Source organism: Schistocerca nitens, chromosome 11 (assembly GCF_023898315.1).
Source record: "Schistocerca nitens isolate TAMUIC-IGC-003100 chromosome 11, iqSchNite1.1, whole genome shotgun sequence".
NCBI classification, from domain to species: domain Eukaryota; kingdom Metazoa; phylum Arthropoda; class Insecta; order Orthoptera; family Acrididae; genus Schistocerca; species Schistocerca nitens.
The window spans coordinates 166,553,275-166,697,453 of record NC_064624.1 but is presented as its reverse complement, the minus strand read 5'-3'; the positions used below and the strand labels follow the sequence as shown (position 1 = coordinate 166,697,453).

At 42.8% G+C, this 144,179-nt stretch overlaps 1 protein-coding gene across 4 annotated transcripts; it reads right to left on the bottom strand.

Moving 5' to 3' along the window:
- Positions 1–27,735: 27,735 nt before the first annotated feature.
- LOC126213461 (inversin-B-like) lies at positions 27,736–134,797 on the bottom strand. 4 transcript variants are annotated; one of them, XM_049941230.1, is made up of 6 exons: positions 134,706–134,797; positions 103,175–103,343; positions 62,870–63,446; positions 45,164–45,313; positions 43,020–43,169; positions 27,736–28,304 (listed from the first exon to the last, which is right to left on the bottom strand). In XM_049941230.1, the coding sequence occupies exons 2-6, from the start codon at positions 103,263–103,265 to the stop codon at positions 27,797–27,799; spliced, it is 1,476 nt and encodes a 491-aa protein (XP_049797187.1). In that variant the 5' UTR covers positions 103,266–103,343; positions 134,706–134,797; the 3' UTR covers positions 27,736–27,796. The 4 variants fall into 4 exon arrangements, with proteins under 4 accessions (XP_049797187.1, XP_049797188.1, XP_049797190.1 ...); XM_049941231.1 differs by lacking the exon at positions 134,706–134,797 and having other exon boundaries at positions 43,020–43,094; positions 45,239–45,313; XM_049941233.1 differs by lacking the exons at positions 43,020–43,169; positions 134,706–134,797.
- Positions 134,798–144,179: the final 9,382 nt, after the last annotated feature.

Below are 144,179 nucleotides of genomic sequence, written 5' to 3'. Positions count from 1 at the left end.
AATTAAACACTTTCCATTACTCTCCATACATCCTACTGTGGAAACTAGTATTTTTTTACGTCGCCAAACGGTCCTATATCAAAGCAAACTACGCTTACTGGGCCAGGCGGCGCGGCGCGTCTGCGCTCTTCGTGTTTCCAAACACGCTGCATAAACGTCCGTAACTCCTCGATGCCGTCACTTAAAATCTTCAAACTTTGACACCGCCAAGCGACCACCGTCCTCAGTACGTCATAAAAATTTCACCTCGATACGACCTTACTGTCCCAGGCAAAAACGCACTCAAAGACGCAAATGCAAACCGAAAAGAAAAACGGATTACACAAACTCGCGCAAAAGCTACTTTTTCGTCACATGTAGTTACAAATTAAACACTTTCCATTACTCTCCATACATCCTACTGTGGAAACTAGTATTTTTTTACGTCGCCAAACGGTCCTATATCAAAGCAAACTACGCTTACTGGGCCAGGCGGCGCGGCGCGTCTGCGCTCTTCGTGTTTCCAAACACGCTGCATAAACGTCCGTAACTCCTCGATGCCGTCACTTAAAATCTTCAAACTTTGACACCGCCAAGCGACCACCGTCCTCAGTACGTCATAAAAATTTCACCTCGATACGACCTTACTGTCCCAGGCAAAAACGCACTCAAAGACGCAAATGCAAACCGAAAAGAAAAACGGATTACACAAACTCGCGCAAAAGCTACTTTTTCGTCACATGTAGTTACAAATTAAACACTTTCCATTACTCTCCATACATCCTACTGTGGAAACTAGTATTTTTTTACGTCGCCAAACGGTCCTATATCAAAGCAAACTACGCTTACTGGGCCAGGCGGCGCGGCGCGTCTGCGCTCTTCGTGTTTCCAAACACGCTGCATAAACGTCCGTAACTCCTCGATGCCGTCACTTAAAATCTTCAAACTTTGACACCGCCAAGCGACCACCGTCCTCAGTACGTCATAAAAATTTCACCTCGATACGACCTTACTGTCCCAGGCAAAAACGCACTCAAAGACGCAAATGCAAACCGAAAAGAAAAACGGATTACACAAACTCGCGCAAAAGCTACTTTTTCGTCACATGTAGTTACAAATTAAACACTTTCCATTACTCTCCATACATCCTACTGTGGAAACTAGTATTTTTTTACGTCGCCAAACGGTCCTATATCAAAGCAAACTACGCTTACTGGGCCAGGCGGCGCGGCGCGTCTGCGCTCTTCGTGTTTCCAAACACGCTGCATAAACGTCCGTAACTCCTCGATGCCGTCACTTAAAATCTTCAAACTTTGACACCGCCAAGCGACCACCGTCCTCAGTACGTCATAAAAATTTCACCTCGATACGACCTTACTGTCCCAGGCAAAAACGCACTCAAAGACGCAAATGCAAACCGAAAAGAAAAACGGATTACACAAACTCGCGCAAAAGCTACTTTTTCGTCACATGTAGTTACAAATTAAACACTTTCCATTACTCTCCATACATCCTACTGTGGAAACTAGTATTTTTTTACGTCGCCAAACGGTCCTATATCAAAGCAAACTACGCTTACTGGGCCAGGCGGCGCGGCGCGTCTGCGCTCTTCGTGTTTCCAAACACGCTGCATAAACGTCCGTAACTCCTCGATGCCGTCACTTAAAATCTTCAAACTTTGACACCGCCAAGCGACCACCGTCCTCAGTACGTCATAAAAATTTCACCTCGATACGACCTTACTGTCCCAGGCAAAAACGCACTCAAAGACGCAAATGCAAACCGAAAAGAAAAACGGATTACACAAACTCGCGCAAAAGCTACTTTTTCGTCACATGTAGTTACAAATTAAACACTTTCCATTACTCTCCATACATCCTACTGTGGAAACTAGTATTTTTTTACGTCGCCAAACGGTCCTATATCAAAGCAAACTACGCTTACTGGGCCAGGCGGCGCGGCGCGTCTGCGCTCTTCGTGTTTCCAAACACGCTGCATAAACGTCCGTAACTCCTCGATGCCGTCACTTAAAATCTTCAAACTTTGACACCGCCAAGCGACCACCGTCCTCAGTACGTCATAAAAATTTCACCTCGATACGACCTTACTGTCCCAGGCAAAAACGCACTCAAAGACGCAAATGCAAACCGAAAAGAAAAACGGATTACACAAACTCGCGCAAAAGCTACTTTTTCGTCACATGTAGTTACAAATTAAACACTTTCCATTACTCTCCATACATCCTACTGTGGAAACTAGTATTTTTTTACGTCGCCAAACGGTCCTATATCAAAGCAAACTACGCTTACTGGGCCAGGCGGCGCGGCGCGTCTGCGCTCTTCGTGTTTCCAAACACGCTGCATAAACGTCCGTAACTCCTCGATGCCGTCACTTAAAATCTTCAAACTTTGACACCGCCAAGCGACCACCGTCCTCAGTACGTCATAAAAATTTCACCTCGATACGACCTTACTGTCCCAGGCAAAAACGCACTCAAAGACGCAAATGCAAACCGAAAAGAAAAACGGATTACACAAACTCGCGCAAAAGCTACTTTTTCGTCACATGTAGTTACAAATTAAACACTTTCCATTACTCTCCATACATCCTACTGTGGAAACTAGTATTTTTTTACGTCGCCAAACGGTCCTATATCAAAGCAAACTACGCTTACTGGGCCAGGCGGCGCGGCGCGTCTGCGCTCTTCGTGTTTCCAAACACGCTGCATAAACGTCCGTAACTCCTCGATGCCGTCACTTAAAATCTTCAAACTTTGACACCGCCAAGCGACCACCGTCCTCAGTACGTCATAAAAATTTCACCTCGATACGACCTTACTGTCCCAGGCAAAAACGCACTCAAAGACGCAAATGCAAACCGAAAAGAAAAACGGATTACACAAACTCGCGCAAAAGCTACTTTTTCGTCACATGTAGTTACAAATTAAACACTTTCCATTACTCTCCATACATCCTACTGTGGAAACTAGTATTTTTTTACGTCGCCAAACGGTCCTATATCAAAGCAAACTACGCTTACTGGGCCAGGCGGCGCGGCGCGTCTGCGCTCTTCGTGTTTCCAAACACGCTGCATAAACGTCCGTAACTCCTCGATGCCGTCACTTAAAATCTTCAAACTTTGACACCGCCAAGCGACCACCGTCCTCAGTACGTCATAAAAATTTCACCTCGATACGACCTTACTGTCCCAGGCAAAAACGCACTCAAAGACGCAAATGCAAACCGAAAAGAAAAACGGATTACACAAACTCGCGCAAAAGCTACTTTTTCGTCACATGTAGTTACAAATTAAACACTTTCCATTACTCTCCATACATCCTACTGTGGAAACTAGTATTTTTTTACGTCGCCAAACGGTCCTATATCAAAGCAAACTACGCTTACTGGGCCAGGCGGCGCGGCGCGTCTGCGCTCTTCGTGTTTCCAAACACGCTGCATAAACGTCCGTAACTCCTCGATGCCGTCACTTAAAATCTTCAAACTTTGACACCGCCAAGCGACCACCGTCCTCAGTACGTCATAAAAATTTCACCTCGATACGACCTTACTGTCCCAGGCAAAAACGCACTCAAAGACGCAAATGCAAACCGAAAAGAAAAACGGATTACACAAACTCGCGCAAAAGCTACTTTTTCGTCACATGTAGTTACAAATTAAACACTTTCCATTACTCTCCATACATCCTACTGTGGAAACTAGTATTTTTTTACGTCGCCAAACGGTCCTATATCAAAGCAAACTACGCTTACTGGGCCAGGCGGCGCGGCGCGTCTGCGCTCTTCGTGTTTCCAAACACGCTGCATAAACGTCCGTAACTCCTCGATGCCGTCACTTAAAATCTTCAAACTTTGACACCGCCAAGCGACCACCGTCCTCAGTACGTCATAAAAATTTCACCTCGATACGACCTTACTGTCCCAGGCAAAAACGCACTCAAAGACGCAAATGCAAACCGAAAAGAAAAACGGATTACACAAACTCGCGCAAAAGCTACTTTTTCGTCACATGTAGTTACAAATTAAACACTTTCCATTACTCTCCATACATCCTACTGTGGAAACTAGTATTTTTTTACGTCGCCAAACGGTCCTATATCAAAGCAAACTACGCTTACTGGGCCAGGCGGCGCGGCGCGTCTGCGCTCTTCGTGTTTCCAAACACGCTGCATAAACGTCCGTAACTCCTCGATGCCGTCACTTAAAATCTTCAAACTTTGACACCGCCAAGCGACCACCGTCCTCAGTACGTCATAAAAATTTCACCTCGATACGACCTTACTGTCCCAGGCAAAAACGCACTCAAAGACGCAAATGCAAACCGAAAAGAAAAACGGATTACACAAACTCGCGCAAAAGCTACTTTTTCGTCACATGTAGTTACAAATTAAACACTTTCCATTACTCTCCATACATCCTACTGTGGAAACTAGTATTTTTTTACGTCGCCAAACGGTCCTATATCAAAGCAAACTACGCTTACTGGGCCAGGCGGCGCGGCGCGTCTGCGCTCTTCGTGTTTCCAAACACGCTGCATAAACGTCCGTAACTCCTCGATGCCGTCACTTAAAATCTTCAAACTTTGACACCGCCAAGCGACCACCGTCCTCAGTACGTCATAAAAATTTCACCTCGATACGACCTTACTGTCCCAGGCAAAAACGCACTCAAAGACGCAAATGCAAACCGAAAAGAAAAACGGATTACACAAACTCGCGCAAAAGCTACTTTTTCGTCACATGTAGTTACAAATTAAACACTTTCCATTACTCTCCATACATCCTACTGTGGAAACTAGTATTTTTTTACGTCGCCAAACGGTCCTATATCAAAGCAAACTACGCTTACTGGGCCAGGCGGCGCGGCGCGTCTGCGCTCTTCGTGTTTCCAAACACGCTGCATAAACGTCCGTAACTCCTCGATGCCGTCACTTAAAATCTTCAAACTTTGACACCGCCAAGCGACCACCGTCCTCAGTACGTCATAAAAATTTCACCTCGATACGACCTTACTGTCCCAGGCAAAAACGCACTCAAAGACGCAAATGCAAACCGAAAAGAAAAACGGATTACACAAACTCGCGCAAAAGCTACTTTTTCGTCACATGTAGTTACAAATTAAACACTTTCCATTACTCTCCATACATCCTACTGTGGAAACTAGTATTTTTTTACGTCGCCAAACGGTCCTATATCAAAGCAAACTACGCTTACTGGGCCAGGCGGCGCGGCGCGTCTGCGCTCTTCGTGTTTCCAAACACGCTGCATAAACGTCCGTAACTCCTCGATGCCGTCACTTAAAATCTTCAAACTTTGACACCGCCAAGCGACCACCGTCCTCAGTACGTCATAAAAATTTCACCTCGATACGACCTTACTGTCCCAGGCAAAAACGCACTCAAAGACGCAAATGCAAACCGAAAAGAAAAACGGATTACACAAACTCGCGCAAAAGCTACTTTTTCGTCACATGTAGTTACAAATTAAACACTTTCCATTACTCTCCATACATCCTACTGTGGAAACTAGTATTTTTTTACGTCGCCAAACGGTCCTATATCAAAGCAAACTACGCTTACTGGGCCAGGCGGCGCGGCGCGTCTGCGCTCTTCGTGTTTCCAAACACGCTGCATAAACGTCCGTAACTCCTCGATGCCGTCACTTAAAATCTTCAAACTTTGACACCGCCAAGCGACCACCGTCCTCAGTACGTCATAAAAATTTCACCTCGATACGACCTTACTGTCCCAGGCAAAAACGCACTCAAAGACGCAAATGCAAACCGAAAAGAAAAACGGATTACACAAACTCGCGCAAAAGCTACTTTTTCGTCACATGTAGTTACAAATTAAACACTTTCCATTACTCTCCATACATCCTACTGTGGAAACTAGTATTTTTTTACGTCGCCAAACGGTCCTATATCAAAGCAAACTACGCTTACTGGGCCAGGCGGCGCGGCGCGTCTGCGCTCTTCGTGTTTCCAAACACGCTGCATAAACGTCCGTAACTCCTCGATGCCGTCACTTAAAATCTTCAAACTTTGACACCGCCAAGCGACCACCGTCCTCAGTACGTCATAAAAATTTCACCTCGATACGACCTTACTGTCCCAGGCAAAAACGCACTCAAAGACGCAAATGCAAACCGAAAAGAAAAACGGATTACACAAACTCGCGCAAAAGCTACTTTTTCGTCACATGTAGTTACAAATTAAACACTTTCCATTACTCTCCATACATCCTACTGTGGAAACTAGTATTTTTTTACGTCGCCAAACGGTCCTATATCAAAGCAAACTACGCTTACTGGGCCAGGCGGCGCGGCGCGTCTGCGCTCTTCGTGTTTCCAAACACGCTGCATAAACGTCCGTAACTCCTCGATGCCGTCACTTAAAATCTTCAAACTTTGACACCGCCAAGCGACCACCGTCCTCAGTACGTCATAAAAATTTCACCTCGATACGACCTTACTGTCCCAGGCAAAAACGCACTCAAAGACGCAAATGCAAACCGAAAAGAAAAACGGATTACACAAACTCGCGCAAAAGCTACTTTTTCGTCACATGTAGTTACAAATTAAACACTTTCCATTACTCTCCATACATCCTACTGTGGAAACTAGTATTTTTTTACGTCGCCAAACGGTCCTATATCAAAGCAAACTACGCTTACTGGGCCAGGCGGCGCGGCGCGTCTGCGCTCTTCGTGTTTCCAAACACGCTGCATAAACGTCCGTAACTCCTCGATGCCGTCACTTAAAATCTTCAAACTTTGACACCGCCAAGCGACCACCGTCCTCAGTACGTCATAAAAATTTCACCTCGATACGACCTTACTGTCCCAGGCAAAAACGCACTCAAAGACGCAAATGCAAACCGAAAAGAAAAACGGATTACACAAACTCGCGCAAAAGCTACTTTTTCGTCACATGTAGTTACAAATTAAACACTTTCCATTACTCTCCATACATCCTACTGTGGAAACTAGTATTTTTTTACGTCGCCAAACGGTCCTATATCAAAGCAAACTACGCTTACTGGGCCAGGCGGCGCGGCGCGTCTGCGCTCTTCGTGTTTCCAAACACGCTGCATAAACGTCCGTAACTCCTCGATGCCGTCACTTAAAATCTTCAAACTTTGACACCGCCAAGCGACCACCGTCCTCAGTACGTCATAAAAATTTCACCTCGATACGACCTTACTGTCCCAGGCAAAAACGCACTCAAAGACGCAAATGCAAACCGAAAAGAAAAACGGATTACACAAACTCGCGCAAAAGCTACTTTTTCGTCACATGTAGTTACAAATTAAACACTTTCCATTACTCTCCATACATCCTACTGTGGAAACTAGTATTTTTTTACGTCGCCAAACGGTCCTATATCAAAGCAAACTACGCTTACTGGGCCAGGCGGCGCGGCGCGTCTGCGCTCTTCGTGTTTCCAAACACGCTGCATAAACGTCCGTAACTCCTCGATGCCGTCACTTAAAATCTTCAAACTTTGACACCGCCAAGCGACCACCGTCCTCAGTACGTCATAAAAATTTCACCTCGATACGACCTTACTGTCCCAGGCAAAAACGCACTCAAAGACGCAAATGCAAACCGAAAAGAAAAACGGATTACACAAACTCGCGCAAAAGCTACTTTTTCGTCACATGTAGTTACAAATTAAACACTTTCCATTACTCTCCATACATCCTACTGTGGAAACTAGTATTTTTTTACGTCGCCAAACGGTCCTATATCAAAGCAAACTACGCTTACTGGGCCAGGCGGCGCGGCGCGTCTGCGCTCTTCGTGTTTCCAAACACGCTGCATAAACGTCCGTAACTCCTCGATGCCGTCACTTAAAATCTTCAAACTTTGACACCGCCAAGCGACCACCGTCCTCAGTACGTCATAAAAATTTCACCTCGATACGACCTTACTGTCCCAGGCAAAAACGCACTCAAAGACGCAAATGCAAACCGAAAAGAAAAACGGATTACACAAACTCGCGCAAAAGCTACTTTTTCGTCACATGTAGTTACAAATTAAACACTTTCCATTACTCTCCATACATCCTACTGTGGAAACTAGTATTTTTTTACGTCGCCAAACGGTCCTATATCAAAGCAAACTACGCTTACTGGGCCAGGCGGCGCGGCGCGTCTGCGCTCTTCGTGTTTCCAAACACGCTGCATAAACGTCCGTAACTCCTCGATGCCGTCACTTAAAATCTTCAAACTTTGACACCGCCAAGCGACCACCGTCCTCAGTACGTCATAAAAATTTCACCTCGATACGACCTTACTGTCCCAGGCAAAAACGCACTCAAAGACGCAAATGCAAACCGAAAAGAAAAACGGATTACACAAACTCGCGCAAAAGCTACTTTTTCGTCACATGTAGTTACAAATTAAACACTTTCCATTACTCTCCATACATCCTACTGTGGAAACTAGTATTTTTTTACGTCGCCAAACGGTCCTATATCAAAGCAAACTACGCTTACTGGGCCAGGCGGCGCGGCGCGTCTGCGCTCTTCGTGTTTCCAAACACGCTGCATAAACGTCCGTAACTCCTCGATGCCGTCACTTAAAATCTTCAAACTTTGACACCGCCAAGCGACCACCGTCCTCAGTACGTCATAAAAATTTCACCTCGATACGACCTTACTGTCCCAGGCAAAAACGCACTCAAAGACGCAAATGCAAACCGAAAAGAAAAACGGATTACACAAACTCGCGCAAAAGCTACTTTTTCGTCACATGTAGTTACAAATTAAACACTTTCCATTACTCTCCATACATCCTACTGTGGAAACTAGTATTTTTTTACGTCGCCAAACGGTCCTATATCAAAGCAAACTACGCTTACTGGGCCAGGCGGCGCGGCGCGTCTGCGCTCTTCGTGTTTCCAAACACGCTGCATAAACGTCCGTAACTCCTCGATGCCGTCACTTAAAATCTTCAAACTTTGACACCGCCAAGCGACCACCGTCCTCAGTACGTCATAAAAATTTCACCTCGATACGACCTTACTGTCCCAGGCAAAAACGCACTCAAAGACGCAAATGCAAACCGAAAAGAAAAACGGATTACACAAACTCGCGCAAAAGCTACTTTTTCGTCACATGTAGTTACAAATTAAACACTTTCCATTACTCTCCATACATCCTACTGTGGAAACTAGTATTTTTTTACGTCGCCAAACGGTCCTATATCAAAGCAAACTACGCTTACTGGGCCAGGCGGCGCGGCGCGTCTGCGCTCTTCGTGTTTCCAAACACGCTGCATAAACGTCCGTAACTCCTCGATGCCGTCACTTAAAATCTTCAAACTTTGACACCGCCAAGCGACCACCGTCCTCAGTACGTCATAAAAATTTCACCTCGATACGACCTTACTGTCCCAGGCAAAAACGCACTCAAAGACGCAAATGCAAACCGAAAAGAAAAACGGATTACACAAACTCGCGCAAAAGCTACTTTTTCGTCACATGTAGTTACAAATTAAACACTTTCCATTACTCTCCATACATCCTACTGTGGAAACTAGTATTTTTTTACGTCGCCAAACGGTCCTATATCAAAGCAAACTACGCTTACTGGGCCAGGCGGCGCGGCGCGTCTGCGCTCTTCGTGTTTCCAAACACGCTGCATAAACGTCCGTAACTCCTCGATGCCGTCACTTAAAATCTTAAAACTTTGACACCGCCAAGCGACCACCGTCCTCAGTACGTCATAAAAATTTCACCTCGATACGACCTTACTGTCCCAGGCAAAAACGCACTCAAAGACGCAAATGCAAACCGAAAAGAAAAACGGATTACACAAACTCGCGCAAAAGCTACTTTTTCGTCACATGTAGTTACAAATTAAACACTTTCCATTACTCTCCATACATCCTACTGTGGAAACTAGTATTTTTTTACGTCGCCAAACGGTCCTATATCAAAGCAAACTACGCTTACTGGGCCAGGCGGCGCGGCGCGTCTGCGCTCTTCGTGTTTCCAAACACGCTGCATAAACGTCCGTAACTCCTCGATGCCGTCACTTAAAATCTTCAAACTTTGACACCGCCAAGCGACCACCGTCCTCAGTACGTCATAAAAATTTCACCTCGATACGACCTTACTGTCCCAGGCAAAAACGCACTCAAAGACGCAAATGCAAACCGAAAAGAAAAACGGATTACACAAACTCGCGCAAAAGCTACTTTTTCGTCACATGTAGTTACAAATTAAACACTTTCCATTACTCTCCATACATCCTACTGTGGAAACTAGTATTTTTTTACGTCGCCAAACGGTCCTATATCAAAGCAAACTACGCTTACTGGGCCAGGCGGCGCGGCGCGTCTGCGCTCTTCGTGTTTCCAAACACGCTGCATAAACGTCCGTAACTCCTCGATGCCGTCACTTAAAATCTTCAAACTTTGACACCGCCAAGCGACCACCGTCCTCAGTACGTCATAAAAATTTCACCTCGATACGACCTTACTGTCCCAGGCAAAAACGCACTCAAAGACGCAAATGCAAACCGAAAAGAAAAACGGATTACACAAACTCGCGCAAAAGCTACTTTTTCGTCACATGTAGTTACAAATTAAACACTTTCCATTACTCTCCATACATCCTACTGTGGAAACTAGTATTTTTTTACGTCGCCAAACGGTCCTATATCAAAGCAAACTACGCTTACTGGGCCAGGCGGCGCGGCGCGTCTGCGCTCTTCGTGTTTCCAAACACGCTGCATAAACGTCCGTAACTCCTCGATGCCGTCACTTAAAATCTTCAAACTTTGACACCGCCAAGCGACCACCGTCCTCAGTACGTCATAAAAATTTCACCTCGATACGACCTTACTGTCCCAGGCAAAAACGCACTCAAAGACGCAAATGCAAACCGAAAAGAAAAACGGATTACACAAACTCGCGCAAAAGCTACTTTTTCGTCACATGTAGTTACAAATTAAACACTTTCCATTACTCTCCATACATCCTACTGTGGAAACTAGTATTTTTTTACGTCGCCAAACGGTCCTATATCAAAGCAAACTACGCTTACTGGGCCAGGCGGCGCGGCGCGTCTGCGCTCTTCGTGTTTCCAAACACGCTGCATAAACGTCCGTAACTCCTCGATGCCGTCACTTAAAATCTTCAAACTTTGACACCGCCAAGCGACCACCGTCCTCAGTACGTCATAAAAATTTCACCTCGATACGACCTTACTGTCCCAGGCAAAAACGCACTCAAAGACGCAAATGCAAACCGAAAAGAAAAACGGATTACACAAACTCGCGCAAAAGCTACTTTTTCGTCACATGTAGTTACAAATTAAACACTTTCCATTACTCTCCATACATCCTACTGTGGAAACTAGTATTTTTTTACGTCGCCAAACGGTCCTATATCAAAGCAAACTACGCTTACTGGGCCAGGCGGCGCGGCGCGTCTGCGCTCTTCGTGTTTCCAAACACGCTGCATAAACGTCCGTAACTCCTCGATGCCGTCACTTAAAATCTTCAAACTTTGACACCGCCAAGCGACCACCGTCCTCAGTACGTCATAAAAATTTCACCTCGATACGACCTTACTGTCCCAGGCAAAAACGCACTCAAAGACGCAAATGCAAACCGAAAAGAAAAACGGATTACACAAACTCGCGCAAAAGCTACTTTTTCGTCACATGTAGTTACAAATTAAACACTTTCCATTACTCTCCATACATCCTACTGTGGAAACTAGTATTTTTTTACGTCGCCAAACGGTCCTATATCAAAGCAAACTACGCTTACTGGGCCAGGCGGCGCGGCGCGTCTGCGCTCTTCGTGTTTCCAAACACGCTGCATAAACGTCCGTAACTCCTCGATGCCGTCACTTAAAATCTTCAAACTTTGACACCGCCAAGCGACCACCGTCCTCAGTACGTCATAAAAATTTCACCTCGATACGACCTTACTGTCCCAGGCAAAAACGCACTCAAAGACGCAAATGCAAACCGAAAAGAAAAACGGATTACACAAACTCGCGCAAAAGCTACTTTTTCGTCACATGTAGTTACAAATTAAACACTTTCCATTACTCTCCATACATCCTACTGTGGAAACTAGTATTTTTTTACGTCGCCAAACGGTCCTATATCAAAGCAAACTACGCTTACTGGGCCAGGCGGCGCGGCGCGTCTGCGCTCTTCGTGTTTCCAAACACGCTGCATAAACGTCCGTAACTCCTCGATGCCGTCACTTAAAATCTTCAAACTTTGACACCGCCAAGCGACCACCGTCCTCAGTACGTCATAAAAATTTCACCTCGATACGACCTTACTGTCCCAGGCAAAAACGCACTCAAAGACGCAAATGCAAACCGAAAAGAAAAACGGATTACACAAACTCGCGCAAAAGCTACTTTTTCGTCACATGTAGTTACAAATTAAACACTTTCCATTACTCTCCATACATCCTACTGTGGAAACTAGTATTTTTTTACGTCGCCAAACGGTCCTATATCAAAGCAAACTACGCTTACTGGGCCAGGCGGCGCGGCGCGTCTGCGCTCTTCGTGTTTCCAAACACGCTGCATAAACGTCCGTAACTCCTCGATGCCGTCACTTAAAATCTTCAAACTTTGACACCGCCAAGCGACCACCGTCCTCAGTACGTCATAAAAATTTCACCTCGATACGACCTTACTGTCCCAGGCAAAAACGCACTCAAAGACGCAAATGCAAACCGAAAAGAAAAACGGATTACACAAACTCGCGCAAAAGCTACTTTTTCGTCACATGTAGTTACAAATTAAACACTTTCCATTACTCTCCATACATCCTACTGTGGAAACTAGTATTTTTTTACGTCGCCAAACGGTCCTATATCAAAGCAAACTACGCTTACTGGGCCAGGCGGCGCGGCGCGTCTGCGCTCTTCGTGTTTCCAAACACGCTGCATAAACGTCCGTAACTCCTCGATGCCGTCACTTAAAATCTTCAAACTTTGACACCGCCAAGCGACCACCGTCCTCAGTACGTCATAAAAATTTCACCTCGATACGACCTTACTGTCCCAGGCAAAAACGCACTCAAAGACGCAAATGCAAACCGAAAAGAAAAACGGATTACACAAACTCGCGCAAAAGCTACTTTTTCGTCACATGTAGTTACAAATTAAACACTTTCCATTACTCTCCATACATCCTACTGTGGAAACTAGTATTTTTTTACGTCGCCAAACGGTCCTATATCAAAGCAAACTACGCTTACTGGGCCAGGCGGCGCGGCGCGTCTGCGCTCTTCGTGTTTCCAAACACGCTGCATAAACGTCCGTAACTCCTCGATGCCGTCACTTAAAATCTTCAAACTTTGACACCGCCAAGCGACCACCGTCCTCAGTACGTCATAAAAATTTCACCTCGATACGACCTTACTGTCCCAGGCAAAAACGCACTCAAAGACGCAAATGCAAACCGAAAAGAAAAACGGATTACACAAACTCGCGCAAAAGCTACTTTTTCGTCACATGTAGTTACAAATTAAACACTTTCCATTACTCTCCATACATCCTACTGTGGAAACTAGTATTTTTTTACGTCGCCAAACGGTCCTATATCAAAGCAAACTACGCTTACTGGGCCAGGCGGCGCGGCGCGTCTGCGCTCTTCGTGTTTCCAAACACGCTGCATAAACGTCCGTAACTCCTCGATGCCGTCACTTAAAATCTTCAAACTTTGACACCGCCAAGCGACCACCGTCCTCAGTACGTCATAAAAATTTCACCTCGATACGACCTTACTGTCCCAGGCAAAAACGCACTCAAAGACGCAAATGCAAACCGAAAAGAAAAACGGATTACACAAACTCGCGCAAAAGCTACTTTTTCGTCACATGTAGTTACAAATTAAACACTTTCCATTACTCTCCATACATCCTACTGTGGAAACTAGTATTTTTTTACGTCGCCAAACGGTCCTATATCAAAGCAAACTACGCTTACTGGGCCAGGCGGCGCGGCGCGTCTGCGCTCTTCGTGTTTCCAAACACGCTGCATAAACGTCCGTAACTCCTCGATGCCGTCACTTAAAATCTTCAAACTTTGACACCGCCAAGCGACCACCGTCCTCAGTACGTCATAAAAATTTCACCTCGATACGACCTTACTGTCCCAGGCAAAAACGCACTCAAAGACGCAAATGCAAACCGAAAAGAAAAACGGATTACACAAACTCGCGCAAAAGCTACTTTTTCGTCACATGTAGTTACAAATTAAACACTTTCCATTACTCTCCATACATCCTACTGTGGAAACTAGTATTTTTTTACGTCGCCAAACGGTCCTATATCAAAGCAAACTACGCTTACTGGGCCAGGCGGCGCGGCGCGTCTGCGCTCTTCGTGTTTCCAAACACGCTGCATAAACGTCCGTAACTCCTCGATGCCGTCACTTAAAATCTTCAAACTTTGACACCGCCAAGCGACCACCGTCCTCAGTACGTCATAAAAATTTCACCTCGATACGACCTTACTGTCCCAGGCAAAAACGCACTCAAAGACGCAAATGCAAACCGAAAAGAAAAACGGATTACACAAACTCGCGCAAAAGCTACTTTTTCGTCACATGTAGTTACAAATTAAACACTTTCCATTACTCTCCATACATCCTACTGTGGAAACTAGTATTTTTTTACGTCGCCAAACGGTCCTATATCAAAGCAAACTACGCTTACTGGGCCAGGCGGCGCGGCGCGTCTGCGCTCTTCGTGTTTCCAAACACGCTGCATAAACGTCCGTAACTCCTCGATGCCGTCACTTAAAATCTTCAAACTTTGACACCGCCAAGCGACCACCGTCCTCAGTACGTCATAAAAATTTCACCTCGATACGACCTTACTGTCCCAGGCAAAAACGCACTCAAAGACGCAAATGCAAACCGAAAAGAAAAACGGATTACACAAACTCGCGCAAAAGCTACTTTTTCGTCACATGTAGTTACAAATTAAACACTTTCCATTACTCTCCATACATCCTACTGTGGAAACTAGTATTTTTTTACGTCGCCAAACGGTCCTATATCAAAGCAAACTACGCTTACTGGGCCAGGCGGCGCGGCGCGTCTGCGCTCTTCGTGTTTCCAAACACGCTGCATAAACGTCCGTAACTCCTCGATGCCGTCACTTAAAATCTTCAAACTTTGACACCGCCAAGCGACCACCGTCCTCAGTACGTCATAAAAATTTCACCTCGATACGACCTTACTGTCCCAGGCAAAAACGCACTCAAAGACGCAAATGCAAACCGAAAAGAAAAACGGATTACACAAACTCGCGCAAAAGCTACTTTTTCGTCACATGTAGTTACAAATTAAACACTTTCCATTACTCTCCATACATCCTACTGTGGAAACTAGTATTTTTTTACGTCGCCAAACGGTCCTATATCAAAGCAAACTACGCTTACTGGGCCAGGCGGCGCGGCGCGTCTGCGCTCTTCGTGTTTCCAAACACGCTGCATAAACGTCCGTAACTCCTCGATGCCGTCACTTAAAATCTTCAAACTTTGACACCGCCAAGCGACCACCGTCCTCAGTACGTCATAAAAATTTCACCTCGATACGACCTTACTGTCCCAGGCAAAAACGCACTCAAAGACGCAAATGCAAACCGAAAAGAAAAACGGATTACACAAACTCGCGCAAAAGCTACTTTTTCGTCACATGTAGTTACAAATTAAACACTTTCCATTACTCTCCATACATCCTACTGTGGAAACTAGTATTTTTTTACGTCGCCAAACGGTCCTATATCAAAGCAAACTACGCTTACTGGGCCAGGCGGCGCGGCGCGTCTGCGCTCTTCGTGTTTCCAAACACGCTGCATAAACGTCCGTAACTCCTCGATGCCGTCACTTAAAATCTTCAAACTTTGACACCGCCAAGCGACCACCGTCCTCAGTACGTCATAAAAATTTCACCTCGATACGACCTTACTGTCCCAGGCAAAAACGCACTCAAAGACGCAAATGCAAACCGAAAAGAAAAACGGATTACACAAACTCGCGCAAAAGCTACTTTTTCGTCACATGTAGTTACAAATTAAACACTTTCCATTACTCTCCATACATCCTACTGTGGAAACTAGTATTTTTTTACGTCGCCAAACGGTCCTATATCAAAGCAAACTACGCTTACTGGGCCAGGCGGCGCGGCGCGTCTGCGCTCTTCGTGTTTCCAAACACGCTGCATAAACGTCCGTAACTCCTCGATGCCGTCACTTAAAATCTTCAAACTTTGACACCGCCAAGCGACCACCGTCCTCAGTACGTCATAAAAATTTCACCTCGATACGACCTTACTGTCCCAGGCAAAAACGCACTCAAAGACGCAAATGCAAACCGAAAAGAAAAACGGATTACACAAACTCGCGCAAAAGCTACTTTTTCGTCACATGTAGTTACAAATTAAACACTTTCCATTACTCTCCATACATCCTACTGTGGAAACTAGTATTTTTTTACGTCGCCAAACGGTCCTATATCAAAGCAAACTACGCTTACTGGGCCAGGCGGCGCGGCGCGTCTGCGCTCTTCGTGTTTCCAAACACGCTGCATAAACGTCCGTAACTCCTCGATGCCGTCACTTAAAATCTTCAAACTTTGACACCGCCAAGCGACCACCGTCCTCAGTACGTCATAAAAATTTCACCTCGATACGACCTTACTGTCCCAGGCAAAAACGCACTCAAAGACGCAAATGCAAACCGAAAAGAAAAACGGATTACACAAACTCGCGCAAAAGCTACTTTTTCGTCACATGTAGTTACAAATTAAACACTTTCCATTACTCTCCATACATCCTACTGTGGAAACTAGTATTTTTTTACGTCGCCAAACGGTCCTATATCAAAGCAAACTACGCTTACTGGGCCAGGCGGCGCGGCGCGTCTGCGCTCTTCGTGTTTCCAAACACGCTGCATAAACGTCCGTAACTCCTCGATGCCGTCACTTAAAATCTTCAAACTTTGACACCGCCAAGCGACCACCGTCCTCAGTACGTCATAAAAATTTCACCTCGATACGACCTTACTGTCCCAGGCAAAAACGCACTCAAAGACGCAAATGCAAACCGAAAAGAAAAACGGATTACACAAACTCGCGCAAAAGCTACTTTTTCGTCACATGTAGTTACAAATTAAACACTTTCCATTACTCTCCATACATCCTACTGTGGAAACTAGTATTTTTTTACGTCGCCAAACGGTCCTATATCAAAGCAAACTACGCTTACTGGGCCAGGCGGCGCGGCGCGTCTGCGCTCTTCGTGTTTCCAAACACGCTGCATAAACGTCCGTAACTCCTCGATGCCGTCACTTAAAATCTTCAAACTTTGACACCGCCAAGCGACCACCGTCCTCAGTACGTCATAAAAATTTCACCTCGATACGACCTTACTGTCCCAGGCAAAAACGCACTCAAAGACGCAAATGCAAACCGAAAAGAAAAACGGATTACACAAACTCGCGCAAAAGCTACTTTTTCGTCACATGTAGTTACAAATTAAACACTTTCCATTACTCTCCATACATCCTACTGTGGAAACTAGTATTTTTTTACGTCGCCAAACGGTCCTATATCAAAGCAAACTACGATTACTGGGCCAGGCGGCGCGGCGCGTCTGCGCTCTTCGTGTTTCCAAACACGCTGCATAAACGTCCGTAACTCCTCGATGCCGTCACTTAAAATCTTAAAACTTTGACACCGCCAAGCGACCACCGTCCTCAGTACGTCATAAAAATTTCACCTCGATACGACCTTACTGTCCCAGGCAAAAACGCACTCAAAGACGCAAATGCAAACCGAAAAGAAAAACGGATTACACAAACTCGCGCAAAAGCTACTTTTTCGTCACATGTAGTTACAAATTAAACACTTTCCATTACTCTCCATACATCCTACTGTGGAAACTAGTATTTTTTTACGTCGCCAAACGGTCCTATATCAAAGCAAACTACGCTTACTGGGCCAGGCGGCGCGGCGCGTCTGCGCTCTTCGTGTTTCCAAACACGCTGCATAAACGTCCGTAACTCCTCGATGCCGTCACTTAAAATCTTCAAACTTTGACACCGCCAAGCGACCACCGTCCTCAGTACGTCATAAAAATTTCACCTCGATACGACCTTACTGTCCCAGGCAAAAACGCACTCAAAGACGCAAATGCAAACCGAAAAGAAAAACGGATTACACAAACTCGCGCAAAAGCTACTTTTTCGTCACATGTAGTTACAAATTAAACACTTTCCATTACTCTCCATACATCCTACTGTGGAAACTAGTATTTTTTTACGTCGCCAAACGGTCCTATATCAAAGCAAACTACGCTTACTGGGCCAGGCGGCGCGGCGCGTCTGCGCTCTTCGTGTTTCCAAACACGCTGCATAAACGTCCGTAACTCCTCGATGCCGTCACTTAAAATCTTCAAACTTTGACACCGCCAAGCGACCACCGTCCTCAGTACGTCATAAAAATTTCACCTCGATACGACCTTACTGTCCCAGGCAAAAACGCACTCAAAGACGCAAATGCAAACCGAAAAGAAAAACGGATTACACAAACTCGCGCAAAAGCTACTTTTTCGTCACATGTAGTTACAAATTAAACACTTTCCATTACTCTCCATACATCCTACTGTGGAAACTAGTATTTTTTTACGTCGCCAAACGGTCCTATATCAAAGCAAACTACGCTTACTGGGCCAGGCGGCGCGGCGCGTCTGCGCTCTTCGTGTTTCCAAACACGCTGCATAAACGTCCGTAACTCCTCGATGCCGTCACTTAAAATCTTCAAACTTTGACACCGCCAAGCGACCACCGTCCTCAGTACGTCATAAAAATTTCACCTCGATACGACCTTACTGTCCCAGGCAAAAACGCACTCAAAGACGCAAATGCAAACCGAAAAGAAAAACGGATTACACAAACTCGCGCAAAAGCTACTTTTTCGTCACATGTAGTTACAAATTAAACACTTTCCATTACTCTCCATACATCCTACTGTGGAAACTAGTATTTTTTTACGTCGCCAAACGGTCCTATATCAAAGCAAACTACGCTTACTGGGCCAGGCGGCGCGGCGCGTCTGCGCTCTTCGTGTTTCCAAACACGCTGCATAAACGTCCGTAACTCCTCGATGCCGTCACTTAAAATCTTAAAACTTTGACACCGCCAAGCGACCACCGTCCTCAGTACGTCATAAAAATTTCACCTCGATACGACCTTACTGTCCCAGGCAAAAACGCACTCAAAGACGCAAATGCAAACCGAAAAGAAAAACGGATTACACAAACTCGCGCAAAAGCTACTTTTTCGTCACATGTAGTTACAAATTAAACACTTTCCATTACTCTCCATACATCCTACTGTGGAAACTAGTATTTTTTTACGTCGCCAAACGGTCCTATATCAAAGCAAACTACGCTTACTGGGCCAGGCGGCGCGGCGCGTCTGCGCTCTTCGTGTTTCCAAACACGCTGCATAAACGTCCGTAACTCCTCGATGCCGTCACTTAAAATCTTCAAACTTTGACACCGCCAAGCGACCACCGTCCTCAGTACGTCATAAAAATTTCACCTCGATACGACCTTACTGTCCCAGGCAAAAACGCACTCAAAGACGCAAATGCAAACCGAAAAGAAAAACGGATTACACAAACTCGCGCAAAAGCTACTTTTTCGTCACATGTAGTTACAAATTAAACACTTTCCATTACTCTCCATACATCCTACTGTGGAAACTAGTATTTTTTTACGTCGCCAAACGGTCCTATATCAAAGCAAACTACGCTTACTGGGCCAGGCGGCGCGGCGCGTCTGCGCTCTTCGTGTTTCCAAACACGCTGCATAAACGTCCGTAACTCCTCGATGCCGTCACTTAAAATCTTCAAACTTTGACACCGCCAAGCGACCACCGTCCTCAGTACGTCATAAAAATTTCACCTCGATACGACCTTACTGTCCCAGGCAAAAACGCACTCAAAGACGCAAATGCAAACCGAAAAGAAAAACGGATTACACAAACTCGCGCAAAAGCTACTTTTTCGTCACATGTAGTTACAAATTAAACACTTTCCATTACTCTCCATACATCCTACTGTGGAAACTAGTATTTTTTTACGTCGCCAAACGGTCCTATATCAAAGCAAACTACGCTTACTGGGCCAGGCGGCGCGGCGCGTCTGCGCTCTTCGTGTTTCCAAACACGCTGCATAAACGTCCGTAACTCCTCGATGCCGTCACTTAAAATCTTCAAACTTTGACACCGCCAAGCGACCACCGTCCTCAGTACGTCATAAAAATTTCACCTCGATACGACCTTACTGTCCCAGGCAAAAACGCACTCAAAGACGCAAATGCAAACCGAAAAGAAAAACGGATTACACAAACTCGCGCAAAAGCTACTTTTTCGTCACATGTAGTTACAAATTAAACACTTTCCATTACTCTCCATACATCCTACTGTGGAAACTAGTATTTTTTTACGTCGCCAAACGGTCCTATATCAAAGCAAACTACGCTTACTGGGCCAGGCGGCGCGGCGCGTCTGCGCTCTTCGTGTTTCCAAACACGCTGCATAAACGTCCGTAACTCCTCGATGCCGTCACTTAAAATCTTCAAACTTTGACACCGCCAAGCGACCACCGTCCTCAGTACGTCATAAAAATTTCACCTCGATACGACCTTACTGTCCCAGGCAAAAACGCACTCAAAGACGCAAATGCAAACCGAAAAGAAAAACGGATTACACAAACTCGCGCAAAAGCTACTTTTTCGTCACATGTAGTTACAAATTAAACACTTTCCATTACTCTCCATACATCCTACTGTGGAAACTAGTATTTTTTTACGTCGCCAAACGGTCCTATATCAAAGCAAACTACGCTTACTGGGCCAGGCGGCGCGGCGCGTCTGCGCTCTTCGTGTTTCCAAACACGCTGCATAAACGTCCGTAACTCCTCGATGCCGTCACTTAAAATCTTCAAACTTTGACACCGCCAAGCGACCACCGTCCTCAGTACGTCATAAAAATTTCACCTCGATACGACCTTACTGTCCCAGGCAAAAACGCACTCAAAGACGCAAATGCAAACCGAAAAGAAAAACGGATTACACAAACTCGCGCAAAAGCTACTTTTTCGTCACATGTAGTTACAAATTAAACACTTTCCATTACTCTCCATACATCCTACTGTGGAAACTAGTATTTTTTTACGTCGCCAAACGGTCCTATATCAAAGCAAACTACGCTTACTGGGCCAGGCGGCGCGGCGCGTCTGCGCTCTTCGTGTTTCCAAACACGCTGCATAAACGTCCGTAACTCCTCGATGCCGTCACTTAAAATCTTCAAACTTTGACACCGCCAAGCGACCACCGTCCTCAGTACGTCATAAAAATTTCACCTCGATACGACCTTACTGTCCCAGGCAAAAACGCACTCAAAGACGCAAATGCAAACCGAAAAGAAAAACGGATTACACAAACTCGCGCAAAAGCTACTTTTTCGTCACATGTAGTTACAAATTAAACACTTTCCATTACTCTCCATACATCCTACTGTGGAAACTAGTATTTTTTTACGTCGCCAAACGGTCCTATATCAAAGCAAACTACGCTTACTGGGCCAGGCGGCGCGGCGCGTCTGCGCTCTTCGTGTTTCCAAACACGCTGCATAAACGTCCGTAACTCCTCGATGCCGTCACTTAAAATCTTCAAACTTTGACACCGCCAAGCGACCACCGTCCTCAGTACGTCATAAAAATTTCACCTCGATACGACCTTACTGTCCCAGGCAAAAACGCACTCAAAGACGCAAATGCAAACCGAAAAGAAAAACGGATTACACAAACTCGCGCAAAAGCTACTTTTTCGTCACATGTAGTTACAAATTAAACACTTTCCATTACTCTCCATACATCCTACTGTGGAAACTAGTATTTTTTTACGTCGCCAAACGGTCCTATATCAAAGCAAACTACGCTTACTGGGCCAGGCGGCGCGGCGCGTCTGCGCTCTTCGTGTTTCCAAACACGCTGCATAAACGTCCGTAACTCCTCGATGCCGTCACTTAAAATCTTCAAACTTTGACACCGCCAAGCGACCACCGTCCTCAGTACGTCATAAAAATTTCACCTCGATACGACCTTACTGTCCCAGGCAAAAACGCACTCAAAGACGCAAATGCAAACCGAAAAGAAAAACGGATTACACAAACTCGCGCAAAAGCTACTTTTTCGTCACATGTAGTTACAAATTAAACACTTTCCATTACTCTCCATACATCCTACTGTGGAAACTAGTATTTTTTTACGTCGCCAAACGGTCCTATATCAAAGCAAACTACGCTTACTGGACCAGATAATGATTTATTACAAGGAACACTGTCTTGCTAATATAAACAATTGGCGACGGGTATTAAAAGGAACCCAGTCCCTGATGACCACGTACTTTCTACTGTTACTGGCGCCTTAATTCCGCGTTGGCTTTTCTTTCTAGGGGTGTGTTTACTTGGTTTCACCCTGTGGCGCATAGCGTGAACTACAGTGGACAGCTGTTAATGGTCGCTTCTTCGGCATTTTCAATCAGTCCTGAGGCTCCTAATACACACAGTTCACAGCAGTCGTCAGTCCCTACTGGTGTTGTGTCCTTCATGCATTTGCAGCCGCATGACTGACTAAAAATGCCAGAACATTGACCATTATAAGTTGTCCACTGCAGTGAAATTCATGCACCACAGGGTTAATAGTTTCTCTCATATTGTTTTCGCTAATCAGTGTTTCTAGGTGGGCGTTGCGGAGATTTTCTTTGCTTCTGTACTTATTTTTATTGCTTGCTTTGTCTGTTTATTGCAATTCTCTCTTCCAAAACGAACAACCCACTTCTCCCACCCCTTGCTCCAGCGGTACTACAGCTGCTAGTGATATGCCGGCTGGAGTGGCCGTACGGTTCTAGGCGCTGCAGTCTGGAGCCGAGCGACCGCTACGGTCGCAGGTTCGAATCCTGCCTCGGGCATGGATATGTGTGATGTCCTTAGGTTAGTTAGGTTTACTTAGTTTTACGTTCTAGGCAACTGATGACCTCAGAAGTGCAACGCAGCTAACACAGATGTTTCAGGTTCAGAGTCAACAAATCGCAACTCTAGTGAGTCCAGTACAGCACCTACTCACCGCTCAAGCCACTAATGAAACGCAAAATACCACACCTCTTGCTCTGAGTGCCATACTGCCTATTTACCAGTTTAATTAACAACAAGACGAATGGCTAGATGGGTTGCAACAGTTTGAAGCCCACATAATGGGTCACAACATACTAGGTACTGTGGAACTTCATTATTTCTTATCAACAGTAGGAAGTGCTGTGTTTTGTCTCATTCAGAGATTATTCCCTACCGCAACTCTGAGTGAACTTTCCTATGATAAGGTTGTAGATTCACTAATTAACTATTAAGACCAACAAGTAAATGTGGTAGCAGCTAGATATCAATTCTTTTGTTGCAAGAAACGGTCAGAACAAACTTACTGTGAGTGGGTAACAGATTTTCATGGTGTGACGAGGAAATACTAATTCAAAAGTGCTTGTGGTGCTTTATATTCAGATGTTATGTCACGTGATGCGATCATGTACAATGTAACTGATGTCTCACTTAGAGAACAGACTTTGAAACTGTCTGATCCATCATTTCAGCAAGTAGTGCAAATACTAGATCAGCACAATTCGGGTGCCATGTCGGCTGATAAATGTAAGCAGCCGCCAATCTGTCAGGTTGAGACCCTTGCTCCCGACAGCCACATTAGGCAGCATCCACTTGTGAGCGCCACGCCATGTAAACAGTTCTCCATGCAGCCTAACCAGCTCTCTGCACAGGCAAACAGAGCTAAGTCATGCACTTGGTGCTACTCACAAACGCCAAGACTGCCTGTCTAGACAAGCACAGTGTCATGCTTGGGAAAGAAAGGTCATGTACAATCCGTATGTATGCAACAGAACAAACATAAACTAAATTGTAGTCACAAGGCCCATGTAATCAATGCAGTCTAGTCAAAGCCTGCTGGAGGCATCAGCATAACTAGCAAGCGAACAGTTTCTTCAGTGCAGTTTCTTCAGTGGGCACAAAAAGTTTGTGGGAAAACTTATTGTTTATTTGCACATTAGTGGAAAACCTGTGAAATTTCAGTTGTACACAAGTGTCTCAGTAACATCGCTGAATCGTAACTTTTAGGTTCCCTACTCCTGTATAAACCTAGCATGTACCTGATGGCTTATAACAGACAAGACATTCCTGTTCTCAGAAAATTTACTTTGCCTGCCATGTATCGCTCACATTCGTGAACTTTAACTTTCAGTGTGCTACAATCATGAGATTGTGAGAACTTATTTGGCCTTGATTCATTTGATTTGTTTGGCTTTCAAATTCAGTACAACGTGTTGGCAGTCAATGAATTCAATGCTAAAGACAGTGTAGCTAGTTTGCTAAAAGAATTTCCTTAACTGTTTTCTGAACGTTTAGGCAAGGCTAATAGTTTTGTTCCACATATTGGTCTACTATGAATTTCTATGGTCAACCGAAATATTACCAGGCTAGAACTGTTCCTATTACATTACTGGACGAAATAGCCGCTGGAAATAAAGAATTGCAAGCTAGCGCAGCTATTGTTCCCATTGGTTTTTCTTCCAAACTTTCAGGTCGCATTCGCCTCTGCTTCGACTTCAATTGCATGGTCAACCCACAAATTGTGATTCATACTTACTCCTTACCTCGCTCAGAGGATCTCTTTGATAGATTGGCACTGGTCGCTACTCTTCAAAAATTGATTTGTGTGATTCGCATCTTCAAATAATGCTCGATGATCAATCTCGAAAAGTGTGTATAGTGAAGACTCATTTGGGCTTGTTTAAATATCTGCGTTTGCCTAATGGCAGTCCTTCCACATATGATGTTTTCCAATGTTATTAGGAACTGCTGACTGCTCAAGTGCCAAACTGTTCAAACTATTTAGACGATATTGTTGTAGCAGGTCGTACACCTGAAGAACACACTGCAAATTTGCATGCTTGGTGTGTTACCTGATGCAGGACTAAAGTGTAGACTGGACAAGTGTGATTCTTTTTTAAACATGACTTACAGTATGTTGGTCATGTCATAAACAGTCAAGGTTTACATCCTCTTCAGTAGCATTTGTTAGTCATACGAGACCTGCCAGTTCCTCGCAATGTCACAGAATTGCAGTCAGTTTTAGGGAAAATGAACTATTATTCTCGGTTAATACCGAATGCTACAGATATTGGAGCTCTATTCGACCGCTTGCGTCGCAAGAATGTCCCCTTTGTTTGAACAGATAAGTGCCAAGTAGCTTTTCGAGAACTTTAAGATGCGTTGCTCAGTGATCGATGCTTAGTTGACTTTGATCCTGACAAATCAACTGCATTGCCAGTTGACGCTTCCTCTTATGGACTCGGTGCAGTTCTTTCACATAGATTTGGTGATAAAGACAGGCCTGTTGCATTCGCATCAAAAGTGTTTTCCATAGCTCAGTGTAATTACTTGTGAATAGAGAGAGGGGCACCGGCTATTGTGCATGGTGTCACCAAATTCCACCACTGTTTGTATGGCATGAATTCTACTTAGTAACGTATCACAAGCCTTTTCAGTCGTTGTACCTACTGGCCAAAAAGTGCAATGACGGGCTTTGTTGTTGTCTCAATATCAGTACGAGATTGTAAATCTTATGACAGATCAACATGGTAATGCGGAAGTATTTTCACGTCTTACGATTGACCCTGATACAGACTTTGACGCTTCTGCAGCATTTTGTTGTCACATCGATGGTCAGGATTCTGAATTGCTTCAACCTTTGCCTCTGAACAACAGGAAAATTGCACAGGCCACGGAAGCTGATTCAGATTTGGAGATTCTGCTAAACTACATTCGCACAATTTTTGCCTCGCTCATAGTATATCATTAAGAGCTCCGTAGCGCGCCAATACTTTGCAGGTCGGCATAGCCTCGCTATAAAGCGAGGGGTGATTCTTGTTCAAAATGATAGTGGACTGACACTGGGGGATAATTACCAAACAGCGCGTCGAGACTGTACTTGGGAGGGTATGGACAGCCAAATAGAACAGCGTCACGCATGTGGGGAAATTCGGTCAGCTCCAAAATAAAAATTCTCTTCTTGGCCTAAGTCGCAATCACCATGGCAACATGTGCACATAGAGTTTGTGGGATCTTTTTGGTTGCTTGTGGTATACGCTTATAGCAACGGTTTCTCACCTCCTATCGTTCGCATCCACAAGATGGACCATCGCTGGCGGACACTGCTCTACCTGCTCCACCATCCTCAATATCCGGCGTCGAAGTATTGACGCAGACGGTGGGCGCGAGGCGAGATCGTTCGTCGACTTGGTACATGCGTGTATCTCATTTCAAGCCCGGATGGATTGCAGCGCCGACATCAGGATCAAATTCGCCACTGTAATGTGCACAGTGATACTTGTGTATCTCTTCACCCAGATTCACAGATCCCGAGGACGGTGTGGCCACAACAGCTGTCAAAGGGTGTCGTCACGACACCACAGGACGACCCCGTGGAGACGGAGGCGTCGCCTCCTCCTCTCGTCCTACCCATGGAGCTGGACCCGCCAACGTCGCAGCAGCTTGCGGCTTCTCCATCTGGTTATGGGTCTCAGGAGTTGGATGCGTGCCCTTCTGTGCATTTTCCGGGGGACGTTTGCACCTGAGCGCAGGCCAAATGGCGGGCTACAACTGGAAGCCTGACGTCCGCTGCAACCACAGTTTCCAGTCCATCGCTGCATCCACGCTCATGCCTTCCCTCCCGTTGTCGCACTCCTTATACGACGACGGTCCGTCGTTTTGGGGGGAGGAATGTTATGGCGTAAAGTCGAGCGCCGGCACGCCGGTCGGGAACGGTAGAGCAGACAGGGCTGTGAAGACGACGTCACCCAATAGCACGCTGACCGACCTCTGTCTAGGACGACAACGCGACAGCTGCGGCCTTCAGGGGAAGAGAACATGAGCGCCACTCCCAACTTGTCGCGGCCACTTCTACAGCAGAGATTAGTCACATCAAGACCAGTGACTTAGGAATTGTGTATACTGAAGAGATTTCTTTCTTGCATGTCGCCCTTTGTTTGCAACACTTCTGTGTTATTGTCAGAGTTAAGTATTGTCATTGATTCATTTCGTAATAAAACTATCTAATACGATTTGCTTGAACTGTTGTCTAGCGATCCGAGAAGGAGATTTCCTAGGCACCCCATACTCAACAACTAGACAGGATACAACAAAATTCAGTCTGGAATCGGAACTAAAGTGTTGTAAGTACTGGTAATAATGCCACTTTTTAACTGCATACACAAGTTACTGGACTGTCAGCTCAATAGGTACAGAAGTAAATTCAGTGAAAGATGTATTTCAAGTACAGAGCTTATGTGTCAGCAGTCTGGATACAAGGAAATACATAAAAGTTTTATATAAGTTCTACATAGCACCAAACATGCACCTAAAAATAATTTTTCAGTAAAAAAATATTGTAGAAAACTGGTGTTCGTTAGTAATCGAGAATTATTCAGTTTGTTTTGAATTTTCAGTAAAAGGAGAGTCCCTCTTTTTAACTTATAGTAGTCTATAAGCACTCTTGGTGTAATGGCACTTGAGTCGTTGTATGTACTATGTAAATATGGGTGCAAACCAAGGCTGCGGGATAAACTTTTCTGTACTATTTATTTTATAAGTAACAAAGGTCACATAGAAGGCTTTTTTATTTTACTCCAGAGTCGTTTGCTCTATATTTGATCCTAGGATGTCTACGAGCTCCTGGTGGTTGTTCCACTTGGCTAGGTCCAGCGACGTCTTCCCATTGTCATTCCTGACTTCTCTGTCAGCCCCTGCCTCCAGTAGCGCAGTCGCCGCGGCTGGAAGGCCACGCTGTGCCGCTAAATGCAGTGGTGTGTTCCCATGTTTATTCTTGGCGTTACAGTTGGCAGAGGATGCTGCCAGCAGCCGCACCATGGGTGCTCGGCCATTCCATGCAGCCTGATGCAGAGGCGTGTTCTGCCAGCGGTCCCTGGCGTTGACATCAGCTCCATCCTCCAGCAGACGCCTCGCCACCTCCAAGTGTCCCCTGGCTGCTGCCCAGTGCAGTGAGTTATGCGTGTCCTCGTCCATCGCCTCCACGTCCGCCCCCACTGTCAGCAACGTTCGCACCTTGCTCACTGACCCCTCCTTAGCTGCCGCAATCAGCATCTTGCCCTTCTCTTCTCCAGAAAGATCCCTGCAACAAAAGGAGAATACTTACAAATAGCTCCAAACGCACACGCCCGAGGATGAAACACTATGGCCAAAGTAGAACTGTGATGAGTCCCTAAAAGTCAAGAAGGTTACTGCAATGCGCTGGTGTCGAAAATTAAAGCTTCTAAATGCGATTTCCCGTCCTGTGTCGAATTCACGATGTAATCATGCAAACTGTCAACAGATATCCGCACAACCGTGTTCTACACGGAAGTTAGCATTCCAGTCAAAGGACAACCACGCCCACGACGAAGTCAGTGCAGCTAGCAATGGGGTAGTGTTTGCTGGGTACTCCCACATCCGCAATCGCTGTAGACGCAGCGGAGGGCCATAGGAAGAATGGGAGGAGGACAGTCACAACTTGATGTGGCCCGATGGCTTGATGTGAATCGCACTGTTGTTTCTCAGATGTGGCGACTGTTCGTAGAGACGGAAACTGTATCTCGAAGACGAGGGCAGACCACATGTGATACGAGAAAGGGTGGACCGTTATTTGGTTAAAAGGGCATCACGGTACTACTACACAGCAACTGGCACCTCACCTTGCAGGATGCACTGGATGTGTTGTATCTAGGCAAACGTTATACAGAAGATCTCACCAGAGTGCCACTTATTGTGAGGGGCCCATTGTTTATGTACCTCTGACACTTCACAAAAAGAAATGTGTAGAGTGAAGTCGTCAACATCCCACGGAATGGCCGAACAGTGGGACAATGTTATCTTCACATGTGAGTCCCAAAATGGTCTGGAGAGTTATTCTCGACGGATTTTCATATGGAGGGAACGTGGAACAGGATTTCGTGACCCAAATATCGTGCAAAAGAGACTGATATCAGGGAGGTTCTTTAATGGTGTCCTCAGCGATTACGTGGACTACATGAACACCTCTTCATGACATTGTATGGGTGCATTGGCAAGGCTTAACTCATGTCAGGTATCGTGACGAGATCTTGGAACCTCATATGCCGTTGTTGGTGCGAGGTGCTGTGGCCTACCACTTCGTATTGATGGACGATAAAGGTATGCCCCATAGAGATCAGCTGATTGAAGTTTTCTTGGAAATGGGAGATATTGCACACCTGGGATGGTAAGCTCGATCTCCCAATCTGAATCCCATAGAGCATATCGCGGATACACACCTCTACCAGAAAACTTCAGTGAGTTTGTTAAAGCTTTAAAACACTATGCACGGCAGAGTACACGAGAGGATGTAGAAAATCGTACATTCAAGACTACAGCGAAGAGACAAAAGAGCAATACGAAACGTATTGTGGTCTTTATGACACCAACCCATTCTCCCCATAAACAATGGAGGCAGGCGAAGAAGTCATAACAACAATGATAGAAAATAGGAGATAGAATTGGTAACACACTGTAGAAAGCATTAACATGACTCACAGTAGTCGGAAAGCGTAGAGACTGCTCAAAAATTAGATGGTATACCTGCAGGTACACCAGGCTTTACTGGCAGTGCAGCAAACCAAATAGCCTCCCACCTGCTGAAAAACGGTAAAGCGAAACACAGACTGAAGAAAGGGCAAACGAGTAGACTAAATGCTGTCCAAGAAGAAAATAATGATACACTCGATCATACATTTACAATATCAGAACTGAAAGAAGCAATCATAAGTTTAAAGACTGGTAAGGCCGCAGGCCTAGATGATATTGAAAATGAACAGATGATACGTCTTGGTGTTCGCTCTAAATTGTGGCTGTTGGAGTTTATGAACTGCTGTTGGCCATCTGGACGAATTCCTGAAATCTAGAGACAGGCAAAAATAACTGCAAATCTTAAGCCTGATAAGGACCCAGAAGATCCTAAGAGTTATCGGCCAATCTCTCTGTTGTGCACAACACACAAACTGTTTGATACTAAGTAGATTCAAAGAGCTTACTGAGGGCACCCTAATAAAAGAGCAAGCAGGATTTCGGCCTGGCAAATCTTGTACCAGTCAAGCTCTCAGCCAAACCCACTGTATTGGAGATGGGTTTGAGAAAAGACTTACTACAGGGATGATGTTTATAGATTTTATGGAAGCATATGATACCATCAACCTCAGAAATCTCATTGCAAAAGTGCGAAAAACAACAAAAAGCCCTCAATTGACTGCTGTACTCAAATCACTTCTATTTAACAGAAGGTATTTTGTTAAGTTCCAAGGTAACAAGAGCAGATGGAGACTACAAAAAGATGGGCTTCCCCAGGGCAGAGTTCTTGCCCCCATGTTATTCAATATTTATACAAATGACCAGCCTATTAGTCCCTGGTCAAGATCTTTCATTTATGCTGATGATAGGACAATAGCAGCTCAGGCATAAAACTACAAGGACATTGAGAAAATACTAGCTGAGAACCTGGAAAATCTCACCAACTGTTACAATGAAAATCAGTTGAAACCCAATCCAAGTAGGACCCAGACTTGGCTATTCCATCTTAACAACAGAGATGCGAAACAAGAACTGAATGTTTGGTGGAATGGCACAACATTAACACTCTGCCCTCTCCCAGTGTACTTGGGAGGTACTCTTGATAGGACACTGTCATTCAAGTGGCACATTGAGAACAGCAGGGCAGAAATCCAATCGCAGAATAACTTACTTGGCCAACTAACAACATCCAAATGTCGACCTAATCCAAAAGTTTTACGCACCACCGTAATGGCACTCTGTTACTCTGCTGCTGAGTTTCCAAGCTAGACACTGTCCTGAACCAGATGTGTAGACATATTACTGGATGTCTTAAGCCAACAAGAGTAGAACACCTATACTGCTGGTCAGGAACTGCTCCGCCAAATGTCCGATGTTCAATACAGAGCAGAACTGAATGAACAAAACAGGTTCAAAATCAATGTCATCTGCTTCATGGGTACCAAATGGTACCAAAACGCCTTATGTCAAGAAGTAGTTTTCTCCACTCAACCGAACCGCTCACAGGTTCACCAAAAACTTCTAGAAAAAGACTGTGGCAGGAACAACAAGAATATGCACACGATTCTGAGGAAGTGCTGCCATCAGATGCGGAACTTGTGTGGGGGAGATGGAAAACCCTGAACAGGCTATATTCAGGAATGGACAGATGTAACAGAAATCTGCACAAGTGGGGAATTAATGAAAGTGCTTTGTGTCCATGTGGGAACATCCAGACGATGAACCACCTGCTTCAATGTCCGTTAGTAAACCGTCCAAGAGCGTGCACGGCCCAAGACCTGATGGCATGCAGCAAAGTAGCGAGGGCATATGTGGACTTCTGGAAGAATGACATGTGAAACAAAGACTAAAAAATTTTATTATACTGTATATAGTTTTCCATGAATTTTATTTTATAAATTAGCATTGTAATATTGTAAATTTCATATAGGATAAATTATTCTATAATGTGTGGATTTATTGTAAATTGTTTGTAGTGACATGGGTTGCATCACACAAGCATCCACCAACAATTCCATAAGACTTGAGAGTAGCTCTGCAGGAGGAATGGTGTTATTGCCTCCACATGAGATTGATGACATCATTCACAGCTTGCCCTGTCGATGTCAGGGTTGTATGAGCCAGAGGTGGTCACGGCCCATGCTGAGCACATTACCCAGTTGTTGGATTGTGTGTGCGAATCTGTTAAGTTGGAAAAAACGAGGAATATATTTTTCTACCTTTATGAATATTGTAGTTATTTATGTTATTTATTCTTAACATTGTTCCTACTTCACTGTCACCTGTTTGTACAATTTTATGGCAAAATAAACGCAACCTCACCAAATTTCAGTTTGTTGCTTTAATTTTGGACACCAGTGTACATCGAATTTCATGCACTTTTCATACCATTCAAATTACTAGGCAATCTGGATCTTGGCTACGTGAACACACTCAAGACCTGACAGTATTTACATACACTGTTAAGGTTCTTGCGGTCTTCAGTCCAGAGACAGCTTTGATGACGCTCTCCATGCTACTCTATCATGTGCAAGCTTCTTCATCTCCCAGTACCTACTGCAACCTACATCCTTCTGAATCTGTTTTGTGTATTCATTTCTTGGTCTCTCATTACGATTTTTCGCCTCCACATTGCCCTCCAGTACTAAAGTCGTTATCCATTGATGCCTCAGAACATGTCCTAGCTACCGATCCCTGCTTCAAGTTGTGTCACAAATTCCTCTTCTCCCCAATTCTGTTCAGTACCTTCTCATCAGTTATATTATATACCCACGTAATCCTCTGCATTCTTCTGTAGCACCACATTTCGAAAGCTTCTATTCCCTTCTGTTCACTTCCATTCATGGCTACACTGCATACAAATACTTTCAGAAACGACTTCCTGAGACTTAAATCTATACTCGTCGTTACCAGATTTCTCTTCTTCAGAAACTCTTTCCTTGCGATTGCCAGTCTACAGTTTATATCATATCTGTTTTGACCATCATTTGTTATTTTGCTCCCCATATAGCAAAACTCATTTACTACGTTAAGCATTTCATTTCGTAATCTAATTTCCTCAGCATCACCTAATTTAGCTGGACTATATTCCATTATCCTCGTTTTGTTTTTGTTGATGTTCATCTTATATCCTCTTTTCAAGACGCTGTCCATTCTGTTCAACTGCTCTTGTAGGTCCTTTTCCGTCCCTGACAGAATTACAATGTCATCAGCAAACGTCAACCTTTTTATTTCTTTTAATTCCTACTCCAAATATTTCTTTTGTTTCCTTTACTGCTTGCTCAATATACAGATTGAATAACACTGGGGACAAGCTACACAATAGGATCAAAACTATCTAAACAGCTCTATCTAATGTGTGACTGACCAACAAATGTAATGAAAGGACGATCCGCCAGTATAAAAGGAGGCAGAGACTCATGTCAGCAGAGAACCAGAAATAGCAGAATGGGCCCATCAGGGAGGTTAAGAAATTTCGAATGTGGACCTGAGTAATAAATGCATCAGTAATATTTCGACCCTTACTCAGTAGCCGTTGTGAAGTGGAAATGCAAAGGAACAACCATAGCAAAAGGTAGAGGAGGTGGATCCATGTACCGACCAATAGGGATCATGGAGCTTTATGGAGGGTCGTTGTAAAAAATCGCATGAAGCACTGCAGCCAGCACAACGACTGTGCACAGGGAGGTAAAAAGAATGGGGCAAAATGGTCAAGTAGCCCCCCCCCCCCCCCAATGAGCCACACATTTCTGCAGTCAGTGCTAAGCAACACTTACGTTGGTGTAAAGCGTGACTCCTCTGGACGATGGATGAGTGGAAATGAATGGTCCAGACAGATGAACCATCTGTGGCATTCCGATGGAAGGTTCTGTTTTTGGTTGATGACTAATACCTGCCATTTTGTGTAATGCCAAAAGTGAAGGAGTGAGAAGATGGCGTTACATTATGGGGTATATCCATGGTTATGTTATTATTCCCCTATTGGGCTTAAGAGAACACTAAATTCGACAGCATATGAATCACGTTCCAGCTTTATGTACTGCATACAATACAGTATCATTGTTTATATTAGCAAGACAGTGTTCCTTGTAATAAATCATTATCTGTCATGAGAGAGTTTCTGGACAACAACATTCCATGAATGTACTATTCTGCCATGAATTCCGAGCTGAATCCAATCTAACTGCTGTGGGATGAGTTAGAAGCTGACTTCGCTGCAGATTGAAGAGTCCAACGTTGAGGAAGGATAGGTTCTCATTTTTCCACTGAAGTTCAGACCCATTACTGAAAGTTTCCTCAGCAGAGTCAAAGCCTTCACAGAGATGAAACTTTGACACATCCCTGATTAATGTTCACTAATGAGTGTCCAGAAACTGCCGATGTAACTGAATGTCTACTGATAAACGGGCCATGTTATTTGCATGTGACAGCAACACCTACATTTTGATGTTACAAACTGTGTGTTTCAGCCTCAGGAATAACATGTAAAACTTTCTTTGTGAACTAAAGACAATTAAGTACAAATAAATTCTACTAATCTGTCAAATGAAATTGTTTTTGCCAGTAGTTATCTAATTGGTTTGATGTGTCCTGCCACGAATTACTCTCTTGCACCAACCTTCATCTCAAAATAGCAGTTACACACTACATGCTCAATTAACTCCTGGATGTAGGCCAATCTGTCTTTCTCTTCAGTTTCTACATCCCCTTCGTCTTGTCAGTCTTTCCCCATGTCACTAATTCTGCAAAGTACCCCCTCATTACATATCCAACAGTCCACCTAATTTTCAACACTTTTCTCTAGCACCACATCCCAGACACTCGTAGTCTCCTCAGTCACGGTGTTTTGCCACTGTCTACGATTTAGTATCATACAAAGTAGTTCTCCAAACATAGATTCTCATAAATTTCTTCCTCAAATTATGACCTAATTTTCAACACTTTTCTCTAGCACCACATCCCAGACACTCGTAGTCTCCTCAGTCACGGTGTTTTGCCACTGTCTACGATTTAGTATCATACAAAGTAGTTCTCCAAACATAGATTCTCATAAATTTCTTCCTCAAATTATGACCTTTGTTTCATAGTAGTAGAATTATGTTGGCTAGTTGTATCAATTTTGCCTTTGCTAGTATGTTTTTATGTCCTTCTTGTCTTGTATATCATGGGTTATTTTGCTTACAGAATTCCTTAATATCGTCTACTTCATGACCACCAATTTAAATGTAAAAAATTCCAATATCTGCTACTTCTCATTAGAAATTTATTTCCGTCGTTCATTCTCAATTAATATTCCTTACTCATCAGACTCTTCATTCAATTCAACAGATCCCGTAATTTTTCACTTTCTCTGAGAACAGCAGTGTCATCAACAAATTTTTTCTTTGACATCCATTCACTGTTAATCTGAATCCCACATTTGAACCTTTATTATATTTCCATCATAGCTTCTTCGATGAATGGATTGAATAGTAGGGGAACCGACTGCACCCTGTCTTACACACTTTTAATCTGAGCACTGTGTTCTTTATTTTCCAGTATTCTTCCCTCTTGGTTCTTGTACCTACCTGTCTTTCCCTGTAACTTACTTACATTTATGTAAGACTTTCGAAGATCCTGCAGAATTATATATTGTCGATCACTTTTTCTAGGTGAAAAAAACCTCTGACTGTATTTTGACTTTTCGTCAGACTTGCTACCATTATCAAGTACAAGTTTCGAACTGCCTCTCTGGCGCCTTTACCTATCCTAAAACCAAACTGACCGTTATCTGACAGTTTCTCAATTTTCTGTTCCATTCTTATTTATACACTCCTGGAAATTGAAATAAGAACACCGTGAATTCATTGTCCCAGGAAGGGGAAACTTTATTGACACATTCCTGGGGTCAGATACATCACATGATCACACTGACAGAACCACAGGCACATAGACACAGGCAACAGAGCATGCACAATGTCGGCACTAGTACAGTGTATATCCACCTTTCGCAGCAATGCAGGCTGCTTTCTCCCATGGAGACGATCGTAGAGATGCTGGATGTAGTCCTGTGGAACGGCTTGCCATGCCATTTCCACCTGGCGCCTCAGTTGGACCAGCGTTCGTGCCGGACGTGCAGACCGCGTGAGACGACGCTTCATCCAGTCCCAAACATGCTCAATGGGGGACAGATCCGGAGATCTTGCTGGCCAGGGTAGTTGACTTACACCTTCTAGAGCACGTTGGGTGGCACGGGATACATACGAACGTGCATTGTCCTGTTGGAACAGCAAGTTCCCTTGTCGGTCTAGGAATGGTAGAACGATGGGTTCGATGACGGTTTGGATGTACCGTCCACTATTCAGTGTCCCCTCGACGATCACCAGTGGTGTACGGCCAGTGTAGGAGATCGCTCCCCACACCATGATGCCGGGTGTTGGCCCTGTGTGCATCGGTCGTATGCAGTCCTGATTGTGGCGCTCACCTGCACGGCGCCAAACACGCATACGACCATCATTGGCACCAAGGCAGAAGCGACTCTCATCGCTGAAGACGACACGTCTCCATTCGTCCCTCCATTCACGCCTGTCGCGACACCACTGGAGGCGGGCTGCACGATGTTGGGGCGTGAGCGGAAGACGGCCTAACGGTATGCCGGACCGTAGCCCAGCTTCATGGAGATAGTTGCGAATGGTCCTCGCCGATACCCCAGGAGCAACAGTGTCCCTAATTTGCTGGGAAGTGGCGGTGCGGTCCCCTACGGCACTGCGTAGGATCCTACGGTCTTGGCGTGCATCCGTGCGTCGCTGCGGTCCGGTCCCAGGTCGACGGGCACGTGCACCTTCCGCCGACCACTGGCGACAACATCGATGTACTGTGGAGACCTCACGCCCCACGTGTTGAGCAATTCGGCGGTACGTCCACCCGGCCTCCCGCATGCCCACTATACGCCCTCGCTCAAAGTCCGTCAACTGCACATACGGTTCACGTCCACGCTGTCGCGGCATGCTACCAGTGTTAAAGACTGCGATGGAGCTCCGTATGCCACGGCAAACTGGCTGACACTGACGGCGGCGGTGCACAAATGCTGCGCAGCTAGCGCCATTCGACGGCCAACACCGCGGTTCCTGGTGTGTCCGCTGTGCCGTGCGTGTGATCATTGCTTGTACAGCCCTCTCGCAGTGTCCGGAGCAAGTATGGTGGGTCTGACACACCGGTGTCAATGTGTTCCTTTTTTCATTTCCAGGAGTGTATCATTCTCATCAGCAGCCGGATGTATGAGTTCCAAAGACGATTGTGCTGTTGTTTTCACAATTATCTGCCCTTGTTACCTCTGGAAATATTTGGATAATTTTTTTCTGAAAGTGTGACGGTACATTGATTCTACACTCTAACTTGGATAGTCGTTGGGTGCCACTTTCCCCTATGAACTCAGTAGTCATGATAAAATTTTATGTATCCTCTTAGCTTTATTTGTTATCAAATCGACCAAAGTTCTTCTAAATATTGCCTCTAACAGTACATCCTCTATATTTTCCACGCCAACACAGATTGCTTCGTCTTACATGTCACCAGAAAAGTTCCTCCTTCATAGAGGCTCTCAATGTAATCTTTCCATTTATCTGCTCTCTCTTCTGACGTTGGGAATGGAATTCCCATGGTAATTATTGTTTTGACTGTTCTATACTCTGTGACAGTCCTTCCTACGACTGTTTGTTTAAAGTTTTGTCTTAAGTTTTCTGCAGTTATTTAGCCTTGGCTACCTAGAACATGGTACTTATGTCATTCCTAAATGACTTTCATCGAGGTGACAAGTTATGCAAAAGTGATGTGCACATACGAAGATAGCGGTAGTATCGTGTACACAAGATATGAAAGGGCAGTGCATTGGCGGAGCTATCGTATGTAATCAGGTGATTCATGTGAAAAGTTTCCGACGTGATTGTGGCCATATGCCCACACAGCGAGAATTAACAGATTTTTCACACCGAAAGGTAGTTGAAGCTAGACGCATGAGACATTACATTTCGGGAATCGTTAGGGAATTCAGTATTCCAAGATCCACAGTGTCAAGAGTGTGCCGAGAATACAAAATTTCAGGCATTACCTGTCACCACGGTCAATGCTGTGGCTGACAGCCTTCAGATAACGACCTAAAGCAGCGGCTTGTACATAGGTTGGTCAGTGCAAGAGACAAGCAACACAGCGTGAAATAACCGCAGAAATCAATGTAGAAGGTACTACCAGCGTATCTGTTCGGAAGTGCGGCTAAATTTGGCGTCAGTGGGCTGCGGCAAAAGATGACCAATGAAAGTGCATTTACTAACAGTATGTTGTCACATGCAGCTCCTGATCTCATGACCATATTGGTTGAATCCTACACGAGTGAAAAAGCGTGGCTTGGTGAGGTAAGTTTCGGATTGAGTTGGTGAGAGCTGATGGTAGTGTTAGTGTGTGGCGTTGAGCGCACGAAGCTACAGACCCAAGTTGCCAACAAGGCACTGTGGAAAATGGCGTTGGCTCCATAACGGCGTGGGCTTTGTTAACATGGAATGGGCAGGGTCCTCTGGTACAACTGAGCCTATCATTGAATGCAGACGGTTATGTTTAGCTACTTGGAGACCATTTGCAGCCATTTGTGGACTTCATGCTCTCAAATAACGATATCATGTAAGTGGGCCAAAACTGTTCACCACTCGCCTGGGGAAGATTGTGGACCACTCGAGTAAATGATTTGGCCACCTGGATCGTTCAACATGAATTCCATCGAACATTTATGGGACATAATCGACAGGTCAGTTCCTGTACAAAATCCTGGACCAGCAACACTTCGGCAGTTGTGGGTGGCTATAGGGGCAGCACGGCATATTATTTGTACAGGGGACTTCCAACAACTTCTTGGTTCGCCGCCACGTCGAGTTGTTGCAGTAGGTTGGGCACAAGGAGGTCTGACATGATATTAGGAGGTATCCCACGACTGTTGCCACCTTAGTGAATATAGCTGTCATCCTGTCTTCCTCTGAATATTTTTATACTTTCTTCTTTCATCGATCAGTTGTATTTTATTTTCTTACTGAATATTTCTTCGAAGTTAGCTTCCCTTTATCTGTGTTCGTCTGTCCACCGTCTGTGATTTTACTTTCTAGAGATGTCCTCTCCTCTTCAACTGAACAGCCCGCTGTGATATTCCTTACCGCAATATCTACATGGTTGGTAAACTTTAAGTTTCATCTCTCAGTACTGCAGTATGCTACATCCTTCTACACTGAATCTTCTGGTCGGTTCTCTTAAACCTCACTCTGATCTTCATAATTATTAAATCTATGTTTACATCTGGGAACGCCTTACATTCCAATAGCTGATTTCGGAATCTCTGTCTGACTATGATGTAATCCAGCTGGAATCTTCCAGTGTCTCTGGGTCTTTTCCAAGTTCCTTTTTTCCTCACATGATTGCTGAACAGAGTATTCGTTATTACCATCTCAATTTGATTGCAGAAATCAATTAGACTTTCACCCGGCTCATCCCTATGCCAAGCCTGTATACCCCATTACCCTTTCTTATTTTCTTTCCCCTAAAACTTCATTTCAATTCCATACTTCCTCTATTTTCTCCTTTTACTTGTGTCGTTGCCATGTGTATCTGAACTATCGTTGTTGGCGATCGTTTGATTTCGAATCTGGTGAGAAAAACTCTGTCATAGAGCTGTTCACATTAGCCCACTCTCTCTCTCCTACTTCTTATACATAACGATCCCTCTCCCATTACACCATTTTCGGTCGCTGTTGATATTACCCCAATGTGTCTTATGACAAATTCGTAGCCTTTTTCTGTTTCACGTCAATGACCCCCACCGTATCTAGACTGGGGCCTTTGCACATCCGTATTTAGACTCCCTAGCTTTCCAATTACGATCAAACTTCTGAATTCAAAGCTCCAAGTCGTAGAAGGTTATCCCTTTGTAAATTATTCCGTCTCGTTTTCATGGTCAATTCGACCTTGGTAGTCCACTCCCAGAGATCCAAAAGGGTAACTTGTCCGGAATCTTTTCTCAATGCAGATTCCTTCAACACAGTTTCCTGTTAACGACGTATGTCCTATGGATACAAGTTATGTGGTTTTAATTTATTTGATTCCATTGCCTTCTGCATCCTTGCGTCATTGACCATTACTGACTCTTCTCCCTTTTAAGGGCAGTTTCCCACCCCAAGGACAAGGGAATGCCCTGAAGCTCTGTCGTTCTTCCACCCTATTTGACAAAGCCTTTGTCAGGAAAATGACGACTTCTTACGCTGGATGTCTTCTGCTGACATTGCTGTTAATTTTTGTTCAGAGGTTAAGCAGTGCCTGTGTTGAAAACTGGGACACAAAAAATTTTGATCACTAGTCAATGACGCACTCCTAAGCCATTGGTATATAAAAGCAAACACTGTCCCAACGTTTATTAGATTGGTTGGTTTTTGGGGAAGGAGACCAGGCAGTGAGGTCATCGGTCTCATCGGATTAAGGAAGGAAGTCGGCCGTGCCCTTTGAAAGGAACCATCCCGGCATTTGCCTGGAGCGATTTAGGGAAATCACGGAAAACCTAAATCAGGATGGCCGGACGCGGGATTGAACCGTCGTCCTCCCGAATGCGAGTCCAGTGTCTAACCACTGCGCCACCTCGGTCGGTCAACGTTTATTAGAGTATCGTATAAAAATGTGAAGTAAGTCGTTCAAGAACTTTTTGAGATTTTGGTATCATTGTTAACAACGTCTTTTACTTTCGAAATAATACATACAATGAAGGATTGCAGCACCAAGAAGAAGAAGTGCGACATAAACGAAAGTTGGTAGGCGTGTTTCTACATCTGAATGATGATGACTTTTCGCGGCAGTCACGTCGCTTAAGAGTGGCGCTAGTAGCACCACTGTGAGGAAGCAAATGAAGCCTGCTTTAATTATACGCTGCAACGGGCTCGAGCGTTAGTTACATTTTGAGATTGGACGCAGTGAGTTGATGTAGGGCAAAAATGTTTTTGAGAGTTCAAAGACGCATTTATCAACATCTCATAGGGATTAAACGAAGTCTGTAATGGGGCTACGAGATGCTGGTTGTTCCTTCCGTGATGCAGAAATATTTCACAGTAATGTAGCCACTATACACGCCTGCTGGCAGAGTTGATTACAAGAACATTCGGTTGCAAGAAGACTGGGTTCCATACGGCCAAGTGGAACTACTGAGAGGGAATACTATCGTGTTCTGCGTATTACTCTGGCGCATTGTAATACATCTCCAGCAGCAGTTTGAGCAGCAGGTGTCACCAAGTAACACAATGAAGTATTACAAATCGGTTACTTTAAAGACAGCTCCGAACCAGATGCTCTGTAGCATGCGTTTCACTGATCCCAAACCACCAGCCTCCCTGCCGGTATTGGTCATGTTTTGATTAGGCCAGTTGGGGGCCTACAACCAGTCTTTCTGTGTGTTAACACACTTGACCTACACCTGGAGTTATGGTCTGTGGTGCGATTTCGTATGACAGCACGAACATTCTCATGGTTATCCCACACACCTTGTCTGTTTCAATCTGGTGATTCGACCAGTTCTGCTGCCATTAACGAACAGCATACCAGGGGGAGTTTTTCAACAGGATAACGTTCGCTCACTTACCGCTCTTGTAACCCAACATTCTCTATAGAGTGTTGACAAGTCTCTTGGCATTCTCAATCATCAGGTCTGTTTCCAGTCGAGCAGATATGGGACATCATCATACAGTAACTCCAGCATCATTCACCAACAGCATTAACCGTCCCTGTACTGACCAACCAGCTGCATCAGGCATCGAACTCCATTTCAAATACTGATATCTGATACTTGATCAACACAATCCATACATGTTTGCATGCCTGCATTCGACCTTTTGGCAGTGCACCACCATTTCACGTTTCCAGTGGCTTATCTCGCACTTATATTAACTTGCGATCCTGCAATGTTAATCAGTTAAATATGTTACCCTGGCAAATGTATTCCCGACGTTTCACTGTTCTATATTAACAAGTTTTTGGTTTTGTGATTCTTTTAATTCCGTGTATTTATGAGTGTAAACTATTTTTGTTTAAAGCTGTTCTCGCCTTTAGTCTTCCAAAGCCTATATTTATGTAGGACCTCTTACTAGTCACCACAGTCGTCTGATGCCGAAGAAAAAAGGAAGCCTTGGCTCTCTTCGCCCCGTACATTATTATTCACACTACTACCATGTTACACACGATCTCTCCAGGCTGGTTTTCTTAACTCACTCTCAACAAACTTTTCACTCCATTATCGAGTATTGTCTTAATATGTTTCATTTCCTGCTCTTAATAGATTATTTCCTCATGCTGATGTTTCTCTGTCGCTTTTTAGCCAGCTGTCTCCTCTTTTTATATTAGTCTTTTTATGTAGAAATATTTTTCAATTTCCATGTCTTGTCTCTTATTCAACAACAATAATTTACCTTGGGTTGTCGGGTGTAATTCAGCGGATTACTCGTATTTCCCTTTTTGTGTATTGGTGTGAAAAGAACAATTTTCCAGTCTTTAGGTGCGGATCTTTCTGTGACCGAGCTGATGTATGTAATTGCTAAACATGGAACTTTTGTGACAGCATATTCTAATAGGAACCTGACAGACATACAATCTGGATCGGAGGCCCTGCCTTTATTAAGTGATTTAAGCTACTTTGCTACACCGAGGATATCTGCTTCTATGTTTCTCACTTTGAAGTTATTCCTGATAGGAATTCAGGAATATTTATTTCTTCTTATTTGGTCAAGGTGTTTCGGAAAACTATGTATGATAACTCTGCTTTAGTGGCACTGTCGCCAGTGACTTCACCATCGTTATGACACAGTGAAGGTTATTGATTGCTTCTTTCCACTAGTGTGCTTAATGTATTACCAGAATATCTTAGGGATTTCTGCGAGATTACTAGACAGAGTTTTCGCGGAAAACTGAAATTGCTCCCAACACACCAGCACAGTCGTTATTTTTGGGGAAATATTTAGTGTTATCTTACACAAGTCAGCTGTGTTAGGAGCTGAAAACGAGTCATGCAACAAACCTGTAGAAGGGTGTATAGATCCCCTTATGTCCTTGCCTCGTCGAACGTCACAATTAATGAAAGAAAGAACTTTATACGAGACCTACAACTTCTGCTTCGTCAAAAACGTAAAATGGCGACATTCGATTTCTTGACTTTATCACTTTGCTAACTGCCCAACATGTCGCTCTGTGATTGTGGACAGGTTCCACGTAAAGTGACTGAACTCACCGCAGGAGAGAGATGGCGACGTCATCAGGCTGGGGAGTCGTCTGGGGAGTGGTGGGGGGCGCAGGTGTGGCTGACCTCCGGCTGTCGTCGCTGTGGCCACTGTGCAGCTGCAAGGAGGGGCCGGTCCTGCTCTCTCCAGCGCTTGGCGTGCTGCGCAGAAGGAACACCGCCTCAAAAAGAGTTTTCACATCGAGTCCAGTGGGCAGATTACCACAGACTGTACGGCTGAGGTACTGTCCACACACAGATAATAGAACACACACTGCCAACGACAGTAGTGGCCCACGTAAGACGAATGACAGCATTCTGGTAATCATACATCTTCCTTCTCCTCATTTTCTCATACCTGTAGCCTAGCATATTACACAATATTTGGTACAAAATAAAGTATAAATATAAGATTTGTACAAAGCTCAACAATTGTGCTTACAACAACCATTGGTCAACATAGTTTCAATAGACAACAGCATAATCACAGAGAAATTTGAAAGAGAGTACCCCATCAATGCACTTGTGGTACTGCCGTCATGAGATGGTGTTTGTAGCTCGTGTGTTAAGGGGGCTTGGACGCAAAACGAGCCGACTTGGAGCCAAAGAGGCACCACAAGACACTAATCTCTACTGCCTATATTTTTACAAATAAATTCATAGAATTTTGTCAGCATCACCAGGATTCACAATTCATAGCAATGGAAGTTCAAAAACATAACGAAATAAATTTTTTTACAAGTGAAATTTCATAATTATTTCTATTACTATTGGCTGCATTTTTTGCTATAGGTACACTTTTCTTCATACATAAGAGAGATTCCTCATTAAATTTTGCACAGCGTACAATCCATACTTATAGGTGTATGAAATATAATCGATTAAACCTGTACTGGCAATAGCAGCGTCACTTCACGAGGAATGACTGTTAGTTACACGCATGTACAGTCTATGTAGAATCAGTGAATGTGCTGTCCATTTACATACGGGGAAGGTATGCTGACTTTGAATTAGGGAAGTCTGTGATGACCTGGACGCTCATCACGAGCATTTCGGAATGCACGACTTGTTGAGTGTTCAAGAGCGCTGTGGTGAGTGCCTTCGACATGTGGCGAAACCAAGGTGAAACTATGTGCAGATGTCATGGGCTTGGGCGGCCAACCCTCATTACATATCTCTAACGCTGTAGGCTGGGCAGACTGGTAGAACGCGACAGACGGTGCTGGCTACAAGTGTGTCTGAACACACAGTGCGCTGAAGACACCTAACATTGTGCCCCTGCAGTTGACGACCCAGACATTTGCCAATGTTAACACCACGATATCAGCAGCTATGACCGATATGGGAATGTGACCATTAGCAGCTCCTGGACACCTATGCCGTGGGGCATAGACAAACTGGAGCTGGTTCCATTGTGCTCTAGGGAAATTCAAGTTGACATTCATAGGTCCAGTACAGATTGTGCAAGGCACCATGATGGCCAACAAGTATTATACACTGGTTCCAGACCACATACTCCCCTTCATGAGGATCGTGTTTCAAGATGGCAGTGACATTTTTCAACAAGGTAATGTGCCATATCACAAGGAATGGAAGTGATGGAGTATTTCGAGGAACAGAGTGGCGAGTTTCAATTAATGTGGTCACCTCACAACTCACCAGATGGGAATGCGATCAAACAATTCTGGGATGTGCCTCGACTTGTCGTAAGAGCTCATTCCCCGGCCAGGAATTATTGGGAATTAGGTGCCTTGTGTGGGCAGTGTGGTGCCAATTCCCTTCCAGACTATGACATGTCACTGCTGCTATCCATTCCAAAGGTGAACATATCAGCTATTACATAGGTGATTATAACGTTCTGGCTGATGAGTGTTTATGTTTTAGTCTTCAGTGTTATCTTACACAAGTGAGCTGTGTTAGAAACTTAAAACAAGTCATGCTAAAAACTTGTAGAATGGTGTAGAGACCCCTTATATCTTTGCCTCATCGAACGTAACAGTTAATGAAAGGAAAAACTTTATACGAGACATACAACTTCTGCTTCGTCAAAAAAATAAAATAGCGACATTCGATTTCTTGACTTTATCACTTGGCTAACTGCCCAACATGTCGCTCTGTGATTGTGGACAGTCTACACGTTAAGTGGCTGAACTCACTGCAGGAGAGAGATGGCGACGTCATCAGGCTGGGGAGTCGTCTGGGGAGTGGTGGGGGGCACAGCTGAGGCTGACCTCCGGCCGTCGTCGCTGTGGCCACTGTGCGGCTGCGAGGAGGGGCCGGTCCTGCTCTCTCCAGCGCTTGGCGTGCTGCACAGAAGGAACACTGCCTCAAAAACGGTTTTCACATCGAGTCCAGTGGGCAGATTACCACAGACTGTACGGCTGAGGTACTGTCCACACACAGATAATAGAACACACACTGCCAACGACAGTAGTGTCCCACGTAAGACGAATGACAGCATTCAGGTAATCATACATCTTCCTTCTCCTCATTTTCTCATACCTGTAACCTAGCATATTACACAATATCTGGTACAAAATAAAGCATAAATATAAGATGTGTACAAAGCTCAACAACTGTGCTTACAACACCAATTGGTCAACATAACTTCAATACACAACAGCGTAAATCACAAAAAAAATTTGAATGACCATAACCCTTAAATGCACTTAATGTGGTACTACCGTTATGAGATGGTGTTTGTAGCTCGTATGTTAAGCGGGTTGGACATCAAACGGGCCGACATGGAGCAGAAGAGGTACCACAAGATACTAAATTCTACTGTCTATATTTTTACAAATAAATTCATAGAATTTTTGTCAGTATGACCAGGGTTCACAATCATAGCAGTGAAAGATCAAAAACATAACGAAATAAATTTTTTTTACATCTGAAACTTTATAATTTTTTCGCTTGCTATTGGCTGCATTTTTTGCTATAGGTACACTTTTCTTCATAAGTAAGAGAGATTCTTCGATTAATTTTGCACAGCATACAATCCATACATAAAGGTGTATGAAATTCTAGATTTTATTTAATTTACAAGAAAATGAATGACCTGTTACATTTTAAACTTCATGTTTAGAAAAAAACTCAAATTTTATAGTTAATTATCTCAAACTTTACCACAGTTTTTAATAGAGATGGAAAATTCTAGAGTTTTGCATTAAGGAGTTAGTGTTTAATAAGGATACCACGTTGGAAAAGGAATGAGATATTTATTTTGGATGTTACATGTACCTGAGAACAGAAATTTGTGTTTTGCAGAAAATGGCCATTAAAGTTTCTGGCTGCATTTGGCATCTTTTAGAACTGTCCAGCACCATAAAGAGGTTCTTTTCCATTTTGTAAATCAGTTTTCGTCTTTTCCACATTCCTCCACTTCCAAAAATTATTTACGTGCTTTCACTACACGCTCTCTATTTATCGCATATAAAGCTTTGATGCAGTTCGCTCTGCCCTTGATTCCCATTTTCTCTAAAATACATATCCGGCTTTGCACACCATCATTAAAACATGTAACTGCATCATAAACACCAACAGCAAGTGCATCTCTTCCACACAAACATTGGTTTTTGGCAATCTTATCCATGCACATTCATTAAAGCTTTCATTGGTGTTTGGGTGCCGCCATCAAGACATTTCTTCTATGTCAATAGTCCTTTGTTACACGTATGTCCATCTCTGGCGCAAATATAAACATTCGAGTTCTACACAGTGAAATACACGTATGTATGACAGCAGACGTCTGTGGTAAGGGGTGTAGTGCTTCATCTTGGTACACGTAGGACCAAATAGCGTGCCTTATAATCACTGAAATATATTTATTTTATACATCAAACTATTCAGAAAGATGTACTATACAAAACAGACATATTTGCGAAAAGTCGATTTTTTTTTACATTTTTGACTTCCTACCCGCTTAGGAGACAGGAATCGAACTATAGGGGGAAGAAATTGGAGACAGGTATCTAAAAATCTCTTTGGGTTCTTTCGTCGCTGTTGTCTGTCAGAATGATGCGAAAATAATCCCAGAACACGAAGAAATGGGATATAAATCAAGAAGGAGATGAATTATGCCAGTGATATGATGTTGTGCAAGGTTGTTAGTCTGTGGGATGTCGCTTCCGAACATTATTGATGGCCAAAAACGACACAAGAACGGCAACGCTCGCGTGACGTGAGATGACACGGTGAATGGCGCCAGTTCTGCCCTGGGGCCAGGATGACGACAGCCCAAGTCGCCAGCCGCCCCAGGCGTCGCGTCGCCCCCTGGATGAACGGCAGACAGCCCGGTGGCTGCATCGGGGGTCACCACTGGGTGAGGCGAATGCTGCGCCGAAAACTGGAGTCGACCTCCATGTCTGTGTACAGCGAGAGAAACTCGAAAGCGCAGAACTGCTCCTTTGCCAAGCAGACTACTGTCACAAGGGACGTCATTTCCGTCTCTCCGCTCACTACTCGGCATCAAAGACAACTGAGGCGTAAGGTATTTATGGTATAATGAAAAAGTTGATCTATGAGTACTAGAAGTAGAAATGTAACATGTAGGGATTAATTCTTATCACTTTACTGTTCCATCAAGTCGTTAGACTTCCACGAGTCTTAGACAGAGTTCTCGTACGCCATTACCGAGTAATTGCTGCACTGCGAGTTTTTTTCTGTATTTTGGTATTTTAATGCCTCACAAGAATGTGACAAAATAGCCAAATACAGTATGTCTACAAGGCACAATGTCGTTGATAAATGTTGCATAATATGAAACGAATGAGGTACGATAGAAGACAGTTACCGAATTTTCAGATGTTTATGTGAATTTCGCCCACTCATGGTGAATAGAAAGAAACGCTTGTTGCTTACTTTCATGTTCCTTGCATCAAATTGCACGATAGATCGTCATGTGGTCGAATGAGTCATTTTAGATGCAAATTGCCAGTTCATTTATACGTCTATTTGTACTCTAAACATCACCATACAATTACTATTCTTTTTCCCCAAAAATGGTAACTAGAAATACAGATTGAGTTATCAGTTCCCACACATAACTTTTTACACATTACTAACATAGAAAGTCTTCTACAGAGTAGAAGGAGTTCTCAAGCAGAAACTTTTTCAATTTATTTCCAAATTTTACCATACTGTCTGTAACACATTTTATATCACAGGGTAAGTGGTCAAAATTTTTTGTTCAAACCTTAATGGCAACCTAAAGAAAACCTTAATATTCAGTAATGGATGTAATTTTTTCTTCTATTATTGTAATCATGTACCTCATGGTTCCTTTTGAACTGTAGTAGATTGTTTACAACAAGCTTCATGAGGGAATAAATATACTGTGAAGTGGTAGTCAGTAGGCCCAACTCCTTAATCAGATGGCTACAAGACGATCGCGCATTAGCGCCACATATTATTGTTACAACTCGTTTTTGGGAAATGAAGACCTTCTTTCTTAAAGATGAATTACCCCAGAACATTATTCCATATGACATTGCTGAATAAAAAGGAGCAAAATATGTCAACTTACTGATTTATCTCTTTTCAAAATTTGCTATGATTCTAAGTGCAAATGTAGCTAAACTATGTTTTTTTTAGGAGTTCCCAAATTTATGTTTTTCCAATTAAAATTCTCATCAATATGGACACCGAAGAATTTTAAAAGTTTCCACATTATGTATTACTTCACCAGCATGTGTTACACTTATCACTGATGCAGTACCCCCAGAGGTGCAGAACTGTATATAATGTGTCTTTGTGAAATTCAGGGTGAGACAATTTGCAGAAAACCAAACAATGATACTTTTCAGAACTTTGTTTACCACATCTTCCAGTTCAGTATTAATACTGAGAGTGATAACAATACTGTTGTCATCTGCAAAAAGAACTAATTCTGCTTGCTGTACATTAGATGGTAGATCATTAACATATATGAAAAACAGTAGTAGACCTAAGATTGAGCCTTGGGGAACCCCATATGTGATTTCCACCCAGTCAGAATTATGTCCCTGAATTCTGTTGGTTGAATTACTACTAAATACAGCTTTTTGAAACCTTTTTGTTAGATGTGATAAGATGCATTGGTTGACTACACCATCAACCCTACAAAATTTATGTAGCTGTATATTATTATTTACACCATCAAATGCCTTGGATAGGTCACAGAAAATACCCACCGGTGCTGTTTTGTTATTTAATGCTTGTACTATCTGGTGTGTGAACATTTAAATGGCATTCTTAGTAGAGCACCCCTTCTGAAAGGCAAACTGTGATTTGGTGACAATATTATTGTTGCCAAGGTGTGATAATCTTCTACAATACATCACCTTCTCAAAAATGTAGGTAAATGATAGAAACAGTGAAACAGGTCGGTAGTTGCTGATGTCTCTCTTATCTGTGAAATAAAAGGTGTCACATTCAAATTCAAAACTGAACGCTATTCAGTCTGTGAATCCAAAGAAGAGTGAAGATACCGATTGAAACAAGTGTACTGTTACAAGTCACTGGTGCAGAATTAATAATGCGATGCGTGACAGATAAAATTGAAGCATACCGAAAAAGCGGTGAGATGTCATTCTGGGTTCTTACACAAACACACCATCAGCTGCAGTGTAACTGATCAGGGTTTCAAATCTCCATGACAGGTAGACCGGACACCACAGCACGTTTATATAACGCCCGTGAACAGTGTCAGATGTTGTGTGATACTTGTGAAGGATACAGAGACACTTTCTACGCATGCGTTATCTGCAGCTGACAAAATTTGCAAGCTGCTCCACTCTTGATCTCCAGTTGCATGGCTGGTCTAATTGTGCAGCAATAAGATTTTGGGGCACTTAGATGTTACAATGTAGCAGTGTTGAGTTGCACATGACCACGAGGGCAGGCATTATCGTTGTCAAGGTTACAGTCTATCGTATCTGGTCAAGACAAGGGAAGAATGCCATATTGCATACTGGGCTCACAGCGACCCCTTTACAACTGTGCCTACCAATGCACTCCAAATAATGGTCTTTTATCAGCAATGTGTTATCCTGCGCTTTGGTTCAGAGATTCATTTATTGGTTTATTTATTTATTTATGTCATTTTCTCAATACCCTCTAGGGTGGAACAGCGATCATTGCAATTTATAAATAACAGACACATTAGCCAGAACATTATGAGCACCTGCCTATCATCGATTAAACGTGTACTGGCAATAGCAGCGTCACTTCACGAGGAATGACTGCTAGTCAGACGCATGCACAGTCGATGTAGGATCAGCAAATGTGCTGTCCATCTGTAGAAGGGGAAGGTAAGCTACATGTCTCAGTTTGAAGGAGGGAATTTTATGATGACCTGAACGCTCATCACGAGCATTTCGGAATGCACGACTTGTTGAGTGTTCGAGGAGCGCTATGGTGAGTGCCTTCGACATGTGGCGAAACCAAGGTGAAACTATGTCCAGACGTCATGGGGTTGGGTGGCCAACCCTCATTACATATTGCGAATGTTGTAGGCCAGGCAGACTGGTAGAACGCGACAGACGGTGCAGGCTACAAGTGTGTCTGAACACACGGTGCCCTCAAGACTCCTAACAGTGTGCCCCTGCAGCTGACAACCCATACATTTGCGAATATTAACACCATGACATCAGCAACTATGACTGAAATGAGCACTTGACCGTTAGCAGCTCCTGGGCACCTATGCTGTGGGACAGAGACAAACTGGCGCTGGTTCCATGGTGCTCTAGGGAAATTCACCTTGACGTTCATAGGTCCAGTAGAGATTGTTCAAGGCACCATGATGGCCAACAAGTAATATACACTTGTTTCAGACCACATACTCCTCTTCATAAGGATCATGTTTCACGATGGCAGTGGCGTTTTTCAACCAGGTAATGCACCATATCACAAGGAATGGAAGTGATGGAGTATTTCGAGGAACAGAGTGGCGAGTTTCAATTAATCTGCTGGTCCCACAACTCACCAGATGGGAATGCGATCGAACACATCTGGGATGTGCCTCGATATGGCATAAGAGCTCATTCTCCTGGTGAGGAATTATTGGGAATTAGGTGCCTTGTGTGGGCAGTGTGGTGCCAATTCCCTTCCAGACCATGATGTGTCACTGCTGCTATCCATTGCAAAGGTGGACATATCAGGTATTACATAGGTGATTATAATGTTCTGGCTGATGAGTGTTGATGTTTTAGTCCTTAGTAGCAGTTTTCATTTAGCCTACTGGTTACTGGTTTTGGTACACAATACCACCTCAGAACATCCTCTGCCATGCTCTCGGGAAACTACTATGTATCTCAAATATGTCAAGCTTGTTTTTCTCTTATTTCTTCCTTATTTTGAACATTATAATATGGTATGTCTAAAATATAAGATTTTCACTGTCCTTATTTCTGTCTACTAGTATGCCACAACATTTATATGGATATCGATGTGGTGCTCTACATAGTGGCATTCGTTATTTCAAATCATCTTGCCTAACTTTCCTATTTCATTTTACATATTGCTATTAACACTACAATGAGAACTGATACTGTAATTGCAGTAATAAACAATATAACTCTTACAGCTATTGAAAGCCTCTATTAATACTACATCACCATGAATTTTCTCTAGAAGCTACAACTACTACTGTTACTACTATGTTACTACTGACAGTTGTTACTAATATTAACACTAATACAAATACTTGTACTACAGTTGCAAAAGATTACATTATATTTTCTGACTCAGAGAGAAAGGTTACTATCTTACTGCCTTGTATAGCTTTGCTCTTTCCATATACAGTAGTCTAAGGTGGACGCACATACACACGCAATTTATTAGAAGGTGGGATCAAATAAAAGCAGCCAGAGATTAGAGTTCTATAGTACAAAGCAATACAACAGAGGAAAGTAAATGCAGCACTATGATGACTATAGCAGCTTTTGAAAATGAGCACCATTCATCTCTTGATGCTTTTGGGCCCTGGTCGGTAGGTTGCTGAAGGCGGATCGAAGGTTGGATGCTTGAATTGCTGCAGTCTCATCTGGAGTGTTCTGCTGCAGTTCTTGATGACTGTGAGGGTTGTTGTGATTGTCTCTGCTCTTGAGGGCTCTCGTGCAGTGTAATAACACACTGACAGATCAGGTGACAAAGATGGCCAGGTAGGGCCCCAACCAGGCTGACCTAGGCTAACAACTGTGAATCATGAAATTGTGTATCTGTGCTCAAAGGTTCGGCTTGCTGCATGACCAGTTGCTCCATCTTCTTGGAACAACTGAACACCTTTCCCTCCTCCATTAACGCTACCACAAATAGCTCCCAAATGTTGGCAATGTGATGGGCCAAAGTCAGCAGCTGATTGAAGAAGGTGAAACCAGTAATGCTGTGTGCAGGCATTGCACACCAAAATCCAACCTTATTATCGTGCAAAGGTGTTTCGTGGAAGTTCTGCTGACTCTCTGCTACCCAAGACCTGTGATTCTGTTACTTGACGTAACGACTCAGCTGAAATTAGTCTCCATCAGACATAAAGAAAAGATCCATGTCCAAGCCATTCATTGTTATCTCAGTGAATGGACATTCACCAATGGGGAGGTGCTTAGGAACATCTGGTGGTTTTAATGCATGACCAACAGACATGAGATAGGGATATACAGGGTGGTCCATTGATAGTGACCAGGCCAAATATCTCACGAAATAAGCATCAAACGAAAACACTACAAAGAGAGACACTCGTCTAGCTTGAACTGGGGAAACCAGATGGCGCTATGGTTGGCCCGTTAAACAGGAACCCACATTTTTTATGATATATTAGTGTAGTACGTAAAGAAATAGCAATGTTTTAGGTGGACCACTTTTTTCGTTTTGTGATAGATGGCGCTGTAATAGTCACAAATGTACAAGTACGTGGTATCACGTAACATTCCGCCAGTGCGGACGGTATTTGCTTCGTCATGCATTACCCGTGTTAAAATGGACCGTTTACGAATTGCGGAAATGGTCGATATCTTGTAGACATATGGCTATTGTGAGCAAAATGCCAAATGGGCGTGTGCTATGAATGCTGCTCGGTATCCTGGACGAAATTATCCAAGTGTCCGGACCAATCGCGGGATAGTTACGTTATTTAAGGAAACAGGAAGAGTTGAGCCACATGTCAAACGTCAACCACGACCTGCAACAAATGATGATGCCCAAGTAGGTGTTTTATCTGCTGTCGCGGCTGATCCGCAAATCAGTAGCAGGCCAATTGCGCGGGAATCGGGAATCTCAAAAACGTCGGTGTTGAGAATGCTACATCAACATCGATTGCACCCGTTCCATATTTCTGTCCACCAGGAATTGCATGGCGACGACTTTGAACGGCGTGTATATTTCTGCCATTGGGCACAAGAGAAATTACGGGATGATACTACAAGATGTTTCACTGCATGACAGAATGGCGATGTACTTCCAACATTATGAATGTCCGGCACATAGCTCGCGTACGGTTGAAGCGGTATTGAATAGCATATTTCATGACAGGTGGATTGATCGTCGAAGCACGTTCACTGGATCTGACGTAGTCGGATTTCTTTGTGGGGAAAGTTGATGGATATTTGCCATCTTGATCCACCGACAACGCCTGACAACATGCGTCAGCGCATTGTCAATGCATGTGCAAACATTATGGAAGGCGAACTACTCGCTGTTGAGAGGAATGTCGTTACACGTATTGTCAAATGCATTGAGGTTGACGGACATCATTTTGAGCATTTATTGCACTAATGTGGTATTTACAGGTAATAATGCTGTAACAGCATACGTTTTCAGAAATGATAAGTTCACAAACGTACATGTATCGCATTGGAGCAACCGCAATAAAATGTTTAAACGTACTTACGTTCTGTATTTTAATTTAAAATACTACCTGTTGCGAACTGTTCGTCTAAAATTGTGAGCCATATGTCTGTGACCATTACAGCGCCATCTATTACAAAGCGAGAAAAGTGGCCTAACTAAATCGTTCATATTGCTTTACGTACTACACGAATATGTAATAAAAAATGGGGGTTCCTATTTAAAAAAACGCAGTTGATATCCGTTTGACCTATGGCACAGCCATCTAGCGGACCAACCATAGCGCCATCTGGTTTTCCCCTTCAAGCTAGACAAGTTTTTTCATTTGACGCTTATTTTGTGAGATATTTGGCTCAGTCAGTCAATGGACCACCCTGAATATGCAGGTCTGCATAATCAGTGTGATATCATGGTCTCTTGTGACAGGTGTTGGATTGATTTGGTAGGTCTCTGCAACATTTTCTGGCGCACTGCAGCCATGTTTTGTGGTGTGCAGGGGAGTTTAGGCATCTTTTTTTACTGGTTCAAAACAGATCCTGTTTGACAGCAGTTTCGGATTAAGCGTTGCATGGGACTCGTTGCTCACACTTTAACACCACTAAATTTTGCAGAAAACAACTGAACACACCATTTCCATGACTTCGTTCTCACATAACTTTTCACAACGAACACCTGCTGCTCCAATGAGAGTACCATCGCCCCCTTTGCTCTGCTCCACTCACAATGGCACAGCCCGCACTACAATCTGAACTGATGTGAATCACGTGGTGGATCACATGGCGTGCATGTCACAGGGTGTGGCTATTTGCATATACTCACGTGCAAACGTATCCAATCTCCCAGGCCATTTTCATTTGCTCCACCCTGTACTAACAGAAGTATCTAGGGTCTCTCCAGGTTTGGAGCCAGATTGGCCACGCTATCATGTCTGGCAATATTTTACTGCCTCGAGACAGCATTGCAACCGATAAAAGTGTACCACTTATATTTCACTCATTTTTCTAATCTTCTTAGATACACCTCCCTTAACACTTTTGTTATTGCACCAGCCAATCGCAGTAATGTATTGTTTTGTTCACAGTCCCTAAGGCCATGAGCATGTCTTCCTCATACCTGCATTGGTGTCAGAGACTACTTGCAGATGGACTATGGAATTATTGAGCCATGTGTAGCTGTCATTACTACCAACACAGAAAAGGCTACTACTGTGGTGGTGCTGTGAATATAATGCATAGACTACTGGCATTACAGCAATGAATCACATTTTGTACTGGACCAGATGAGCACCGTCAGGCCCTATGGCGGCGACCTTGGTAGAGGTCGCATTCTTCCTGTTTTCTGGAGACGTGCAGCAGTGTTACTCCTGGTGTCATGGTGTGTGGAACCACTGGGTATGACCTGAGCTCAAGACTCATACTGACTGAGGACACTGTCAGCACAATGGTACGCCACTGACATCCCGTGTCCCTATTTGCTGCCTCTCTTGCAACAGTGTTGTGACATCAACAATCAACAGGAAAATGCTCACCCACACATGGGATGTATCTCCATGAATTGTCTGCATGACGCCGAAATACCCCCATGTCCCGAAAGACATCCAGATCTAACAAGTAGGATCATGTCGGGTGTCAATCCACTGCAGTCGTAGTAACCGTGATATCAAGGACGAATTGCAATGTTTATGGGCCACTTTGCCTCAAGAGAGGATATAATGACTTTAGGATGCTCTTCCCAACAGGACCAACGCATGTGTCCAGGTGAGTGTGGTTGCAATGCCAAATTATAAATCGGTTCATGCCACTAAGTTCTGTGTAAATTTTATTGGATTTTTCAATGACTGATATAATGTCACATACTGTCTCAACCTATGAAGTATCATTTAGTTTCGTTAGCCCTTCCAGATACTTCAGTTCTTGTTGATGTAATGTATATTTAAACATAAATTCCACATGAAGTGATGTTCATAGTCTTACGTGGATGTTATCTTTCCAGTCTTACATGCTTCACTTTCTGCAGACTCTACCTTCCACTTTTGCAGCTGGTAAAGTCCATAAATTTATGTTCATCTCATATAGCAATGCACCAGCAACCTACTTCCACATCCATTCCCTTCAATATTAATTTGGGAGATATATAACCAACAATGAAACTAGAAACTCCATCCACTACATTAATAAATACAGAAACTTTGGAAAAGAATTTTAGCTTAGGAAACAATCCCCATACTACCACACTGAATGAACATAATGCAAAGAAAGATGTTGACATCGATTAAAACAATAAGTTTACTGTTAACCATTGCCATCTCTGCTTTTTAGAAACTAAAATTCGATTTTTTCGCCAGAACACTTCGCTAACGCCACCCTCCTCTAATTTGTTTAAAGATATGCTTATGTAGTGACAGAACTCACGACATGCCACAGACGGGGGCTGAGTGGGGACCTGTGGTCTGCACAGCTGTGACGAGGGTCTGGCCTCAGTCTCTGTGCTCACTGTGTGGCTGTATATTGGGGGTTGGTCCTGCTGTGTCCAGTGGCTGCCCCACAGTACAGATGTAGACTGTTCCGATACATGTATTAACACAGAGACCACTGGGCAGCTGCCCATCCACAGATAATGGGACCAATACAGCCAAAGGCGACAGTGGGTCGACTAAGATAAATGACTTACCTAGTGAGACAATCAGTTTACACACTGCCTCTCATGAGTTCCTCATACTAGCAGTTTAACATACCAAGTTACAATCACTCAGAAATTAGATTGGCAAAACGTTTAAATTTACTTAATTTGCTACTATGTCCATCAGATGGTGTTTGTAGGTCATATGCTACAGACTGGGCGGTAGGGGGAACCTACAGTAAATATGGTAACAGATACTTCTGAAATGACTGGGGAAGAAAATTCAGAGAAAAATGGAGCACAGTATTTGTCATATTACGAAGCTACTGCAGTAAAAATTTAACTTCCATTAAAACCTTTATCACAGAATTGAAACTTCGGCCAATAGATTTATTTGATTCACACTGGCCAATGAGCACTCACACGAAACAGGTGAACGTTGAATAGTACCTGACTGGGAGGCTGAACAAGTCTATGAGTATGATCAGGATAATAAGCAGACACATTAATTTCATATATATATATATATATATATATATATATATATATATATATATATATATGCCTAAGGGCTGATTACAGGTTGTCTCTCACTGAAATCAAGAATTTGGTTTTGTTACTTGGTTCAGTGTAATGATATTTATCAGACTGTATTAGTATATGTCATGGATACAAGAATGATTCAATATGATTGAAAACCACGAGAAATAGGTTACATAAGGCAATGCACCAAATATATCTCAGTAAAGATTCATGAAATCATGCTTTCACATAGACAGTAGAGAAAGTCCATTGTGCCTTCTTCAAGTTAGAAGAAGATACAGGCAAATATCTGGAGGCTACAAGGTAGTCACTGAAGTGTTTGAGTGTGAGTGTGAGTGTGTGTGTGTGTGTGTGTGTGTCTGTGAGTTTGTGTGTATGTGTGTGAGAGTGTGTGTGTGTGTGTGTGTGTGTGTGTGTGTGTGTGTGTGTGTGTGTCTTGGTTAACGTTTGTGATTTCTCACGACGAAACTGGGCGATGAATTTACCATTGACATAAGAAGAGAGGCTTCATGTATATGCACGTAATGTGGATGGATACTTGTGTGTGAACTGGTTGTCATGGTAAGCAGATGAATAGCTACAATGCAATAGTGTACATAGCTTGAGGCAATGAAGTAGATACTGGTTGGGTCTTGTGAAATGCACGCTATTTAAGTTAAGAAGTGGATTTTCCAACTTTACTTCTAAATAATTCAGATAGAATTACATATTTAAAGTTAATGTGTAAATTATAGGCATCTTGAAAACATGGCTGTGGCGATAAGCATTTTCATTCAAACCTTGATTTTCGTTTAAAATGATGGAATACACTTCTGTAACAATAAAAATAAATGAGAAATGAATAATTGAGTGTAAGGATTATTATGTGAAGTATATGAATTCCAGCTTTTGAAGCAGCTCAGTAAGTGGTGCATAAATATTCAGATATATCTAAAAATAAAAGTAATTTATGATAATTACTAGTCACTAGCATTGTAGTGAGTATTTATAATATGATATGTTCATAAAAAAAAGAACAGAAGTATCTAAAGATCTCTTTCATTTTGACGTGGTTGGGGATGGACCAATAACTGGAACAGGTCAGAAAAGGAAAACACTAAGTTCTACCAGAAGAAAACACTGCATGACTAATATTTACAAAAACCACAGGGAAAATTAAGCAAAGACTGGTCAGTAGATATTTGACAGACCCTCCTCTAAGAGCCAAGTACGGAGTTTTCACACAAAAAAGCGCCTTCCTTTGTGTGTTGCACAAGGGAGTGCACTGAAGTATGGCAATATCATGGGAAAGAACAGACTAGAAGCGGGAAGGAAATGTGAAGAAAGACAGAGCATTATGTGGAACTGCCTGGAGCGGCAGAGCTGTTATGAAACCCAGTCGCCTTTCTTGTGAGGTGGTCATGTGGTGTTTAGGAATTATGTTTTCATATCATCTTCTTCAAGGGAGATGTTCCAAATATGCTCCGATTGAGAATGACAACATATTCCTTAGAGATTAGTAAACTTCAAAAAAGTTTTTTCTAATTCCCCTCGAATAGTTTTTTAGAGTTAATGAATTTTGTTACAGAAATTGTCAGCGAATCCCACATATATACCTAGAAAGTAAAAGGGAGATACACAACACACAAAACTGTTGTACTGATATAGGTGTAGCGACTAATGTGACTGACTACTCCACTACAACGAAGATTTCAGGTTTTACAGAATGGAAACATCACGAATGGGGAATTTAAAATACGTTGCTGCACGCCTTCAACTGTGTGCAGCATTCTAAGATACACTATGTGATCAAAAGTATCCAAACACCTGGCTGAAATTGAATTACAAGTTTGTGGCGCCCTCTATAGGTAATGCTAGAATACAATATGGTGTCGGCCGACCATTAGCCTTGATGACAGTTCCTACTCTCGCAGACATACGTTGAATCTTGGGGAATGCCAGCCCATACTTCATGGAGTGCTGCACTGAGGAGAGGTATCTTTGTCAGTCGGCAAGGCCTGGCACGGTGTTGGTGTTCCAAAACATCACGAGAAGTTCTGTAGGATTCAGGTCAGCACTCTGTGCAGGCCAGTGCATTACAGGGATGTTACTGAGGTGTAACCACTCCGCCCCAAGCCGTGCATTCAGAACAGGTGTTTGCTCGGGTTGAAAGATGCAATCACCATCCATGAATTGCTCTTCATCATAACCGCCTCTGAAGTTTACTGTTGGCACTACAGACACTGGCAGATGACGTTCACTAAGCATTCGCCACACCCACTCCCTGCCATCGGATGGCAACATTGTGTACCGTGATTCGTCACTCCACACAACGTTTTTCCACGGTTCACTCGTACAATGTTTACTCTCCTTAAACCAAGCGAGACATTGTTTGCATTTACTGGTATGATGTGTGGCCTATTAGCAGCCACACGACCATGAAATCCGAGTTCTGTCACCTCCCGCCTAACTGCCATAGTACTTGCAGTGGATCGTGATGCAGTTTGGAATTCCTATGTGATCATATGGATAGATAACTGCCTATCACACATTAAGACCCTCTTCAACTGTCTGCGGTCTCTGTCGGTCAACAGACGAGGTCGGCCTGTATGCTTCTGTGCTGTACGTGTCCCTTCACGTTCCCACTTCACTATCACATCGGAGACAGAGACCTAGGGATGTGTAGGAGTATGGAAATCTCGCGCACACATGTATGACACAAGTGACACCCAATCACCTGACCTCGTTCGAAGTCCATGAGTTCCGCAGACCGCCCCTTTCTGCTCTCTCACGATGTCTAGTGACTACTGAGGTCACTGGTATGGAATACCTGGCAGTAGGTGGCAGCGCAATGCACCTAATATGAAAAACGTATGTTTTATGGGGAGTCCGGATACTTTTGACCACATAGTGTAGATGTTTCCCTGGTCCTGGTAAGGAGCGACAGACCTGCTCCGCTTCTTCACCTTCACTTTACACAGTGTAACGCCATTTATAGGTATCTCATTCCCAGAAGCAGGGGAGATAACAAACGAGAACAGAGGGTACTTGAAAGGAAGAGGTTTAGGGTAGCATGTACAGCACAGAGAACAGAGCGGGCTTTCCCTAGCTGCCAACAGCACATGTCACTGTGGTGTCTGTCTGTGATCTGAGCAGTCCATCATTGTGTCCATCACTAGAACGGAACCTGCAGTGGCCACAGCTAATTTTCCTTTCTCTTCAAACATTTCAGGAGCTAACGTAAATAACAGCTTGTTGTACACATACAATTCAATAGAAATGTTGACTGCAAATAAGACCTAAATAATCCACGTAGCTATGGAAATCTTGGCTATTGCATGATTTTCTTCTTGCTAACTTATCTGCTAACAAAAGATTTGATGAAAATGTTATTAGAATTCAACGAAAGCATTGTGAGCCATCAGAAAGCGCTATTTCTGTTTCCAGTGTGTGTGTTTATGGGTCTACTGTGCAATGGCCTTCAGACATCCATGCATGTTTGAAGAAACAGGTACCGCTGTGAGCTACAGCTGCATGAAGTACGAGAAATGTATTCGCAATCGTGAATACGATGACACTCCAACTGTACCGTTTACTGGTGATGTAAAAAGCTTGATGTCAGACCTGGACTGGAATCTGAATTTCCCAATGTGCAAGTATGATCGCCGAACAACTTCGTCTATGCGAGCATGCTTCAATGACCGACCTAAAACTCCACATATCACCGTGAGTTTCCATGGCTTGCTGTAGAACAATCACTGTAACTCACACACAGGAAGAAACTTACTTATTGTTGTAACGACCTTTGTCTAGGCATATGAATACTATTTACAGTGCCTGTGTTTAAAAACCTCCTATGGCATGTCCTTCAGACAAGGATGCATGTCTGAAGGAACAGACCCTGCTGCAGTTCACAGCTGTATTTAGCATAAGAAATGTGTTTGCAGTTTAAAATACGATGAGATTCTCACTCTACAATTTACTGGTGGCATTAGAAGATTTGTGCCAGACTGGGACCCGAACCTGGATTTCCCACTTTATGCGAGCAGTGGCCTTAACAACTTCCAGGATCCAGGTTAGAGTGTCAGTATGGAAGAAATTTTACTATTTTGCCAACATATAGGGTAAATCACCTAATGCTTCCTCCAGAAATATTGCGGGTATTGAAAGTGCTATTCATCTGCTGTTTTCATACAGTGGATTGGTAGTCTGGAGCTCGTATTGTTAGCCAATCCATAGATTGTACTAATACTGAGGAAGTGTATTTGTTGTGACAAGATACACTTTTCTAATTAGACCTACTCCTATTGACGTTAACAAACGAAGAGTAGCGTAGTTCAGAATGTCAGTGGTGTTTGCTGCAGGATCCAAGTACGAGTCGTTTACGAGGTACCGTATTTGAAATGTTCGACATCGGCACTTGTTTGTGGCATTCAACCTGCTTAGTTGCGAAGTACAATGTCTTTATGTTTGCTTACTTCAAGCATGCGTGTTCCTTGAGAGCATTTAGACAAGCTATTCAGTTAGTGTGTGACAATCTAATGCAGACAACGCCGGTATTTGTGTGACATACATTATGTGACCAAAGGTATCTGGACACCCCCAGAAACATTCATTTTTCATATTAGGTGCATTGTGCTGATACCTACTGCGAGGTACTCCATATTGGCGCCTTCAGTGGACATTACACACCATGATACAGCAGAATGGGGTACTCCACGGAACTGACGGACTTCGAATGTGGTCAGGTGATTGATGTCTCACTTGTCATCCGTCTGTACGCAAGATTTCCACACTCCTAAACATGCGTAGGTCCGATGTGATAGCGAAGTGGAAACGTGAAGGGACACCACAGAAGCGCACAGGCCGACTTCGTCTGTCGAATGACAGAGACTGCCGACAGTTGAATAGGGTCGTAATCTGTAATAGGCACACATCTATCCAGGACATCACACGGGAAATCGAAACTGCATCGGTATCCACTACAAGTACAATGACATTTAGACGGGAGGTGACAAAACCAGGATTTCATGGTCGAGCGGCGGCACACATCGCAGTGGTAAGAAGCGTAAGCATTGGACGATTGAACAGTGGAAAAACCATGTGTGGTGTGACTAATCATGGTACACAATGTGCCAATCGGATGGAAAGGTGTGGGTATGGCGAATGCCCTGTGAATGCTCTCTGCCAGCATGTGTAGTGGCAACAGTAAAATTCGGAGGCGGTGGTTTTATGATACGGCCATATTTGTCATGGAAGGTGCTTGCACCTCTTGTTGTTTTGCGTGGCACTACCACAGCACAGCCCTACATTCATGTTTTAAGCGCCTTCTTGTTTCCAACTGTACAAGAGCAGTTCGGGGATGGCGATTACATCTTTCAACATGAAAGAGCATCTTTTCATAATGCATGGGCTGTGGCCGAGTGGTTGCATGACAGTAACGTCTTTGTGAAGGACTGGCCCGCACAGAGTCCTGACCTGAACGCTACAGAACACATCTGGGGTATACTGGAACGCCAGCTTCGTGCCAGGTCTCACTGACCAACATCGATACCTCTCTTCAGTGCGACACTCCTTGTAGAATGAGCTGCCATTCCCCAACAAATCATCCAGCACCTGATTGAACTTGTGGCTGCGAGAGTGGAAGCTGAGGTCAAGGCTAAGGGTGGACCAGCACCACACTGAATTCCAGCATTACCGATGGAGGGCTTCATTGAATTTCTTATTCAGCCAGGTGTCTGGATACATTTGATCACATAGTGTATACAAGAAAATTAGTATCAGTAGTAGTGTATTTTACTGCGCATGCACATCTAATTAAACTTTGTGGTGGACATTGAAGGCTTGTCAGTACGCACACTTAGAGATGTGTAATATAGTTGAGCAGCTTGTCTCATGCTTACCTGGTGTCTGTCGGTGTCTCTGCAATCAGGTGAGTCAACTCCACAACAGTTTGAGGGTCGTTGACTACAGCCTCAGCCCAGCCCTGCGTCGCCATCACACGGAGCATGTGGGCCTTTATGAAGGCGACGGCGGCCTGCTTCAGCCTGTTGGCAGAATGCCTAATCGCGATAACACCTGCAGCTGCCGCAGTGTCGACAGACAGCTGGGCGACCACCTGTTGCTCACAGTGCACTTTCAGTACCGATAGGTCGTATATGTCGGCGGCGACCAGCAGCTGTGGGGCCATGCTGGGCAGCTGGGGCACCTGCAGGGTGTAGAGGTATGCCAGCACCTGGCGCAGCACAGGACCCTCTGTGTCTGAGAGTACGAGCTCGCTGCTGCTGCCCTCTACAGTGACGCGACGGAACATGTCTGCAAACACGGGACTCCTGGCGGCCAAGACAGCCCTGTGAGCCACAAGCCGCGTGTCCCCGGCCAGCAGAGTCACCACAGCGCCGTCCCCGGCGTCCAGCAGGGCACCCAGATCCACGGCCGTGGCCTCCTCAGCCTCCTGAACTCGTCCCACTGTGAGGGATTCTGGAACACAGTTTCCCAAAGGAAATGTAGGAGTGGCTGCCAGTGCAGAGTTAATCATTTTATCAATTTAAAGGCATTTATAAAGCTGCCATCAGGATAAAATTCACACACAACATAGATTAAAGTGTGTAGATGAAGGAAATAATACTTTTGAAAATCTATTACATCTCCTCTTAAAACTTCCCTATTTGCGTGTAAAAAATGCCACGGAAGGAATACAGGCTGCCTATCATTTGTCTCTTTGTACAATTACTTGCTCAAAGTATCAAAATGGAGATCTAGCACAAAACTAAGAGCATATTTTATTCAACACACAGTCCCAATTTCTGCACTTATTTAAGAAAACAATGATATTTTATGTCTGAAATCTGTATCCCTCTGCCCTTAACCGCTAGCCCAGCATGTTTCTCTCCAGGAACTGATACAGGGGATCAACTAACTGCTGTCACAGTCTGGAATGACTTTCTAGAAAAATGATATAGAGGTGGCGGGCATAGCTTGATGGCAACTTCTCACATATTCCAACATGACAACACCCAATATTTTGTAGGGTAGTGGCATAACGGCCCCCTCCCCCCCTCCCCCAGTGGATAAAATTAAATTTTATGTGGGGTACAAACAACTGTGTCCAACTGTGTTTCGCTCACAATACTAAATTATTTCTAAAGGATCATGTTTATCATTAGTATTTCACAACAATGTAATAGTTATTACATAAGTTAACATTAACTAATTTTTATTTTTAAATTACAGAAGTAATGAATGACACAAGTGGTGCATGCTACAGCTTGTCAAACGAATATATGAACTTCATCTTACACACATAATCCTCCTGCTGCACACAATATTTTTCACTTTGTACCATGATGGAGAAATCGAGACATATAGATCACATATATTTCGATATCTCATAAAAATTTGTAGCAAATGACCAGAAATTTCGTCATCACTCACTTCATAATAATAAATGAAAAAATATTAATCTTCAACTCAACACTTACTATGTAGTGGCTACTATTGTAGTGTAAGATGTCTACAGTACTTTATTTTTATTATTGTTTGTGGCACCTAGTCAGACTCAAAGCGTTGGCAAGTTAAAATCGTTCGATTTCTGACACTGCAGAAGTAAGGAGTCCAGCAATCAAGTGATACAGAAACAGTAAGTAGAGTGCACGAATTTTCACTTGACTGATTTTAAGTAAAGGTGCAGGGTGAGGGTGACACAAGTGTCAATAGAGAGAGAAGTGGTGTAGAGGAAACAAGTTTTGTAACAACTGCATAACTTCACTGCAGACAGTTAGCTAACTTCCATTTTTGAGTAGTCTTAGACGCAATGAGAACGGCTACATCATTACAAATAAGAAGTACCAATTGTATAATTGACACATTAGTCTGAGGTTTAATAAAACGTCTACAAATGCTAAGTATCATTTACCTTTCATCACCTTCAAAATAAAAATTTTCAAAGGAAATATTCTTCTTAGTGGAGTTTAGTTAATTGTTAAAGATGATGACTTAGTGTGTGTGTTTGGGAGGGTAGGAGGGTGGGGTGGGGGAGGTGGAGCTCTAGCTAGTGTCTGTTTGCACTCTGGGATAAAGCCATTACTGTAGGGGGATATGTCAGAGCCAGTCATAGAGAATATGCCATATTTTCAACACACATTTTTTCCGTCATTTGATAATTGATGACACCCTACCAAATTGTTGCAGATGGCACTGATAACTGACCTTTGCTGGTGTGAGTTCTTCATTACAAGCTGTTATTAGCGTTGAAAATAGTCACAGTTCCAGTTACTACGTTAGATGATCAGGTTGGTCCTTTAATTGACATTTTAAATTACTATTATTAATTGCACTTATTTTCTATCAGCTAGCTCTGAAAATCCGAGAAACAAGAAATCCCTGGGAAAGACAACATTCTAGCTGAATTTGTCGAACGTGGAAGAATTGGAAGTAGAAATCTGTTAAATACTCCCTATCGTAACATATAGAAACAGGGGAATTTGCCCTCATATTGTAGAAAAACATTATACGATATTTGTCCTTAAAGGAAGAATGTCTTAAAATACGAAAATTACTGAAGTCTTACCTTAGTTGTGAATGCCTTATCAAATAAAAGCTTACACTGTCTTCGTACAGTTGACACACGATTATCAGAAAGTCAGTTTGGATTTGGAAAAAAACTAAGAATCCAAGAAGGAGTAATATCATTAAACTTAATTTGAAATTGTAAATACATAGCTTTGGTAGGTATACAGGAAATGTCTCATGATGTAAAATGGCCAAATAGAGTTTGAGATACAGGAGAGAGTATGAATATGCATAGAGAGTGATATGTTATGTGGAAGCTGTATAATAAAAGAGAAGACTTCCATTGGAGTGCACTCTACACAGGTTCTACGGATGTTCACAAATGAGTCTGGCAGGGTGGTGTACTATAAACAATTATCTTTAATCTATTCAACGAACAGGTACTTAGGAAGGGGGAGAAGTGTTACATGTAGTAATACAGGAGAATAGAGCAGGTATGCATGGCATAGCTGTTTTATCTGAAAGTGAATACAATCTAGGCCCATGCTAGTGGCCTCTGTGTGCATCAGAACCAGAATTGTCCCAAAAGTGCACCTCCATGGTGAATTTGGATAATCCATGAGAGGACATTGCACACCACACAGTCTCCCATTGAGGATGAAGTGACATCTCGATCGCCAAATACCGACTCTCAGCCCCCAACCGTGTCAATTTCACTTACTAACGAATACATACAAATAAAAGTGGCCGACAACAACATGGGATGTTCGATGGGCATTCTAATTCCCATCGTGTCCCGCAGCTGGGGCATTGGACTGGATGAAGAAGACCCATTGAGTTCCCTCCACGGTCGCCAGATCTAACACCTACGGACTTTAACTTGTGGGGAACTGTGAAAGATAACGTCTATCGACGTAAGCCACGCACGCTGGAGGAACTTCGCCAGGAGATTACAGCGACATGTGCAGCGATCTCCACTGTAACAGTGACTGACATAGTTGCGATGAGCCGGAAGCTGTGGCCGAGCGGTTCTAGGCGCTTCAGTCTGGAATCGCGCTCATGCTACAGTCTCAGGTTCGAATCCTGCCTCCGGCATAGATGTGTGGGATGTCCTTAGGTTAGTTAGGTTTAAGTAGTTCTAAGTCTAAGGGAGTAATGCCATCAGATGTTAAGTACCATAGTGCTTAGAGACTTTTAACGACCGCTCGTCATTCTGCTATGTGTATAGCCGCCGACTGTAAACATTTTAACACTTAAAGTAACCATATGCTAAGCTGAAAGTTGTACAACATATGTGATGAATTATTAATTGTAAAATAAACACATAAGTAATAGTTTTTGATCCTTATGTTGTGCATACATTTTTCTATCTGACTGTATATAAAGAAGAATAAAAAAATGTTAATTAGTTACAAAGTTCGGCGTGTTACAATTTATTCAAAATGTAAACGTCACTACATATATTCGGATTAAGGTTATGACATCTTCGATGTGCCTGCCGTCATTGGCGATGAGGTGGCGCAGATGAATAGCGAAACTCTGCGTGACCCGCTGAAGTGTCGGAGTGTCGATGCTGGCGGTGACCTCCTGAATGTCTGTTTTCAGCTCAGCAACAGTCTCTGGGCTATTGCTGTACACCTTGACCTTAATACAGCCCCACCGAAAGAAGTCGATGTATTCAGATCCAGAGAACATTGAGGCCAATCGAGGCCCATGCCTGTGCTTCCTGGGTACACCAGAGCCAGAATGCGGTCCCCAGAATGCTCCTCCAGGACATCAAACACTTCCCTGCTTCCAAGGGGTCGAGCACTATCTTGCATGAATCACATCTTATCGAAATGAGGGTAACTTTGGATATTCGTGATGATATCATCTTCCAAAACCTTTATGTACCGTTCGGTAGTCACCAAAAGAATATCGCACTGATTATTCCGTGTCTGGAGACTGCACACCACACAGTTACCCGTTGACGGTGAAGTGACTTCTCGATCACCGAATGCTCAGTACACCAAATGCGTCAATTTCGCTTATTGACGAACCTATCCAAATAGATGTGGGCTTAGGGGCGAAATGAAACCATATTCACATCAAAGTCCTGTTCGTCAATTCTGGAGACAAGAGTGTAGGCGAAACAAAACGGCTGTTCCATGGCCCTCGTGCTTAATGACTGAGGAGTTTGAATTTTGTATGGGAAAAGATGCGGGTCTTCAACAACTATACGTCGCAGTGCCTCCCAGTTGATTCCCAGCTGTTATGCAGCTCGTCTGATAGATTTCCTGGGGCTGGTTTGAAACACAGCGCTTGTAATCTTGATGTTTTCAGGCGTTTCCATCCGTTTTGGTCCACTGACATTGCGAACACTGTCAGCACGAAAGCTACCCGTTCTCTCAAACTTGCGAATCATATTCTTGATTTTTAGCAGACACGGACCGGTTCTCTTCATCTTGATCTCGGTCGCACCATTTCCTTTGAGCCGCATTTGGGCTGTTATTGCTCGTGTAGTAGGCCTTCACAAGTCGTATATGTTCAGGTACGCTGTACCGTGACGTTTTCTCGTGCACATAGCCGACAACAACAAGCCGCACGTGCATACGCAAACTCCCATCATCCCCCGCAGCCAACAGTCCAATTTGAACGTCATAAAGGAAACCGTTCAGAAGCTATGAAGATTTCATTTCATGTAGGTCAATAATTGTCACTCTCAAACTTCCTGGCAGATTAAAACTGTGTGCTGGATCGAGACTCGAACTCAGGACCTTTGCCTTTTGCGGGCAACTGCTCTGTCGACTGGGCTACCCAACCACGACTCACGTCCCGTCCTCTGGGCTTCAGTTCTGCCAGTACCTCGTCTCCTACCTTCCAAACTTCACTAGCACTCCTGCCAGGAAGTTTCATATCAGCGTACACTCCGCTGCAGAGTGAAAATTTCAGTCTGCAAACATACCCCAGGCTGTGCCTAAGCTATGTCACCGCAATATCCTTTCTTTTTTGGAGTGCTAGCCTTGCAAGATTCGCAGAAGAGCTTGTGTGAAGTTTGGAAGGTAGGAGACGAGGTACTGGTAGAACTGAAGGCCATAGGAGGGGACATGGGTCCTGCTTGGGTAGCTCAGATGGTAGAGCACTTGCCCGCAAAAGGCAAAGGTCTTTAGTTCTTGTCTCGGTCCGACACACCCTTTTAATATGCCAGGAAGTTTCATATCAGCGCACACTCTGCTGCAGTGTGAACATTTCAATCTCGAATTGTCACCCTGTTTGAATAACTTTCCTTCCTGATTTCTATCGTAAACATGTTGTTGTTGTTGTTGTTGTTGTGGTCTTCAGTTCAGAGACTGGTTTGATGCTGCTCTATCCTGAGTAAGCTCCTTCATCTCAAAGTACCTGCGGCTATCTACTTAATGTATTCATATCTTGGTCTCCCTCCACGCTGCTCTCCAATACTGAACTGGTGATAACCTTGATGCCTCAAAAAAAGGCAGACGAACAGATCCCTTCTTCTAATCAATTTGTGCCACAAATTTCTCTTCTCCCCAATTCTATTCAGTACCTCCAGATTAGTTACGTGGTATACCCATTTAATCTTCAGCATCCTTCTGTAGCACCACATTTCCAAAGATTCTATTCTCTTCTTGTATAAACTATTTATCGTCCATGTTTCACATCCATACACAGCTACACTCCATAAAAATTCTTTCAGAAATGACTTCCTGACATTTAAAACTATACTCGATGTTAACAAATTTCTCTTCTTTTGAAACGCTTTCCTTGTCATTGTCAGTCTACATTTTACATCCTCTCTACTTCCACCATCGTCAGTTAATTTGCTCCCCAAATAGCAAAAGTCATCTACTACTTTAAGTGCCTCGTTTGCTAATCTAATCCCCTAAGCCTCACCTGCTTTAACTCGACTACTTCCCATTATCATCGTTTCGCTTTTGTTTAAGTTCATCTTTTATCCGCCATTGAAGACACTGTCCGTTCCATTCGACTGCTCTTCCAGGTCCTATGCTCTCTCTGAGGGAATTCCAATGTCATTGGCAAACCTCAAAGCTTTTATTTCTTCTTCGGATTTAAATTCCTAATCTGAACTTTTCTTTTGTTTTCTTTACTGCTTTCTCAGTACATAGACTGAATGACGTTGGGCATGGGCTACAACCATGTCTCACTCCATTCTCAACCACTGTTTTCCTTTCATGCCCCTCGGCTGTTATAACTGCCATCTGGTTTCTGCACAAATTGTAAATAGCCATTCACTCGCTGTGTTTTACCCATGTCGCCTTCAGAATTTGAAAGAGAGTATTCCAGTCAACATTGTCAGAAGCTTTCTCTAAGTCTGCAAATGCTAGAAACGTAGGCTTGCCTTTCCTTAATAAACTAAATAATCGTAAACATACGCCAGTATATTGCTCTTACGTCTTTCACCTTAGACAAATACATTTTTTTCAGCTTTGGAAGACAAGAGTCAATTATGAATGAAAAACGAGCGCAGTACTGTTATGTCGTCCATCAGTCCCTCCCGATGGGGATCCCACACCGCACAGCAATACTCCAGAATAGGACGGACAAGCCTGGTGTAAGCAGTCACTTTAGTAAAGCTGTTGCAGCTTTTAAGCGTTCTGCCAATGAACTGCAGTCTTTGGTTTGCTCTAAGCAAAAAATTATCTATGTTATCGTTCCAATTTAGGTTATTTGTAATTGTAATCCCCAAGTATTTAGTTGGATTTACAGCCTTAATATTAAGTGTGACTTATTGCGTAATCAAAATTTCTTTGGATTTCTTTTAGCACTCATGTGAATAACTTCACTCTTTTCTTTATTCAGCTTCAATTGCCACTTTTCGCACCATACAGATATCTTATCTAAATCATTTTGCTGTTCGTTTTGGTCATCTGATGACTTAACAAGACGGTAAATAACAGCATCATTTGCAAACAATCTGAGAGGGCTACTCAGATTGTCTCCTATGTCGTTAATATTGTTCAGGAACAACGGAGGGAAAAATTTGGAAAATTGTGGTAAGGTCTTATGGGACCAAACTGCTGAGGTCATCCGTCCCTAAGCTTACACGCTATTTAATCTAACATAAAGTAACTTACGCTAAGGACGACACACAGACCCATGCCCGATGGAGGACTCGAACCTCCGACGGGGGGAGTCACACGGAGCGTGACAAGACGCCCCAGTCCGCGCGGCTACCCCACTCGGCAACAACAGATGGCCTATAACACTTCCTTGGGGAACGCAGGATATTGCTTCTGTTTTACCCGATGACCTTCCTTCTATTACTACGGACTGCGATCTTACTGAGAGGAAATCACGAAGCCAGTCGCACAACTGAGGCGATTTTCCATATTCATGCAGTTTGGTTAGAAGACGCATGTGAGGAGCGGTGTCGAAAGTCTTCTGGAAATCTAAAAATATGGAGTCGGTTTGACATGCCCTGTCGAGAGCACTCATCACTTGATGAGTATAAAGAGGTAGTTGTGTTTTACAACAACGATGTTTTCTGCATCCGTGATGTCTATGTGTCAATAAATCGTTTTCTTCGAGGTAATTCAGAATGTTCGAACACAGTGTATGTTCCCCTACTGCAAATCGACGTTATTGATGCGGGTCTGGAATTCAGTGGATTACTCCTACTTTCCTTCTTGGGTATTGGTGAGACTTGAGCAACTTTCCAGTATTTAGGTACGGAACTTTCTGTGAGGAGGCGGTTGTATATAATTCATATATATGGAGCTGTAGCATCAGCATAATCGGAAGTGAACTTGAGTGGGGTACAATCTGGACCGGATTAAGTGATTTAACCTGCTTTGCTACACCGTGGATGACTCTACTTCTATGTTTCTCATCTAGGCAGTTGTTCTCTGTCGGAATTCCGAAATATTTACTTCGTCTTCTTTGGTGAATTAGTTTCGGAAAACCTGTTTAATAACTGTGCTTTAGTGGCACTGTCATCAGTGACTTCGCCTTTGTTATCGCGCGGTGAAGGTACTGATTGCCTCTCGCCACTGGTGTGCTTTATGTATGACCTGTCGCTGTCCTCGATCGCTGTCAACTGTCCTCAGTGCCAGTGATTCGCCGCAGACACGCACTGCCGCAGCAGGAACACCTGTTTCTGGAGCTGAGCTGTGCGCCAAGTCTAAGACCATGGAAAGGGGTTGTTTGGACAAAAAAGTCTCCCTCCTCTGCCTCTCGCTAAAGGGTTAATAAAGGTGGCGTTCGGGTATTTAAGCTGCTGACTCACACCAGCTTACACCTCGGCACTTCCGAGGTGAACACGTACACAGAATCACTGTATACTTACACATATGGAACTTTTGTGCATTGTGGTTGGCTTTTTCTTTCACACATTTGCAACCACACGGACAACGTTTATATATTGGCTTTGGCAAGTATTTCGGTGGTTATGTCACTTTGTACGTATATCCACACACAACTTACAGAGCTTACTCATTAAATGCTGTCGTCGTATGTCTCCCTGTGGCCGCCACGCCTACAGGAGAGCTGACAGGCTGCTCCCTGCTGGGGACAGAGAGCTGTACCGCACCGTGGTCGTCGTATTCCACGCCAAGACAACTTGGTGGCCAAGGAATCAGGGTTGGAAAGATGTTTTGCTCTAAATGCAAGTCCGTCTGGAGACTACACACCATGTTCCTCGATGCTCAAAAACTCGGTGATGTTTTCACAATTCTTCTCTTACTTTCGTTTCTGCCCCTGTGTGGTCAACAGAGAACAGGCCATTGCTTCAGTATCTTTCTTTCGTCAGTGAACATTATACTGTTGTGTGTATTTTGTTAATTCACTAGGATTTATCTATAATGTCTGGTCTCACTTCAGACGTCTCTCCTGTATGCATTTTACATCTGTTTGTTACCAGATTTTTCTGACACAAAAATTAAAGATTTCTAAGACACAAATTAAAGATTAATATGATTAACTTAAATTGTATAGGCACTTAAGTATTTTGCAACCATACATAATTTTTCAGTTTATATATATATATATATATATATATATCTTGTGTACTTCGCCGTCGTAATTGTAAGTAAAAATGGATTACGCCTGTCACTATAGACTTTCATTTTGCCTCTACGCATCCACCCTTCAGTACCTGATCTGCTGACCATACAAAAGTACACTTTCAATGGCTTGCTTGTGCCATGTGTACTTGCAAATAATAATCCCTCTAAAACGTACGACCACTAACAGCCATAATTATTAGTCTGCAAATGGCGCAAGTACTGATATAATATTGTTTAATACAGTGTTCTCAGTCACCAGTAGAAATATCTGCAGTTATACCCATTATACACTCCTGGAAATGGAAAAAAGAACACATTGACACCGGTGTGTCAGACCCACCATACTTGCTCCGGACACTGCGAGAGGGCTGTACAAGCAATGATCACACGCACGGCACAGCGGACACACCAGCAACCGCGGTGTTGGCCGTCGAATGGCGCTAGCTGCGCAGCATTTGTGCACCGCCGCCGTCAGTGTCAGCCAGTTTGCCGTCCCATACGGAGCTCCATCGCAGTCTTTAACACTGGTAGCATGCCGCGACAGCGTGGACGTGAACCGTATGTGCAGTTGACGGACTTTGAGCGAGGGCACATAGTGGGCATGCGGGAGGCCGGGTGGACGTACCGCCGAATTGCTCAACACGTGGGGCGTGAGGTCTCCACAGTACATCGATGTTGTCGCCAGTGGTCGGCGGAAGGTGCACGTGCCCGTCGACCTGGGACCGGACCGCAGCGACGCACGGATGCACGCCAAGACCGTAGGATCCTACGCAGTGCCGTAGGGGACCGCACCGCCACTTCCCAGCAAATTAGGGACACTGTTGCTCCTGGGGTATCGGCGAGGACCATTCGCAACCGTCTCCATGAAGCTGGGCTACAGTCCCGCACACCGTTAGGCCGTCTTCCGCTCACGCCCCAACATCGTGCAGCCCGCCTCCAGTGGTGTCGCGACAGGCGTGAATGGAGGGACGAATGGAGACGTGTCGTCTTCAGCGATGAGAGTCGCTTCTGCCTTGGTGCCAATGATGGTCGTATGCGTGTTTGGCGCCGTGCAGGTGAGCGCCACAATCAGGACTGCATACGACCGAGGCACACAGGGCCAACACCCGGCATCGTGGTGTGGGGAGCGATCTCCTACACTGGCCGTACACCACTGGTGATCGTCGAGGGGACACTGAATAGTGCACGGTACATCCAAACCGTCATCGAACCCATCGTTCTACCATTCCTAGACCGGCAAGGGAACTTTCTGTTCCAACAGGACAATGCACGTCCGCATGTATCCCGTGCCACCCAACGTGCTCTAGAAGGTGTAAGTCAACTACCCTGGCCAGCAAGATCTCCGGATCTGTCCCCCATTGAGCATGTTTGGGACTGGATGAAGCGTCGTCTCACGCGGTCTGCACGTCCAGCACGAACGCTGGTCCAACTGAGGCGCCAGGTGGAAATGGCATGGCAAGCCGTTCCACAGGACTACATCCAGCATCTCTACGATCGTCTCCATGGGAGAATAGCAGCCTGCATTGCTGCGAAAGGTGGATATACACTGTACTAGTGCCGACATTGTGCATACTCTGTTGCCTGTGTCTATATGCCTGTGGTTCTGTCAGTGTGATCATGTGATGTATCTGACCCCAGGAATGTGTCAATAAAGTTTCCCCTTCCTGGGACAATGAATTCACGGTGTTCTTATTTCAATTTCCAGAAGTGTACAATGTATGTCTACATGTAGGAAGGTGAACGATCTGTACGTATAACTAACTACACACACTAAGCATTTGAATGTTATATACACTGAAGAACCAAAGAAATCTCGTGTAGGGCCCCGCGAGCCCGCAGAAGTGCCGCAACACGACGTGGCATGGACTCGACTAATGTCTGAAGTAGTGCCGGAGCGAACTGACACCATGAATCCTGCAGGGCTGTCCGGCTGTCCCTAAATCCGTAGGAGTACGAAGGGGTGGAGATTTCTTCTTAGCAGCACGTTGCAAGGAATCTCACTTATGCTCAATAATGTTGGTGTCTGAGGAGTATGGTAACCAGTGGAAGTGTATAAACTCAGAAGAGTGTTCCTGGAGCCATTCTGTAGCAATTCTGGACGTGTGGGGTGTCGTATTGCCCTTCTGGAATTGCCCAATTCTGTCTGAATGTACAATGGACACGAATGGATGCAGGTGATCAGACAGGGAGCTTATGTACGTGTCACCTGTCAGAGTCGTGTCCAGACGTATTAGGGGTCCCATATCGCTCCGACAGCACACGCCCCACACCATTACAGCGCATCGACCAAGTTGAACAATCTCCTGCTGACATACAGGGTCCATGGATTCCTGAGGTTGTCTCCATCCACTCGATACAACTTGAAACTAGACTCGCCCAACCAGGCAATACGTTTAGAGTCATCAACAGTCCATTGTCGTTGTTGACTGGTCCAGGTGAAGACTTGTGTCATGCTGTCATCTAGGGTGCGCTAGTGGGCCTTTGGCTCCGAAGTCCGTTATCGATGATGCTTCCTTGAATGGTTTGCAGCCTGACTCTTGTTGATGGCCCAGCATTAAAATCTACAGCAATTTGCGGAAGGATGGCACTTCAGTTACGTTGAGCGAAATGGTTATACGGGAAATTCCCCACTTCATCGCTACCTCGGAGATGCTCTTTCCCATCACTCCTGCGCCAACTATAACACCACGTTCAAACCCACTTACATCTTGATAATGTGCCATCAAAAGCAGCATAACTGATCTAACAACTACCCCTACCACTTGTTGTCAAAAATGTGTTCAAATGTGTGTGAAATCTTATGGGACTTAACTGCTAAGGTCATCAGTCCCTAAGCTTACACACCACTTAACCTAAATTATCCTAAGGACAAACACACACACCCATGCCCGAGGGAGGACTCGAACCTCCGCCGGGACCACACTTGTTGTCTTATACAAGCGTTACCGACCGCAGCGCCGTGATCTGCCTGTTTACATATCCCCGTATTTGAATACGCATGCCTATACCAGTTTCTTTGCCACTACAGTCTAGATAAATCATCATAAATCTCACTGTATACACAGACATACACGTTCTTTGCGTATTGCCTGTTAACTTTTCCTTCCATACATTTGTAACAACACGGAAAACGTTTCTGTGGTTATGTAGTTTTTACATATTATCTAGACATAACTTACTAGTCTTAATCATTAAATGTTCTTGTCATATGTCTTCCCCTTCAATGCACATGTTCTTCTTTAAAAGCACTGCTCGCAGTTAATTGTCTTCCTTTCATAATTATTGTTGGATATACGCAGACCAATGCACTACTTTTATTTGAGCCACGTTAATTACTTAAGGTTCGATTTTCGAGTTGTGTCCAGTACTGTGCATGCGTTCCATTGCCATTCAATCAAAGGAAGTTTTTGTATGTAAGATCTGTGTAGTGAAATATTTTTTTTTTATATACAGTATTTTTAGTTTCTCCATCTGGTGCGGACACGAATAAATCAGAAGGTTTTCCAACGTGTCATCGGGCTACATGCAGCATGTGAGAAGCATGTATTTGCCTAATTTAGTAATCACACTTGCAGCGAAAGTTCCTGTGCTTTGCTGCTGGTTTCTCAAAATGTGAGCCGCAACCGGAAACAGCAAACGTTTCAACTCGAGTGGCATATCTGCTGGAATCATTGAGTTGTGAAGCAACAGTATATCTTCTCCTGCAATGCTCCCATTTAAACGTGTGGTTTCAATGATATTATCATTGGAAAATCGTACTGGCTTTATGATTCGAAGAAGAATGTCAGCCAAGCAGATTTCCAGCGTTAAACCGTCCAACGGAAGGCCTGGCAAATGAAGTGAATTTAGGAATTTGGTTGAATTTTTAAGAGCTTCATTCTGATTCATTGCAGTATCAGTGTACAGATATATAGTCGCTTCGCCCGATACTTTGGTTTACATGCACATGAATAGGTATGTTTAAGGATGCGTAGTTCATGTTGTCCACATAAGGCAAAAGATTTTATGATGATTTGAGAGGAACGAAGATTACAGTTAACGTTCTAAATTACTTAGCTGGTCCTTTTTACTTGTCTCCAGTTCTTCTTGTCTAGGGATCGAATTCTTTGAAGATATAAATGTTACATCAGCTCCTCGCACTTGGTTTAAACCAAATACATTTGAAAATTGTGGTTGCAGCAGGTTTTTTACACAAATATATTTTCTCATATTGTAGTATACCATACAGAATTTTGATTTTTCGCATTAACGAAGCCGAAATTAAAGTGTTCGCACAAAAATACGTCCGATCACAGACATGCTTACGACTCTCTCACTCTGCAGAAGTAGCAATATTCCAAAGGGTTTACAATTTTGGTTAACAAATGAATTCTTACTACATTTATTTACGTAATTAATTTCGATTATTGTTTGATAAATGAATCCAGAAATCAACATAGAAAACAGTACAGGATTGCGTAATTAATTAGAAAAATTTTAAGTGTGACAATAACTCGTAATTTCAAATGTTTGTAAAAAAAATTATTTTAACTATTCATTCAGAACTAGTACTTATCGATTACGACACCGAAACTAAAATATTTTATGAAGTAATTGGTTCAAATGGCTCTGAGCACTATGGGACTCAACATCTGAGGTCATCAGTCCCCTAGAACTAAGAACTACTTAAACCTAACTAACCTAAGGACATCACACACATCCATGCCCGAGGCAGGATTCAAACCTGCGACCGTAGCGCTCGCGCGATTCCAGACTGAAGCGCCTAGAACCGCTCGGCCCCAACGGCCGGCTATAAGGTAATTCCGTTTCATAAATTTTAGCTAGAAATATTACATACTACGTATGAAATTATATGAAAGTTTTCAGAAAGGCAGCTGAGATAATATCGACCTGTCCAAGATTCGGAAAATAATACTGGTATCGACAAGTACTGTTATGGAAAAGTAATGCTGGAGGAGGATGTCCCGTTACATGTCCTCTTACTTAAGTTGAGGATCCAGTTCCGAACTGTGCGAACTGCGTTGGATAGAAGAGAGAAGCCATTCCTTTAGTAGGCTTAGTACACCTCGGTCTACAGTACCTGTACCTAAATATTTCCTTCTCCTGTTAAGACTTAATTTTTGTGTAATATTTAATAAGAGCGAGTTTTCCCTATTTCTAGACCTTGTCAGATAGAAAATTAGGTAGCAGATAATCGATCTTGGTGGCAAGGAGAATAATTTCATCCATAGTGCTTCCTACTTCCCGGATTCCCAACTTAATACCTAGGTTAAAACTGAAAACGCTCAGCCCACTGCGTCAAAAAGACTGCACGTGAAAAAATCATAGAAATATGCAGCCTGGCTTGTGTTTAAAGGTCATTCAGTTTCATAGTCCGCCTCCATGACTGAGTGATAGTTCGGCTCCCATAGCCATGACGCGCCGATATCTATTCGCATCCCGCCCGTCGTGGAGTGCATGAGCTCGATTTCTTTGTTTACTCCCCACCGCGGCTCCGTGCACTGCTCCCTGTTACGAGCGAGCCATGGCGCACACTGAACGCCGGGCAGCGACCAGGATCACTTTTCAAGTTGAATATGCACGGCTACGACCTTTTGAAAATGAGTTGTACGGAATGATCTTCGCTTGGACCCACGGGATGTAACTGACATTCACTTTTCCATTACTGTAAACATTGTAGATGTCAATATGTGCACCGAAGAATTGTGCACCGACATTGAGATCCACTACGTGCCAAACCTCAAGGACCCTGACGGACATGGAGGGGCCTCCATTCGATTAGGGTGTTTGAGCTCCCGATTGAGGTCCCCCCAGACATCGTCATGTCCTTCCAAGCCATATGGCAATGTATGCTGTCACCAGGCCGACAGATGGAAAACCTTTCATACCTAATCTGTTCTCAATAGTGTCCGTCAACTGAAACTTGAATTAGTGAAGCATGTACCTGGTTGTAGGACGATGCAGGGCCATCGTTCCATACGTCATGCATCCCCGGACCTGTGCTTACTGCAACTAGGAAGCACATTCCGCCAAATCTGCCCCTGGAGCTGGCCTTGAGAGACACCGCTCAACGAAGCTGCCCCCATTGCGACGTCCACTGTCATCCTGTCTCTGGTGCTGTGGTCACAGCACAAACTACTGATCTTCAGCACTACTCGCATGATCCATTACAAATGATGACTGCCATCGCAGAGACTGATCTGGCACTTATCACATCACTGGAACCAGAGCTGTTAACTGGAGGAGACACTCTCCTACCTAGCACCGATGACAACAACACAGAAATCGCTCCTAGTGATGTACCGACTTCTGCCTTTGCTTCTGTCAGCCATTGAGCCAATGGACAGTTGCTGCCATAACTCTGAAAAGCATGTTTGCAAACAAAAGCCTCAATGCAAAAGCCATAAATGGCACTGTGACCATTGGATGACTACCTTTAACAGATGGTGCCTGGTGAGGACCAAATGTCTGATGACGCCAAGTCCTCTGACACCTTTTCCCATGATTGCTTAATGTCATAATGACACAGTGGTGCCAATCCTTTTTGCGTGCATTCCAGGTGGCATAACTCTTTTGGTACCGACTCCACTTGTTTGCACAGCAGATGACAAAACATCTATAGTAATGAGCTTCTGGGAATATGAGGTAGACGATGACACCGCACTACCGCCTTGTGCTACCGAAGGGAGTGTCCAGACGGAGTTATAGGGCAGAGCAACAACACAGTGACTGACAATGCTACAGATGCCACAGCTTGTGTACCATGGACAGCCACTGTCAGAGTGCATGTAACGTCCCAGGTGGGCACAGGGACTAAATAATAATGAAAGTCCATGCTCAATGTCAACAGCACCAATGCGCGCCATAAACTGACGATGTTACAAGGCTCACAGAACACAGCAGGTGCACACATAGCCCTCCTCCAGGAGATCTATGTCATGTATTTCGTCAGGTCTTTCAGATACACCTCTCATGCCTAGGATTCTCCCTGACAGAAGCGGAATGGCACTCACTCTCCATGGCATCAGAAATGAAACACCTACACCATCTGCCAACTACACACAATATCAAGCCCTCTCCACGATTCATTAAAATATAAATGTCGTATGCCTAGGGCCTCCCATCAGGTAGACCGTTCGCCAGCTGCAAGTCTTTCGATTTGACGCCACTTCGGCGACTTGAGGGTCTATGGGGATGAAATGACGATGATGAGGACAACACAACACCCGGTCCCTGAGAGGAGAAAATCTTCGACCCAGCCAGTAATCGAACCCAGGCCCTTAGGATTGGCATTCTATTGCGCTGACCACTCAGCTACCGGGGGCGGACTTCCGACTCATTGACGCGTGGGAATAAGTACATGGCGATAGGGAGTATTTCACACACCATACCAGCAATTCCCATCCACATACACGGCATCTATCTCTCAAGCCCCATTGTTTGAGGAATATGAGCATCTGAAATATAGCCCATTGGTTTTTCCAACCATGCAGCCTATATAGGCACTTCAGCCTCTCGATGCCCTGGAAACTGAATGTATCTCTCCAACATGTGGCTGAATGCCGACAGCTCATGGAGGCAATGTGGAAATCCAGCACCCTCACGGCTTCCTTGAAGAGTGGAAGCATCAGTGTCTATTGATCCCTGTTGCTCCAGAACTCTGACATGAAGATCTTCACTTGACTTTTTACACCACACCTGAGAAGGGTTGCCTACTTTGTGGTCTCCCACAATCAGGCGTCTTTAGGAGGCAGTCACAACATCTGCACTGCCTTATGTCGGTACTGTAACATTACTGTGCTTATGCAGACATCGTGTCTGATGGGAGTCGTGGCCTACCTTGATTTCAGATATGCCTTCCATAGGGTTCATCACTCTTATCTGGCAGCATTGATGTAGAATATGGGATTCCCAGACAGCTCCGGTGCGCAACACCTTGGATCCTACATAATGATCGACTTATGCCATCCATCCTGGTACAAGGATTCATGTGGCAGATGCTCTTTCCAAAGTCCTGTACGTTCTCGCCATGGAACTATTACTTTGTAGCCTCCGCTAAGTCCTCAGTGAGTCTGTGGGTGACCTGGTCCTTGTCCTGCGCAACAGAAACGATGTTCAAGTAGCACTCAAGTGAGTGGAGTACAAGGGAATTGCTTCAGACACTGTCATTAACATTTGCAAATCTCACGCGTTGCCTATAGGACGTGGGCTGCCTGCTGAATGCATACTCTGCTGCACGTCCATGATGTGATAAGATGTCTAGGCATTGATTTTTACAGCCAACTTGGGGCGATTTGTCGCCCTCAACAATAGGCGCTTATTATGCTGGCTCCAGGCAGAGCTACTTTACCATTGACTCTGAACCCTGCACATCTAAAATGGACACAGTACGCAAACGTTTATGTTGCATCGCAAATCCTGCACATGGACCAGACTTTTCCCACCTCGTTCTCAATGGCTAGACACATGTTAGCGACATTGACATGTTGTTTAAGGTCAGCTATGAGTCCCCCACCCTCGTGAAGGGCAAAGGAGGCCTCAGTCTTTGTCATCTCCAACATTGAGCAACTGTCCTCTTTAAATTCTTTGATGTCAAGAGGTGGCAACGTATTTGGACTTCTGATGTCCCAACGCTCTTTTCCTGCTGGAGCTATTTCTTTCATGAATACATCTGGATCCTGCTTCTCCCTCCAAATCTACTGACGGCCAGGATAGTATATACCTCACTGCAATCACTGAAAGTGATTGAGGAGAAACAACCTCTTGTCTCGTGGAATACTGTATGGAGGGAAGTGCTGGCCCTTACTATTGCGTCAGATGTCAAGTCCATCTGATACATGATGGTTAATGGGTAGCAGGTTACAAAGTCGGTTCAACACTGGATACACCTCATAGTATCGCCATTGTATACCACATGTGGCCTACAATGACGGCTGTGAAGGCGAGGCGAGTGATGTTTGGCCTTTGGTCCAGGAGATGTCGACTTTCATTTCACACATGACTCCTGACATCATCACAGCCCAAAAGTTCTTCACAGACATGGACTGTTTCCTGTGGACTAAGACTCAATCAGGGGCTTGGATTAGCGGACACGCCGCCTACTACCTGTTTGGTGGTCGTCCCTCAATTTGTGGCAGTACCTTTGTCATTTTGCAGTTGTCAAGAACTCTAAGAACGAACAATATTTATCGAACATTCTCAAGGGTGCTTTCTGTAACCACCTTCGCAACTGGATCATACATGCCAGGAACAGTGACATACCTTCCTTTCTTCCATTTGACAGAATCTATCCCCTGAACAGTTATCACACACACTTGTGAAAAGATGTGCGTCAGTGATTTACTAACGCATCCATACCACCCAGATTATCTCCCGATGATGCTGGAGGCTATCGCCAGTCTTTGTGTGGATGTGCCGGTGCAACGGAGATAGCTTAAAAACACAAACTTCGTTGTATCCTCCTTTCCCCTTTGGTAGATGTTGAAGGTGTCTTATTAACTGGGGCTACACATGAAGTTGAGGAGATTTTTTTTTTTGGGGGGGGGGGGGTTCTTATTAAGTTTAGGATAAGAGTGGTGATGGCATTAACATCTTCTTTTCCTTTGTATGCCTAGGTATAGTCAAGAATGTGAGGAACATGGTAAAAAAAAGTGGTCAGTGAGGCATAGCTGACATTTCCTCCACTTAGGGACTGGGTGTCGTGTTGACTTCAACATCATTTCATCCCAATCGACACACAGGCGCCGAATTGACTTCACCTGAAAAGTCTTGCAACAAGTGGCTGGACTCCACACAGGTGAGGCTCCTGGCCTATCCACAAGCATCATCAATGTGTTCAGTTTTGTAGGCAATGAAATTATTAAATTTTACTGTCTAATTATTGCCACGCGGAGTGGCCACGCGGTTTAGGCGCCATGTCACGGACTGCGCAGCCTCTCCCGCTGGAGGTTCGAGTCCACACTCGGGCATGGGTGTGTGTGTTGTTCATAGCATAAGTCAGTTTAAGTAGTGTGTAAGTCTAGGGACCGATGACCTTAGTTTGGTCCCTTAGGAATTCACACACATTTTTCTAATTATTAGTTTGTGGGTTATTATTGCTGCTCTTGTTTTCTGCTCATTTGCACTACTTCATCCAACTAATTCAATAAAAAGAAATACCTCTAAAGGAGTAGTTGTGTACAAAGAACTGCATCGCCCATCTCTCACGATTTTTGTAATTCTGTGAGATAGTTTGAAAAATTTAAGCATCATTTCGTATATGATTGCTGTGGCTTTGCGGAAGTTCGTTGCCAATGTTATGCAATGTGTTGATTTGTCGGTTGTTATTCTTCCATTACAAATTTAGAACAACTGTGCTGCATAACGTTCAGGAAATGCATCATGTAGCTGTTTCTCATTGATATTCCTCTCCAAAGTCAGTTTTGCATATGTTTCTATAATACCGATAATTTGAGAAGTTCTTTCACTTCATCAGTGGCTTCTGAATGAGGTACAACTGATAGAGCTTTGTCAAGAAGCAGCAGACAAGAAGATGAGTGCGCCACCAAAGTGCTCTTCATTTTCTCTCAACTCTGAGAATACGATGAACTCTTTTTCGCTCTGTAGTGCATTCGTCCCTCATAATGAGCTGACGTGATTGGAGTTCTGTACCCATTACAGTAGTTTTGTGGGTACTGGATGGAGATTGAACAGTCGACAGTAATTTTGTTGCTGAAAGCGGTGTTTGGCCACTATCGAAAACAGTTGCTGCTGTTCCAGATGACGCAGCTGCAAGGGTACTACTTTGTTCCGACCATATGTTTTTCAAAATAAATGAAACGGACAGCGTTCTGATTTTGCCTCCTGGGGCATGTAGGATATACTATCAACGACATTGACTTGTAATTGCACGCATGGTTGTGTCATAGACTATATGTTGTTCTGGAAGCAATCCCAGAAGATTCGTTTGAACAGATGTGCCCAATTAGTTAACGTCACAGAGTGTTTCCCATTGCTTATTGCGAACGAAAACGTTGTTTGAGGCTCGATTCGAAGCAGCCATTTCCAATAGTTTGTTAGGGACTGAGAATCATATGTCGTCCATCGAAACCATTACCTCATTATAGAGATTTGGCGTGAATCGAATGTTCGGATTTTGATTATTAGAATGCATGGATGTTAACACTTAACTGGAAGCGATATTTTAACGAACATAACTATAATCGCGGGTCCAAATAGACCCTTGAATAAAAGTTCAACACAATCCCCATAAAAGATATAATTCATATGTAAATGCGTAATGATTGTATTAAAATAAATTTTATTTCCAATATAAATAAACTTTTATTGAGTAAAAATTTTACATTGGGTTATTTGTTTAACTTGAACTTCTATGTTTCATATTTTACAAAAATTTTTAGTATGTTACTTTGGAATGCTACATTATTGCAAAAAAAGGCTTACATAAAAAAACCTAGATATACTATAGGGTTTCTCATAACTTCCGCTTAACATAAATAACGACTCTACATGCCATCAGTCAGAAACAAAAATAATGAAAACGAAACATGGAAGTGTCCAAATGTTATCTATATCAGTACCTAAACGAAGAACGGAACTTGGTACATAACACATCTTTTCCTGCATGCCGTTTACAGATGAATTTAAAACAACTGTCGCATTTTTGTGATTGTTTGCTGTCACTTTTAGGACCACAGAAATAACGTTTTCCTCTTCTTCGTGATCCACGTTGATTACAAGGTGAATTTTCTGGTCATTGGTCATTTTGTGGTTCATCAGCTGCCCCTAGAAAATTATCTATCCTACTCTCAAATCTACTGAAGATGAAGAATCTTTCTTTCTGTGATAAAGGACCTTATCAAATTTAGTCTAATTTCTTTTATGTAACGATTACTTTTCATACGTTTTCACCATTTGATGCCTTCCATAATACGAATTCACTTGCACTCGCAATATTCAATGTTCTTCTAGAGACTGAATAATTGACGAATTTCTGATCTAATGTATCAACACCCGTTCATTCTCTTGTAAAATTCAATTATCTCAGGTTTTCCCCTATTTTCATTGACAGAATTCTCATGGTGCATTGATGAGGTCACCACTGCGCTTCGATCCTTTTTTGGGACATAAGATGCCAATGTTTTATCCTTAATGAAACCAAATAACGTAGATCCTACTACCCGTTGCTTATTGGTTAAAAATTCTGGTCTGTCAACGAGCTCCACAGGAGAAAACCCATTATCCGCAGTTATATTTCTATTTGTTCCAAATAAAGGTTCTGCAAGCTGCAGTACATTCTGTGTTGGAACTGAAAGTTGGCTTATTTTATTAGTAATTTCTTTGCCTGTTTAGATAAAAGCATTGTATAAACAGTGTGGTTTAGCGTCGCAAAGGCACTCAATCTTGATGCCATATTTAGCAGACTTCGAGTTCATATAAACCCTGAAAAAACATTTCCCTCTAAAAGGGCAAAGTAGTTCATCAACGCAAATATTGCGAGCAGCTATTTTTTTTTTTTTTACAGTTCAGAATTAAATTTCCAAATATTTCTGAGTGAGAATAGCGCGTTCATTAGATCTTGTTTCTTCCCTAGAATTCATATATTGAAATCTCAAAGCAGATAACAGCTTCACTGACATCGTTAATCTGAATATATCTCGGCTTGTTACATTAGTAGCCCATAAACTCTGTATGTCTTCATGGCCAGATTTCAATACACTTGATAATAGTAACAACCCAAAGAATGCTTTCATTTCCATAATACTCACATGGTTGGTGTAAGTAGCATTAGTTTAATATTTTTCTGAATATTCTGTTGTTTTCTGATTAGTTTGAATGAAAATATGTGCGATCATTTCATCTGATATCAGCAAATGCCATGACTGAATTGGTGACATGCTCCGTTTTTCAGGAACTGTATCGATGAGACCAGGCAGGTGAGTGATGATGATGTGGCTTCTGACTCTGGACCTAGCTGGTGGATGGGTAGACCACTTTAATCTATTTTTACCTAAAAAATATGAACTGCTTGACAGCCGGCTAACTCTCTCTACTGAATCACCAGACGATGAATTACTTGAAACAGAAGAAATTTCTTGTTATTCATTTTCATCGTCACTTATGTCATCGTCACTTATGTTCTCTTAATCACAAGGTTGAAAATCACTTACAGTTACAGTGAGGCCCCGCGGTATTCTGTGCCTCGTTTGAAAGGCGTTTATATTCCTTAAGGGCTCCCAAATAAGCGGAACGTAGTCTACCTGACCGTTTTCTCTTCTCAGTTGTTGGAAGGATATCGGTCTACGTACGCTGATTAACAGTAATCGTAAGCAAAAGCGTTATACATTTTTTGGGTGAGCGGTATACAAGCGGCCTAACCCGTCGGACGACTACAAACTAGGACGGCTTGCAACTGCTCTACTTTGTTGACGACGTTGCAACTTGTTCGCTGATGTTTTCTGTTACAGCGTAAAGTCAAGCGCCGGTCGTGAACAATAGAGAGGAGATGGCTGTGAGAAGACGTCGGCCAATCGCACGCTGGCCGACGCTTCTCCAGGACGACAACGCGAGAGCGGCGGCCCCTACGCGAAGACGACATTAGCGCCGCGCCCGACTGGTCGCGGCCCAGTTGAGTGGTAGCTTCAAGATCAGCGAGTTCTGTAGCAGCTTCGAGATTAGGCACTTGTACATCAGCGACCTAGGATTGTTTAAACTGAAAAAAAAATGGTTCAGATGGCTCTGAGAACTATGGGACTTAACATCTCAGGTCAGTCCCTTGACTTAAGACTACTTAAACCTAACTAACGTAAGGGCATCGCAGACATCCATGCACGAGGCAGGATTCTAACCTACGACCGTAGCAGCAGCGCGGTTCCGGACTGAGGCGCCTTTGCTTGCGACACTTCTGTGTAATTGACAAAGTTTTGTTATCTTTTCCTTTTGTAATAAAACTCACGAATACGATTTGTCTGAGTGTTACCTAGCGATCCGAGAAAGCAGGTTTTCTCGACACTCCATATTTGACGACTAGGCTGGATTTAACATTTTCCATGCGTAGTATGTTGACACGTGAGAGTAAAATTGCGGCTTATCAAAAGTAACGGCCATGCGTAGTGAGAAAAGTGCTGGTAACACAGTTCGAGGGGGTGACAATCCGCTTACACTGCATTTTCTGTATGTGAAAGACGCGCTCTGTCCATTTTGAATATGAACTGTCAAAGGAAAAACTACGTCAATCGTTGCTTGGAAGAGAAAAAAAATGTACCATACAGCTTCATTGCTACAGGGCACCAGTTAATATAGTTCGATTTTATTGATATTTACTTTCCATTGCCTCCGCTGGCCACCAAACTCCCCAGTCATGAACATTATTGAGCATATGTGAGATTCCTTGCAACGTGCTGTTCAGAAGAAATCCCCATCCTCTCGTGTGGACAGTCCTGCAGGTTTCATGGATGTCTGTTCCCTCCAACACTAGTTCAGACATCAGTCGAATGCCTACTCTGTCGTGTTGCGGCACTTCTGCGTGATCACGGGGGCCCTACACGAAAATGGGCCCGTGTACCAGTCTCTTTGGCTCTTCAGTGTGCGTCCAGAATGGGAAGGACATCCGTCGTGTTGGTACCACAGTGATTGCCTTGTTTTCGATGGAATGTGTTCCAGTATCTGCGGAAGCAGCTTATCTTCGGAACTCAACTTACTTGAGTGTACTTAGATGCAAATCAGTAAAACAGGGGGCAACGACGCAGGTCTTGAGAAACAGGCATCAAACGTTAATGTACCAAGAGGGCAGTTTTTATCCGGTTTTTCTTTTTTTTTTCTTAGTTAGCGTGGAACTTGAACTGACGATTAGTACACATTGCAAAGACTGGCTTGCCCATGGTTTAAAACGATGTTTATCTTTTAACACAATTTAGCGTAGGCACGCCACACCACTTTACACTTTCCGTAGATGATGTTCAGAGAACTGTAACCAATTTATTGCCATGAAGTTGTCGATGAAGAGAATGAAATGCGATTGAATGTAGAATTCGCAGAACACTTGTTCTTGTTAGTGACATGGTGAATGGGTGTAGATACAAATATCATCCACGTACTGAAGAACTTTGGCGTTGTGGATAAGTAGTCTTGAGGTCGGTGACATGAAGGGTGTATGGTAAGGGACTCAGTATCGCATCCTGTGGAATGCCACAAGACGTTACGCGAGGCCCATATGACACTTCTTTCTGTTCACTGATGTAAACGGTACGACAGGCTAGTAAATCATAGATAATTCGTAAAAGTGCGTGGTACAGCAGTAGTACAGTCATAAGCTCCTAAAAAATCAAGAAATTAAGCCATAAGGTACCCCCAAGTGAGCAAGATTTTTTCAGTGTCCATTACACCGGATGTGTTGTCAAAAATACACTCCTGGAAATTGAAATAAGAACACCGTGAATTCATTGTTCCAGGAAGGGCAAACTTTATTGACACATTCCTGGGGTCAGATACATCACATGATCACACTGACAGAACCACAGGCACATAGACACAGGCAACAGAGCATGCACAATGTCGGCACTAGTACAGTGTATATCCACCTTTCGCAGCAATGCAGGCTACTATTCTCCCATGGAGACGATCGTAGAGATGCTGGATGTAGTCCTGTGGAACGGCTTGCCATGCCATTTCCACCTGGCGCCTCAGTTGGACCAGCGTTCGTGCTGGACGTGCAGACCGAGTGAGACGACGCTTCATCCAGTCCCAAAACATGCTCAATGGGGGACAGATCCGGAGATCTTGCTGGCCAGGGTACTTGACTTACACCTTCTAGAGCACGTTGGGTGGCACGGGATACATGCGGACGTGCATTGTCCTGTTGGAACAGCAAGTTCCCTTGCTGGTCTAGGAATGGTAGAACGATGGGTTCGATGACGGTTTGGATGTACCGTGCACTATTCAGTGTCCCCTCGACGATCACCAGTGGTGTACGGCCAGTGTAGGAGATCGCTCCCCACACCACGATGCCGGGTGTTGGCCCTGTGTGCCTCGGTCGTATGCAGTCCTGATTGCGGCGCTCACCTGCACGGCGCCAAACACGCATACGACCATCATTGGCACCAAGGCAGAAGCGACTCTCATCGCTGAAGACGACACGTCTCCATTCGTCCCTCCATTCACGCCTGTCGCGACACCACTGGAGGCGGGCTGCACGATGTTGGGGCGTGAGCGGAAGACGGCCTAACGGTGTGCGGGACCGTAGCCCAGCTTCATGGAGACGGTTGCGAATGGTCCTCGCCGATACCCCAGGAGCAACAGTATCCCTAATTTGCTGGGAAGTGGCGGTGCGGTCCCCTACGGCACTGCGTAGGATCCTACGGTCTTGGCGTGCATCCGTGCGTCGCTGCGGTCCGGTCCCAGGTCGACGGGGACGTGCACCTTCCGCCGACCACTGGCGACAACATCGATGTACTGTGGAGACCTCACGCCCCACGTGTTGAGCAATTCGGCGGTACGTCCACCCGGCCTCCCGCATGCCCACTATACGCCCTCGCTCAAAGTCCGTCAACTGCACATACGGTTCACGTCCACGCTGTCGCGGCATGCTACCAGTGTTAAAGACTGCGATGGAGCTCCGTATGCCACGGCAAACTGGCTGACACTGACGGCGGCGGTGCACAAATGCTGCGCAGCTAGCGCCATTCGACGGCCAACACCGCGGTTCCTGGTGTGTCCGCTGTGCCGTGCGTGTGATCATTGCTTGTACAGCCCTCTCGCAGTGTCCGGAGCAAGTATGGTGGGTCTGACACACCGGTGTCAATGTGTTCTTTTTTCCATTTCCAGGAGTGTACTTCTACCCTTAGAAAATCCGTATTGCGTCTGGGGGAGCTTTTCCTGGTTCTTTAACCACCATTCTAATCTGATAATATACCTTACATGCGGTGACTTCTCGCTGGGGAACGAGGGAAATGGTGCATCCATTACTGCACAGTACCATGACCAATCCGCGTTCAGGACGAGCCATTTCAGACGTGACCTGTTGACCGTTACAGGGATCTGTGTGAACACTGATACAAGAACAGTGTCGTGACTCGATCCCACAGGATGCGAATAGCAGTCCATGCAAGGAACGAGGGAATAGAAAACAAGGTAGGCGGCTGAGGGTCGCTGACCCAGTAACAGGAGTAATGTAGTCGAATCGTCACTGAGAACGACGAGATTGAACTCCTCAAGAATCTTCATAATCTCGGCACCCAGTTTATCATGCAACACGCCTGCCCAAAATGTGTTGCGCTCGTTAAAATCGTTACAGAGTAGGAAAGGAGGTTCCAGCTGCTGTGCAATGCGTATGACTCGTCGGTGGAAATATACGACAGCAGACAGCCACAATGGTGATTCGACCAACTGGAGACGAGAACCTGACCGCTACCGCTTGAAAGCTGCGGTAGCGTCGTGGTACATCAGTACTGGTGTGTGGCACAGCACACCACTGGTGAAGAGCGCAGCTCCTCCTCGGTCTCCCTCTCTGTCTATTCAGTATACCTGATATCCCCAAAGGGGGCTGCAGTGTCAGGTTGAGACCTTGTATCAGAGATGGTTGCCAATGCTGTTTTCCACGTCCAAAGGCCTTGTGGGAGTACATTCTCGTTGGTGATCGCAGATAGCGCATTCCATTGTTGTACCAAAAATGCTGCCATAGCCGCTAGGAGTTGGGAAGGGCGTTAATCATTGTCATAGAGTCAATTATTCAAAATGACAGTCACAATCGCATTATTTATTTTGCCTCCAACCGATTTCAACCTGGTTGGCGGCAAGCGACCAAATGGAGTAAACTGCCCCGAAGATGACCCCAACGCGAGTTGAAACCGGTTGGCGTCAAAATAAATAATGCGATTGTGACTGTCATTTTGAATAATTGATTATATGTAAATTAATCGCTGTTTATCTCCATACACATATGTTGTCTAAGAATTGTCCTGTAGGCCGTATTTGTAAAGAGGCAGGTGACTGTCTCTTTCCAACTGGGATGCCAGTGGCGGTGCTGACGGTGTTTTGGAATAGTTTTGTTTAGCGATGGGCGGTTATGGAGCGAACCTTGAAGTTAGTGGTGGAATATCCGGGCATATTAGTGGAATGGTTTACCCGTGGTCTAGGGGTAGCGTCTTTGATTCATAATCAAAACGTCTTCGGTCCCAGGTTCGATCCCCGCCACTGCCTAAATTGTGATAAATAATCAGCATTGGCGGCCGAAGACTTCTGGCATAAGAAGTCAGCCTCATTCTGCCAACGGCCTTGTCAAAGAAGGCGGAGGAGCGGATAGAGGTTCAGGGCACACTCTTGTCCTAGGGGTGGTAAATTGCCCCTAAAGGCGGAAGAATCAGCAATGATCAGCGACATGAGGATGCAGAAGGCAATGGAAACCACTGCATTAAAGACACGTAGCGTGTATCCACAGGAAATGTGGCCTGTAATTGAAGAAGTGTCATGATGATCTCTCCATTGGCAAAAGATTCCGGAATAGTCCCGCATTCGGATCTCTGGGAGGGACTGCCAAGGGGGAGGTTACCATGAGAAAAAGATTGAATAATCAACGAAAGGATAACGTTCTACGAGTCGGGGCGTGGAATGTCAGAAGCTTGAACGTGGTAGGGAAACTAGAAAATCTGAAAAGGGAAATGCAAAGGCTCAATCTAGATATAGTAGGGGTCAGTGAAGTGAAGTGGAAGGAAGACATTTCTGGTCAGATGAGTATCGGGTAATATCAGCAGCAGCAGAAAATGGTATAACAGGTGCAGGATTCGTTATGAAGGGGAAGGTAGGGCAGAGGGTGTGTTACTGTGAACAGTTCAGTGACCGGGTTGTTCTAATCAGAATCGACAGCAGACCAACACCGACAACGATAGTTCAGGTATACATGCCGACGTCGCAAGCTGAAGCTGAACAGATAGAGAAAGTGTATGAGGATATTGAAACGGTAATGCAGTATGTAAAGGGGGACGAAAATCTAATAGCCATGGGCGACTGGAACGCAGTTGTAGGGGAAGGAGTACAGGAGAATATGGGCTTGGGACGAGGAATGAAAGAGGAGAAAGACTAATTGAGTTCTGTAACAAGTTTCAGCTAGTAATAGCGAATACCCTGTTCAAGAATCACAAGAGGAGGAGGTATACTTGGAAAAGGCCGGGAGATACGGGAAGATTTCAATTAGATTACATCATGGTCAGATAGAGATTCCGAAACCAGATAATGGATTGTAAGGCGTACCCAGGAGCAGATATAGACTCAGATCACAATATAGTAGTGATGAAGAGTAGGCTGAAGTTCAAGACATTAGTCAGGAAGAATCAATACGCAAAGAAGTGGGATACGGAAGTACTAAGGAATGACGAGATACGTTTGAAGTTCTCTAACGCTATAGATACAGCAATAAGGAATATCGCAGTAGGCAGTACAGTCGAAGAGGAATGGACATCTCTAAAAAGGGCCATCACAGAAGTTGGGAAGGAAAACATAGGTACAAAGAAGGTAGCTGCGAAGAAACCATGGGTAACAGAAGAAATACTTCAGTTGATTGATGAAAGGAGGAAGTACAAACATGTTCCGTGAAAATCAGAAATACAGAAATACAAGTCGCTGAGGAATGAAATAAATAGGAAGTGCAGGGAAGCTAAGACGAAATGGCTGCAGGAAAAATGTGAAGACATCGAAAAAGATATGATTGTCGGAAGGACAGACTCAGCATACAGGAAAGTCAAAACAACCTTTCGTGACATTAAAAGCAACGGTGGTAACATTAAGAGTGCAACGTGAATTCCACTGTTAAATGCAGAGGAGAGAGCAGATAGGTGGAAAGAATACATTGAAAGCCTCTATGAGGGTGAAGATTTGTCTGATGTGATAGAAGAGGAAACAGGAGTCGATTAAGGAGAGATAGGGGATCCAGTATTAGAATCGGAATTTAAAAGAGCTTTGGAGCACTTACGGTCAAATAAGGCAGTAGGGATTGATAACATTCCGTCATAATTTCTAAAATCATTGGGGGAAGTGGCAACAAAACGACTATTCACGTTGGTGTGTAGAACATATGAGTCTGGCGACATACCATCTGACTTTCGGAAAAGCATCATCCACACAATTCCGAAGACGGCAAGAGCTGACAAGTGCGAGAATTATCGCACAATCAGCTTAACAGCTCATGCATCGAAGCTGCTTACAAGAATAATATACAGAAGAATGGAAAAGAAAATTGAGAATGCGCTAGGTGACGATCAGTTTGGCTTTAGGAAAAGTAAAGGGACGAGAGAGGCAATTCTGACGTTACGGCTAATAATGGAAGCAAGGCTAAAGAAGACACTTTCATAGGATTTGTCGACCTGGAAAAAGCGTTCGACAATATAAAATGGTGCAAGCTGTTCGAGATTCTGAAAAAAGTAGAGGTAAGCTATAGGGAGAGACGGGTCATATACAATATGTACAACAACCTAGAGGGAGTAATAAGGGTGGACGATCAAGAACGAAGTGCTCGTATTAAGTAGGGTGTAAGACAAGGCTGTAGCCTTTCGCCCCTACTCTTCAATCTGTACATCGAGGAAGCAATGATGGAAATAAAAGATAGTTTCAGGAGTGGAATTAAAATACAAGGTGAAAGGATATCAATGATACGATTCGCTGATGACATTGCTATCCTGAGTGAAAGTGAAGAAGAATTAAATGATCTGCTGAACGGAATGAACAGTCTAATGAGTACACAGTATGGTTAGAGAGTAAATCGGAGAAAGACGAAGGTAATGAGAAGTAGTAGAAATGAGAACAGCGAGAAACTTAACATCAGGATTGATGGTCACGAAGTCAATGAAGTTAAGGAATTGTGCTACCTAGGCAGTAAAATAACCAATGACGGACGGAGCAAGGAGGGCATCAAAAGTAGACTCGCTATGGTAAAAAAGGCATTTCTGGCCAAGAGAAGTCTACTATCAAATACCGGCCTTAATTTGAGGAAGAAATTTCTGAGGATGTACGTCTGGAGTTCAGCATTGTATGGTAGTGAAACATGGACTGTGGGAAAACCGGAACAGAAGAGAATCGAAGCATTTGAGATGTGGTACTATAGACGAATGTTGAAAATTAGGTGGACTGATAAGGTAAGGAATGAGGAGGTTCTACGCAGAATCGGAGAGGAAAGGAATATGTGGAAAATGTGGTGTCACCGCTAGACACCACACTTGCTAGGTGGTAACTTAAATCGGCCGCGGTCCTGTAGTACATGTCGGACCCGCGTGTCGCCACTGTGTAATCGCAAACCTAGCGCCACCACATGGCAGGTCACAAGACACGGACTAGACCTCGCCCCAGTTGTACGGACGACATAGCTTGCGACCAGATGTACGAAGCCTTCCTCCCATTTGCCGAGAGACAGATAGAATAGCCTTCAGCTTAGTCCATAGCTACTACCTAGCAAGGCGCCATTTGTATCAGTGCTTATAGCTTACTAATATTCAAGAGAGATGTATTCCAACAAGAGAATAAAGATAAGTATTAAACGCATCTACGTACTTTTCCTCTTATTCATTAATAAGTCTCATGTTCCAGAACTTCAGGCCCGTCTGCGTTAGTTTAGCGTGCACCTAGCTACCTCATTGTGTCTAGACTGTATGAACTAGACACAACAGAAAACACTGATAAGGAGACGGGACAGGATGATAGGACATCTGCTAAGACATGAGGGAATGACTTCCATGGTACTAGAGGGAGCTGTAGAGGGAAAAGTGGGAAGGGAATGGGAGGCTGTCGTACACGATCTGAGTGTGTGTACTGTGAGCTACCAGTTACCCTTCCCGACGTGGCGTAGGCCCTTGTACGTTGTAGCTCTTGTTGATGGAGAAATACCACACATCGCCTATCTGAAACTGAGCGCTGACCAGAGCATTTTAAGCAAGGTGGAACCGTCGCCTTGCACGAGTCGCCACACCTGCTGATGCACTGGTTCGCCCAATGAGGAAAACGTCAGAAATTTCTACACGCGATCATAGAGGCAACCTAAGGTTCATAACACTACCGGTTCTTTCTGAATTAGTAATATACCCAAATGTTCCTCCTGAGAAAGGATTTTAATTTGACCGTGACTGTGTCTAATGGTCAAGGTATGGGACTATTTTCGTTTCTCTAAGCATTCCTATTGAAAGGAGGTAATAACAGAATAAACGAGACTAGAATCCCGGTTCCATTAATAATAAAGTAAACTGCGATTACGCACAAGGAAACGGTCGCCAGCCTAATTAGAAAAAGTGGTACCAAGAGCGAGCACCGTTTATAAAGGGAAAGTATTTGTGTGGAGTGTAGCGATGTATGGAATGAAACGTAGGCTATAAAGAGTTTAAACATGAAGGGCATAGAAGCTTGTGGTGTGAGATGTATTTCCACACCACCACATCTCATCACACAAAACACTGATTTGAGTACTGAAAGAGACCAAGAGTCATTTATTTGCCAATGTATAATATTTAACTATGCATTGTAATGATGTATTTTTGACGATTGACAAGGAGAAATGAAGCCAGCACCACTGACTCTCCTAAGAAACTATAGACTAACTCATCGAGCATGTAAAACATCGATATTAAAGACATACTCTGAAGACTTTTTAATATTAAAGAAAAAGAAGCGCGCAACCCATCGTCCACTGCTGGACGATATCAGTCTCTTCTTATCTCCTGTATAATACGGACGCACCATTACATAGGGGTCATTATTAGACTTGTCATTTGTTAAATCCTACAGATAAATACTGTCATTTTGTTTCATGTGGGACTAGCATACGTGAAAAACGCAGATTGGTTAATGAATGGACATTTCTACGTGATTTGTAAACTTTTCAAACCACTCAAGTTCTGTCATTGTTATTGACGTAAGTGTTAACATGTTATATGTACGTTAAGTCCAAGTTCGTAATTATAGTGTCAATTACCCTAAATTTGTGTTTGGTAAACCATTTACTTTCAATGTGCCAAGTTTTTTTTTTTACAGAGCCAACCGTGTCCGACGTGTCATTTCGCGGACAGAACAGTTGAGGCCGACGTTAACGTACTACTTATATTCCCCCCTTGTAATATTCCTCAAACTCAGTTTTAAAGTGGCCCTTAGGTACTTTTTCAGTGCGAGTGACGTCCGGAACTTTCTTAGCAAACTGTACTTCTTCTACCGCACATCGCTCGCACGAAGCCTCACTGTTCCACAACACATACCCAATGAGGAAGTACGAATAGAACTGGAGATATTAAAGACATACTCTGAAGACTTTTGAATATTAAAGTTCAATGCTGGGATTATTGCAGCACTTGGAATAGGACCTCGTTTAAGTAAATGATTGCGCATAAAATAAGAGTGCCAAACCCATTGTTTAGGGAACAAAAACTTATTATTTATTAATAGAACAGATAAGTGGTCTATGCAATTAGTCAGTACTCAAATGATTCTGTGAGATGCAGGTGGTGGCAGTGTCGATCTAATGTGGCTATTCAAAAAATGTGCCAAAAATATCCATGGCTCTTGCTGTATATTCTCTTCTTGGTACGGTATTTCAGTGCTAACCAGTGAATACCTTGAAAAATGAGCCTACGTTTTTCGACATCCGAGGCTACATAAAATAATTTTGTCGCTCTTCTTGCATCGTTCAGTTCACACTGTGTGAACACTTTGCGTGTTAGCCACCTATTTACTGTACGTGCAAAGGAGCCTTTCTTTCAAGTTTCAGACGATTACACACCTACTTCCCACTTCCATGAACCAGTGTTTCAAGTGAAATTTTAACGTTTCAATTCTTTCACAGACTATTAATTTTAGAGTTACATCAAATTCGAGTAGCAATACACTTACATTGTACACACTAATTTATCTGCATTGAAGCAACACGCTGAGTCCTCCCTACCAAATAAGTCACAAATTTCGCATCGTACCCCATATAACCTTACTTTTGGTAATAAGTGTGGTTATGGCAGTGAGTCAAATGATTTTATCGAAAATCCGAAATTACTGCATTTACCTTACTGCCTTGATTATGGCTTTAAGGATGTCATGAAGGAAATGTGAGAAGTGACAGTTTTAGAAATCCATACTGATTGGCAATGAGCTCCTTCTATTCAAGGAACCTCATTACGTTTGAGCTGAGAATATGTTGAAAAATCCTATAAGAAATGGATGGCAAGGATATTGCACGGTAGTTTTGTGAATGACTCCTGCTGCTCTTCTACTAGATGGGTGTCTTCTCGAACTTCTTCCAACTACAGGGCACTGTCATTTGTACTGGAGATTTACAATAGATTTTGGTTAAGAGAGGGGCTAAATCAGACTCAAATTCGGTGTAGGGTCTGATAGAGATTCCATCACCCTCTGGAGCCTTGTTAAATCTCAGCTGTTTCTCAACACTAATGACACTAATGGTACATCTATATCTGTCATCGTCACAAATTAGAGCAATACCCCACAATACCACCTCTAAAGAAACATTTCAGGATACTAATTCAGAGTTTCTGATTTTGCTTTGCTATTCTTAATTGCTGTCATTACCTGGTCTGCGAGTGTCTGAACACTAAATTTGGTACCAGCTTTACATAATACCGGCATTTTCTTGGTTTTGTGAGAGATCATTGCTATTCTGTTACAGTATTCTTAGCAGTAGTCTAATTATGAAAAATCCAGGATGGAATGTAACAATATTACAAGAACGAAAGTTTAACTCACCATAGAGCAGAAAGCTGAGTTGCAGATAGGCACAACAAAAAAGTCTCAGAGTTAAAGCTTTTGGCCAACGAGGCCTTCGTCAACAGTAGACATGCACACACACACACACACACACACACACACACACACACACATGACTGAAGTCTCAGGCAACTGAAACCACATTGTGAGCAGCAGCACGAGTGCATGGTGGGAGTGGCGACTGGGTGTGGGGAGAGGAGGAGGCTGTGGCAGGGAGGGGAGCGACAGTATGGTGGGGTGGTGGACAGTGAAGTGCTACAGGTTAGACAGAGGGCAGCGGAGAGGTGGGGAGGGAGGGGAAGTAGCAGAAACGCAGAGAAATAAAAAGACTGGGGGTGGTGGTGGAATGACGGCTGTGTAGTGCTGGGATGGGAACAGGGCACCTTACTGGATGGGTGAGGACAGTGACTAGCAAAGGAGGACGCCAGGCGGGTTGTGGGAACCTTTGTCAGTCACTGTCCTCACCCATCCAGCTCCTACCCTATTCTCATCCCATCACAACATAACAGTCATTCCACCACGAAAGACTGTCTCTCTATTTCCCCCCTTTTCTGCTACTTCCCTCCCCCTCCCCACCATTCCCATTCCCACCATCTAACATGCAGCACTTCACTGTCCGCCACCCACACATACTACCCCTACCCCTCCCCACCCCAACCGCCTCTTCACCCCCACTCTGTCGCCACTCCCATCATGCAGTGGTGCTGCTGCTCGCAGTGTGGTTTCAATTGCCTGAGAGTGCAGTCGTGTGTGTGAGTTTCGTTTGCGTGAGTACGTGTGTGTGTGTGTGCTTGTTGTCTATTGTTGACTGCAGCCTTAATGACCGAAAGCTTTAATTATGAGTCCTTTTGTTGTAATCTTAGTAGGTTAGACGAAATTCTCTTTCATCAGCCAAATACATCTCATTTAGCATCTTCCTACATGTAGCCCCACGTTTTGCCTAGCATTCATTGACCAGTTGTCTCTTTTTCTTTAGATGTTTCTTTAAAATGACTGCAGACTGTGGAGTGTCCCTCTTATCATGAACTGCTCTACATATGTACAAAGTGTACAGCTGAATGTTCTTATAAACCTGAATCACAATTTTTCTACATGTTTTTCTCCAGAGCTAAATATTTCGAGATTTGTATTCAAATAGGTCACAACTGCTTCTATATCTGGTTTGCTGAACATATATGTATTCTGCTACTTGTTTTAGTTGCCATTTGTACGTTGTAAATCATTGTTGCTTCATGGTCATTGATATTAGTTTCTGTGTGAGCTTCCTCAAAGAGATATGGTCATTTTGAGACTATCAGATGCAATATCACTAGTGGGCTCCCAAACAGTCTGTTTTAGTTAATTCTCAGACAACTCATTTAGAGGTGTTTCACCAGACATCTTGTCACCCCCATCTCTTACTAAACTGTCATTTTCTCAGTCGATTGTTGCACAATTAACATCTACTTGAACAATGAGAATGTGACTTGGAAACTTATGTAACAGTGCTTCGGTTTTCTCTATAATTTTTGGTTGCATCTGGAGTATATCTAGAAGTTGACAGAGGGACCTGATTCCAAATTAATGCCCACCGATGATACTGAGTCTTTCCCAGACAGCCTCACACGGAGTTTATGTTTCTGTTTTGGTTGGTACAATTTCTTTGTGACCTGGGACAAATGCCCTACTATCTCCATGTATATTTTCGATACACGCTGAAATTTTTATCAGTATCTCGCTGCTGTCAGTTCCGTGTTTCCACCAGCCTTCTGTATCGGGTATTATGTGAGCTCTACTGGGCCAGCTTCAAACCTGGCACGTTGTTATCAGTGCTTCAGAAGTTAATCACTTGAATTGTAATACTCTCGCCAGTATGTGATTCTTCTTTGGAACTATTACCGACACTTTCTGGTCCCTATCGTTACCTGGACTGGATGAAGAGTAGTCTAATCTGAAAACCGTTGTGTCCATTCCGCACCCTAACAGCTACCTGAGCAGCAGCCTCTGATGTGTACCAAACACCTGCCCCATTTAGGGTCCCCATAGAGTACTCAACCCCTTGACGCAAGTCCAAGAAATTTCAGGCTGCTTTGTCACAGAACCTTCGAACTCTGAGTCAGTAGTTACATTCGATTCAGAACGTGGGGGGGACGACCAGTTTTGCACTGCAGCAAATTGTCTCACTGAAATAAGATGAGTGAGACCACCATTCTCAACCTTCTCTGACGGTTGAATGATCCAAGTGTGGCCGCAGAGCGCGGTCAGCTGCCGGTAGCACCACGTTCCCTCAGCAGTTGACGGAATGACCTCTTCGGCAGGCTGAATAAGGCTTCCAGCCACGGACAGTGGGTACACTTAGTCTTCCCTCGCATCGTTTCTTGCATTTCCCTAACGGATACATTCACTTGCCGTACATTTGAACTCCCTAGTGTTAACAGATGCTATCCTTTCGTGTTTGCCTCTTCTTGACACTGCACATACCATATTACTCAACAACTGAAGTCAGTCTCACTGACTCAGTTTCGATTTCAGTGGAAGCCTGCACCTCCTATTTGTTGGTTAGGGTGATAGGTACCGCGTGCTGAGTCCTCCCTGGTCCCCGCTCTACTGTCCATGCAGCCTAGTCCTACCACTGACAGACCGCTTACAGCCAAGTGGATGGGCGGTGACAGATCATGTATTTCCTGCAGAAGCTGCTGACAGCCAAGTGGAAAATGTACTTCCTGTAGAAGCTGCTGACAGCCAAGTGGCTGAGCAGTGACAGATGATGTACTTCCTGAACAAGCTGCTGACAGCCAAGTGGATGAGTAGTGACACATCATGTACTTCCTGTAGAAGCTGATGACAGCCAAGTGGATCTGTGGGGACAGATCATGTACTCCGTGTAGAAGTGACAGCAGGAGATAGTAACAGGTATCTGTGGCATATCTGTTACATGACTGCTGGTAACTCTCCAGAAACACCCATATACAGCAGCTTCCAGGCGACTGATCTTAACTGACGAACGTCAGCTAACTCTTTCCACGTTCGAGGACGGTGTTCACAGTAGGGCTGCAGTGTGGCTGGTGTAATGTTTTACAGAACAGTAAACAAGTATCATTGGAGTAAACCTGCAGGTTCTTTTTTATGTTCTGGACCAGTTGATCTCCAAGTATAACTAGTTACCGTTAAGATCTGAAGCAGTCCGTACACAAATCGATGTTTCCTTTATATCGTCTATAAACGCTACTAATCTCGTGAAATTTTTAGAGATTGTAGTCGAAAACCAAATGAAAATTATCGTTAGTTTACAGTAAATGCAGACAATGGGATACATGTTACTTACAACAAGCGCTACACAAACACTGATTTTCTACGGCACATGTACTACACATCACTGGTAACTTGTGAAAATTTTATATAATTTACGGTTATTCACTTTGATAGACAATTAAACATGGGATAAATGTTTCTTTGAATGAGGCTGCTACTCCGATAATTTTTATGGAGGATAAATGTTGATCGCAATTGATGTTACAGCAGAAAATACGTTTCTGGTGGTACACAGCGCACGAAAACGGAATATGTTACAACTCAAGCAGGATTTAAATACAGTTAACACGAAATATGTTTAAAATTGATGTGAAGTTTTAGGACGTGACTCTTAGAGGAGAATTTATCTGTCATATCTGATTTTAATTGGACACGAAGGAAATAGAGGAAGTCGCTTTGTATACGAAATTATGAGTAAATAGCCATGGGAACTGCGGGATTCTCCAATTCAGCTGGCTTAGTGTCACATTTTGAACTTGCATGTCCCAGATGAAATCTGTAACATCAGTATGTCTCTAAAAAAAAAGTTACGGTGTGGAACATAACACAGCTAAGTAAACCATTGCGAAAATTTTACCGATACGTTTCACAGACAGATTAGTTTTATCACTTTAAGGGTCTATGGAATATTCAAGATGATTTTTTCAACTATGTACAAACTCTAGTGATTGATCAATGAGAGGATAAGGAACAAAAAATGTCTGATGATGCCCAGAAGTGCATGATCCGTATGCCAGAGACCATTTATTCAATCATACTTTGTTACAGAAGCTGCAGTGTAATACCATGCAGCTACAGTTACAGTATGCATGATATCCTCCTAGAGGGTGGTACTGTTTATCGCACGTCATGACCTAGGATGCAGGAAGTCGTGAAGGACGTACCCGAAATGATCAGACACTAGAGTTGGAAGAAAATGTAATCAGCACTGTGGAAGGCGACCGCCATCTCAGTAGCAGGCAGTGGACCAGCCTGTACAGGGTAAGCCACACGAGCGTGTGGGACATTCTCCATGACGACTGTTACTACCGTTATCACTTACAGTGTGTGCAGGGCGTACTAGCGACAGACTTTCCACATAGGGAACAGTTCTGTCACTGATTTGTTCACCAGGCAACCACGTTTCCGGGATCTGTGTTATCCATCCTGTTCACAGATGACGGCACCTTTACGTGGAGTGGTATCTTCAACTCTCATAACAGGCATCTGTGGGATGGTACGCAGAACGCCCATGGTATGGTGACAGCGAATCATCAGCATCGGTGCAGCCGGTATGTGTGGGCCGGGATAATTGGCGGCCGTATTTTGGGACCAGTCTTCCTTCCACATCGCCTAATAGGCCTGAACTATCGGCATTTCTTGCGCGCGTCTTTCTGGAAGAAGTGCTATTGATGATTAAAATGGTTATGTGGCTGCTGCACTTTGCCGTTAACGTCCAGACGCATCTCAATGGTGTCTTCCCTGGTTGAAGGATTGGAGAAAGTGGTCCAGTTGCATGGCCTGCTCGTTCACAGCATCTCAACCCGTGCGATTTCTGGTTATGGGGCCACCTCAGAAGTATCGTGCACGCGTAGCCAGTTCCAGATGTGGAGACACTGGAGCAGCGTATTCATCCTGCCTATGACGCTGTTCGTATGCAGCCTGGCTGATGTGAGACAGAGCACGCTACAGCGCGTATACACGCATGGATTGAGGCACATGGAAAGCATTTTCAGTACATACTGTAACTGTAGCTGCGTGGTACAGCGACTATTAGACTGCAGTCTTCGTAACAGTGTATGATTGAATAAGTGGTCTCTAGCGTGGAAATCATTCATTTCCGGACATAAGTTCGTTAGACCTTTGTTGTTCCACATGCTGTCAATGATCAATCCCTAGAGTTTGTACACGGTGGTAAAAAACACCCTGTATACGCAACATCATGACCAAATGGCATTCCAACTGGAGCTTTCTACAATACCAAAGGCAATGATACACTGATACCCAACGATGTTGCGCAGTTCCCTCGCAGTATTGTTATGACTGCCCTGTGACCCAAAGCAGTTACCCCAACAAGTTCACGCCTGTGTGTACTACGGATGGGTCACGCCCGACTCTGCCAGTTATGCTACTTGCATAGCAATAACGTCTGACGTGCGTATTGCCTATCATGCAGGAGCAACGAACTGTACTGAATACAAGTTTGTGCGACCCTTGGACGAGAGAGATTTCTGAACAAATGATGTATATTTATTTTATATCTTCTCTCGCTGTTCTAAAAATAGAACCTCTATATATTCAAGTAGGCCACTATTCTAGTGTGTATGAATAAGACAAGCAGGGAACAGGTGGCGCAGGCAGCTGGAGGGAAGCTCGCACACGTTCGCCTCCCCACGGCGCCGGCGAGGACATCTCAAACCAGAAATAAGGCTACCGTGATTAAACAAACTAGCACCAAAAGAACCACTTGGACCATGAGTAACGGATGAAACACTTACCTGAGTTGTCGGCTGTTAAACTATGTCCGGTGACTTCTGTATACGATTCCGGAAAATAAATTCGTAAAGATCTCAGTGCAAAACTTAAACATTTACTTCATTACTTCACAAAAAAATTGCTGTCCATTATCATACCCAGCCTCATAGGATTCGAAAAAAACATAATTTTTACCTGTAACGGAAACTGGGCGACTGTAGCCACAACATATGACCACCGCCACAAAAATGCGGATGAACCAACTAGCGTTTCTGCGGAACATCATGGAAGGTCGCAGGTGTCGGGCAAGTAAAAAACTTTTCCCTCAAAATAACTTCACCGAACACGCAGTCTGCTGAAGAACCTGAAATTTTACAAACAAGTGTAATCACAAAACACAATTTTTTACAACTACCTGTATAGTAAATAAAGAAGCGTAAATTAATCTGAACTACACCATTTTACAAGATGGATGTCATTCTGTTGTTCCGAATATACAGGGTGATTCACGAAGGTATGCAAATATTTCAATATGTTACTCTACAAGGAAAACTAAAGAAAAAAGTTCGTCTAAACACAGGTCCGCAAATGTTCAACTACGCAGTTACGGCTAATAAAATATTCTGCCTGAAATGTTCCAACTTCGGTAATATGAAGCCATCGCAAAACTGCACGAGGTTACAGTAAAGCACGATTTCCACTTATTTTGTTGTTCTTCATGTGGTGAAACTAATAAGAGATGCTCCAGGCGTGTATCTGCAGTAGTTTTTCAGAACATCCAGATAAGCAAAGAAGTAATTTCGTAAAATTTTTAATTTATTACTTGGCCCAATTTGTTTTTTAAATTGGAGGCGACTGCACAAAGTTTTCAGCACAAGTTGTAGAGAATTTAATTTTGAAATAATGATGGTAATAACTTTAACTGAAACTGTATGAATTTGTCAGATAATCTGCTTTTATTAATACTATATCACACGTGATTTCATGTTACAGCGGATAAAACAAAGCTCAGTGTTATGGAAGTTGTACAGTGGGCATACAGTTTCACAATACATTCACAATAAATATTCAAAAACGTGTCCACTGAGTTCAATGAATTCAGCTACACATGTATGAACTGATTTTGTTGCTCGTTTCAGTTTCACAGGGTTGTTCTTAATTTTGCCGATTGCATTCATAACGCGAGCAAGTAATGCCTCACGTGTTTTGACTATGTCCTCATAAACTATGTCTTTCACCCATCTCCAAACAAAAATATTCATTGGTGTTAAATCGGGCGATCTGAGTGGCCACAGACGTGTAGCAACTCGACCAATCAATTTATGGCGAAAATGTTCATTTAAATGTGTAGTGACGGGTTGGCGAAATGTGGAGGCGCGCCGTCCTGTTGAAAACACATTTGCGATCGCGTAGCAAGTGGAACATCTTCGAGCAAGCGGGGATTTTCTTCTTGAAGGAATTGTAAGTACGTCTCGCCAATTACACGATTTGGGAAAATTTTTTATTCGATTCACCAGATCAATGACAACGAAGTAAATGGAAATCATGCTTTACTTTTACAGTTTTGCGATGGATTCGTATTAGTGAAGATGCTAAATTTCAGGCAAAATCCTTTATTAGCCGTCTAACATTCTGCGTGGGGTCAGTTTGTTATATATCGTGTCTCCCTACCACTTTCGCGCAACGACGCTCTGAGCGTGTTTTTTAGGGAATTGACTAGTTTGAACCTGGGACCTGTTGCTGGTAAGGAGACGCCAGACCACACATGACATGTAGAGTTCAGAAGAGTTCAGTGAGACTAGCGATGATATAACCAAATACTTAATGATTTCAGCGTCAGCTCCACTGCACTCCCTGTAAAAGAATCTTAATACTAATTAAATTTAGTGGAAGGGGTTCAAGGCTTTCCTATTTTTAGTTAGCTGGTAAAATAACGTCGAAAAAGCAGTTAAGTTTACCGTTGGAAATTTTATTCTACTCACAAAACATTGTTTATAAATTGCACTATTGATAAAAGGAAATGTTTTAATACAGGATGATATAAACCAACTGCGTTCAACAAAAATGTGAACGAATATTCCCTGAATTGGTTTCCAAGTTCTACAATGGATCGAAGGATGACCTATACCATATCACATCTATAATCTAGATTTAAATTAAGTTTCATAAAAGAGAAAACTATCAAAATCGTCTACAGTGACCCTCAATTATCTTTAATTACTTATCTAACTTGTCGTAAATTACAGTGGCTGATGTGGCTTCTCAATAACTATATAACAGAAAAATCATCGCGTTTCAGATTTTTACTTCAAGTGGCAAATGTGAACACCATGAGCTTTAATTGACGATCGACACTAGTATTACGCAAAATAGGGTGTGTAACAGATGAGACTTCTGCAGTTCTGAGTGAAGCTTTATGCACTGTTATGCGGCATCACGTGCGTTCATTACCTTGTCGGTGTTCGTCAGGGGACGGCGGGCAGCACAGCTCCGCTCACCTCGCCATCTCGGAAGCAACTCTTTCCTAACTTCTCCTTACTACAATTTACCGAAATTGGTTTAAAAAAAACTATCTGGATGTCTTTTCATCTGACCAATCAGGGTCTCAATGTTAACCTTAAGCTCCACCTACAAAAATTCTATCCAATGAAAAACGTTATACTTTTCGTGGTGGGGCAATGTTTTTAAAGATTGCAACGTAACAGAGACGCAAAAAAGTCTCACTCTAAAAATTGCAGCTGGTGTGGTCCTTTTTCTGTTATCGTAAGATCTATACTGTTCTTCTGGAGGGTTCTATCTTTTAACATGGGCTGGGGGGTGGTCCTGACGTAACAGAGACGCGGAAAAGTCTCACGCTAAAACTTGCGGGTGGTGTGGTCCTAGCGGTTAGCTGGCGACGTGGGTGTCCCTTATCGTAGGGCCTTCTAGCTTAACACGGTTCTGCTCTCGGCTTCTGTTCTCGTTTCTCCCCTCGGAACTGCGTCTGTCTCATGGTGGGAAGGTATGACATGCATTTAGGCATTCTTGTGTTAGTCTGTGGTATCCCATTTGCTCACTCGTTACTCGTATTACTTTGGTTAATTTAATGTCACGATTTATTCGGAGCTATGTGACATACTACTGGATTTGCTTATAATGTCAGGGTTTTCATGGAAGGTGTTGGATTTTCCTGACACCTTACAGCCGTAACTCCATAACTAAACATTTGCGGACCAATGTTTGTATGAACTTTTTCTTTAGTTTTAGTTGTAGAATAACATATTAAAATATTTGAGTATGTTCAGGAACCACCATGTATACTGACTGATCAGCTGCACTGTTTAAGACAAATACTGTCGAAACCATTTAAGAGATTGTTACGATATTTGCACTTGATTAATTCTGAGAAACTTGTGTATGAGTGACGTATAGTCCCTTGTAATACTCATATTAATTGTAGGAGACGACGATCAACTTGGCTTTTTCAAATGAAACCATTGTGTATGTCAATACGAGGTGATTGGTATGCAGAGGGAGAGAAGGACGGGGCTGTGTCTCGCCTACAGCAGTGGCGTTAGCCGGCTAAAAGAACCCAAGGCGGCTAAGGACACGCCAGCGGGTACTTCCGAGCGTGGTGCTGGCGGAAACTGTACTCTAAGAAAATGTGTCATCCGCTTCCAAAACTATCGTGACTGTTATGTTATTTCACATGTGTGTACGAACAACTTACTTGTGGAAAGAGCAAACTCTCGAGTTTCACACGGTTTCAGCTAGGTAGCAGCAGTGTGCGCCCACTTCAGTTCTAATAAAAATGGTGTCGGGAAAACAGAAAGCGCTCTGTGTTCTAAGTTTTGGGGACTGCAGGTCAGTAATAACCGTTCAGCGCGACTTTTGTGTGTATCATCCTATAGCACAGAGCGTTAGACAACGGGATGAACAATTCCAAGAAACAGGTTGCGTGTGTAAAGGGAAATTGCCGGGCCGTCGCCGAGTGTCTGACACAGACGTCGAGCGCATCCGCCATAGATCCACAAGGAGTCCGCATTAATCCGTTCGCTGTGCAGCTAGACAGTTCAACATGCCTCCGATGTTCGTCTGGCGTGTGTTGCGTAGACGTTTACATACGAAACCGTACGAAATTCAGTTACTGCAAGCTTCTCGTGAAGGTGACAAACAACAACGTGTGGAGTTCTGGAATTCGTTCTTGGCAAGATGGAGGATGACAGTTTTCTGCCACGCTTAGTGTTCAGTGACGAGGCAACATTCCATGTAAATGGGAAGGTGGACCGTCATACTGTGAGAATATGGGGTACGGAACAGCCACATGAAATTGTTCAACAAGAGGGACTGTCCAAAATTGAATGTGTTTTGTGCAGTATCACGGGAAAAGGTGTACGGTGCCGATAATTCTGTTACAAGAAGTACATATCACGATATGCTTGAAAACGTTCTTATCCCACAGATTGATTTGGACGACTTCTGTAAAGTTTGGAAGGTAGGAGACGAGTTACTGCAGAAGTAAGGCTGTGAGGACGCGGCGTGAGTACTGCTTGGGTAGCTCAGATGGTGGAACACTTGCCAGCGAAAGGCAAAGGTTTTGAGTTCAAGTCTCGGTCCGGCACACAGTTTTAATCTGCCGGGCAGTTTCAGCATAATTGTTGTGTGTACAGAAGAACTTACTTGCATATGATATGCCAGATTACAGGAGCAGAACAGAGCTGTACACAGCAGGTTCAACAGTTTAGAATTGAAGACAGAGGACACTCAAGCGCGAATGACCTTTATAAAATCTCTTATTACCGACATGCAAACACAAATCGAAAGTTGGAATGACACCATGGAGGAAAACATTAAAGCCATTACTACTGCTTACGCAAGCGAGCTAAACTCAAGCGTACATGCAAAAACTGGCAGTGTTGTTTCCATGGTGGAATACGCCGATACCAATATTGGTAGAGACTTTACAGATATGCAGACCCAAGTCTATGTGTGTAAATCAACAGCGAGTGACTCTTTAAAGCATTACAATCATGATTCAAAGACAGTAGGCCAATTGACAGAAGGTGTCAGCCACATTGGCGAGCGAGTAGAAAACCTTGCTCAGCGAATATCCGATGTCAATATTGACAAAAGGATCGAAGATGTCACTGCAGGAGTAAGCACTACACTTAATAAGGAATTTGAAAAGTGGATAAAATCTAAGGATCAGTACATTGAGAGTATTGTACAATCTGATCTGAAGGCTGAAGTTAAATCTGCCACAGTAGACATCCTAACCGCTCCCAGTACTTCTGGTGACCGTTTAAAGAGTGAATTAGGAGAAATCAGACGAGCGTTCAGCCACGATCTTCCGGAATGGAAGCACAGGCTGACCAATGACAGAGATCAGCTGAAAAGGTAAATTGTAGAACTGCAAGGTGACAATCAAAGCGATTATTCACTACCGCCAGAACAAGAAACTCGTCAATATCCCGAGTATCAAGTACAGTTCTCATCAACTGTAAATAATACGCGCCATAAAGCTTCAACGTCACGTAGTCATACCGATCAACTGACACTCGTTGAACTATTGCGCGATGAGAGTGTGCTGAAACACAGAGTTTTCCAGCCTTTTATACCTAAAAAACTAAATATACATCGCGTGGTATTATTAAAATCATTCACAGGTGCTTTTCCAGAATCATGGAACGACAGACAGTGAATACATTTTATTAGGGTCTGTAAATGGCGAAGTATCAGTTTGGGGTACTAAAATAATAGACAAATGACACACCTACGCAGAGTTCAAAAGATTGGTTCAAATGGCTCCGAGCACTATGGGACTCAACATCTGTGGTCATAAGTCCCCTAGAACTTAGAAATACTTAAACCTAACTAACCTAAGGACATCACACACATCCATGCGCGAGGCAGGATTCGAACCTGCGACCGTAGCAGTCGCGCGGTTCCTGACTGAGCGCCTAGAACCGCTTGACCACCGCGGCCGGCAGAGTTCAAAAGAGATTTTTTTAATAAATTCTGGAGTTCTGGTATACAACAAAGACTCCGAAAGGAGGTCTACGCAGCCGAACCTTTCAACACCAAGGGAGTCGGTTTGAGGCGTTATTTCGAAAAATATCTACGTAAAATTCAGTATTGGGACACGCCCATTGAAACACGTATGTTGTATAGCAGCGATGGTGAGGCATGGTAAAAATCTCTGACCAGAGAGCTTGTTCAGCTCAGTAGCGCGTTAGCAGTAGTAGCGAGCTGTCTGTCGAGTGCAGTACAGTAGTCTGTCGGCAGTTGTAGCCGAGTGCAGTTGCGGTCGAGATGCGAGAGAGTTGAGTTGTGTGTGAGCAGTCGGCGGGCGTCGGCACCGCAATGGTCGAGATTCAGGATAAGGTATATTGTTAATCAGCATCGCGCTCAGCTAGTAATGTAAATTAACTGTTGTGTAAAAATCGCCCCCAATAATAATCTGATTTCAAGCAATTTTTTAACTAAAGAATCATTCGATTTCCTTCCATTTCCTTAAATAAAATTTCAGTTAACTTCAAAAAAAATAATTATTACGATGCATTTGCTCCAAGCTGTGGCGCAGAATAAGAGCAGATATTTCTCATGCAGTCATACTAAGGTAAGAAAATAATTCTGATTTTTGCACAGGGCCAAAGACCGACATTTCGGTTTAATTGAGTTTTGATTAACATTGTACTTTCATTATCATAGGATCATGTTTCATTATTTTATGGGAGCTTATACTTGGGTCAGATTGCTAATTTTTGTTTAATTGTCTTTGTCATTAATATTTTTGCGGGAAGGCTACGCTTGGCTCCATTTCCATTAACTATTGTCCTTTCAAAATTTCTGTGGGGAGGTTACACTTGGCGACACCCAGTCCAGGATCGTATTTCGTTGAGAATCTTTTGAAAAACAGTCAGATATCTGCTCTTATTTGCTTAGATATAATTAGAATTTGGCGCAACGCTTTTACTAATTTTGTAACTTTCTTTCCTCAGATCATCGGCAATTCGTTGCTCTGTTGTATTTGTGTGTTGCTTTTGCATTGTGCTTACTTCTTTTTGAATAATTGTGACTATTGTGAAAATGCCGCGAAAGACTGTGAATAATGTATCGCGAGGTATTTTGAATGAAATTACCGACTTAAACAACGTGACTGATAGTAATTGTGACACGCAGTGTAATGATGACAATGCTGCGTTCACTGACAATCAATGCGTTCCAACCACTAATGACGATTATTATCTTACTGATGAACAAACGAACTCAATTGTCTTCCCTGTTAATTTGACGACAATTGATGACGCGGGGCGCACTATTGTAATGAGCGCTGCCGAGGTTAACACACCCGGTTTGGAAAATTCAAGTAACGTGCAGAGAAATTTTGGTAATGAAAATGGACAGTGTACGGAAAGTACGACGGATCTATTTAATTCCGAAATAGTGTCTGACAGTGTACATCCGACTGAGAAACCTTTTTGTAAATTACAGAATGACCAAATGGTCACACAAAACGCGACAATGGCAGGTACGCGATCAAACAGCACAGAGAATAGAGTAGGCAAAATTACTGAGGATCAAATTATAGCAATATTACTACAAATCAAGAAACAACAAGACGACTTTCTCAAAAAACTTGATGAACAGCACAAACAACTTAGCGAAATGATTGATGAAAGTTTCAAACTGACGAATGAAAAACAAGAAAACCTTAATGAACAGAACAAACAAGTTAGGGAACAGATTACAGCTGTTACCGTTCAATGTCAGGACACTAAAGAACAATTACGTGTGGATACTGAGGCTTGTGCTAATAACAGTAATAAAGAAGTTGGCACTGTTGCACAAGAATTAAGTAGTACACGTGTAGGCACAAGAGAATCAAATAAAGACGAAATTAATGCAGTCACTGAACAACGTTCAGCAAACGCAACACAGATACACGAAATCAATGCAGTTACTGAACAATGCCCTAAAAACATAGTACAAATACGCGACGAGTTTAATTTAGAGTCACTGGAAGTTAAACACACTCTGAATACGGAAGTAAATAATAAAAGTGAACGACATAACAACCAAATTGACGAAAGTATTGAAGTAACAGAATTGAAAACTATTGCCGTCACCAATACGTTACAGAATCCGCCACGTTGCGAGCATTTGTCAGAGTCACGCAGCGCGTATAATGTGAGCAATTTACAGAGACTACGCGACTTAAAATCCGAAAAGCTACGCGACTTAAAAGCTGAAAAGCTACGCAAGTTGAAGTACGAAGTGACACAGACAAACAGATTTTCACACAAACCTGAACGTGTTCTCAAATTCAGTGACGAGAACGCAGATTATAAGCAATTTGCATTTGTAAGAAAATCTAAGGAACATAATAATGAGAGACTACAGATACACGATTTGAACTGGTTACGTCGATTTATATTTATACTTTCACCAGCTTGGTCTGTAACAGTGAAACAAACTTTGAACCTGATACGACAATTTGCTTTTGTATTTTCATTAGCATTGCCTATAATGCAGAAACAGAAATTAGCAAGAATACAGCAGTTTGTGTTTGGAATTTTACCGACATTGCCTGGAACGCAAAAACTAAATTTATTTGCAGAGCGTAATTGACCTCAGGGGATTCATTACGCTTTAATGAATATGTGCCGTAGCGAGCATAGGGCCCCGAGCTGTAGTAGTGCTGTTTCATCTTTAGTTTTCTGCACTGCTGCCTTCTCTTCTACTATCCTTTATATCTATCAAAATAGCTCTTTAACTATTGCTCTACCTAGTATTAAGAAAAATGTAATGAAAACCGGATATGACAAATTTTTACCGAAAGTGACCATTTTCATTAGGCACTCCAGAAACAGCGTAATTTTGATAACAGATAGAATCGTAATCATCAGTATGTGTAAAATTTTCAGCAGTCGCAACCACATTTTTTTGGTAACAATAGATGTTTTTCACCACAACGGCATGAAAGTCAGCCGCTTAGCATTCCTGACCAACAATGTACAAGCTTTGATGTTTCGCCGCGTGCACGTATAGTCCCTGATACAACAAATAGTAACGCACGGCAGCAAGGAAATAACTACGCACACAGAAGACAGTATTTCAATTCCTATCGCAATGCACCGTATAGGAACGACTATCACGACAGACGTAAAAATGATGAGCAGAATTATCAGCGTACATACAATAACAGTCGGTCATACCAACAGCAAAATCATCCGCAAGAACATATTCTAATGAATGAACCCGACAGTAGGTATCATCCAGAGCGTAACACGTCTGGAAGAAGTAATAGAACTGTTCAAATAGTAGAAATGCCACGCAATCCTCCTAATAATAATAACACGTCAGATAGAATCTGACTAGATACTGTACAGGACGCATCTTCCAATAACACAAGCACTACTTTAGACACGCAAAATGTTGTTCACGAAAATGTTATTACTTGCGACGATATCCGAGACACTCTTTTGCAGGAAAAACCAGTTGTTCAGAAAACCATTTCACATCCTGTCATCGAAATTAAAATTGGTTCATCGAAATTTTCAGCAGTAATTGATTCCGGATCACCTATGTCAGTTATAAATGAGGAAACTTTTAACGAGTGTAACAAAGAGAACACCTATCCCACATTACCTTTAGGCAAAACGAAAGTGAAAGGAGCAGTATCGAGTAAAGGTGTAGATGTTAAATTACAGACACATTTATCATTTTGTATTGGAGGTCATACTTTTCACTCAAATTTTTGGATTGTTCCTTTATTGCCAACAGACGTTATTTTAGGCATGAACTTTCTGGTACAACACGACGCAGTGGTCGATTTTCAAAATTCCTATTTAATGTTGAAGGACGAAAATGTACAATTGGCTTTACAATTTCAGCACTCATTATCGACAGAAGAGGAAACAATTAATCGCACAGAGGTCATTTCCGTGCTACGTAACATAGACTGTAATCCCACATGGTTCACGGACACGTACGTACATAACTATAATACTACAGACGAAACTGACTACGACGTAATGCAGATGATTTCCGATAAAGTTGAACAAAGCAGTGCAAATACAGACGATGAACGAACGCAATTACACAAAATTCTTTTACAGCAAGCTCCAGTTTTCGACAACATTCCTGGTACTATGTCCGGCTTTATGTATGAATTTCAAGTCAAACAGCACGATACATTTAAAGCAAAGCATTATCCCATTCCATATATCCACAGAGAACAAGTTAAAAAAGAATTGCAGGATATGCTCGACCAAGGAATTATTGAACCAGCAGTTAGTCCGTACATAAACCCGCTGCATATTGTTAAGAAAAAGGATGGCTCACTTCGCCTCGTACTTGATTCACGTCACATCAATGACATAATTATTAATGAAACAGATCGACCACAGACATTAGAAGAACTGCTACAGAAATTTTACGGTACAGCTATTTATTCCACATTAGATTTAAAATCGGGATTTTGGCAAATTCAACTTCATCCGAATTGTAGAAAGTACACAGCATTTCTCTGTTTTGGCGACTGTTATCAATTTTGCAAATTACCATTCGGCCTAACTATTTCTTCTGCAGCTTTTATTCGCGGTTTGAACACAATACTTCCGACAGAACTGAAAGACAGAATTACGACGTACGTAGACGACATTCTTATCGCAGAAGCAGCTTTTATTCGCGGTTTGAACACAATACTTCCGACAGAACTGAAAGACAGAATTACGACGTACGTAGACGACATTCTTATCGCAGAAGCTAACTGGTGTGAACACAATCTGATTCTTGAACGACTGTTACAAACTTTTCACGCTCAAGGACTCACAGTTAATCTTAGTAAATCGCACTTTGGCAAAACTTCTATAAAATTTCTTGGACACGTAATTTCAGCAGAAGGCATTGCGCCTGATCCGGAAAAACTACAAGCTCTACGTGACATTACTGTTCCTACGACAAAGAAGCAACTACGCAGTTTTCTGGGCTTAATTAACTTTTTTCGTAAATTTATTCATCACTCTGCTTTAGACATACCTAGATTATGCCAATTAACGGGTAAAAACAGTATTTGGTCTTGGGATAAGCAAGCACATTCTGAATTCGTGAACCTGAAACATGCTTTGTTGAATGCTCCACTTTTATCGCACCCAGATCTTACTCGAAATTTTTCTATTGCCACCGACAGTTCCAACACAGCTTTAGGCGTACACATTTTTCAGGAAATTGAAGAAGATGGCTCTACAGTAATTAAAAACATCGCATTTGCAAGCCGCATTTTGTCACCTGCTGAACGAAATTATTCCGTTACTGAACTAGAAACATTATGTGTTGTATGGGCTTTTACGAGATTTCGGCACTTCCTTTATGGCAGACATACCACCGTATACACAGACCACAGAGCTATACAGTTTTTACTTTCAGCTAAATTTACTCACGACAGATTAAGTAGATGGAAACTTTATTTGCAGGAATTTAATTTTACAATAGTTCACATTCCCGGCACACAAAATGTTATAGCAGACGCACTTTCTCGTTCTCTCAGCAACAATCAGCAAGACGTAGCAACCAACTTCTGCAAAGCAAATTTCAGCGTCATGTACATTCAGCAAGTTGCATTTGAAAATTTTATTTCGTCGTCATTGCAGGACATAGCACGAGAGCAAAGCAAAGACAATGTGTGGAAAGAAATTAAACACCTTTGGCAAGATAAGAATAATGTTACGATTAGGAACCACTACACTGTACGCAATGACATTCTGTTTCGCCGCTCTCATCCAGACAGCAACAATTGGTTATTATGCATTCCTGACGAACTTGTTAACAAATTAATCTGGTACACTCATTTAAGTTATGCACATTACGGAGCTAGAAAATGTTTTCTTATACTGAGACAGAACTGTTATTTTACAAATATGGAAAAACGTATACGACGAGTTTTAGCGTCATGCAAAATTTGCCAGAAAGCTAAGTCTGACACCACTTCACATATTCCTCCATTATACCCCATTATACCTGTTAAATTAAGACATATGGCCGCAGTAGACATTTTTGGTCCAATTCCGAGAACTAACAGAGGTTTTTGCTACATCTTTGTCGCTGTTGAACTCACCTCAAAATTTGTTACCTTCACTCCATTACGCAAAGCTACTGCTAAAACTGTTTCGAAAGCATTTGTAAAACATTTTCTATTTCATGTAGGGCATGTGATGAAAGTAATTTCTGACAATGGATCACAATTTCGTTCTGCTATATGGACACGCATGTTACGAGCTAGAAACATTTCTCCGATTTATATATCCAAGTACCACGCTTCTTCGAACCCTTGTGAACGAATAATGAAAGAAATTGGTAAACTGTGTAGAATATACTGCCACAAAAGACATGTTAATTGGGACACACATATACACTCATTCCAAGATGTAATTAATTCCATACCAAATGAATCCACTATGCTATCTCCGTCTGTTATACTGAAAAACGTTGAACCACCAAACAAAATTAAAGAATTAGTAACATTTCCTACATCTCGTCGATTACGACACCACGAAATAATTGACATTGCGCTGAACAACATCAAACGTGCCGCAGACCGCCGGAGAAGACAGCAAAAACAGGTTTGTAGACGCCGAGACTTTCACATTGGACAGAAGATATTAGTACGTACACACTATTTATCCAGCAAATTAAAAGGTAAGTGCAGTAAATTTGAACTTCTGTACGCAGGCCCATATCGGATTCGCAGCATTCCTCACCCCAATGTCGTACACGTCGAAACTCTGAGAACCAGGAAATCGAAAGGCAACCACCATTGGTCAAATATAAAACCCTTTATTGAGTGAACATACTTTATGATTTATCACGCCGTAATGCTATTTGCTAATTTTTATGAACATTTATGCAATTATATTCACATGACTAATTACTGATGATGACTATCGTATTTTTTCTTGGTAAGTGCCCGGCAAGGTAAGGTTAGCAGGTCGCTCTTCTTGTCGTTACACATCAGACCGTGCACATTTTCCATTTTTTGTGTGTATGATTGTTTTCCTGTTTTGTTTATATGCACTGTGAACTAGTTAAGGTATAACACACACCATTTGACTTTGACATTTTGCCCTATGATATCTCAACATCGTGACTGTTTTACATTTTCCTTTTTTGCTGCTGCATTATGATATTCTCTGTACACTTTTTGCCTTTAAACACTGTCTATGCTTTGAGATATTACGTTTTCTGTCATGTTATGCTGTATGCTTAATTGTGTCACCATTAACCAGTCACTATTTAATGGGTATATGATTTAAATGCAAGACATTAATCTTTGTTCATCAGTTTCAGAAAGAAATGGTGCGTAAAGGAAATAAATTAAACAGAAATGGGAATTTCACCTACGGAATAGATGAAAGAGGATACAAAACCTTATGAGGACGAGTAAATGGATCAGAATTAACAAGCATTAACAAGAATATACTATACACATCGCAGAATAGCAGTCTTAACTAATTTTTTCTTTCAGAATACGAAGCGATTGATGCAAGCTGTCAGACAGAACTACACATCTTAGTTTTAAGTGATGAAATATGCTAGAGATAAGGAATAGTTATGTAATGAGTAATGAACTGATTTCTTTGCAGATGATAATGAATGCTGATGAAGAGTAATGATGAAGAATATGGTACTATGAATAATGAAGTTTTTTTTCTTTACAGGTGATGACGATAATGAAGTTATGATAACATGGATAATGAAGTTTTTTTTTTTCTTTACAGATGAGGATAATGTTGAAGTTATGTATTTATGCTATGTAGTTATTTAAGTATTTGTTGCAGTTTGCTTTGACAGCAGGTGTTATATTGCATAGTAGGATGACTGAAGGTTTTGGAAAGGACAGCTATGGAACACATTTTTTTATACACATTTCACTACCTGTTAATTCGAAGTTCACTACTTTTCAGCATAGTCTACGTTTCTTCTTTCAGCTCAATAATCCATTTTGTATTTTTTTTTTCAGGAGAAGCTTTTCATGATACTTACTAAACTTGTTACTTATTATGCCTGTTATAATACTTGCATTTTTTTTTACCCATTTGTGTCTATCATTTATAAAGAGATAACCTTGCTACAGCTGACTCATGATGAATGACGTTACACATTTTTCATTTATAGGAACAAGCCAGAAGCAATTTTTTCTCTTATTTCTTCTTGGTTTCCCTTATAATTACCCAAAGCAGTGCATTGCTAGCACAAAAACAAAATGTATTACCAGTCCCATATAATGTCACTAGTTTATGAGAATTGTGAGTAATGCTGATCAGCTATGAATAATATGTCACCTGAAAAAACAATGCTTCTGATTACTGTATTGACATGATTACTCTATTGAAATGACTAATGATTATTTAATAATGCTTTGTAACTGGGAAAAGAATGCTAGTGATTACTGTATTGAGATGATTACTGTATTTAAATGACCAATGATTAATTAATAATGCTATGTAACTAGGAAATTAATGCTACTAATTACGCTTTGTAACAAGGAATTGAATTCTACTGATTATGCTCTGTAATTGGGAAAAGAATGCTACCGACTACTGTATTTAAATGACCAATGATTAATAATGCTTTGTATTTAGAAAATGAATGCTATTCATTGTTTTGTAAATAGGAAATGAATGCTACTGATTATGTTTTGTAATGCTACTAATTACGCTTTGTAACTAGGATATGAATGCTACTGATTATGCTTTGTAATAAGGAAACGAATGCTACTAATTATGCTTTGTAACTGGGAAAAGAATGCGACTGATTACTGTATTGAGATGATTACTGTATTTAAATGACCAATGATTAATTAATAATGCTTTGTAATTAGGAAATGAATGCTACTGATTACGGTATTGAAATGAGCAATGACAATGTTGTCTGTAAAATAATTAATGAACATTTTCTGTAATACTACATACATGGTACAGAAATGTTCAATAACTGGGCTATGGATACCGCAAACTACTTATGTAATCACTAATCAAGACTTAGTTAATGTCTTTCACCTTCTGACCTAACTACCTGAAATTATTGTAACATCCATTTGTCTTGTCCATCCTCATTATCATGGAGCACTATATTTGGTTTTTGCACTAATTCTACGTTGGTGTGCCGCCTCTTAAGAGCGTGGTGTTGACACGACATGCTGTCCACCACCTTAAGCGATGAAGACGTTATTATGGTCCCACTGTTTGGTGTACCTGGCATACTGCCAAATGATAGCATGGAATATTACTACGACGTTTCAGTGTCTTGATACGCTGATAAATACTTCTGGGAACGGAACTGCAGATTGTATCACTTAGTATTGTGATTCTGTGGAAAGATATGGACTTTCAGTGCAGCTGTGTGCAAACTAAAGTGCTACAACCATGATGCAATCCTTTCCTTTCCTATCCTAATAGTGAAAATCATTTTAGCTAACATCATTTATGTTCATGGCCTATACATTTTTTCGATTTGTTGAACTCCAGTACGAGTACACTTGTGTCACCTGTCGACCTGATTTTTTTGCCATTATGTATATTTGTTGTGAAAATACTAAAGACATTTTTCGATTTGTTCTGAAGTGCAGTATGTGTGCACTCTTGTCATCTATATTGTATATACTTTTTGTGATTTGATGATTTTTCTACCCTTGCGTTTATTTGTTATAAAAATGTTCAAAAATTTTTCAGTGCATGTGCACTTATGTGAATATGTTTTCAACTGAACTTCAGTGCCTGTGCACTCTTCTCAATTTTCGATATGATTTGTGTTCATTCTGCATACTTTTTATGATTTATGTCATTTGTTACTCATTGTATATACATTTCGTCTTTTGCTGATATGTTCTCCACTGCAGTGCATGTGCACTCATGTCCTTTGTCAACATGATTTTGTTAAAAAAAAAAAAATGCTACAGAATCTTACAGTGCGTGTGCACTTTGTTAATTGTCAAATAATTTGTATATACATTTTTCTGATATGTTTTGTACTCACATTTTGTACTACAAGTCAATATTTTGTAAATTGTAAAAGTTAATTAGTTACAAAAAAAAAAAAATTGTTACGATGGCAAGTCCAAATGACTCACCATCGCTGCCAAATTTTTTGCCCCCCCAGTGGAGGGTTATGAAACACGTATGTTGTATAGCAGCGATGGTGAGGCATGGTAAAAATCTCTGACCAGAGAGCTTGTTCAGCTCAGTAGCGCGTTAGCAGTAGTAGCGAGCTGTCTGTCGAGTGCAGTACAGTAGTCTGTCGGCAGTTGTAGCCGAGTGCAGTTGCGGTCGAGATGCGAGAGAGTTGAGTTGTGTGTGAGCAGTCGGCGGGCGTCGGCACCGCAATGGTCGAGATTCAGGATAAGGTATATTGTTAATCAGCATCGCGCTCAGCTAGTAAATTAACTGTTGTGTAAAAATCGCCCCCAATAATAATCTGATTTCAAGCAATTTTTTAACTAAAGAATCATTCGATTTCCTTCCATTTCCTTAAATAAAATTTCAGTTAACTTCAAAAAAAATAATTATTACGATGCATTTGCTCCAAGCTGTGGCGCAGAATAAGAGCAGATATTTCTCATGCAGTCATACTAAGGTAAGAAAATAATTCTGATTTTTGCACAGGGCCAAAGACCGACATTTCGGTTTAATTGAGTTTTGATTAACATTGTACTTTCATTATCATAGGATCATGTTTCATTATTTTATGGGAGCTTATACTTGGGTCAGATTGCTAATTTTTGTTTAATTGTCTTTGTCATTAATATTTTTGCGGGAAGGCTACGCTTGGCTCCATTTCCATTAACTATTGTCCTTTCAAAATTTCTGTGGGGAGGTTACACCATCTCAACCCAAGATGTCATCATGATCTTAAACAAGTCAAAACTTGCTGTGTCAATAAGGAAAAAAAATTAGTTAGTGAAGAGGACCAAAAAGCCTTTCTTTCCGTTCTTGACAATTTGGATATGATCTATGAGGACGTGCGTGCGAGTGCGCGGAATAATTACAATAACGGACCTCTCGCTTCGCAACAGCACGTAGCAAACTGTGTCAACGGAATGTCGTACCAGCATAACACGGGATAACCAAACGCTCAGCGTTACAGCAATCATAATAATTTCAACCGCTGCAATCGAAACCATATAGTAAATATCCAAACCAGAATAGATATAACCCGAATTCTCAAAACACATAGTGACAGTACGGCAATTAAACAATGAATCACAAAAGTAATAACCAGCATCCGAACAACAGGAAATATAATGGAAATTGTCACAAGGGAAAACAACAGTACAGTCAGCCAAGTCACTTCACTCCATCACATCAAATGAATTCTTTACAGCCTCAAAATGCGACATTTCCTCACCAACTTAACCAACAGTTCAGGAACAATAATCAGGACAATCCGTCGCATGCTTTTCTTATTACCGCCAGTCATAATAGCAAAGGAAATCCGACCATTTTTCACACGCAGGCGAACCAAGCATCAAACGCGATGTCAAATGACATGCAATTCAGTGATGCACAGTTCACATGGGACATGATCGCAAATTTTCAGCCTGGTATGACACAAAATACTAATCAAGTGAAAATAACTGACATTTAAACTCCACCCAAGTCGGAAAACCATTAGCAGCTTCTTTATGTCTCCACGGGGAAGCTGCGGAACAAAATTACAACATCCTGAAGTAACATTACACGACAAGCTAAGACAAGCTCTCATATCTTTAACCACTCATGCCAACCTACGAAAAAAGGCGCACGACAAACACATTACCAAAGTCTTATCGTATCATGTAAATGAACGAGTGCTATTAAAGACCGACTTCATACCATTTTTGACTTATCATAAGAATCGCAAGTGGCAGCACTTGTATGAAGGACCATTTATTATACTAAGAAAGCCGCACATTGGTTGCTATCTATTAGCTGACCCTGTGCCCTGTGTGTGGCCGAATAAAACTATAGTTTCATCACGCAGACTTAGAGAAATACCGAGTCAACCATTGAAGATCTCTGCTAAGTTAAGCCACTATATATATATATATATATATATATATATATATATATATATATATATATATATATATAGTCATTCTATGTGTGAAGTATAAGCACAGATGAGAGCAATGCACAGGACACCACCATGTCGATCTGCCTCCACAAGAGAAGTAATTTATGTGAGCATCTGAAATAAAATACGTTTATTGTAGGAAAGCAAGATTAGCTTTACATGTAAGTTTTAAGTTAATTGAGCAATGAACGGCCACAGCGAAAGAGCTGACAAATGAATAATATAGCACGGACGTGCTAAGTGCCACCTGCTACCACTAGTTTTAGGTACAGCAGAGCTCTCTCCTCTTTAGTGAAATAAATGAAAATGATCATTCGGACGAGAATGATTCTCGTAAATAAAAGTTCATTAAGGTCGTTAAGTCTTATGAGGTAAATGTTATGTTATGTATAAGAAGTGTTTGACAACAATTTTTATGAGAACACCTGTGAAAAGCAGGTGACACAGACAGCAGCTTAGCATATGAGAGTCAAATAAATCAATAACGATCCAGGTAGCAGGAAAGAAGTGCGCAACTCAATTACTTTTATTACAGTACGGAGAAAACTGCACCGCTCAGAAGAATTTTAAGGCACAGTGCAGATGAAATACTTACAAAGATCACTTATAAGTAAACTAATTTAGTACCAGAACAAGAGATAGCTAACAGATTCTGTTCGCTGCTAATGCATAGTGTAAGTAATTTTAGATATGTATAGAGAAATGCTTGGAGAGCTGAATCACACAATACTGAGGCTACCGTATCGATTTAATTACGCTTACTACTTGTCATGGAAAACTAGGGTGATAATGCACAACTTATGTTAGGCTCATTTCATACGTCATTAAAATTTTTTCTTCAGATCTCTTCACCCCATAAAAGTCTATTGTGTTTTCCTCTAATGAGTATCCTTATCAAAAGAGAAGTGAATTTTACGGACTGATTGCATGCTTGATACTTACAGACTGAACGTATGGATGGTCGTGACACTTTAGTTGTTGACAGGCTATGTATATTCTCCGAGAACCGCGAATTCAATTAACGATTGTTACGTGCAATTGCACGACAGAGAACACTAAGCTTCCCAATTTCCCTAATAGAAACTTGAACATGAACCGTTCATCACGTAAACGAAGTCACATTGACTATGTCTTCAAACTAACGACGTAATTAACACAGATAAAATAAAAGAGCTGAACTTGAGAAAAAAGTGGTTATTGCAAAAAGAAAAGAATAACAAGATTTCGAACAAGGTGTAAACCTAAAGTGCCTTGGAAGCACAAATTATGAATAAGAGACACGTTATTCGTCAGGTTTTGAAGTGACATAGACTATTTTTCCTTTGTAAATAATTTTTAGAAACAATATGTATACCGAATGTTAACTCTACTTTTTAGTAGAAATGCAGTCATCAACTAATGGAAACATATATGCTGCTGCGTGTGAACCGACTATAGACAAGCAATAAACGGACACGTATAAAACTGGTGCGTGTGAACTTTAACATGGCGGCCAAATACATGTGGACACGAAATAATAACAACGTGTGAACTGAAAAGGTGATAACTACACGGACACGTGTGGAATTCCACGTGTGAAGTAATGTTATAAGTACTTGTACCACGATGTAGAAAGCCGAACTGAGCAAGTGAGCGAGTTTTGTACGTACCGTAACCGGTTTATTTACGCCTTTCCACGGACACATTCTTCGACACAGCTGCGGGTGTCGCCGCGTCTGGCTGCTTCCGTAATTCCGAGTCGATGAAAAACTGTAAAAACTCACAACACGGCTAGTAGGCAACTAACGTTCCGCCTCTCTCGGAACACTGCTGCTAGCGTTGTGAAGCCGTCAAGTTACTGTCACGTGACTATGAGAAACGGACGTAACAGAGAGTACGCTGCGCACTCAACAAGCCACTTTCCTTTGCACAACGAGCGCGGGCGCCAAATGTGTTTCAAATACTTTCAATATAAAATCTGATAAAACCATGAGTTGAGCACTTATATACCTTATAAAACCACCAAGGCACTAATCTGAACTGTCTCAAACTCGACTTTGACAATTGCTGCCGGATTTATAGACCAGGCCAAGTAATAACGAAATCTTGTCGACCCAATTAAAACCAGAAAAATAAATAAATGCGAGAACTAAGCACTCCTAAGAGAATGAGACCTTATGTACATAAGCATTATTGTTATCCTTACCTAATCCACTTTTCTTTTAGACTAAGTTCTTAATAAGTAAGCACACTCTAATACAGATTTTCTCTGTATTTTTCATGTACGAGAACATGAATGGAAGCTCGAACATGTGTCAAGTGAAATAGAGCCGGCCACCAAACGGCTCAACACCTTGCAGAACCAGTCTTCCAGTTCCTGATCCACGACCTATTTCCAACGCACCATCACATACAGACAACCACTTCAACCTCCATAGTCAAAGTGATGCCCGGCATTTCCTCCACTGAAAGTGCAACCATTTTCCCTCACTCAAGTGCAGTGCTACCATATATACCCGAAGTTCTACCACTCTCAGTGCAAGTCATACCTACCCAAGTGTAGTGAAATATTTTTTTGCAGGTCATGAAAGCCGTAAATCAGTAAAGTGCTAATAGTTTACCGCAACAAATCTTCGTCAAGACCACGACAAAAATATTCCTGTAAATGTCACTCTAAAACAAGAATGTCAGTTGTTTGTAATATATTTTTCCAAGAGTGCACACTGCACACAGACTTTCTGCGAAGTGAAATAATTTATTTCTTTGTTATTTTTTAATGTTTATTATGCCATATATAATGTATCCATGTATGTGTATCTTTATCCTAACTTCATTGTCTCTTACCAAGAAATGAACATTTGTTATCCTTGCATAATACATTACAACGAGTACGGCTCAATTGTCATATAATTACTCCATGAGCAATTTACCATCAGTTTCATTCGTAGGAATATATTCAACTGTTATTCTATATGTCAACCACTTTGTCTAATGTCATATATGAAATCTATTGTAAAGAATTGTAGCAAGTAATACTAACTTGATTCACGAGGGCGATAATATTACGACTACGCGTGAATCGCGATGATCTTGACGGACTCATCGCGCCGGCCGCGGTGGCCGAGCGGTTCTAGGCGTTAAAGTGTGGAACCGCGCTACCGCGAATCCTGCCTCGGACATGGATGTGTGTGATGACCTTAGGTTAGTTAGGTTTAAGTAGTTCTAAGTTCTAGGGGACTGATGACCTTAGAAGTTAAGAGTTAAGTCCCATAGTGCTCAGAGCCATTTGAACAACGGTTTTTTTTTTTTTTTTTTTTTTGGAGTCATGCTCCTCACTCGGGAAGCAATGTAATATTAATGGATTTCAGTTACTTTTCAGATGAGGTATTTCTCATAAAAGAGAAGGACAGCCAACGAGCTGTAGTTCGTAAAGAGGCCAAGCATCACAGTGCAAGAGATAAGAAATAATTTTTATAATGTGCGCCTATACCAAGACGCGCGTCCAGCGTTTAAATACTCTACATAAACACTATGATACGCTGGGCGCAGATACTTAAAATCATTGCCGCAGTGCGTGATACAATAAGCAGCGAAACAGAAGAAAGAACAATCTTTCTTTTGTTAAGAAATAATCTAGAGACTTCATTACCCTTGTACTTTTGGTCGCCGACATGTTAAGACGTACTACGTAGCATTACTACCAATTGTATTTTTATGTAAAAACTATGTGAAACGACGAACAAACGTTTCGGTAACGTGGGTGAAGATATAATGTACTTACGCGCACGCAAGGACATTTAATTTTAAGAAGGAACGGACTGACAAAGCAGCGATTATTGGACTGCGCCATGTACAAAAGAAATATCAGATGTAAGTTATGTACTTATTCTGTTCTTGTCAGAGTCTGGAAGTTTCAAGCCAATTTGTTCAAGGTATATTAATATTTACGATGCAGTAATTTTCTTCTTATTCTTTTCTTACACTAAACAAAAATGATGTTCAAATTGTATATGAGCTTTGTACAGGTTCGCTCTCTATCGCAGTGTCTCGATTGTATTTGGGAGACCACTAATGTGTTCAACTTCCGATCTGCTAAGCTTTCTCTTACGAAATTCGACTAATTTGCTTTCATTTCCATTTTTATATTCACATAGGTCCCTTAGGTATTTTCATCGAAGAATCTGATAGCGTGAAGGCAATCCAGGTCAAAAGGTCAATTAAGAAAACCCCTTCGCGTAACCAATCAGTACGTCTCCTGATAGATGTAAGTACGCAATCAAGTGTTAGGTTTTATTTTGTCAGTAAATATTACCAACCAACAGTGACAGCATCACTATAATTATTTACTACTATTTCTTATACAGAATAAGCAAGTTCCTAACGCCAGAACAGGAAGTGAAAAATGGCTAAGCAGTGATGGCTACAGGACAAATGTATTTAGAGGTATACATCACTAGGGGTATGATAGATACCGCCTACAGGAAAATTAAAGAGACCTTTGGAGAAAAGGTGAATCTGAATGAATATCAAGAGCTCAAATCGAAATAATTCTAAGCAAAGAAGGCAAGGTCGAGAGATGGCGAGACTATGTAGAGGGTCTACACAAGGGCGATGTACTTGAGGGCATTATTACGGAAATGGAAGAGGACGTAAATGAATATGAAATGGGAGATAAGATACTGCATGTAGAACTTGATAGAGCACTGAAAAACCTACGTCGAATCAAGGCCCCGGGAGTAGACAACATTCCATTAGAACTACTGACAGCCTTGGGTGAGCCAGCCCTGACAAAACTCTACCATCTGGTGAGCAAGATGTGTGAGACACGTGAAGAACCCTCAGACTTCAAAAGGAATGTAATAATTCCAATCCCAAGGAAAGCAGGTGTTGACACGTGTCAAAATAACGGAACTATCAGTTTAATACGTCACGGCTACAAAATACTGACACGAACTCTTTACAGACGAATGGAAAAACTGGTTAAGCCGACCTCGGGGACGATCAGCTGGATTCCGTAGAAATATTGGAACACGTGAGGCAATACTGGCCTACGTTTCTAGCATTTGTAGACATAGAGATGGCTTTTGGTAATGTTGACTGGAAGTCTCTTTCAAATTCTGATGGTGGCAGTTGTCAAATACAGGGAGCGAAAGGCTATTTACAATTTGTATAGAAACCAGTTGGCAGTTATGAAAGGTGGCTACACTGAGCCACAGCGCCAGAGATCGCTAGAGAGCATTGTTCCGCCGCCTCCACTGGCAGTGATTATTGAGATGTCGGGTGGGCAGTGCTTGTCCAGGACTCGTAGTAGTCAGTTCGTGTTGAGATGTGCTAGTAGGGAGTGCTTGCTGAGATGTGATACTGAAAAGTTCTTGTTGAGATGTGGTAATAGCGAGTCGGTGTGGAGATATATTGTAATGATTAGAGTGATTTTGGTCAATATATGAAGGTAACGAAACTTGATTTATTTTTCATTATTTCCATGTTTTAAATAATGCGTCATTACAGGTTCAGTCAACAAAGCATCTGGCTTGTGTTCTTGTATTAGAGTGTAATTCTGGTTTTCTTGAGTAATTATGGTATTTTTATTTTCTTTAATTAATTCAGTATAAATGATATTTAAAATTTCTTGTGTTATTGAAGAAGAACCGTGCCAGATGCGTACGTTGAGTCATACTTCCACACACAGAACAGTTACACTTGTGCTTTGGTTTCGTAGGTTTTATAGTTGCTGGGGACTTAATTAATTAATTAATTGTGTAAAAAAAGGAAATAAACTAAAAAGGGTAACTATTAATTGAGTTTATTTATCAGGTAACATATTTCCACTTAGGTACGTACTTTGGACGTAATTTGCAGCTTGCGATTACGTGACTCATACTTTGTGCTAAATTTCATGTTCTATGAATTTACTTGTGAAGCGACGTGCTTGTGTACATTTGCTGATTTTGACAATTATTGATTAATGAACAGTGTTGTTACTTATGTATATTATGCATCGCTTGGCTGCACTGCCTTTTCACTGATGTCATATTTTTTATTATGTGCCTGCTGTACTTATTTATTTAAATTGTAATTGTCAACTGATTAATTGTGCTGACTGTGGTTATGTATGTAAGTTATATTTTGTGATTTATCTGCTTGCGCCTACATGTTTACTTATTAAGATTACATATGGACATATAATTGCTTATGCTGATATGATGCTAATGACTTGTTTATTACGTAAGATATATGTTTGCTGCTGTGCGTATGGATTGCATATTAACACATTTCCTTTTGTTGTCATAAGTACTCTTTAATTTGGTATATAGAAATGCTGATATACTGTGTACGAACATAGAGTTTAGGTTACACTGTGGTATTAATTATAGATTGTTCGCTTGGCAGAGCCTCGTTGTAGGGATTGTGCTGCATCCACTTGTTGACATTCTGTTCTCTACTGGTATATTTACTGGCTATTGCTTGTTTTGTTTATGCTCAGTGCCTGATATTTTTAAGATAAGAAAATGAACTGCAGTAATTCGACGAACGACATTAGTACAAGAAACTTCATAGAAGTCACATGAGCTGGAGGTTTTATGGAAGCTGTATAAATTTATGCTAATAGGAAGGAAGCTAACGACATGACATACCAACACTAGGTTAGACCATTGACAGTTATTACACTGCATTTTTCGTGAGTAATTGAAATAGGAAGTGACACTTGACACAAAAAATACTCCACATGTTTGCTTCTGCTATGATTCTTGAAGTGGTGTACACACTGTGAAATATTATGATCATTCACACTCCGTAATCGTACTTAATTACTGAGAGTTATTCGAACTAAAGTCTGTTAGAGGTCATGTATGCATTTCTTTTATTTAATGATGGACAAGGAACCAAAATGTATCTTATAATTTATAATGAGTAGAAAATTTGTGTCAGATGGATTACACAGAGGTTGTGTGTGGACACTGTGTCTTCGGATTGTATGGGATGCTGAATTGAAGTTTGCACTAAGATTTTGTCTGTACTTGTTCGAGGAGACTGACTGGAGGAAAGAGTTGTTATGGAAGTGAAATGATATTGGTGCTAAGGTTTATATGTAGACGTAAGAGGTATTATTGAAGTATTAAGATTAAGTGATGATGATGATTATTGGAGTTTTGGTGGATAAGAGGTGAAGTGAGGAGCATATTTTTTTTTTTTTTGCGTTGGTCTATATGGAACAAGGAGGATAAAGATGGCAGACTAGAACACTAAAGTAGCAGAAAGATTGTCTACACACACACTTTGTTAAATCACTAAGCAGTATATACTTTTTTTTGGAGAGAGGAAGTAATTGCATATCTTGGCTCACTGACAGTTGTTCAGCAACCGTACATTTTGATCTGGCTTGGCAAACATTGGTCTTGACATGATGACTATGACGCTGACTAACTATTATTGACTGTTATACATTGCTGCCACTACTACTTGATACACATGGTGAACATAAAATTTTGACAGAGTTACATTTACACAGTTAACACTATTTAATTACACAGTAGCACTTAATGTGGATGAAAGATGAGTGAGTGTGTTTTGTGTGTTTTCCTTTCCTAATCCTACCCACCTATCTCCTGAATATTATTTTATTTGTTGGTAGTGGCTTGCACTGACACCCATAAATATTATAGGTTTACTGGTATTTGTGTATTGTAATAGTTAATATGACAATTATCTGACATCATTTGTGTGTTTGTTATGATTTGTATGTTTAGTGTAAAAGCATTATATGTGTATTCAAACTATTGTTCATGCCTGAAATGTCTGATTAGTGTTGGGGCTGCACTTTTCAACATGATGTGTGACATTTAGTCATGTTTAATTTCTGCTGATGAACTGTGTGATCAGTGATAGTAAAAATTATGGACTGTTACTTGTACCTTTTCTACATGATTGGTGCCACTAGGACATGTTTAATTTCTGCTTATAAACTCTGATGAACAGTGTGATCAGTGATAGTGAATTTTATGGAACTGCTTCTGCTGAGAAATGTGACTTGTTGCTGTGTGTACCTGCTCAACATTGCTGGGTACCACTGATGGACTGCTTCTACTGAAATGATGTTGCTTCTTGCTGTCTGCACCTGGTCAACATTACTGGGTTCCACTGATGGACTGCTTCTACTGAAATGGTGTTACTTGTTGATGTCTGCACCTGCTCAACATTGCTGGGTGCCACTGATGGACTGCTTCTACTGAAATGGTGTTACTTGTTGATGTCTGCACCTGCTCAACATTGCTGGGTGCCACTGATGGACTGTTTCTACTGAAAAGATGTCACCTGTCGCTGTCTGCACCTGCTCAACATTGCTGGGTGCCACTGATGGACTGCTTCTACTGAAATGGTGTCACTTGTGGGTGTCTGCACCTGTTCAACATTGCTGGTGCCACTAATGGAACTGCTTATACTGAAATGGTGTTACTTGTTGGTGTCTGCACCTATTCAACATTACTGGGTGCCACTGATGGACTGCTTCTACTGAAATGATGTCACTTGTTGGTGTCTGCACCTGTTTAACATTGCTGGGTGCCACTGATGGATTGCTTCTACTGAAAAGATGTCACCTGTTGATATCTGTACCTGCTCAACATTGCTGGTGCCACTAATGGAACTGCTTATACTGAAATGGTGTTACTTGTTGGTGTCTGCACCTATTCAACATTACTGGGTGCCACTGATGGACTGTTTCTACTGAAAAAATGTCACTTGTTGGTTTTTGCACCTGTTGACCATTGCTGGGTGCTACTGCTGGAACTGTCAACTGCTCATTCTTGAGCTATGGAAAGCGTTTATGTGAATACTTGTATAAACTGATTTTTTGTGTATTACTGTTTGTGAAAAGTTATGAGACTCTTACCTGCACATATTCGTCATTGCTGACGCTATTGATTGAACTGTTTAACCACATAATACTTGTGTAAACTATTATGTAAAGTCACATGTATGAAAGAATTTGTATTGCTTACTATATTTTATATATTAGGTTATTGAAAGGTTAGTGCAAAGCCAAAATTTTATCTAGTTATATGATATTTACGCATTAATATTATCTTTTATTTTTTGTCTGTATTTTTCTTGACGAATTTGGTGGTATTTTCACCACCAATGCTGGCAAAAATACCATCAAATTCTAGCCGTGTAGGAAGGGCATATGAAAGGTGGCTACACTGAGCCACAGCGCCAGAGATCGCTAGAGAGCATTGTTCCGCCGCCTCCACTGGCAGTGATTATTGAGATGTTGGGTGGGCAGTGCTTGTCCAGGACTCGTAGTAGTCAGTTCGTGTTGAGATGTGCTAGTAGGGAGTGCTTGCTGAGATGTGATACTGAAAAGTTCTTGTTGAGATGTGGTAATAGCGAGTCGGTGTGGAGATATATTGTAATGATTAGAGTGATTTAGGTCAATATATGAAGGTAACGAAACTTGATTTATTTTTCATTATTTCCATGTTTTAAATAATGCATTACAGGTTCAGTCAACAAAGCATCTGGCTTGTGTTCTTGTATTAGAGTGTAATTCTGGTTTTCTTGAGTAATTATGGTATTTTTATTTTCTTTAATTAATTCAGTATAAATGATATTTAAAATTTCTTGTGTTATTGAAGAAGAACCGTGCCAGATGCGTACGTTGAGTCATACTTCCACACACAGAACAGTTACACTTGTGCTTTGGTTTCGTAGGTTTTATAGTTGCTGGGGACTTAATTAATTAATTAATTGTGTTAATGAAAATTTCCATTTCATTCTTTGTTGTTGTTCTATGCAGTCAGATAGCGTAATAATACGAGTCAGGGCCAACCGTTACGAGACTTCGTAAACGGACAGACAGCTACTAAAACAAAAAATTAAAATTATTTGCATTCTATTTTAATTAAGCCCCCATGCAGTTATAAGAGTTAAGGGGCATGAAAGGCAAGGAGTGGTTGGGAAAGAAGTGAGACAGGGTTGCAGCCTATCCCCAATGTTATTCAATCTGTACATTGAGCAAGTAGTAAAGAAAACAAAAGATAGATTTGGAGTAGGAATTAAAAACCACGGAGAAGAAATAAAAACTTTGACGCTTGCTGTTGACACTGTAATTCTGTGTGAGTCAGCAGAGGACTTGCAAGAGCAGTTGAACTGAATGGACAGTGTCTTCAAAGGATGATATAGGATGAACATCAAGTAAAGCAAAACGAGGATAATGGAATTAAATGACGTGATGCTGAGGGAATTAGATTAAGAAATGAGAAGCTTAAAGTAGTGGATGAGTTTTGCTGTTTGGGGAGCAAAATAACTTATGATGGTAGGAGAGGATATAAAATGTAGACTGGCAATGGCAAGGAAAGCATTTCTGAAGAAGAGAAATTTGTTAACATCGAGTATAAATTTAAGTGTCAGGAAGACTTTTCTGAAATTATTTGTATGGAGTGTAGCCATGTATGAAAGCGAAACATGGACGATAAATAGTTTACACAAGCAGAGAATAGAAGCTTTCGAAATGCGGTCCTACAGAAGAATTCTGAGGATTAGATGGTACATTATGTAACTAATGAGGAAGTACTGAATACGATTGGGGAGAAGAGGAATTTGTGGCATAACTAGACCAGCAGAAGGGATCGGTGGTAGGACATGTTCGGAGGCATCAAGGGATCATGAACTTAGTATTGGAGGGCACCGTGGAGGGTTAAAATCTTAGAGGTAGACCAAGAGATGAATACACTAAGCAGATTCGGAGGATGTCAGATGCGGTAGATACTTGGAGATGAAGGACCTTGCACGGGATAGAGTAGCATGGAGAGCTGCAACAGACCAATCTTTGTAATCAATCTTTGTAATGATGACCACAACAACTCGTTGCAGTTACGAAGAAGTTGTTTTAAGCGGACCAAGGTAGACCATTGGCTTGGTGCGGATGTTTGGTGACCTAAGTTGCTGAATCCGAGAGAGCGTAAAAATTTGTTCCACACAGTGCTGGCGTGTGTGACAACAGGTATAATTATTGGTCCACTGTCTTAATCTCTACATTAGCAAACTGTTTCGTTGTGTTCTGGACCCAAGATTAATTACTGTAGAGACTAGGCGCCTTTTAGCGTGCCCGTTTGATGTGTTAACTAATAAATTGAGCCAATAGGTCGCCAGTACTGATTTGTAACTACCAACTGTCTCTCGGACCGAGGACTGTAAATTTTAAATCATGTCAGATTCCTTGAACAATTGTCTTGGAAAACCTAATGAGTATAAGCAGCTCTTATTTCAGATTTTGCTTGTATAGAGCGTCTCCATATTGTTCATGAAGACATTTTGGTTTTGTTGTCTATGTATCTAGTAAATCTTTTGCCATTGGTTAGTGTGCTAAGAATTTATTTGACTACAAGCCTCATATACATTTAATTTCACTTATTGAGTCTTTCATTTTTTTGACCTATTATTTGATTCTGTTTGAATTTAACTGAATGCATCGCTCGGTGTTAAGTTCGAAGCAACCGCTGCTTGATGACCTTAGCGTAATTAGTACAGTGAAATTTTGTTAACGTTTGATAGGCTGTGGCTCATGTAACATGCAAAATTCTATAATGACGGACCTCTGTAATTTTTCAAGTTATCGAGTTTGTTTGATGAATTCGTATTGTGTACTAGACTGTTTCATTTGGGCACCAGCACCTTACCCCTCCAACCTAGCTCCCTGCCGCCCGAAGTATTGTACGCAAGAGATAAACCGAATGAGGTAGCACTGTCTTAAAGAGACTGGCCTTGTATTCGGGAAGGGTGGATGCTCCACTCTTCATCCACCCATCTAATTTAGATTTTCGTGGTATCGCTAAATATCTCAGGTAAATGCTAGGTTTATTCGTGCTATAAGGCCACGGTAAACTATTTGTCGCACTCTTGCCATTCTAGACATATAAGCCTGCGTATGTCTCTACATGCGAATTACCTTAATTTGTCGTTCTTAAATAGTAATAACAAGACTTGTTCAATATGACTGTAAAAAGTGATCTAGTAATAAAAAACTATTACCACTACTACTACTACTACTACTACTACTACCACCATTACTACAACAATACACAAATGCTAAAGTAGGCTAAGATACCTGTTCACCACATGCATAGCAGAGTGATCACGAGTGTTGTGGACACAGTGTAACATACTCATATTCGTTTCTCGGTTTATCAACATTCAGAGGTACAGTTTCCAGTCCTTCCTTGCATTCTAGAGATAATGGTCGACCTATCGTAGTCGCTAAGTAGCATAACTGCTGTTACCAAGAGCGTACCCAGTACCTGAGCTAATCGTCAATTCCTACTAATTTTGAGGATGGGGAAAATGTGGAGAAAACAAAGCACCATTTATTACGACGTGAAAACAAAAATTATGAAGAACAGTTTATTAGAGTCACATCTTTGTAGTAGGTACCTACTATACTAAATAACTCCCTGATAAGGAACCTATTTACCATGTGGGATCGACGTATTACTGTGTCCAACTCTGCCATAGCAACGCTGGTTACTTATTCAGTGGTAACAATCCATAGCGTCCCCAGTGAAATAATAAGAAAAGATTTGAAAAACAGTATTTATAAAGAAGAGGATTTAAAAATTGAATAATAAGTAGACACCAGCCGCTTAGGCGAACATACATTTTTCTCATGTATCCGTATTATAATAATTTCTCTGTGTAAGTTTCGAGGGCAAAGAAATATAAGAAAATGACCTAAAGAGACAAGATACCCTCTTTTGTTAATTTTTTAGTCGTCTTTACTTCTTCTCTTGTCTTGGTTGCGTATAGACGGACATCTTGCGAGTGCTGGCAAATGTAAGCATATTTGTACTAAATAAGCAGATAATATATTGATTTAATATTATTGTTCACTTTTAATTTTTAAGAGGTGATCCCGATTTCATGTCCGCCTTCCTTTGAATTAACCTGCATTCGAGTAATTTACAGTGCAACAATCGCAGCCAACGACGCCATTACGTGACTATGTTAACTTATAAAAATTAGCGGAAGCGAAAAACTCGCCAGCTATTAACATAATATATCTTTTCCTCCACTATCGCCCGACGTTGCAGAAAATACGTAGCTTTAAGATTCCTATTTTCAGTATCACAGCCGAGAGCCAGAGGCAGGACTGCGACTGCAATGCAATGGCTAACGGAGGTAAGAAGGAATACTCTCGCGCGTGAGTGGGCCGCAATTCTAATTAATAATTAAGGAATTTTTGCTTTAAAGTAAACTGACTAGCCGAGGAAATCAATATGAAAAGTTTATTCCATTGTTCAACTTAAACGCGCATGTTTTAAGATTCAGCGACTCTAACGTTCATTGGTTGGTTCAAATGGCTCTGAGCACTATGCGACTTAACTTCTGAGGTCATCAGTCGCCTAGAACTTAGAACTAGTTAAACCTAACTAACCTAAGGACATCACACACATCCATGCCCGAGGCAGGATTCGAACCTGCGACCGTAGCTCTCTCGCGGTTCCAGACTGCAGAGCCTAGAACAGCACGGCCACTTCGGCCGGCCCCCGTTTTCATAGCCTCCGCTTTTAAGTTTGGACAACACTGAGGAGACAGCCAAATTGAGGGAAGTTACACGCACACTATATACTGTACGTTGTGGAAGGAGTACGTAGAGACTCACCAGACACGTCGGGCGGCGCGGCAGCCAGTGCAGTGGTGGTCGGCAGCGAGACTCGCCTCTTGTCCTGGACTGGGCTGCCGCCTCCCACCCACTCTGTCCGCAGTTTTCCTCGAGACCCCCTCCCTCACCCCACTCCTCCCCCCTCCCCCCTCCGTACCGACAACGATAACTCTTGCATAGGTCTGACGTTCGAAGTATTTCTGCCATCTGATCTCAGCCGAAGCACTAAGAAATCTTGCTCTTACGGAAACTCAGTAAGTGAATTCAAGTCGCGTATCGTGTCACCCAGTGGCCACACTGGCACCGTAATGGAAGATGATGCACTCGGTCTTTCTAATACGTTTCACCGCAAAATACGGTCCCTCCTTCCAGTCACTGCAGAGACTGAGATAAGCGATCGCGGAACAGAGTGGCTGGACCCGCTTACTAGCACAAAGCCATGTGCGCCACATCATATGGTGTGCATTCCCGGCCTCAGTCCACTGAATTCTCACAGCGACGAACTTGCCCACCACGAGGGGTTCATTTCAGTGGCCTTTCTCTCTCCTTCTTCGAGATACGCACGTCGAACTGAAAATAGTTCTCTCTCAGGAAGCCCCTCGCACTTGTGGTCAACACTACGTCCAGCCATGACAATGCGCCCGGTCCAGCGATGCGCCATATGATTGATGACTAGATTTTTAGACAAACTACCTATTGGCTTCTGTCTCGGGTTGTTCTGATGATTTGACTGGCGTTTCACCAGCACGAGTGGCTTACATTGTCAAAGCTTCACCCTCCATTGCCGGTGGTGAGCTTGTGCACAAACTATCAAACCACCACCCGAGCCAGTAAAGAGGTATGATTAATACGTTCGTAACCCCAGAAGGACGAATATGTGAGCCGCACCACCTTAGACGCGAAATGCAACGTATGGAGAGTGTTCTCAGGGGCAACTGATACTCCACAATTTATATTAGAAGTGTAACAGAGCCAAACACTCAGCGTATTGTTCGCAGAGTAACGGACAGAATCGGCCGTATATTGCACAGACGCGGCGTAAAGATAACTTTCAAGATGACAAGGAAAATGAAAGAGTGTCTTAGATGGGCAAAGGGGAAAAGGGACTCACTTGCAATGTCGGGAATATACCGCATGCCATGCACATACGGAAAAGTTAATGTCGGAGTGACTGGACGATCAATCAACAAGAAAGAAAAAAGCCTTAAGGTAAACGGATACTGGCTTCCCGTACTGCAGCAAACGACCGTCGCAAGTCGCAAGAGGAGAACCGCACCGGAAATGACCGCGGAGAAGCCCTCGGGCGTTGGCGCGCCAGTTACATATAGTCTGCGGCTGCGAGCTCGACTCCAGTTCACCACCGGCAATGGATGGTGAAGCTTTGACAATGCCAGCCACTCGTGTTGGCGAAACGTCAGTAAAATCATAAGATTGAGAAGATCCTGACTGCTACGTTTCACACGCTGTTCCAAATAGTCCTTGGCCTTTCTTATAGCCTTCCAATAGGAGGAGTGTATAAAGAAGTCGATAATCGTATGATTAAGGGAGGGCGGAACCACATGAGGAGGCTCTTTGACACTGACTTTCTGTCATTTTTTTGGGTGGGAAGAATTAATTAGAATTTAATCAAATGTTGACGTCGTTTTATTCAAATTTCGAACAGTTATCCATTTGTTCGGCATAATTGAAGCTTTGTGTGTTTTGTACAATTCATTCCCCGTTCTTGACCATCGGAAGGGATGAATTTCCCTCGTTGAATAAGCCCGCTGCTAAAACGATGCCAATTCGACTTTTAGTCCGGAGTGCAAATGTTTAGGAACTAATCACCAAATAGTGGAATTAAACCTTTTGTTCGCATTTTGTGTGTGGTCACTAAACATCTCTCCAGGCTTTCGGAGGCTTTCCCGGCGTATGTGTTGTTTCCAGGGCTCTCGGGTGCCGAGTCGTATGCCATCGTTGAAGTCTCACGATATTTCGGTGAATAACCTTTCCACCATCTGATGATGGCGGAAAGGTTATTCATCGAAATTTCGTGGGACTTCAACGATCGCATCCGGGGGGAGACCTGAAAGCCTAGAAACATCTCTCCAGTAATTTATTCCTTCATAAATCTTCATATATTGGAAGAATTCCCTTTTGTTTTATGGTCATAAAATGTAAATGAGTGCGAATTTCGCTTCGAAATTTTGACAGCATATTCATGAATATTGAAGCTAACTGTTTATGGATTTGAAAAATAGGATTTTTTGATCTTCCTAATATGGTTTCCCCCCTTAAACGACGATTTGTGTAGGTGGAAAAGTGATTTTACTTGGCCCTTCACTGTTCTGTGGATGCGTACTGAATTTTACGCTTACATGAAATGATGCCGCACAACACGGTAATGGTTGGGTTACTGTGGATATAGTACGATGACCTAAAGCAGACTCTTTCAAAAGTCGAGAAATTATACCTCATCGGATATTCCAGATTTGTGTACAACAGAGACATCCCTACATCTTACTACGTGTTTACAGTGCCAACAGTTGTTAGGACCAGGAACCGTCACAAAAGAAATGAGTCGGAGTCTGTATCAGTATGGGTGAAAGGTGCTCTAAACTGTAGCATGATTAAAGTTGTTACATTATTACAGAAATTGAAATAAAGTGCCTTTCCTCTTACATGTCCTTTGTCCTTATCTATATTAAATAAACGAATTACACATTGATCTTGCCAAAAGTCGAGAAGCGCTTGTTCTTGGTGTTGTAGCTCTCTAGCACACCCTGGCATGCCTTCTGTGTTGGTCACCTCTGTGCTCCCCTGTCCTCCTCTACGTGGTGTTCTCTGTGTGACATCGAGAGGGACTCAGTCCCTGGCGTGGCGGCGTTATGCAGCCAGTCGGTGCGAGATAAGGTGCCTGTGTGTGCGCCAGACTGGGCACAGTCCGTGCAGCCCTGTAATCACGGCTGTTGTCATCTTGCAAGACGGGAATTCCGACTTTATATTTACCATGAAGATACAGAAGAAAAAGTGACATTTGGACAACGATTGTTTTCAAGATAACGTCGCGATTCTTGTTGATACAGAGGGAGAATCCACATTAGGAGGTTCAATTGCATAAATCGTTAGCTTAACTATCCAAGAATACTCTGTCAAAATTTCAAAGCGAAATTCGCCTTCGTTTAGAGTTTATGAGGACAGAACTGAGTGCACATGGGGTACAGGCTCAGGTAGTCCTGACCGCCTCAGCCCCACAGGCGCTTTGTGTACTGACGTGGCCTGGAAACGGATCTCCACCTTCGTATCTTTCTTTTCAAATAATGGTACAGAAGGTACCAGAAGCATCAGCACAAGGCATTATTTCTCTTATATTTCGGTAGATAGTCGCTGTACCTCACTTGGAGGCAGTTCTATCTCAGCCTTCAATGAGTGTCTTTGTAATTGAGACAAAAATGTCTTCGCAACCGAAAGGCGACCTTGTCTAAAGAACGCAGTAGTAAGCCGCTTGACAGAAAGTTCCACGAGAACCATCAAGACGATAAACAGAGTGCTAACAACGAAGCTCGAAGAGCTAGTGCGAAAAAAACTCGACAGTTCTACTGGTGAAAGTGTGACTGTGAATCTACTGCATTTTCATCGGGTCATCGGATTGTACGCTCACTCCATTCGAACCAAAGAAAGGTCGGAATGGTCGGAAAGCGTTGCTGCAAGCGCAAAACGAGGCCTATGAGAAACAAGTCCTGGAATCACAGATTAATTGGTAAGCATTTTACATTAGTGTTAACCTCCTTGAATTTATAGTTTCCGAGAATTAATTTCTCCATCCCGTTTATCTCGAAATGACTTTTTTCGCATTTCCGTTCAGTCTAACTCTAATAAAAGTATAGAACCGATCATTATGAAAATTTATAGTAAGATTTTTTATAAAATTACAAATTGTATGAAACAACTTGTGAAATTATATTATATTTTAATGTTATTTTACTTTGCATAATTAGAGACGAAAATAGTGAAAATCGAAGTAAATTGTTCCAATGCCTGCAGACATTTTAATTTTCATTATTTTCACCTGCGTTGACGTTCATACTCTTAGAACATAAGTTATTAATGTACAATCAAAACCTTTTTGATTTCATATGAAAATCGGAATGCCTAAGCTGTAAGCAATTCACTGCTCACAACCTTCAGCGGACATCACAGCGTAACTTCGTTATTTTTGGCTGAAATCATTCTAAAAATTCACAGAAATGAATGAAAATTGTGAAAATTTGATTGCGTTGTAATTAATTCTTCGCACCCAGAACAAAATCCCAAAAAATCAGTGTCAAACAACATCCTAATGTGGTTTCCCCCCCCCCCCCCATTAACAAATGATATCAAGCAATGATAAGAGATATAAACTCAAAACATCACATCCAGTAGTGTTGAATGCGCAAACGGCGCAATTAGGCGTTCTGTCCCCTATCTGTGGACGATGCATTTCACACTAGAGGTGGTTGTCTGGTGCTTTGGGATTGTACTTCGTACTCCACACATAAAAAAAAAAAAAAAGGTTTCGCGTCAGCCTGGTTCCCAGAACTCCTGAAAATAGTCGTTGACTGTGGGTATTGTATCACAGACACCGTCCCTATAACTGTTGAGATATGTCACTAAACCCACCCAAAGATGTAAACAACCATGAATGACCAGCGCCTAATAGACGGAGGGGGTCCGACAGACGATCAGTTCCACTCATTTCTCCAGTTCAACCATGCCTAGACGGTCAATACCGGGGTTCGATAGCGTCTGCGTTGTTACTTTGTACCAGCAAGGGCTCTTAATGGGGTAAGTATCTAGACATCTCGGAGTGAACCAACGGGATGTTCTTCGGACATGGAAGAGATACAGAGAGAGACAGGAATTGTCGATGACATGCCTCACTCAGGCCGCCCAAGGCCTACTACTGCAGTGGATGACCGCTATTTACGTATTTTGGCTCGGAGCTACCCTGACAGTAACGCCACCATGTTGAATAATGCTTTTAGAGCAGCCACAGGACGTCACGTTACGACTCAAACTGTACACATTAGGCTGCATGATGTGCAACCTGACTGCTGACGTCCTTGGTGAGGTCCATATTTGTAACCACGACACCATGCAGCGCGGTACACATGGGCGCAACAACATGCCGAATGGACAGCTCGGGACTGGCATCACGTTCTCTTCCATGATGAGTGTCGTATATGCTTTCAACCAGACAACTGTGAGAGACGTGTTTGGAGGCAACCCAGTCACAATTAATGCGATAGATACACTGTCCATTGAGTGCAGCAAGGTGGAAGGCCACTACTGGTTTGGGGTGGCATTATGTGGGGCTGACGTACGCCGCTGGTGGTCATGGAAGGAGCCGTAATGGCTGTACAATACGTCAATGCCATCCTCCGACCGATAGCACAACCATATCGGCTACATACGGGCGAGGCATTCGTCTTCATGGACGATAATTCGCGCACCCATCCTGCACATCTTCTGAATGACTTCCTTCAGGATAACGACTTCTCTCGATTGGAGTGGTCAGCATGTTCTCCAGACCTGAACCCTATCGAACATGCCTGGGATGGATTGAAAAGGCTGTTTATAGACGACATGACCTACTAACTACTCTGAGGGATCTACGCCGAATCTCCATTGAGGAGTGAAGCAATCTGAACCAACAGTGCCTTGATCTTGTGGATAGTATGCCAAGACGAATACAGGCATGCATCAACGCAAGAGGACGTACTACTGCGTATTAGTGGTACTGTGTGTACAGCAATCTTGACCACCACCTCCTGAAGGTCTCGCCGTATGGTGGTACAACATGCAATATGTGGTTTTAACGAGCAATAAAGAGGGCAGAAATGATGTGTATGTTGGTCTATATTCCAGTTTTCGGTACACGTTCCGGAACTCTCGGAACTGAGGTGACACAATTTTTTTTTATGTGTGTATATCGTGGGGCCAGTACTTCTTTTTAATGTGAACAAAAACCACGGTGTTTATTCCAACGCAGTGTTGCCCTCTCTTCTGCATCCTCCACACATTGCGCCGTCGGTGGACTGGACATTACGCATCGTTTGACAAGAGGCCAAACGGCGAGACGCCTGAGCACACTGCACGGCCCCAGGCAGCTGCTGCCCATTCGCTGTGGTCGCTGGCCCACAGGAGGTGTCCAGTCGTGAGTGCGGCTGTGGGAAACGTCTTCACTGTGAAGCGTCAGATTCCAAGTGTGCTCTCTGTGCAGTCCGCTTCTCTATGTTCTCTGGGAAACTTTTTGAGAATGGTACGTATTAACTGGCAGTAGCAACTCCTGTCGGCTTTGAAACCGACTGCCATTGACAACGTGTGGCCCTCTTATTGGGTCCCTGTCAGTTACGATCATGTTACGATCACTGTCCTTGCACCGCAATGCGTGGCTGCGTGTAATGTACCATTCCCCTTTGACACCTATGTACAAATGAACCAGCTTCAGACAACGTACGGACAGAGGCAAGTACAAACACGATAGGATCTTTTTGCCAATTTATAACGACCTGCCGTCTTGTGCTCATTGCATACAAAACGGCCGGCACTTTCAAATCGATTCGCTGCCTCTACTGAAGTTACGTTTTCCAGCATTTCTCAGGACTCCAGACTGGTATTTCCCGAGGTGGCCTTCTCTTCAGAAGATAACTCATGTCATATCTTGCAGCCATGCTGATGGTTCAATAGTATTCACACCATCACCTGCTTTCTTTAGTATTGAATTTTTGCATTATTTCCGATGTCTGAGGATATTCTGCCTGTCTCATTTGTCCTGCTCACCACGTGAAATAATTTGGTCATGTCTGGCTCTCCCGCGCGCTTCAATAATTCAGATGTAATGTAGGTCTACGCTAGGTTCATTGTTTCGAGTTCAGGACTTCCACAGATCTGTGAAATTATTATCCCAGTATAGTATCTCTTATCACATCTCCTCTTACTTCTCCTAGTCTTTCTGTAATGGTGTCCTCAAGATTTTTTTCCCGTTATATTCATTTGCTTATCCGCCATCTCTTTACCAAGCTACGTGTTCAATCCACCTTCATTACAAACTCAGTGCAGTCGTAATTCCACCTTCCACGTACGCCTGTACTCAGGTACATTTACAAACTTAGGCTTTCGCGGCCATGGTCACATTCAACAACATTTTTGTGGGTTTGCGACCGCATTGTCAATACATATAAAACTACCGACGGTTCCTTTCCTGTTGTAAGCCATACCTTCTTCACGGTATTTTTGTTTACTGCTGAATCAGAAAACATTGTTTCTTATATACCAGCAGACATGGCTGTTATCTACTTCTGATAGGCTGTCCGGTTTCCACCAATGAAAAGAAATAGAAACACCCATAGTGACTTCTAACATCCCTTCCCTTCATCCTAAACAGTCTCAAACCGTGGGAAAAGAAAGTTCTGAAGCATATCGAGATATGTGCTTCAGTGAACAGTGTTCTCGGCAAAGAAAAATGGACTGTACACCTTTTCCTGTGAAACTACACAAAACATATCAAATTTTGGAGAATTCCTGCCATATTGTACAACTTCATGTGGTTGTTCCGTGCCCCACATTCAGACGAACCCATGTACCAACAGGATGGGGCACAGCCACACTGGCGTCTTGAAGTGCAGAAATTTTTAAATCAAAGAATCGCCGAACGATGGAATGGTCGAATGATTCAGCCCTACATTACGACCCTACATGGTCAACGAACTTGATTGTATGTGATACTTCTTGTGGGGGTTTATAAAAGACTATATGTGCCTCGGTTATCAACATCAATGAATGAACTGAGACATCGCATAACACCAGCTGTGGAAGCTGAAACTCATGACTTGCTCGCTGTACAGTGGAACAATTTGAATACCAGATTGACATATGCCATTCACCTAAAGGGTGTAAAATGAACACCTATGAAAAGGTATGAAAAAAAGACTTTCTGAGTTTCCCGTTAATCAAAAAAGAATATTCATTGTGTTGTTCAGTAAGTAATGCCCCACATTTTTTTAAAAAGCCATTAATATACATAAACAAACGTCCTTGTTGCTGCATCACATTTTATGTTTGTTCAGTGTGCCGATGAAGCTGTGGCAGACGTCACACCCTTAGTACAGCGTCTAAATGGCGTCTACATATGACTCACGTTACAAGCAGCATGCTGTTATTGAATTCTTGTGTGCAGAAAAAGAAACCGTTGTTAACATCCATAAACGTTTGTGTGCAGTGTATGGCGATGCTGCAGTTGATAGAAGTACAGCTGGGTGATGGGTAAAGAAAGTTACAGCCTCAAGAAATGCAGAAACAGAGCTCCACCATCAGCCACGCTCGGGACGTCCTGTCACAGCCACTGCTCCAGACATGTTGAATCGTGAGGAAGCCATCATTCGTGCCGACCGGCGCAACACAACTCGACAATTGGCTCTACAATTGTTCGTCAGCATTGGAAGTGCGCCTGCAGTGATCGACACTCTGCGATATTGAAAGAGGTGCTCACGATGGGTTCCACGAGTGCTCACAGCGGACCACAAGATTCAAACCAAGGTCGTTTCTTCTGCATTGTTGGAGCGTTTTGAGACAGACGGAGAGGCCTTCGGATCGTTACTAGGGTCGAAGGCTGGGTGCGCCAGAAACAAGAAGGCAGTCCATGGTGTGGCATCATCCTCATTCACCACAAAAGAAGAAATTCAGGACAACGCCATCTTCCAGAAAAGTCATGGTGACACTGTTCAGGTATTGTAATGGCGTCATGCTCATGGATGAGATGCCTAGAGGGTCAACCATCAATTCAGGGGCGTACGTAAAGACTCTGAATACGCTCACGAACCGTTTCCGACGTGTTCGATCAGACAAGAAGCCAGCAGAAACCTTGCACCAACACGATAATGCACACCGACACAAAAGGCAGAGAACGTGGGAACACATCGCGAAATTAGAATGGACATCATTGTATCATCCAGACTACAGTCCAGACGTGGCACCCTCTGACTTCCACCTCTTTGGGCCACTTGAAGATTCTCTATGGGGAACACATTTCGAAGATGACGAGAGTGTCAATGATGCAGTGAAAACGGATTCGTCTACAGGACAAGAGCTTTCCCAGCAGGGATTACATGCTCTTCCACAACGTTGGCGTGTGGCCATTGATCGGCATGGAGGCTACGTAGAAACATAGGACTTGGACAATGTTCATTTATTTTGTCAACTAAATGTTCAAATGTGTGTGAAATCTTATGGGACTTAACTGCTAAGGTCATCAGTCCCTAAGCTTACACACTACTTAACCTAAATTATCCTAAGAACAAACACACACACCGAGGGAGGACTCGAACCTTCGCCGGCACCAGCCGCACAGTCTATGACTTCAGCGCCCCCGACCACTCGGCTAATCCCGCGCGGCTTGTCACCTAATTGTGGCTCTTAACAATAAATATGTTCTGAGAGAAATAATGTAGGGCATTA

What these genes read in the sequence shown, in the direction of transcription:
- LOC126213461 (XM_049941230.1), bottom strand. Translation starts at nt 103,265, where the DNA reads ATGATGTTCCGCAGAAACGCTAGTTGGTTCATCCGCATTTTTGTGGCG. An exon ending in GTCGCCATCTCTCTCCTGCA is followed by an intron (nt 43,170 to 45,163) that starts GTGAGTTCAGCC and finishes CCTTCTGCGCAG; the next exon opens with CACGCCAAGCGCTGGAGAGA. An exon ending in GTCGCCATCTCTCTCCTGCG is followed by an intron (nt 28,305 to 43,019) that starts GTGAGTTCAGTC and finishes CTTTTGTTGCAG; the next exon opens with GGATCTTTCTGGAGAAGAGA.